This window comes from Adiantum capillus-veneris, chromosome 9 (assembly GCF_014529385.1).
Source record: "Adiantum capillus-veneris isolate H3 chromosome 9, ASM1452938v2, whole genome shotgun sequence".
Classification (NCBI taxonomy): Eukaryota; Viridiplantae; Streptophyta; class Polypodiopsida; order Polypodiales; family Pteridaceae; genus Adiantum; species Adiantum capillus-veneris.
Window position 1 is genome coordinate 96,646,147 of NC_140939.1, and position 144,179 is coordinate 96,790,325.

Below are 144,179 nucleotides of genomic sequence, written 5' to 3' on the forward strand. Positions count from 1 at the left end.
GAGACAGAGATTGATTGGGATGAAGACACTGACAATTGCAAGAAGACTTCCAAGCGCCATTCTAAATCCAAGAAGAGAAGTGGCAGGATCAGTGCTAATCGGAATGATTACACAGCTTCCCTGAAAATTTCTTTTCCAATATTCAAGGGAGGTAAGAAGGATGATCCAGACGTTCACATACAGGCTTTTGAGCAGTATGCTGAACTGAAAAATATTGATGAAGATGATTGGGGGGATATTTCACGCAAACCTTGAAGGAAGCAGCGAGGAAATGGTATTACCATTACCCCACCTGCCCGCTCAGATCATACAACAAATTGCTTAAAGCCTTCAGGTTGGAATATTCCGACAACAGAGGGGATGAAGATATCCTCTTGGAATTAGATAAGATCAAACAGCGGAATCTATCAGTCCAAAGTTATGTGGAAAAGATCAAGGAGCTAACCAGCCATTTACAGGAACCGCCATCTGAGAAGAGGTTGAGGGCATGGTTTCTGAATGGTTTCAGAAGCAAGAAGCTGAGAGAGCAAGAGGTACCAGTTCCTACCAAGAAATTCAATGATTTGGTCCAACGGGCACTGAAGCTGGAACAGCAGGCCAAGAAGGAAAAGAGCCACAAAAAGCGAAGGTCCAGCAGCAGTAGCTCTGCTACTGAAAGTTCTGATTCCAATGAGGTGTCCAGCAGCTCTAATGAATGATCCAAGGAGAAGTCAAAGAAGGGATCTTGGACCAAGAAATTTGAAGAAATGGCTAGTCAGATTGCCGAAATTAGCCACACCAGACAGCCAGTTTGGAAGATGGAGACTTGGTGTTCGAAATGCAAATCCAAGGACCATATCTCCAACGAATGTCCAAAATGTACTACTGTAAGGCTTTTGGTCGTCTATGGAACAATTGTGGCATCAGGATTCATCACTTTAAGAAAGGCAAAGACCTGTCAGTGGTTGCCTATACTGAACCAGTGAAGGTAGAACCCGCCAAAGCAGCTCAAGAGGAGAGACCAGGTACCCGTGGTACTGGTCAGGGACGTGGCCGATTCCAAACGGGTATGGGCTGAGGCAGAGGACGTGGCAACTTCCAGAATAGGACCATGAATTGCTACACTTGTGGGAAGTATGGCCATTTTGCAGCCCAATGCCCAGATGCACCTGCAACTACTACTACTGAGGCTAAGGCACCAGAGCCAGTCCCAGTACGGGTAGTCACCAGAAGCAAGGGTGTAGTGATTGAAGAAATTCCAGATACTTCAGAAACACCAGTCAATACTACCAGCAGCAAGTGGGCTCAACAAAGAGAAATTTGGAAGGCCAAAGGTAAAGAGAAGGTGGTAGATGAATGGCAAGAGCAGAGGGAACTAGCGGCTAAAATCACAGAGGATTTGGCCAAGAAGCTGCAAGAGCAGCCAGAAAGTTCTGAATCTCGAGTCATTCAGAGGATACCAGCCCAATCAACTGATAAGGATCAGTCAGTACCAGCCATACCAGAGACCATGTTGGCTGCGGTACAAGGAATGGCTGATGAACTGAGAATTAATGGAAGGAAGGGAAGCACTGCAAAAGAGGAATGGCAGTGTGAAGATACCAGTTCTTCAAGCTCTGACAATCAATCTGACAAAGAAAGAGAAGAAATCCATGTTAAAATTTGTGATAGAGTTCAGAAGTTGATTGTAGAGCTGGAGGATATCAGAAAAACCTTGCCTGAAGTGGCCAACTTTATCAGACAGCGCAGGAAAGCTAAGGCGGAGGCCAGAACAGTGGACCTGACGGCCATCCGAGATGATGAAGTTCCACTCATTCATGTGGACTACAAGGTTAGGAAGCAATGGGAACCTCTCTCAAGTGTTATCTTGGATGGAGGAGCAGGAGTCAACATAATGGGAGTTCATCTCCAGCAGAGAATGGGTATCACGAATCTCAAGCCAGCACCATTTAAAGTGCGAATGGCAGATCACAGAGTGGTACAAGCGACGGGTATGATTGAAAATATGCAGATAAGAGTTGGGAGGGAAAAATTTAAAACCAGTTTCTTAGTTCTGGATGTGCAAGGGGCATATGGGATGCTGCTAGGGTGCCCATGGTTGAGAACAGCACATGCTGTTCATGACTATGCAAACCAAACATTAACCATAGAAGGGGCCAGTGGCAGAATTCAAATCCAGACAAACAATACTAGGAGCTGGAGAAAAGAACTGAGGCCGAAGGAGTTATGTTAGAAGTACAGAGCCAAGAAGATCGAGCGAATGTTAGCGGCCATGAACATATTCCCTTTAGCAGAGATTGACTTGAATGCAGTCTTACTGAATAAAGAGCAGGCCGACAAGTAGAAAAGGCAATTCCCTTATCAGTTTACTGAAATCAACACAGGGGAAAGAACAGTTGAGCTAACTGGAAGGTTGGTGGAATCAGCTGATACTGGTATGGTAGAGGAACCAGTACGTTCTGAAGAGCACACAGTGGATCAGAATGCTGATTCAGAAATGAATGGACCATCCTGGGATTATGCTAAAGAGTCGACCAAACGAAAAGGAGGCGAGCCTAATTGGTTGCTTCCAGACAACCAAGAAGTGGAAGAGTGGAACCTAGGATCGGAGGATAGTCTTAGGATGATCAAGGTCAACAAGCATCTCAACCCGGTAATGAAGGAGAAGGCACGCAGGATGTTCCAGAATTATAAAGACGTGTTTGCCTGGGAACATACAGACCTGAAGGGAGTGGATCCTGAAGTATGTCAGCACCGAAGACCATTGAAGCCAGATGCTAGGCCAGTACGACTGCAAAGATATCAGATGAACCCCAACTATGCAAAGAAGGTCAAAGAGGAGATTGATAATCTTCTCAAGGCAAGGTTCACCAGTGAGGTGGCCAATAGCGATTGGCTATTTCCTATAGTCGTTGTTCCCAAGAAGAACGGGAAATTGAGAGTTTGTGTCGACTATAGGAAACTCAACGCCCAAACTATCAAAGATCCATTTCCATTGCCTTTTACTGACATGTTGCTTGATGAGATCGCTAGATATGAAATGTATAACTTTATGGATGGTTACAGTGGGTATAACCAGTTACAGATCGCTCCTAAAGATAGAGCGAAGACCACTTTCATCACCCAGTGGGGAGCTTTTATGTATCTGGTGATGCCTTTCGGCCTGTGCAATGCACCATCTACCTTTCAGCGGTGTATGATGGAGATGTTTAATGAATTCCTTCATCGATTCCTCGCCATTTTTATGGATGACTTTACTGTCTATTCAGATGAGGAACATCACCTACTATTCCTAGAGATGGTTTTCAAACGCTATCAGGAGAAGCGAATTTGTTTGAATCCATTCAAATATGTTCTCCTAGTCTGGAAGGGACAGCTACTGGGACATGTGGTTTCCCAAAATGGAATAGAGATGGCCAATGACAAAATTCAATCTGTTCAGCAAGATAAAGCACCCAGAAATGCTTCAGAATTGAGCTCTTTCTTGGGTTATGTTAATTTCTATAAAAGGTTTGTACATAAGTTTGCTTCTCAAGCAGTACCATTATATGAGCTTACAAAGAAGACTAGTAAGTTCAACTGGACTGCTGACTGTGAAGAGAGCTTCCAGAATCTGAAAAAGGCCATTACCAGTAAACCAGTCCTTAGGCAGCCAAACTGGGATATTATTTTCCACGTACATGTAGATGCTTCGGGATTGGCAATGGGGGCAATATTAGCTCAGCCAGACGAAAGGACTGATTATCCAGTTTATTTTGCCAGTCGCAGATTCAGTCAGGCTGAACAAGGCTATACAAATACTGAGAGAGAAGCCCTTGGAATGGTTTTCAGTGCTACAAAGTTCAAGCATTACCTGTTGGGAAAGTTGTTTCATTTTTATGTGGACCATCAGGCTCTTCTGTTTCTGATTAATAAAGTCATTATTCAAGGCAGGCCGATAAGATGGATGATGTTCCTAATGGAGTTTGAATTCAGAATTTTCCATAAGCCTGGCAAGAATCATTGTGGAGCTGATCTTCTCTCAAGAAGTACGGAAGGTTATTCAGAATCACCCTTGAGGGATGAACCAGTGGACGCTGACTAATTCCAGCTAGAGGTAGGAGAATAAGTTGATCCTGAATGGTACAATGTTTATCAATTTCTTTCCCAAGGTGCTTTTCCAGAGGACTGGAAGCAGAACCAGAAGAAAGCTCTGGTCATAAAAAGCTTGAAGTTTACTATCATCGGAGGATCACTCTATCGACTGGGTGTTGATGGTATACTTCGACTTTGTGTGCCTATGGAAGGAAGAATGCAAGTGATTTCAGAGGCACATAATGGTGAATCTGGTGGACACTTTTCCACCGAAGTAACCTACAAGAAGATTCTGCAAGTTGGTATGTGGTGGCAAACACTGATTGGTGATGTTAGAAGTTTTTGTAAAACTTGTGACATATGCCAAAGAATGGGTCGACCAACAGTTGCAGGTATGACTCCTTTGACGCCAGTACAACCACTTGGCGTGTTCATGAAATGGGGATTAGATTTTATGGGACATTTTAAGAAGGTTACCCCCAGGAAGAACAAGTACATAGTAATGGCTAATTGTTATGTAACTAAGTGGGTTGAAGCTAAGGCTCTTCCTGACAACACAGCCAAGTCAACTGCAAGGTTTCTATTTGAGAATATTGTCTACCGATATGGATGTCCAGTAGAGATTGTGTCCGATCAAGGAACACATTTTATCAATGACACCATGGAAATTCTATTGGATATGCTTTCAGTCAAGCATCGGAAATCTACTCCTTACTATCCCAGATGCAATGGACAGGCTGAAAGTAGCAACAAGACAATCAAGACTATTCTCACTAAGGTGGTGCAAAAGAAACCAGACCAGTGGGATTTGAAACTCCAGACTGCTCTATGGGCATATAGTGTCAGCTTACAAGGTCACTACTGGGATGACACCATTCAGAATGGTGTATGGAACTGAAGCTATGGTTCCTATGGAGTTTGTTATCCCAAGTCTGAGAATGGCTATGAAGTATGGCTTAGACTTTAACCACAATCTGAAAAAACGCCTAGATGAACTGATGCAGTTAGATGAACTCAGGCAATGGGCTATGCTAGAACAATAAATTGTTCAACAACGAAGGAAGCACTGGCATGATCACCGAATTAAGGTTCGAGAATTTCAGAAAGGAGATTTGGTGCTTCTCTATCAGTCTAGACTGGGTCCAAAGAAGCCAAACTTGAAGATTGCCTGGGCAGGACCATTTGAGGTAGATTGGGTCTTTTTCAATGGTACAGTCAGACTGAAAGATTTATCTGGATTATTGTTGCCCGGAGTATATAATGGTGCAAAGATCAAGCTTTATTATTCAAAAGCTAGAGAGAATGGGCAAGAACAAGGTACTAAGGAACTGGGAACTGTAGAGCCAGAGATACCAGAATCGGATATTTTTGGGCTTTTTCATGTGCAACCAGTCCCAATTTCAAAACCAGTACCAGTAGAACCAGACCAGACTGATCTTAGAATCAGTACCAGTATGATCAAGCCAAACTGGAAACCAGTCCAGTCTCAGTGGGAACACACTTTTCAATTTTTAAGCGCCCAACGGTCAGATGCCACGACAGTAGTAATCATTTCAAGGATGGGTAGCAGTCTTGTCCAATGCATGTCTGCCATGACAGCAGCGATGCACACAAGTCTAGGAGTGGCGAGTGGTGGAGCTTTTATGGCGCAAACACGTATAACAGTCAGGAGAGTTGGCATTTTTCCTCACAAATCCCCTGCGCAACGCTTTTCTCCTGTTATTCATTCGCCATCGCCAAGCTCCGAGGTTTCTTCGCTACAGCCGCAGACCTCATCCTCTGAAGAGACAATTGACTGTCAGCTAGCTTTGCCAGCGACACCAGGGTACGGCTTTGATGCATCAAGTAAGTCTTCTTCTCCTTCGCCTATTTCATCGTCTTCACAGTGTATGGGTAGAAGGAAACGCTCAGACAAGATGCAGGATTCTCTTGAGGAAACCAAAGCCATAGTTGTTGCTGCAAAGGCAAGCCTTCCCATCATTCTGTACAGTAAGATTCAGCGATATGTATTCAGCGACCAAGCAATGACTTTGCCGCAACTATGGAATCTCTTAGTTGTTCTGCAAGCCACAAGAATTGCTTTTGACGCAGACATCATAAAGCAGGTTCTTGATTCTTTCGACGCTAAAGATGGCAGTGCCATGGTGAATGGTAAAAAGGTGTCGGTTACATCAGAGTCTATAGCTTTTGCATTCCGGATGCCCAATGAGCCCAAACCATCTGTGGCAACTCCACAGCAGATAAGTATAGCCCTCAAGGAGGATGAAGCGGCTAAGCGTAAGCGCAAGGCAAGTGGTCAAGGTGTTCCAGTAGTAGGACTGGAAGCTTCCACTGCTTACAGGTTTGTGGTTGAAGCAGTAAGCCTTAAGAACAATCCAACGTATGTATCTGAGAAACTATTTGCTATGTTGTTGGCCAAGACATTGGATCCAAAGGTTTCTATTAACCTTTGTCAAATCCTGTCACACAATGTGCTCCAACAAACTGCCAAGTTAAAATCCCAAAATGTTTTTAAAGCTTGGTATGTTTGGAAATTTTTGTATTGGGCTACTGCTGCAGATGCTCATGAACAGGTAAAAAAGGCTTGGAGTGAGAAGCCGGTTTTCGAGCCCAAGAACATTGATCTGTCCTCAGACGACGAAGCAACGGATAGTCGGACTACTTCAACAGATTTGAAAAGGAAATCCACTGAAGAACAGGCTGGCAGTTCGAAGAAGCCAAAGACTACACTGACGAAGAGCAGTGCGTTTCTGAGGCAGATAGAGAGCAAGGTCAAGATTGTGAATACTGAAAAAGCTATAGTGAGCCAAACTGAGAAGCAACCTGCTCAGAATACTGTGCCTAACCAATCAATAGGACAAAGTGCAGTCGCTACTGGTTTTAGAAAAGATAAGGCCAAGGCACCAACTTCTGAGAAGGTAGCAGAGCAGTCGGTGGACAAGGCAAAGGCCAAGTGGACAAAGGCAAAGACCCAGCTTCTTCAACTTTGCCGGGTGGAGTCTCTATTCCAAATACTGAACAAATTTTGCACCTGGTAAAACAGGACAGGTTGCAGTAAATGCAAACCCATCCACCACTGAAAGGGCATCTTCTTGTACGAAAAGCTGATTATGCAGCTTTACCTTACATGGCTCCAGTAACGGTCTATGAGCCTACTGATTCTGATCCAGCTACAGTAAAGGACAAATGTTCAGTCCTCATACAGTCTTCTTAGAATACTATTGTCAACTGTATGGGACAACTATTGGAGGCTGCTGGGTCAGAAGATGAAGTGAGAAAGGCTAAAGCTGACTTGAAGGAAGCTGAAGACCAGATTCAGAAGCTCCAGAAAGCACGAGATGAGGAGAATATACAACATAGGGTACTTGAAGCTCATTCAGAGAGGGTTATTGAGCTATTAAACAAGAAGCTAGCTAAGGCTGAATCTAAGATAATGATCATCAAGAATCAAAGGAATGAAGCACTGAGAGCTGCAGAACGGACTGAAACAATGCTCAAAATGAAGCGAGTTGAATTCAACTCCTTGTTCATTCGCCATACAGCTCTGAAGGCTTCTCTTACTGACAGATACATTTATAACAACTTGGCTGAAATTCTAAATCCAGCAGGCAATGCTGTTTTTGATTTAGAAAATTTGAAGTCTTTGATGGAAAGTATGCAGAGTGATTTGCAGGACAAAGTGATTGAGTATAATAATGCTCTGATGAATCAAGCAATATTGGATTATATTGAGCAGCAGAACTCCCCGGATGAAGTAGAAGAAGACCAAGAAGACGAAGATAAGGACGACGGAGCTGATAAGGTGGAGGATGACCAAGGAGAAGGGCATACAAATGATGATGATGATGCCCCACGGCCATCTCCACCTCCAGGACCTAGTACTGGTGGTACAGGGACAACTGAAGGAGGCCAGTCACAGCCAGACCAGCCAGGCCAGAATGAGGGCCAGCAGGAAGGCCATAATGAAGGGCACCAGTCGGGTAATCAACAGTCTGAAGAACAGCAGTCCAGTCACACTAGGAATCAGCCAGCTGATCAGTCCCAGCTCAGTAGGGAGGCTAAAGGGAAAAGCAAAGTGCAGGATGAGGGATCATTTGCTGATCATCAGCATTCTTTGCAGCTTATTACCCTGAACAGGCAATTGAGACATCAGCATGCCTCCATAACCAGACAATATCTGGAGGATGATGATCTCCTGTCTGATTTGGAACACTTTCAGAGGTTGTATGTTGGAGCCAGGAAAATGGTGGAGCATTGAAAATCAACGGCTTTTCATGATCAAGAAACTTGCCATTTACCTGCGCATCCCAGCACAGTCCAGCTATTGGAAAGGGTTCTTGAATGGATAATCACTGTTGAAGAGAGAGTGACCAACCCACACTTGCAAAGACAATCTACTGCAAATTGTCGCTCTCTTGCCCTTAAATTAGAACTTCTGCTGGGAAAGAAACCAACTTACAAATGCATGAAGGATGTTAGGGAACAGTTAAAGGAGGTTCTGGTGCAGATGCAAACTGCCAGAGGAGTTTTGGATCAGAGTAAGGGCCATTCTTGAGGATCAGACAGCCACTAGTAAAGGACCTCAGACTAGAATGTCAGTCGGAGCACAGGCCACTGCTCTTCGCAAATTGTTCCAGCTAGTGTGAATCACCAGAAAGATGATGCAGCAAGAGAACCAGGCTTTTCTCAATTTTTTAGAATTTGTGTTTGATTCTTCAGTTCTCTTGTATGCCTTTCCAGCAAGAGAGACGGAGCTGCCAAGATTCTTTCCAACACTTTATCCTCAACATCCAGAACCAGTTGATCGCCTTACATACTTCAAGATTATTGATGAGCTTCAGGATTGGTATGAACGATCGACTGTGGAATGGAAGACTTGGCAAACGTTGTTCAATGATGCTCTCCAACTCATTGATATTCAGGCACTGAAAGAGGAGATGCATAGGATCCGGATATGTATGGGTCAGTGGAAGATTCAGATCAGAGGCCTGACCAAGATTACTAATCAGTTGCTGCAACTTACTGTCGAATCTTCTAAATTGCCTGAAAAGGATATTGCAGCTAAGGCGGGCTTTTGGGATCAACCAAAAGTTGATTGTACGTTGAAAATCCGTCTAAAAAGCTGTAAGCTTCTTTTCCTGCAACTCGTTCTAAAACATGCTCGGTGATTGGAAGAGGGTAGTTATCTCTAATGGTGGCTGCATTCACTTTTTTAGATTGACACACACTCTTAATTTCCCATTTTTCTTGGGTACCACCACAATTGGAGACACCCAATTTGTGTGTTCAATTTCATAAATGAATTCGGATTCCTTGAGTTTCTCTATCTCTTCTTTGGTCTTTTTGGCAAATGTTTCATTATAAGTATATGGCCGTTGTCTACTTGGTTTGGCATCATCTCTTATAGATATAGTATGTTGACAGATTTTTGGATCAACACCCTTGAGATCTTTTTAAGACCAAGCAAAGATATCTCGGTATTTTTTCAATAAGCTTAGCAAAAGCTCTTCTTCTTCTTTCATCAAGTCGTTTGCAATGTAGGCAGGTCTAGGCTCTTCTCCTGGATTGGCTAGATCTATTTTCTTTGCATTTTCAGGTCCTTCATATGACTCACCCTGTTTTCTTAGTTCCCTTACAGGTTGTTCGACTATGATCTTTTGGTCTTGGAGGATATATTTTTTGTAATGGGATGGAACACTCATTACATGTTTACTCTCTTCCTTGATTGTTTCCATTTCAGTGGTATACACCTCCTTTAGAGTTTTCTTCAACTCTTGATATATTTTTTTCGTTCAACTTGTGTCGTGGATGATTTATCATCTTGATGCTTAGGTTTTGATTGAGTTTCCTTTCTCATTTTCCTTGATGTTTTTGATGTTCCTTGCTTATTTTCTGAAGGATATCTACCCGTGATTTTGTCTTTGACACAATCATGTGCATCTATTTGCATTAGAAACTGTGTTCTGCTAGAAACCGATGGCATAGGTCTAGATTTCAAGTTTTTTGTTTCGCTTTTCCTTCTATACCATTTCTGTCTCCTTGCTTTTTGGTTTGGAAAGTCAAAAAACTTTTCCTCTCCTCCTTTTATGAGTAGTTGTGCTCTCACATGTTCTTTTTATGAACCAGAATCATTAGATATAGTTGAATGTTCTTCAAACCCGTCAGTAGCATCATAATAGAGGTATGAAAAGGCTTGTTGAGCTTTCAATAAGTCCTTGGGTTCCTGAACTTCATCTTCAATGTGAATGGTTGAGATCATTTGTATGGGAATTATTTCATAACCATCCTCATTGCAAAATTGAGTAGGTATAGACGTATTCATAGACACATCCATTGTTGCCAAAATTTGAGACCACTCAAATGGCTCAAACAAATGCTCTGGAAAGGGTTCAGGTATATATGCTTCAATTGTGCAATCCCTTTCTAAAAGAAATTCTTCTCGTTTTAAACTCCTGTTTTCTGAGGCTCTACACATCCAAATAGGTGTGTCTTTGTTTAACCAAGATGGAGGCTTTGATTCAGCTGAAGATATTGAGTCAAATTCTTGAATGGGTGTTTTTATTACATTATCATAAGTGTAATCTTTCGTATCTACCCTTGTGATTGATCCCACTTGCTTCAAGTACAAATAATTGTTTCCCCAATCTCAAATGAGCTATAATTGCCGCATGAATGGCCTTCCCAAGATGATTTCATAATTTAGTTTCTTTCCAAAATCCATTATCACAAAAGTATGTTGATAAGCAATTCCACATGAACTAACTATCACTTTTTCAAGCAGTCCCAGGGGTTTTTCTATGTGTCCATCAGCCAATTGTTATTTCATTTGAGTTTGTCTAATGGCTGGTTTTCCCCATGATTCCCATAATGCTTTGGTGGCTATGGCTATGCCAGTCCCACTGTCCAATATTGCCATGGTTTCTACATCATTTTATCTCACCGGAAGGGTTGTGTTTCCTTCTTCCCCTTCGTAGTATTCTCTGACTTTGTTCATAGGGACGGATCTAATCTCCTTGTCATCCAGTTCATGTTTCAATTTACCCAAATTTTTTGCAATTAGCCATGTTATTCCCACCTTCTCTAGAGTTTTCTGTAAATCGTTCCATAAATATGGTTTGATTTCTAACAGTTCTCCCAAGGTAAGAGTACATTGAATGGGTGCTGACATGATTGAATGGATGTTCTCCACCTCTAAGGTCTGTTCCGCTCTTTTTACCTGAGTGGTTTTGCAAATATGGACTCATCTTCGTTGTCTCCTAAGTAAGAGGGTAGTGCTTTTAGAGTCAATGTTTTAGACAATATTCTTGATGCTTCAGAGCCGCAATCCCCATACAAGGATTGTATATCAATGTCCATATCAGAAGCTGACTTCAAAGTTATGCTCTCATCATTAATCTCTCTTACCTTTTCCCATGAATGTTCAGTCTTCCTCCACGAACGGAATTCCATGTAAAGCATCTTCACTGTCATGCACTATGAGTTTTGGCTCTTTAGTTTCAAGGAGGGGTTTACCACCACTTGGGGTTTCTGTTTATTGGTTTCTACCACAAGCTCCTCAGGTTTTGCTATACTCTCAAGCTTGGGTTTTTGTTTTTCCAGCATTTCTTGAGTAACTCTTACCAAATTTTGATAAGCTTCAAGCTTAGTTGCTTCCAAGCTTCCAAGGCTTCATTGATTGGCTCAAAATTTTTGTCTACCAAAATTGATCCTCCATATTTTATTGTGGTTTCCTTGATTTCACTCCCAGTTTCTTTCACTTTTCCTTGGAATAGTTTCTTGGATTTTTCCTCAACGTCATCCTTTTGTTTCTGTTTTCTCATCTCATACCTTTTGTCTTCTTCTTTTCTTGGTCTTTTGAGAGGAAATTTTAGTATTCTATGATTCATCAGAGGAGTTATGTTACTTTTTCTTAGCTTGGGGTCTAGTGATCACCTTGATTGGAACAATAGGTTTACTTTCCGAAGAGCTACTAGACATCACTTGGACTACATTCACCACTGCTTTTTCCTTGTTTAACAGATTTTTTGGACAGTCTTCAGGAAAGTGTCCTCCCTTTTTGCAACATTTTGTACAAAAAGCTTCAATTGGCTTAATGTTCTTGTCAGGTTCTGGACATTCATTTTTTCAATGATCATCTACACCACAATTATGGCAGTTTCCAGTCTTTGGCTTAATCGTGGATCTTACCATTGGAGGTCTAACACTTTGATTAGCTACAAAGTACATCGGTGTAAGCTCTGGTGTAGCATAAGTCACATGTTCTTCCATTGAAGGTGGATGTGAATTATACCACTCTCCTTCTACCATTAATGTAGATGGACTAGGCTCAAAATAAGGTATAACAGGCACTAGTGCTTGTTTATCTATGACTCCTTCTGAATGCATGTACTTTATAGGCATTGCATATGTCCAGGATACGGAGGTTGTTGACCCAACACTGGTTGTGGTCCTTCCATATCCATCGGTGGTCTTTGTGTTGGGGCCATATTAGGTTGATATTTGTACATGGGTTGTCCTTGTGGTTTCATAGGCACATATTGAACATTTCCATCGTACTTTGGTCGGTAATAGCACTCATTGGTCTCATGGTTGGTCCATTTATCCTCAATAGCACACCATTTTTGCGACCTAATCTGTTGTCCCTATTGAGGTATCCCTTGTCCTGGTCCTCTCATAGGTGCTTTTTGCATATTATTCATCATTTCGTTCATCCTTTTGAGCATGTCTTCTATGGCTGTAAGTGGTGCTGCAACAGCCGTTCCCACTTGTGTTGGTTTTGTGGATGCTGTTTTTTCACTATGAGTATCCTTAGGGACATCTTCTTCATTGAAAATATCACAATTGTCTCCCAAGTCAATAGCATCTGATACACACTCTTCTAGGGTCGTATGCTTCTTGCTATACAATATAGCATGAAGTTCTTTGTTTAGTGATCCTTCTAAAAACAATGATACTAATCTTTCTTTTGCTGGTATTTCTAATTCTGAGCATCTTGCAATATATGGCTTCATCCTAGTTGCACAAATCCCTAACATACTTCTTGTTTCTATTTGAAGCTATAGATTTGAGCTACTGTATTATGTTTGAACCCAATTTTAGAGCATGCACCTACAAATCTCTGAGCTAATGTATTTAAATCAATGATTGACGTTGGTGGAATGTTTTGGAACCATGTCAAAGCTTTTCCTTCTAAAGTCATTCCAAATCCCTCAAATTAAGTGTGGAAATCAAATATGCGTTTTGCTCTTAGCATTCGCTTGAAGCTAGCTAAGTAGTCATATGGATCCCCAAATCCACTGTATTTTCTGACCCATTTTTGAAAATCAGCTGGTGTGACACGTCTGTTTGGCTCAACTCCAACTCTTTTGGCAGTTGGTCCTGTCTCAAGTCCTTCAAACCAGTCTATTGAAAATAGTGACTCATGTAGCCCTGGATTGGATTTCATGTCACTCGGTTGTCTTCGTGATGAGGTAGGTTCGGATTTATTAACATTGCTCCCAAAAGATCTCTCGCGGACTTCCTCTCTTGGAATAGGATCAGGTCCTTGCTCCAATATCCAACCTCTTATAGAGTACCATTGGTATGTGGTTTGTTCTACCTCCTTAGGACTCATCATAACAAAGTTATTGTTATGATAATCCCTAAATAGGTAAGATGGCAGATCTGTTGAACCCTTGTCTTTGATTTTGAAGATATAGATGATCTTCATGGGTGTTAATTGCCCTGGCTTGGCATGAGAGGTCCATAAAAGATCCTTGACGTTCCTATCCTCCCAACAATAGACTCCAATCCTAGGATTATCCGTGCTAAGCCGTTTCAAAGGTTTCAAATCAACTTGATCGTATCCCTCATATTCTAATGTTGGTGGACCTTCTTTTGCTGCCATATCTGGTACTATTGTATTCACTTTTAACCCTCATTTGTCTATCACATAAGGATTTTCAACTTTTACATGCTGAGTCCCGTTTTTATCCATATACATTTTTCCTTGTTTGTTTGCCCTGATTTCCTCTTCAAACTCTTTGTCATGGTCATCAATGCGAATGGCATACTCTTCATTAGGATCCAAGTAAACCTGAGCTCCATGAACATTAGTCTTATAAACGGTGAGTATGTGCTTATATCGCACTGTCGTTTTGATTCCTGACTGAGTTAAATAGGAAGACATTTTAGATATTGAGTCGGAATAAGTGTCTGAGACTTCTTCAAAGATAGTGCCCAATTGATCACTTTGATTCACACTCTCTTTGGTGGATACTCTACCAGCAATCTTTTCAAATATGCCTTGATTTGCTAGCGTACGACCAGATCTAAGGTTCATATAGACTTGTTAAGCCCTAGATACAATAATTATCGACGGATTAGAGGGTTATCTGTCTTTTCACTTGACTTGAATTCAACTCCTGCCAGGCTCCCAATTCTTTGTCTGCAACCTGGTTCATGTGTCAGTTTTAACCAAGTTAGTTGTTTTCTCTCAAAGACTGTACAATTTTTGCTAACTATTGTGATTGGTCTGTCTATATCACTTCAATCTTAGCTAAGTGAGTCATCAAATGAGATTTCCAGATTCTACCCTTGCAAAGAGCTAAAGAACTAATCTGCAACATGAAAACTGAGTTAACATGTACTAATATGGAACCCCAACTTGACCAATGACCTTGTATTATGTTGTTTTAACAATGTACTAGCTCAAAAGTCCAAAATCTTGTCTCTGGGGCTCAAAAGTAAATAATCTGATTATTTTTTTTCTCAGTTTTTCTCACATTTTAGGTTTGTTTTGCCATATAAACACCTTGTTGCAGTCTCTGGACAAGTTTCACTGAATTTGAACAAGATTGCAGACTTAGTTTTCAAGAATCTGGCGTAAGTCTCATCCAAATTTCACCAAATTTGATATGTGGAGTCTACTTGATATGCTTGACCTTGTGGTATACTTAGTTGTGCAAAAAATTGTCAAATTTGGAGCAGATGTAAATAATCGCGATTATTTACTTATGGTGTTTTTTTAGCATTTTTTACCAAGATGTTGATACAAACAAGTAAAGCAACTCAACTTAAGCTCCCTAGCAAAGTTTTACCAAGCTTGGATAAACCTTGCTCAATTTGTCAAAAGTTTTGTGTCTGTAGAGACTGATTTTACAAAATTGGCCACAATTTTCATTTTATAGATCCAAATCTTACCAAATTTGAAATGAGTGCTCAATACAACATGATAGAACTTGTGGTATGCTTGGATAGCCCAAAAAAAAAAAAAAGTACAAAATTCAATAATCACGATTATTTACTTCGGGCAAATTTTAGCATATTTTTCATCATCTGAGCATACACACATGTTAAACACTTTAATCTAAGCCTCTAAGTCAAGTTTCACCAAATTTGATCAAGATTTATAAAGTCAAACTCAATTTCTCGATAATCTGTACATATTTCAGTTTTTATCAACTTTTTGGTGTGTTTTGTGATCCAATTCTATGAGCCTTCACAAAAAATGTTTGTAATCATACATAGAATCTCTGGTAGCAACCTTGTTCAATTTTGAGCTAAAAGTAAACAATCACGATTATTTACTTTTGGCCTAAAATGAACACTTTTTGCAATTTTTTCAATGGTTAGTCTTTTTGTGACATGTTTTAAGCCTCTGAGTCAAGTCAAAACTTAATTTGGCCTAAATTCTCAAAAAATGTAAATAATCTGAGCTTTCGTAAACTCTTAAAAATTTACCTCAAATGCATCCTTATGCTTACCCATTGGTTCATACAACTTTTATGAGCATAATCTCCAGCCGATTTCAATGGTTGACAGTCTTTTGGTGCTATTTCAAGCCGTAGACCTGAAATTTTACAACTTCACATCAACAACTCACGGATGTTCTTTCGGAGTGAGCAATGATTTGAGATCCCACCTCGGATTCTACTTACCCTACTCCTAGGTTCTTCTGCAATTGGGTTGTTGTTTTCTTGTTTTTTATGGTTTCCCGAGCCTTGATCTTAAGACATGTTTTGTTCATCAATCATTCTCAAAATCCTAACCTAATCCTACAAGGTACTTAGCAAGTACAATCTACTTCCAAGCTACCTCTACACAGCAAAAGACGACACTCTTAAGCTATGCGGTTTTAAAGAGAAAGTTTAACTCTAGGTGATCCTAGAGGAAGTTAAAAGACAACTACACAAGACACTCTTGTTTTCCCTAACTTACGTCTATTCGTCCCCGACAATGGCACCAAATGTGGTTGGGTTTCCTAACCTCACTCTTATCTTATTGCAAACATAGCGAGAACCATGAACATAATTGTCAATCCATGGGACGAAGCTGACTCGACTAGTGCATAGAGTCTACAACAGGGTGTCAATCTCTTGAAAAACAACAAACAACTTGCATCTAACACAAGCTACACTCAAATGACGTAAGTCATCAAAAGCTAGTCACTAATCGACAAACAAACCATGATCTTTACATCATCAAACAACATCCGAATGTTATGAAACTTCTAGGACAAGTATATAAGACCTAAGCACACATGCTTATGGTCTCAAATCTCACTTTCGATGAAGTGCAAAAAATGCGATTATTAACAACAGTGAGATTTTGACCTAGTCGTTTCTGACCCCGAATGCATCTAAATGCTTAGCAATGATGCCTTAATACCCCACCTATGCTTATTTTGTGATTTCCTAGCTTAAGTTCCTACGTATGATGAAATTAGGCCGCGAGTTGGCGACGCCAAAAGCTACAATCTATCATGATATGTTTACGTCAATGCGTAGAGCTCTTACCTGTGGTTGCAACGCAACAGACGACACTGCAATGTGACAACTGACAAGGGAGAAGGAAGCATGAGAAGAAGAGAAGTGAGCATCGTTAGCTCACGCTGTGTATTCCTTATCCAAAAACTTCGAATTAACTTTACAAAATTGGCTTTTATACCTTAGCCAAGGTTTCTTTGGTCAAAAACTAATCTTCTGGGAGCTCTAACTAAGGATAAATTGATACACTTTGGAAGCTTATAGCCTCGGCTCATAGATTACAATATCCACTTGTCAAATAGGAGTTACAATATTCTCGATTTATCAAAAGAATAAGTGTTTTTACAATAAAACTCTTGAAAAATGTTACACGGATTAGCTTGCTGCTAACAATAACTAGACCCTGCAACTAATCATGCAAGGCCACAATTTGAGCTTAATCAAATAGGTAACTTGAAACATTTGTGTGATGCACACTTTGGACATGTAACCCAAAAGTTTTAATGTAATCAAGTATGCAATTTTTGACGCAGAGAATGGACTTCATGTTCAATCCCGTTTAAACATAAATTTTCCTTCTTATGACCGACTCATTCATCAGAACAATGCTCTAATACAATTATGAGAACCAAGATTATGCCACTACCATAGTTGTGACCTTTGAACAACTCCTTTGATCCTTTTTCCCAAACCCAATAGGCTAGGGACTGGCGAACCACCAGTCATCCATACTACCTCTAGGCGCATCCTGCACATAACCCTTAAGCTGCCAGCTCCCTTGGAGTAGGAGTGTTGTCTTGACACAAAGGGACATAGCTAGTTCCCAACAAGATTATGAATAAAATAATCTAAGCATCGGCACTTGCAAAAAGAGGCTTACTAGAACAGATCAGGGAGATGTGACATGAACAATTAAGGTAGATTGCAAGGATTGGGAGAATTATATGGCCCCCAAGGGCTCTTTACATGCTTTATTATTAGAGATGTCAACCATGAGGGAGCAATTGCCCACCAAAGGACGGTTTCCTAAGGAAAAGAAAGAGGAAACATTCAAGTAACAAAACCCCTTACATGGTAAATGACCCAAGACATGACACCAACTCATATAGGGGGGAGTTGAGATGCATAGGGGATGCACATGAGCAATCGAGACAAATGAGGCTAGCATATCAAGGGACACTACTCAACTTTTGCTAAAGACAACCAATGTGACAATTATTGCGGAATTTAGTCTTCATTTGCAACTATATTTTGGCTACATTTCATTCCATGATTTTGTTAAAACATGATGTAAAATGCTTAGGTATTGTAGCTATGACGAAGCTGTCTTATATTCACTTCTTGTACTCAATGATAAGTAGTTTGTGTGAGGTCCCCACCCCGTCGTATTAAACGGCGGATTTGATGGTGAACCTGGTGGCCACTAGATCTATAGCGGAAGCAAACAAAGTGGTTCAGGGTTCAGCTAGCGGACGATCTCTCATCACAAAGTGAGTCGAGTTCGAGCCTACTAGTAATGAGATCTAGCTCCACCTCGCAGGGGAAGCGTACTTAACCTATCTAGCGATCCTAAGACCCACCTTCCTAGAGGAGAGAAACCTCGAGTGCCTTTTTTCCCATGTTTCAGAGGCACGTACACTTGAGACTTCGCCGCTCTAGGGGCAATGAGTATTACTAGTATCGATTTAAACACTATGGGGACAGAGAGTTCCCGACCAATCGGGACCACCCTTCTCATAGGCATTGGCAACCTGAGCCAAGCCCCCACTTTCCACCCCCACACTCACACTTCCTTGTGTGTCCTAATTACTACCACAATGATTGTTCAACATAAACATTCCTTGATTAGATTCCGAATCACAATGTTCGTTAAGACAACCCTTCAATCAGTATTGCAAAGCGACACCAAGACAGTATTCTAGTAAAAATTCTACTCAAACTTATTCATTAAAATTCCAATGTTCTGGAGCTACAACATCCCCCCTCCAGCGAGAGTTTACTCCTCCCGTTGTCGCCTAGCTGCCCATACAACTAGGTATGTCCACCACATAGAAAGCACGACATGGACACTCCCACCGCATAGAAAGCAAGACGTGGGTTCCCACCGCTTAACCAGCAGTCGTGGGTATCCACCGCTTAACCAGCAGTCGTGGATTCAAGAGCCCTTAACCAGGAACTCTGCCCCCTGTGATCAGGAGGGGCTTCGGACTAGTATCAACATTGGAAATAGAATGAACATGCCGAGCTAAATTTTCCCTAGCAGACATTCTTTCCTATTGCAAACAGTATATCCATCAATCATTTCTTTCCTACTTTAGACTTAATGTACAAATGAATTCGAATGCCGAGGTTTCCGTCGGATTTCTTTAACATGTTTGGGGGTATATTCTTTCCTAGCTAAACGTGTGCAATGTTAAATTAAACAACTTGAATAAAATTGTGACCTACCTCTTCCATTTCTTCGTCAATGGCCCGTGAGATGGCCGGTATTTGTTCGTCCATGGGAGCTTTTCCCTTTCGATTGACATTGCTTGTTCCCGCCTCGCGGTCGTGGGCACCACCGAAGCGAGTTCTCTTAACCGGGGCCATTTTACTCACTACTTAAACTTGAAGAAAAGAACTAAAGTCCGAGAGCGTCATAACAAACCAATTGGCATATTAGAATCATTAATGAATCCACCTTATGCAAGAGATTAGATTTTTCCTTCGAGACCTAGCAATTTTATAGGTAGTTCTTTACTTGCCCTATGGGGACTGGCTCTAAAGTTAATCACTTGGCTTAAATGATTAAGAAATTCAGAATTTTACTAATTGATTTATAAGAGAGATGAAGTAAGCAAGCTCAATCACTTTCCTAGAGCAATTTGAAGATGCAGAATTACCGCAGGCATGTGTGATAGAAAATTCTCTTCTTAATGGCCTAATGACGGTTTAATTTTCAGCCTTAATCACATTTTAATGTGGGAGAAGATTGAGTCTAATTTAATTACAATACTATTGAATGGTAAAAGAATGAATTTCATCAAATCTACACTATTACTGGCTGACAATTTATTAACTATGCTGCCTAGAGAGAGAATCTTTCTTGATCATATGTATTAATCCTTGATTAAGAATGATGAATGGCTGCATAAATTAGCTAATTGAATGATGATTATGTAATGGAGTATAGCTATGTAAACTTAGAGAGCAGCTATTGGGAATTATAGCTGAAAGTAGGCATAGTAGACGAAGAATATGGGAGAATAATGATGAGAATTAAGAAGAATCGGAATTAAACCATAATTACCGTGATTAGGGGATGAGAATCCTCTGATTTTTCTGATCCAATGAATCCTCAAGATGAGAATTTCGGCAACACCTCCCTCCTCGCTTCTCCTTCAAAAACTGTGTGTGTGCCGGCAGCACCTCCCCAAGGTGTGTGTAGGTGTGTGTGTGTGTCTGTGTACTGGGTGTGTGTGAGCATGTGTGTGTGTGAGCATGTGTGTGTGTGTGTGTGAGCACACCTTTAAATAGGCCTCCTCAAGCTGAAAATCGAACCTGCTTGCTATTTGCATTTGGGAGCTACTCCAGTTAAGCATGGCAAGTCCAATTGCCTACCCACCAAGTGTCCAGTTGGCTTGGTTAACTGGCTCTCACACTTAGTTGCAAGCTTGGAAACTCTCCCAAGACTCCCACAAGGACAAAAGGCGCCCCCTAGCTGCTAAAGCTGACCTGGAGTGGCCTGGAACCTGCTCCCACATAGCCTCGAGCCCCCGGTGCCTCCCCAGACAATTTTGGAAAAAATTGATTTTAAGCTAAAACGGGTCATACGAGTCGGAATTTGATGCCGAAAATTGCTATTCCAAGCCCTAACTAAGGCGTACTGACCCGAGTACTTGCCATATTTAGCAGCCCTCGGGGTCCGAAAATGCATTTTTTTCAAATTTGGGGTACGGGTGCAATTTTTCGAGACGGTCATAACTGGACGGGTCGGGTGACCAAAAACTTACTATTTTTGAAATTTTTTTATAAAAATTATTTTAATTCACATTTCAAAGCTTTAAAACATTCTAAACCTCATGGCACTTACAGAATTCAGAAAACTGCTAAAAATAGTAACTTTTTCCATTATGTTCATTTCAAGGTACAATGGTGCTCTTTTTGATCGGGGTCAGAGACCTTACAGTTTGTCACTTTTACAGTACATTGTTTAGCTTTTGTAAACCCTAGAAGGATATTCTATGCTTGTAAAAAGCGAATTCTATATGAAATAAGGGCTCGTTCATGTCATTAAAAGGTGCATTATTTGGGGAAAGGACAAAGCTCTTGAGGTCACATATTCCAAGAGCTATATTGTAATCATGCCTCCTTCAAGCCTAACATGCTTGTCAAATCATGGCTCATTATGTCTTCTCGCTATTCTCTCTATGTTCTCTTATTATGAATGTATACTTGATTTGCTTAAGTATGTGGTTGAGGCGCTTAATCTATATGCTTGGTGCTTAAGTTGTCCTAATGAATGCAATCTATGTATCATTAGTTGAAAATCTTAGAGTGTAGGGTTAGTGGAGAAGCATCCCATTTCTTATCTGGTGCTATATCATGATAGTCAAGAAATGATTGAAACTTCCATCATCACTTTCATGCTTAGCATTGGAGAGTGGGTAGAGTAGAGAGAGGAGGAGGCATAAGGGTTGACTAAAACAACCAGAGCGTGAGATTTGGTGTACACTGTGAGGGGACTTCATACCTCTCTCTCTTGTGTAAAAGAGTAGACTTGCCATAGCTAGTCCTAGGGTCCCTAACCTTGGATTGAAAAATTGAGGATTTGGTTGATATTCATTAGTGCTGGGCTACATGTGGGGCAATATTAAAGTTAGGCTTAGGGACAAAAACCATTGATAACACAGAGATAACAATGAAAGCATAACTTCATCATTCAATGAGGCTTCTTTTATAGGTAAAATTCCTTTTTTCAATGAGGCTCACACTTAATTAACTACGAAAGTTTAGTAGCTGGATCAAGCATTTCATCTGTAAAACAAGAGAGGCAAAAGCTAATAGGAATTAACCACCTTGATATTGTGGAGAGAGTGTGTTTTTGCCTTGCTTGCCTCGCTCCTCTCCCTCACTCGCGTCAAGCTTATTTTGTCGCAGATTGCGTCGTGCTTACCTGCTCTTTCTTGCTTGTGGACATGGCCGGCACACTATAGTCTTCAGATCTTCCTGCATTACACAAGCTATGGAGCCCGACCCGGCCGCTTATGAAGACATGGTATGTCCATTTTCCTGCTTCCTCCGAGGAAGGCAAGCTGAAATGATTTTTTTTTTTCACCTGCTATGTCTGATTAAAAACTTAGTCCACAAGAATCATGCCGTTAACCATAGCATAGAAAGCGTTGTTCTTCTGTTGTTAATAATGTTGTGCACAAAATTGCAACTGTAGCATGGAAAGAATACATTTGTTTGTTGATGACAATGTTAAGTACATAGATTGTCAATTTCTGTATCTGAAAAACACTTGTGACTTTGCTAAAACAAATGTATTGTTGCTTTTTTGTAGTGATTTTCTGTTAAACTAGTTTCAATAGTTACTTTGCTTTCTAGTTCATAATTTGCATGTTTTGTTATTTTCTGAATGTGATAGGAATGGATTTACCGGTTCTTATGCCATTAGATACCATATTTGTGTGTTGACCTCATAAGCTTTCGCAGGTTGTCAATGAAGGTGATGTCCGGAAAATCATTCTGGATTATTTAATACACAATTGCTTACAGGAGACAACAGAGGCATTTATCTCTTGCACTGGCATGAAATGCAGCTTTGATTGGTCTGCTAAGCTTGACAAACGGAAAAGTAAGTACTGTGGTATGTGCTTCTTCTCACCACCAGCTTAAAAATAGCCACCGTATATTAAAGATGGGGAGTCATGTGCCCCCTTTGTGAATCAGGATACCCTTCTTTAACAAATTGAGCCTCTTTGTCTCTCTTTTTGTGTTTTCCCTACTCTTGCTCTAATCTTGGTCCTCGGAGGAAGTTCATATTTTATTCCCGTACCCGCTCAACAATTTTCACATTCACGGTGTATGCACATGCATTACTTGGCCAGACAGAGGCAAGATAGGGTTGTCATCTTTGTTCGTGATGGTTTTCCTTTTCAGCCATTTACACTTACGCAATGGAGGGCAATGTTTTGAAGGCTATTGAATTAACAAATGAGCTGGCCTTGGATTTGTTGCAAAGCAATCAAGACGTATTATTTGACCTTCTTACTCTTCACTTTGTAGAGTTAATCAGATCCAGAAATTGGTATGTTTTTTGAATTTGTGTATGTTACATGGGTGCTCCACTGAGCTTCAATCAGAATAATCATTGAAAACATATGAACAGTACAGGTGCGCTTGAGTTTGCACAAAGAGAGTTGACAGTTTATGGAAATCGTAACGAATACATAGAAAAGCTGCAGGTATCTTTTTCTCTCGGTGAGATTGATTGTTTCATCTGACCCGTAAGAAGTTTGATAATCCAACCTTATTAATATTAACTTGTAAGTAATTGTTACTTATTTTAGAAGCAGTAGACACTGAGGTTTATATCTAGTGTAATCGTAATTGTAATTGCAATTGCTTTTCTTATTCATGCTCTGACTCATATTAGAAAATTAGAAGTCAATGCATATATTGGCGTCCTTTGATACGCTTGAAACTGTGGAGTAGGGACAGAACAATGGAAAGATCAGTTTAATGTAGTTGAGAGGTCAACTAGTCTAATATAATTATTTGTGTATGACATCCTCATGTCTTTGTACAAATCAAATGGGTACAAAAATGGAAGTGACTAAAAGGATATTCCTAGTTGATTGAGGAAAATGGTTGGATCGACATAGCAGAGGTTCTCATTATATCCTCTTTCTCTTGGGATCCCTCTCTTTCTTCAACTTTTTTAATTCAAGAGGAATCAACTACAAGAGCAATCAACTAGAGCAATGTTTTGGTTGATGTAGAGAAATCCAGTAATCTGAATTTCATGAACAAGAATGGGGTATAACACTCCAATTGACCAGTGATAGCCAATGCCCGTTTTTAGGTTGTTTTGGTCTTCATAGGGTGTTGATATGGTCTATTCTTTTCTTCCCCTTTTTTGTGTATGTTTGTGTCATGTTTCTTATGAAGGTATCAAATTTGTCACATGGTATGCCTGTATGATGTTTGTTACTCGATACGTGGTAGCATAGGGAATCATTGATTGTTGCTTCAATACCCACTGTAGAAGTTGAGCTCAGAAGGCTATGTTACAACCATATGAAGCACCATTTTGCTTTCATTTTGTGGTCTTTTTTTTTTCCTTCTCATTTTTCTGTGTAGTAGAGTGGAGTTCTCTGCCCAGATGCACTGTCTTAGTCCCTTGCTGGATCCACTCTGCACACACGACATGACACAAGCCATATTCACACATAACGAGCATAGAGAGCGGACATCTGAGAGCGGACATCTGACTCACCTTCTAGCCGTAGAGCCAATATGGACTCGTCCTCAAGCCTAGGAGCCTGTAGGTAGCATGCTAGCCTCTACCACAAGGGCTGGCCTCCCATACCACTAAGCCCACACCAAGCGGGTGTGCGGGTAGGGCTGCCAAGGGCCTAGAGTCCAAGTGCTGCGATCACACCAGATGGCTCACAAATGAGTCCAGGGTCCTATTTATAGGATTTCTTAACCACCTTAACTATAGGGCCACGCTGACACTTGGACAGACAAAGCTGTAATAGGCTTGGACACTCCAAGCGAGAAATCAATAGCAACACACGAACAAAAACTTTAAGACCACTGAACTGAGAGAGAGAGAGAGAGAGAGAGAGAGAGAGAGAGAGAGAGAGAGAGAGAGAGAGAGAGAGAGAGAGAGAGAGAGAGAGAGAGAGAGAGAGAGAGAGAGTCGACATGGCACGACGCAGTTCCGCGCCCAGAAGCATTGGCCCCACAGATTGGCACCCTTTTGGTATTTCTTTATTTATCGGTCACAACAAGGGTACAACTCCCGAGGGTCCTCTGCTCTCAGACTCTGCATCCAGATGCTCTGCAGAGTGAGGCCCCAAGGGCTCTTTTATTCTAACAAGGGATGCCCAAAAGCAGAGCCCCAAAAGCATTGCAAACCCAAAAGCAACTGATCCAAAAGCTTGCGTAAAACTGCCACATCAGCAGCCTAGTGTAAATCACGGAAATCCGTACAGCCTGCCACGTGGCACCTGCAGTGCGAATTGCGGAAATTCCGTACAACCTTGCCAGGTCAGCATTTGCACGCTTTGCCACGTCAGCACATTGTACGGAATTCTCTCCTAGAGTGCAAGCTTTTTGTCTTTGGGGTTTTGTAGGCCCCACAGCCGGTGCTTCATAAGTTCTTTAAGTAAGTCCGTTTAGTTTCTCTTGTCCACTTGGCCATTTCTCTTCCATTTGGTCATGCCACATCATCACTTTGTGACATTTTCCCCTCTTGAAAGAATTGTAATTGCCCTTGATTACACTTGCAAAAACAGCCAAAGGATAGAAACTTTCTTCGATAGACATTGACTCTATGTACTCATGCACCAGACTCGACTAATCTAGCACTTCTACAAAGATATCAGTCACTGATCAATCATATTTCTATCAAGGGTCTTAGATACAAATCCTGACCATGTAACCATTTAGCAATCACATCCAGACCACACTGATCTTTTTATGGATGTCCTTGATCTACTAAATCAGGTTACCATATCTTTTCATTTCACATTTCAATCAAGCAAACCATGCCCATGACCATTCCCACAAGACAGTACATCTGCATAGCATGCAATTCACAAATCACATGCTGAGTTGACACTGAACATTCATATCACACTCACATCACTATTTTCGTTGAGATCGTGGATGAGAATCATGATCAATGGGCAACGTGTTTAGCAATCACATCTAGATCTATCCCAAATCTCCAAAGATGTCTCGATTGACTAATTCTTATTGCTATCATGTCCATCTCATCTCTGTGGAAACACAAGACCGAAATGCTGCAGTCATTTCGTCTTTCAAACATGCACTCAAACACTACACACATGAGAGAGCACACAAAAATCAGATTCATTTCGGGAATTCCCAGTTCGAAGTACTTCTTTCATAAAGTGATTCAGCAAAAAACTATCAGTCCATCAATATCCCTGAAATCCAAAGGGAAATTAGTGACTTTATTCCATCTGGGTAACTTATGACAAAGGAGCGAAGTGACTCTTCTCTTGTGCAGTCTTGTGTATATATATATATATCTTCGAGATCTCTGGGAATAGTCAAAGCTGGACCAAAAGCCTCAAGGTAAAGTTCCAGTATCTATGAGGAGTATCTTCAGGTCCTCCTCCATCCACTTTGCATCCAATACCGGATAGTTCTTGGCTAAGAACCGCCGTTCACTTTACCTTTCACTTTCCTATGAGCCACTATCTGTTCCAGAATGAGGATCTCCTCGTTCTTTTCCACTTTAGGTTGCTCCTAAGGCTCCCTGTCCACTCGCACCTCACCTTTGAAAGGTATCAACATTTCACATGAAATGCATTGTGAATCTTCCAAGTATCTGGCAACCTCATTCTGAAGAATTACATCATTGATCTTCTCTTGAATCTGGAAAGGGGTCATAGTACCGTATACTTAGCTTTAGAAAAAGTTGCTTCTCTCCCTTTCGTTTCCTTAGGAGTGCCTTCTCAAACCGTAAGAGCATCCAATCATCTTCCTTCATCAGCAAGTCGCGTTGATGCTTATTGGCTGCCTTCTTATGCTGTTCTTGAGACTTCTCAAGAGCCTCGCAAACCTTGGCAAAAGCAGTGTCCAGATCTCGCATGTATTGATGTTCTTCAAAAATCTTATCTTTGGTGCTTAGAAATGGTGGTACCTTCTTAGCACCCTCGATTACCTCAAATGGCGCCTTCCCCGTCGATGAATGAAGTGTGTTGTTGGAGGCAAACTCCACCAAGGGCAAATACTTTTCCCATTGAGTCTTTTAATCCGAAATATAAGACTTCAACAAATCGAGAACCACTAAATTGGCTATCTCAGATTGCTCGGCTGTCTGTGGGTGGAACGAGGACGAGAACTACAACCCCGTGCCAATGTTCTCCGAGATGCTCTCCAAAACAAACTAGTGAATCGGGGATCACTGTCCAAGACTATGGACTCAAGCATGCCATGTAATCGAAAAATTTGTGAAACAAATAGTTTCGCCAAATGATCGGGCTTAACTGTCTTCTTTACCGGAATGAAGTGAGCCTTGTTATTGAATCTGTCAATGACAGTCCAAATGCCATCATGCCCACTTTGAGTCTTGGGAAGATCACCAATAAAATCCATGGCAATGCTTTCCTACTAAGCATTTGCGAACAAACTTGTCGATATCCTTTTTGAGCCTTGGCCAATAGAAGTAACGCTCAACACCCTTCAAGGCGGTGGTGGTATCTATGCCGCGGTGGCCCGAAAAAGGTGGACAATGGCACTCTGTCAAAACCTTTTCCCTCATAGGCTGTGTAACACACAACATCGTTTTCGGCATCAAATAACCGTCCCGTATGGAATAGCCCGCAACTGTCTCCCCACTCTGTAACCGATTAAAGATGTCTGCAAAATCAGGATTAGTGGCGTACTGATCTACCATATTCTTGAAGCTTCTATGATCTATCGCGGAAATAGCCTGAACCAAGGGTTTGCGAGACAACGCATCTGCCACTAAATTCTTTTGTCCTTGAACATGGATTATGTGGAAATGAAAGAATGTCAGGCCACCTCATATGCTTTTTCGAAAGCTGCTTTTGAGACAAGAAGTAGCGTAAACTCTGGTGGTCTGTGAACACAGTAAAATCGGCTCTATGTTGCCAAAAGCTCTTTCTCATAAATCTGTGCACCGGTCACGACGTGGAAACATGCAAGTAGACCCCTGAAGTCTGTTGAGTATATCATCGATCTTGGGGATAGGGAATCTGTTCTTGATGGTGATTTTATTGAGAACTCTATGGTCAATGCTCATTCTCCAAGATCCAATTATTTTGGGCTCAGCTAACTTGATAAGGTGGTCGGTTGGGTGGTGTACTACTTGGAATTAAATCAATGATCGTGGAGTAGGTAATTCTCCCGGTAAGCCTTTCGAGAAATAGTCAACCTGAGCTTGAAGAAAATTTTGTTGTTTCTTTTTGAGGGTTGACATATTTGACCTTTGATTGTCATTTAATTCTTTCAAAAAGACTGGACTCCATTAATTTGGAAATGGTTGAAGCTAATACAAGTGGGACGGACTCGCCTTGCAATTTTACATCAAGTACAATCTCTTTGCCTTTCTCATTCTTCAAGATAGCCTTCCTTGCCCTATAATCGACCACGGCATTGTTCTTGTGGAACCAAGGGATTCCTAGGAGGACATCACACCCTTCCAAAGGCATGAAGTAAAAGTCCTCGTACCCTAAATATCCGCGACAATGCAAACGTAGTTTGCCAATGACAACTATAATGGCAACATCCCGTCCGGGTGCCGCTAGAACAGCCTCGGTCAGTGACCCCATTTCTTCTGGTGTAATTCCAAGTCGAGCCGCCAATTCGGTTGAAATTAAGTTGGCCTTGGCTCCTCCATCAAAGAAAATAAGGGCTTCTTGGTCTTGCACTTTGCCCCAAGTTCTGCAAAGTTGAGTACTTTCATTCATTTGATCAGTGTCGGTCCCCACACAGTCTGGTACCAGTCTTACTTTTGTCTTTTCTTTTCTTCCCCACTCTTTGGCCGCTCTGGAACTCTTTGGCTTCCCTGCAAACCCAAAAGCAACTGATCCAAAAGCTTGCGTAAAACTGCCACATCAGCAGCCCATCGTAAATCACGGAAATCCGTACAGCCTGCCACATGGCACTTGCAACGCGAATTGCGAAAATTTCGTAGAGCCCTTGTCACAAACTAGTGACGTGTCAAGCCTTGAAGAATGGAGCTAACTTGCAGATGCCAACCGAGGGGCCTAAACCCTAAGAAGAACAAGTAACAGAAGAAGAAGTCCTACCAACTTATGGGGACCCCGTCCGATGGGGCCCCAAGTGACATAAAGAATTAAAATAGAGTAGGAGCCGCACACTTGCGCAACCGGTTGATGACGTGGCAGAATTGTACGGATCTCCGCAATTTGCACTGATAGTATTGATGTGGTAGATTTCCGCAAAACGAGCTGATAGTGCTGACGTGGCAGTTGTACGAAATTCCGTGATTTACGTTGGTAGCTTTTTGGCATTGCTTTTGGACCAAAAGCTTTTGAGTTTGAAGGCTTTTCATATAAACTGCTTTTCATAGGCCAAGGGCCTTTAAATATGTGCTAAGGGCTCATTCTCTGTCATGCTTCCTGGAGAAGGTGCAGAGTCTGGAGTACCGGCTTGTATTGAGTTGATGCAATATAAAGAAATACCGAAAGGGGCGTCAAGGTTTGGGGCCAATACTCTCTGGGGTGGAATTCCGCCACTCCGTGTCGCGTGTCGTCTCTCTCTCTCTTTCAGTTCAATTGTTATTGAAGTGCTAAAAGTCTGTTCAGTCTGTTTTTTTCTATTGGCACGTGGTGCCCGTCTTGTGACAGTGGTATCAGAGCATCAGTCGTGTGCTTTTCTAAAAGCATACTGGTCCCACCAAAGAGCAGACAAAGCAAACCAAAGACTTTTGGAATTTGATTTGAAGTATCTCCAGTCCTGACCACGGAATTATTAGCCACTCCCACCCTTACTTCATCGTGCATCCGGTGCGTTCCTGTCTTCACCGCTCATGTCTTACAAGGCATAAGCCAAAAAGATCACTTGCAAAGAAGGATCCAAGATTTATTTCGAGTCACTATTTTTCTCAAAAGCAGTGCCATGCAGATGTTGATATCTACAGCTACCAAGCCGTACACTCCAAGTCCTTGCCAAGCTTTCAAGAAATTTTTTGCCCTAAGTTATATGGTTTCCGACATCTTCCTTCGGAGTGCAACTTCTGGCAGAGTGGGGAATCCTGAAGTGCTTGCCATGGAAACCCTAGCAGATTATAACTTGAAATTTCTTGACATCTCTCAGTAGATGTCTCTTCACGAGCAGATGACCTTGGATGTTTGATGCGATTGTTGTCTTGGGGCTACCATTGCCGCCAAAGGAACACTATCTGTTTGGTGATCCTGTTGGAAATTTGTCTGAAATGGAAGGTGTCACGTGACACATCCAACCCTATGTGTCCGTGGACAAGCTACAGCACGACAAGGGTTCAGTCAGTCCAGTCAGTTTAGATCTAGAAGTGATCTGGCACTTTTGTGAGTCTATTCATAGACCGTGCATGCCCAGTCACTTAGTGTAGATGCATATCCTCTGGTTGCAAACAGCATGATCATAAGCATTCCCATCAGAATCCTTTAGGGGAATTTCCCAGTGATTTTAGCCTATTTTCCCTATTTTTGACATTTTTCACTTATTAATTTAAGTGAATTTTGTTGGGAACTGAGTAGGGCACATTGGGTAAGATAATATATAAGCAAACCAAAGTTAGCACTTTCTGGCAGAAGAGGCAGCAGGAGCTCCACTGCTCAACACCGCTCAACATGCAACTTCTCAAGCAAGACTCCCCAAGTGCTAGGCGATTCCCTCTTGCAGGCATCCTTGGCGTTTTTCCCCTTGGCGTTTTTCAACAACCCCAGACCAGCATAGCCCTAGCGTTTTTACCCCAAAACGCACCAGCATTCCCTAGCATTTTTACCAACAAAATGCAATAGTTCTCCTAGCGTTTTCAGCAGCCTGCGAACACCAGTGTTTTCAGCCTTGCCATCGCCGGCAGATCCCCCTATGCCTAGCGTTTTTGGTCCTTGCAAAGACAGGCTCAGATTCCAGCCCTTGGACCATTGCGACAGGTGATTTCCAGCCACAAAAGACCATCAGTTTTCAGCCCTAAGACCTACAGAATTTCAGCGACAAAGATCATCAGAATCAGCTCCAAAACCAGCGTTTTTGGATTTGTAGCAGATTTCAACCCATAGCGTTTTTGGACAGAAGATACACACTTGCAGATTTCAGCCCTTAGGTCGGTTTCGCCATCCCCGTCGTCATCGCCGACATAGCCTAGACTTGCATCAGTTCCATGCATACAGTTTGTACCAGTTTGTGCAATCATAAGTAGACCACTCTTGCCGACGAGAGTGGGGCCTTCGGAGGAGGGTTTTACAACGTCTCTGGTGTCGTATCTCTCTTCTCTCTCTATCTCTCAGTCTCATATACTTGCATGCACAGAGCCATTCACTTTGTTTGTGATCATAGCATTCTCTCATTAAGAACGGAAGGCTCTCCCTTCCATAAGAACAAAAGGAACCTTGGCATAGTTTGAAGCACTCATCTTGAGCAAAGCGCAAACATTCATTCCGCTGCACCTTACATTGGTATCAGAGCTTTGGCAGTGTTCTGTATCACTCAGCGGCTGGCCAATCGACGTGAGGTGGGAAAAAGCAACCTTGGTGTGAGCGCAAGGCCGCCAAGGGGTGTGCCCGCGGAAAGGAGTAGAACTCGGGTGAAGAGAAGATCCTTCTCAAACACGGTTTGCAAGCGAAAGAAAACCTCAAGAACCTCAAGAACGTCAAGAACCTCAAGAACCCAAGTTCCTTGTGAACTTAAGAACCAAAGATCATAGTGCATGGTCATCACCCGAAGCGGAATGGATTCTTCGCATACAGGTGGTGAGCATGAGAGAGGCGACGAAGAGTTTTCCCCACCAAGAGATTTTTCCGACCCTCCCCCTTCGCCATCTACGCCACGAGTTGTACCAACTTCTATGGAGGTGATGGTCAAGTCGATGTTGGAGATGATGGCACAACAACAAGAAACGAACCGAGTTGCGTTGGCACAACTAGCAAGAAAAGCAGAACAACAAGAAGCCAAGGACCGCGAGCGCGAAGAAAGAAACGAAAGAATTGCCGCACAACAAGAAGCAAATCGCATTGCTTTAGAACGTGAGCGTGATGAACGAAACGAAAGAAAAGCACAAAGAAAGGCCGAGCGTGAAGCTCAAAGAGTGGCCTTGGAGGTCGAGCGTGAGGCTCAAAGAGAACTACGCACTCAAGAATTGGTTCGACAAGTACTTGCCTCAAAGTCCGAACCAACCAAAGATCGTGGGAGTTCCTCAAGTGGCGCAAGCCACGATGCGGATTCCAACAATCCAGTCACAGAGAAGTTGACTTTCAATAAGTATGATGGTAAGATGGATGCTACGGTTATTCATTTTTGGTTGCATCAATTTAATGCTTATTTTGTGACAACTAAGAAGACAGGAACTAGCAAAGTTTTGACGGCAGTCATGTACCTTGCCGGTGATGCCATCAATTGGCACCATGCATGGCAAGAGGCACAGCTAGCCGCACACCCAGAGGAAGCCGACGAATTCACGCCTTTCCTTCAATTGGGCTGATTTCCAAGACAAGCTCAAGGCACGGTTTATGCCACCTCAGTACCTTGCACGATTGAAAGATGATTGGCGCGCTCTCAAGCAAAATGGTATGCCGGTTATGTCTTTTTCTAATCATGTTTTGCAGCTAGGTACCCAATTACGCAAGTCGGATGATGAACGCAAAGAGGCATTCTCTTTTGGGTTGAACGACTATATCAAGTTTGATGTAGAAGTCTTCGACCCAATCGATCTCAGCAAGGCAGTAGCGATTGCTCTCGCACAGAAGATGAAGCACAACAAGGGAAAGCCTAAGGAGAACAAGACTTGCACAAGTACCTCGCAGACTTCTTGAACCCTCAGAACGGTAAGAACAGTAAGACTGGTAAGAACGGTAACTCTTCTAACCAATCTTCCAATAGTCTCTTGGAAAAGAATTCTTCCAATGAATCTAAGGGTAAGGTTAACACAATTGCTAAACCTAAGCTTATTCCAGATGAAAAGGTAGCATAAGGAGTTGTAGGAGGATACATCACGTCGAAAGAGCAAAGCACTTATTCTAAGGAAGGTCGTTTTCATTGTCGCATATATGTGAGCATTTGTGTTGCATTGTGATGTTCCTACCACTGAATATTCCTAATTGGATGAGATTGCTTGGGTATGTAATTTTAGTGCATCAAGACACCCGTGGAAGATCTGTGCGGTCTAGGTGTGATGGCTAATTTTACTACGCCATCATATCAAGAGTTCCGAACTAGACGAAAGGTGAAGCAAACTCCTTGATTAAAAGAGCCGAGAGGAGAAGCCAACTCCTTGATCAAAAGAGCCGAAAGGAGAAGCTTACTCCTTAACAAAAAGAGCAAACTGATTGTCCCTCGGAATTTTTTTTGAGGTAGCTTGAGTTGTTTTGCAGATATGCTGTAATTGCGAACGATTACTCTCTTTCAAGAAGGGGAGATGTCACAAACTGCTGACGTGTCACAACCCTGAAGAATAGAGCTAACTTGCAGATGCCAGCCGAGGGGCCTAAACCCTAAGAAGAACAAGTAACAGAAGAAGAAGTCCTATCAACTTATGGGGGCCCCGTCCGATGGGGTCCCAAGTGACATAAAGGATTAAAATAAAGCAGGACCTGCACACTTGCGCAACCAGCTAATGATGTGGCAGAATTGTACGGATCTCCGCAATTTGCGCTGACAGCGTTGACGTGGCAGTAGTGCGGAATTCCCGTGATTTACTATCACGTGCACATCTAACCCTATGTGCATGTGGACAAGCTACTTCAAGTCCAGGGTTCATGTTGTCTTAGGAAGTGATCTGGCACCTTTGTGAGCCTGTGCGCAGGCAGTGCATGTCCAGACACTTAGAGTAGTTGCATATTCTCTGGTTGCACACAGCATGACAATCAACATTACCATCAGAATCCATTAGGAGCATTTTACAGTGCAGAAAACCTATTTTCCCTATTTTAGCCATTTTTCACTCATTATTTTTAAGTGACTTTTGTTGGGAACTGGGTAGGGCAAGTTAGCCAAGCTTGTATAAAAGAAAACCTAGCGCTAGTGGTTTCTGGCAGAAGAGGAAGGAGAACACAGGTATCTAATTGCAGCAGGCCCTCTAGAGACCTTCTCAAGCAAGAACCTCCAGAGCCCCCAGGCGTTTTTCAAGAGCCACACATCAGCGTTTTTCAGCCAGCCCAACACAGCGTTTTTTGGACTAGAGCAGACAACGTTTTCAGCCTTGACATGCTAGCATTTTCAGCCTTCTGTCCCCGATAGAACCAGCTGGGATCATCAGCGTTTTCCAAGCAGCAGGTTCATCGTTTTGACAACTAGCAGATTCAAGCGTTTTTGGAAAGCCTGCTTCAGCGATTTCAGCAGCATATTCAGCAGTCGATCGAGCGTTTCAGCAGATAAAGAACAGCTAGAAGATATTTTCAGCTAGCCATCGTCGTCGCCGCTCTCGTTGTCGCTGTCATCTCCAACCTAGCTACACAATGCATCATAGCCTCACGAACTTGCATCAACATCTTGTACCAGATTTGTGCAATCAATAGCATAGACTTCTCTCGCCATCGAGAGAGGGGCCTTTGGAGGAGGGTTTGACAACTTGTTAGGTGTCGTATTCTTCTCTCTCTATCTCTCAGTCTTAGTACTTTCATGCACAGTGTTTACCCACTTTATTTGTGATCATTTGCACTCTCTCACTAAAGGAACGGAAGGCTCTTCCTTCTGTAAGTAAAGGAACCCTTGAGCATATTTCGGAGCACTCATCTTGAGCAAAGTTCATCATTCACATCCGCTGCACCTTACATTGGTATCAGAGCTTTGGCAGTGTTCTGTATCACTCAAGGAAAGAACCACATGATTTTTTTTTTGCTTGTTGCGGTCGCACGTAACCCAAGTCCTCTTGGGCGTGTCGATTCCTAGTCATGTTTTTGAAGAGTGACGGGAAACCCAAGAAAGAAGGGCTTGTCCAACCTCCCCTTGTTTCTCTTTTCACTCATTGAAAGCGAACCGTGCACTTAGCGGCCGGCTAATCGTCGTGAGGTGGGAAAAAGCAACCTTGGTGTGAGCGCAAGGCCGCCAAGGGGTGCGCCCGCAGGAAAGAGAAGAGCTCAAGTAAGAGAAGATCCTTCTCTAACACAGATTGCAAGCTCAAGAAAGAACCTCAAGAACCTCAAGAACCACAAGAACCCAAGTTCCTCGTGAATTTAAGAACCCAAGATGTTAGTGTATGGTCATCACCTGAAGCGGAATGGATACTTTCCATGAAGTGATGAGCATGAAGGAGGTGAAGAAGAATTTTTCCCACCAGGAGGTTTTTTCGACCCTCCCCCTTTCCCATCTACGCCACGGTTTGCACCAAATCCGATGGAGACTTTGGTCAAGTCAATGATGGATATGATTTACAACAACAGTGAGCGTGCTTGGCGGCCGGCGAAAGAAGGGTAGCCGTGGAGCGTGAGCGTGAGCAAGACCGCATGGCGGCCGAAGAAAGACGTGAGGCGCAGAGAGACCAACGCATGCAAGAGTTCGTCTTACAGTTCTCACCTCGAAGTCCGGGCCACCCAACGACGTGGGCGAATCATTGGGTAGCGCAAGTCGAGAAGCGAATTCAAACAGCCCTGTCACGGAGAAGCTGACATTTAGTAAGTATGACAGTAAGATGGATGCTAATGTTATTCATTCTTGGTTGCATCAATTTAATGCTTATTTTGCGACAACTAAGAAGACAGGGAATAACAAAGTTTTGACGGTAGCCATGTACCTTGCCGGTGATGCTATTAATTGGTATCAAGAGTGACAAGAGGAGCAATTGGCAGTGCACCTAGAGGAAGCCGAGGTTGGCGTGCCCCTTTCTTTCAGTTGGGCCGACTTCCAAGACAAGCTCAAGGCGCGGTTCTTGCCCCCTCAGTACCTAGCGCGATTAAAGGAAGATTGGCGCAATCTCAAGCAAAATGGTATGCCAGTCATGTCTTTTTCTAACCGTGTTTTGTAGCTTGGCACCCAATTACGCAAATTAGATGCGAAGCGTAAAGAGGCTTTCATTTTTGGATTGGACGACTATATCAGGTTTGATGTGGAAGTCTTCGATCCCGTGGATCTCAACAAGGCGGTAGCGATTGCTCTCGCCCAGGAGATGAAGCACAACAAGGGAAAGCCTAAGGAGAACAAGTCGTTTCAAAGTACCTCTCAGACTTCTCAGAACCCTCAGAATGGTAAGAACGGTAAGAATGGTAACTCTTCTAGCCAATCTTCCTCTAATCCTTCGGAAAAGAACTCTCAAAATGAATCTAAGACCTTCTCAAGCAAGAACCTCCATAGCCCCCTGGCGTTTTTCAACAGCCACATACATCAGCGTTTTTCAGCCAGCCCAACACAACATTTTTTGGACTACAGCAGATAGCGTTTTCAGCCTTGACATGCTCGCATTTTCAGCCTTCTGTCCCCGATGGAACCAGCCGGGATCATCAGCGTTTTTCAAGCAGCAGGTTCAGCGTTTTGACAGCCAGCAGATTCAGTGTTTTTGGACAGCCTGCTTCAGCGATTTCAGCAGCATATTCAGCAGTTGATCGAGCGTTTTCAGCAGATAAAGAACAACCAAAAGATAGCATTTTCAGCCAGCCGTCGTTGTCGCCGCTCTCGTCGTCACCATCGTCTCCAACCTAGCTACATATTGCATCATAGCCTCACGAACTTGCATCAGCATCTTGTACCAGATTTGTGCAAATCAATAGCAGACTTCTCTCGCCATCGAGAGAGGGGCCTTGGAGGAGGATTTGACAACTTGTTTGGTGTCGTATTCTTCTCTCTCTATCTCTCAATCTCAGTACTTTCATGCACAATGTTTACCCACTTTGTTTGTGATCATTTGCACTCTCTCACTAAAGGAGCGGAAGGCTCTCCCTTCCGTAAGTAAAGGAACCCTTGAGCACAGTTCGGAGCACTCATCTTGAGCAAAGTTCATCATTCACATCCGCTGCACCTTACATTTACGCTGGCGGCTTTTTGGCATTGCTATTTGACTAGAAGCTTTTGAGTTTGAAGGCTTTTCATGTAAACTTCTTTTCATAGGCCAAGGGCCTTTAAATATGTGCTAAGGGCTCATTCTCTGGCATGCTTCCTGGAGAAGGTGCAGAGTCTGGAGTACCGGCTTGTACTGAGTTGATGCAATATAAAGAAATACCGAAAGGGGCGCCAAGGTTTGGGGCCAATACTCTATGGGGTGGAATTTCGCCACTCCGTGTCGCGTGTCGTCTCTCTCTTTCAGTTCAGCTGTTATTGAAGTGCTAAAAGTCTGTTCAGTTTGTTCTTTTCTATTGGCACGTGGTGCTCGTCTTGTGACAGCCTTACCACGTCAACATGTCAGCGCATATGTAGGGAATCCTTTGGTCTTTAGGGTTTTAGGCCCCACGATTGGTCCTTCATTTCTTTAAGTAACGATCAGTTTCTCTTGTTCACTCGGCCATTTCTCTTCCATTTGGTCATGCCACGTCATCACTTTGTGACACAAAGCTAAGGCATCGTGATGTCTGGGGACTAGCACTTCCTCCCTTATGTTTAATTGCTGTCCTTAGCAACATCCTCGGTTATAAAACCAAAAAAACTCAACGATAATACTAATTCCCAGGCAGGGCTCGACTTGGGTAAGATTCAAGAAGCCATTCGAGACTGCTTGACCCTCTGATCAAGAACCAATTTGGGTTCCAGTGGAATGTAATGAGTGATATCTGCCAAACTCGAGACTTCCTCTAGAGAAACAACTTCTTCAAGAGGCTAATATTGAACACGGGATGAACAATAACATTGGAGGGTAAATCCAGATTGTAGGACTGAATCCCCTCTTAGAGATCAAGCTCTTTACTTTTAGGGTTCTAGGCCCCCTTGATTGGTGCTCCATAAGTTGAAAACGTCCTCTGTTCTTTGGGTTCACTTTCTCTTGTCCTCTTAGCCATTTCTTTCTAGTTGGGCACGCCATGTCATCACTTTGTGATAGCTGCCTCAAGGGAAACTTCCCATGAAATTTCCAATATGGCACAAAAAGCATTCAAAAAAATCTCTCTCGTGTCCTATTCTCCATGAATTGCCTACAAAATAAACATACTCCATAATAAATCCCCCTTACCATGACATGCACGCGGAGGATACTGCCATGTCCTAGGGTGGCAACTCCCAAGGACACGTTCGCACGAATGGTAACCGAGAGATGAGCTAAAACTTAAAAACACACCCAACAACCATGTGATTGTCGCTAGCATCAGCCTCCACACAAAAGAACCCATGTGCAAACCGCAAAAAGGAAAAAAAGACTTACCATAGATTCTCACCATCGGCTTGCATGTGCCCCCCCTTGCTCCCTTCTCTTGCTAGTAACGTTTCATACCACCCTAAGCAAGAGGGTAGAGAGTGTGTCAGTCTAGGCCATCACGGCCTCATGAGCTCTATTGGTTTTTTGCATGTTGCCATGACGTATGTACAAGCAGGAAGAAGCTTTGATACCGATGTTAGTCCCTCGTCGGATGCATCCTACACATGTGGCATGACAAGCCATAATCACACAAAGACAAGCGTAGAGAACGGACATCGGACTAACCTCCCCACCATAGAGGCTCACCTCCGAGCCTACAGCTAATGGGCTAGCCTCTACCGCAAGGGCTGGTGTCCCATACCACCAAGTACACACCAAGCGGGTCGGTTCAACTGGTTGGACATATTGCAAGCGCCCATCCTGATTTCTGGGAACATACCAATAACCGACTTGTAGCATTAAAATTTGGCGTCATTATTTATATGGAGCTAGACTCACCACCATTCAATTTCTTTATTATTATGCTTGCAAAGTACAACTCCCGAGGGTCCAACTCTCTCCGAGACTCTGCGTCGAGATGCTCTCTGAAGAAGTGACCCTTTGAGCACTTATAAACTTACATGGGGTGCCCAAAAGAAGAGCCCAAAAGTATCAAGTCCAAAAGCACTTGAGCCCAAAAGCTTCTGCTCTCAAAAACTGGTGCCCGAAACAAGCCAGCGCAAATCGTGAAAATCCGTACAGTGTGCCATGCCAGCATTCGTACAGACTACAGTCCTTCCACGACATCAGCCAGCGTCTTATAGAATCCCCTCTCAAAGATCAAGCTCTTTACTCTTAGGGTTCTAGGCCCCTAGACTGGTGCTCCATAAGTTGGGAACTTCCTCTGTTCTTCGGGTTCTGTTTCTCTTGTCCTCTCGGCCATTTCTTTCAAGTTGGGCATGCCACGTCATCACTTTGTGATAGCTGCCTCAAGGGAAAACTTCCCACAAACTTTCCAATATGGCACAAAAAGCATTCATAAAATATTTCTCTCTTCCCCTATTCTCCATGAATCGCCTACAAAATAAACATACTCCAGAATAATTCCCCCTTACCTGACATGCACGCGGAGGATAGTGCCATGTTGAAAAACACACCCAATAGCCATGTGATTGTCTCTAGCATCAGCCTCCACACACAAGAACCCATGTGCAAATCGCAAAAAGGAAAAAAAGACTTTCCATACATTCTCACCATCGGCTTGCATGTGCCCCCCTTGCTCCCTTCTCTTGCTAGTAACGTTCGATACCACCCTAAGCAAGAGGGTAGAGAGTGTGTCAGGCTAGGCCATCACGGCCTCATGAGCTCTACTGGTTTTTTGCACGTTGCCATGACGTATGTACACGCAGGAAGAAGCTCTGATACCTATGTTAGTCTCTCGCCGGATCCATCCTACACATATGGCATGGCAAGCCATACTCACACAAAGACAAGCTTAGAGAATGGACATCAGACTCACCTTCCTGCAATAGAGCCAATACGGGCTCAGCCTCGAGCCTCGGAGCCTACAGCTAATGGGCTAGCCTCTACCGCAAGGGTTGGTGTCCCATACCACCAAGCACACACCAAGCGGGTGTGTGGGTAGAGCTATCAAGTGATCACACAAGATGTCTCACGTATGAGATCTCGGTCCTATTTATAGGACTTCTTAACCGCCTTTCATAACCTCCCTTCGACTAAGGGTGCATTCACACGCAGGGTCGGTTCACACTGGTTGGACAGATTGCAAGCACCCATCCTGATTTTTGGGAACATACCAATAACCGACCTGTAGCATTAAAATTTGGCGTCATTACTTATATGGAGCTGGACTGACCACCATTCAATTTCTTTATTATTATGCTTGCAAAGTACAACTCTCTCCGAGACTCTGCATCGAGATGCTTTCTGAAGAAGTGACCCTCTGGGCACTTATAAACTTACATGGGGTGCCCAAAAAGAAGAGCCCAAAAGCATCAGGTCCAAAAGCACTTGAGCCCAAAAGCTTTTGCTCTCAAAAACTGGTGCCCAAAACAGCTAGCGCAAATCGTGGAAATCCGTACAGTGTACCATGCCAACATCCGTACAGTCCTGCCACATCATCAGCTAGCGTCATATAGAATCCCCTCTCAGAGATCAAGCTCTTTACTGTTAGGGTTCTAGGCCCCTTGACTGGTGCTCCATAAGTTGGGAACTTCCTCTGTTCTTCGGGTTTAGTTTCTCTTGTCCTCTAGGCCATTTCTTTTCTAGCTGGGCACGCCACGTAATCACTTTGTCTAGCGGGCTCAAGGGAAAACTTCCCACGAAATTTCCAATATGGCACAAAAAGCATTCAGAAAAATATCTCTTTCGTCCCCTATTCTCCATGAATCGCCTACAAAATAAACATACTCCAGAATAAATTCCCCTTACCATGACATGCATGCGGAGGATAGTGCCATGTCCTAGGGTGGTAGCTACCTAGGACACCCTCGCACAAATGGTAACCGAGAGATGAGCTAAAACTTGAAAAACACACCCAACAACCATGTGATTGTCGCTAGCATCAGCCTCCACACACAAGAACCCATGTGCAAATCGCAAAAAGGAAAAAAAGACTTACCATAGATTCTCACCATCGGCTTGCATGTGCCCCCTTTGCTCTCTTCTCTTGCTAGTAACGTTCCATACCACCCTAAGCAAGAGGGTAGAGAGCGTGTCAGGCTAGGCCATCATGGCCTCATGAGCTCTAGTGGTTTTTTGCATGTTGCCATGACGTATGTACAAGCAGGCAGAAGCTCTGATACCAATGTTAGTCCCTCGCCGGATCCATCCTACACGTGGCATGACAAGCCATACTCACACAAAGACAAGCGTAGAGAACGGACATCAGACTCACCTCCTTGCCATAGAGCCAATACGGGCTCAGCATCGAGCCTACAGCTAATGGGCTAGCCTCTACCGCAAGGGTTTGTGTCCCATACCACCAAACACACACCAAGAGGGTGTGTGGGTAGAGCTACCAAGTGATCACACAAGATGTCTCACATATGAGACCTCGGTCCTATTTATAGGACTCCTTAACCGCTTTTCTTAACTTCCCTTCAACTAAGGGTGCATTCACACGCAGGGTCGGTTCACACTGGTTGGACATATTGCAAGCGCCCATCGTGATTTTTGGGAACATACCAATAACCTATCCGTAGCATTAAAATTTGGTGTCATTACTTATATGGAGCTGGATTGACCACCATTCAATTTCTTTATTATTATGCTTGCAAAGTACAACTCCCGAGGGTCCAACTCTCTCCGAGACTCTGCATCGAGATGCTTTCTGAAGAAGTGGCCCTTTGGGCACTTATAAACTTACATGGGGTGCACAAAAGAAGAGCCCAAAAGCATTAGGTCCAAAAGCACTTGAGCCCAAAAGCTTTTGCTCTCAAAAACTGGTGTCCAAAACAGCCAACGCAACGTGGAAATCAGTACAGTGTGCCACGCTAGCATCCTTACGGTCATGCCACGTCATCAGCCAGCGTCTTACAGAACATAGTTACCAAGAACAGGAGATTGGAACGGGGAACGGGGAACGACAACATGCATGAAATGCCATTCCCTGTTTCGGATACTCACGTTTGAAACATGGAACGGGGATTCGGAACGGGAAATTGGGATGGGAACGGGGACCTAAAAATGACCATTCCTTGTTACTATGTTACAGAATCCCCTCTCAGAGATCAAGCTCTTTACCCTTAGGGTTCTAGGCCCCTCGACTGGTGCTCCATAAGTTGGGAACTTCCTCTGCTCTTCGGGTTCAGTTGTTCTTGTCCTTTTGGCCATTTCTTTCCAGTTGGGCACGCCGCGTCATCTCTTTGTGATAGCTGCCTCAAGGGAAAACTTCCCATGAAATTTCCAATCTGGCACAAAAAGCATTCAGAAAAATATCTCTCTCGTCCCCTATTCTCCATGAATAGCCTACAAAATAAACATACTCCAAAATAAATCCCCCTTACGATGACATGAACGCGGAGGATACTACCATGTCCTAGGGTGCAAGCTACCAAGGACACCCTTGCACAAATGGTAACCGAGAGAGAAGCTAAAACCTGAAAAACACACCCAACAACCATGTGATTGTCGCTAGCATTAGTCTCCACACACAAGAATCCATGTGCAAATGCAAAAAGGAAAAAAAGACTTACCATAGATTCTCACCATCGGCTTCCATGTACCCCCTTGCTCCTTTCTCTTGCTAGTAACGTTCCATACCACCCTAAGCAAGAGAGTAGAGAGTGTGTCAGGCTAGGCCATCATGGCCTCATGATCTCTACTAGTTTTTGCCACGTTGCCATGACGTATGTACAAGCAGGAAGAAGCTTTGATACCCCCTCGCCGGATCCATCCTACACATGTGGCATGAAAAGCCATACTCACACAGACTAGCGTAGAGAACGGACATCGGACTGACCTCCCCGCCATAGAGCCAATACGGGCTCACCCCCGAGCCTCGGAGCCTACAGCTAATGGGCTAGCCTCTACCGCAAGGGTTGGTGTCCCATACCGCCAAGCACACACCAAGCGGGTGTGTGGGTAGAGCTACCAAGTGATCACACAAGATGTCTCACATATGAGACCTCGGTCATATTTATAGGACCGCCTTTCTATTCCTCCCTTCAACTAAGGGTGCATTCACATGCAGGTTCGGTTCACACTGGTTGGACATATTGCAAGCGCCCATCCTAATTTTTGGGAACATACCAACAACTGACTTGTAGCATTAAAATTTGGCGTCATTACTTATATGGAGCTGGACTGACCACCATTCATGCAAAAAGGATTATTGGATTTACAATGTTTGCAATTGGACAATCTTGGCTTTAAGCTACTATGAGGAAGTATCAAAGAAAGCTCAGATAAAGGTTAATGAATCTGTGAAGGATAAGGCAATTGAAAAGGGTAATCTTGTGTTGCGATACAATAGTAAGCTGGACAATACTAAAAATCAAATGGGAAGGTCCTTTTACTGTTGTGAACAAGTTTGACAATTGGACATATAGTTGGCAGATTTGAGTGGTGCACAACATAAATATCGTGTTAATGGTTACAGATTGAAGAAATATCTGGCACGTTTGATGACAATTGTGACAGATGAGATGTTATCAATGGAGGAAGACATTGTGAAAACATCCGAGGATGTAAATGAGGTTTCTGGGAATGAGCTACAACAATTGTTCACCTTAGAAACCTCTGCTTGTTATGAATGATCAAGCAGGTTAAGGGGGGGTTGGCAAGCTATGTCAGGCATTTTTTGGATGAGCATAAAGCCAGTAGATTGTGCCAAAAAGCTTGTAACTAGCCTCATGTATATATGTGTACATAGTCCTGCAAGCCTTAGGAGTGACCATGTGAAAATTCATGTATAAAGGTTTGGTTTTGCTGGGCTTGTGTACTAGTGTTTTGGGTTGTTCGAGTCCCCAAGACATGGTTTCCAATAAATATTTTCAGCCGTGCTTTACAGCTCGTGAATCGGACTTGTACATCATGAGTTATGTGCGTCCCAAGTGGGCGGTCTCGACTTAGAAAGTGATTGCAGATGCATGCGACAAAGGCAACTGGGCCAATTTGAAAAATTTCTAGAAGTAGTCGAGGTGGTGGGCTCCAAGCCGTACTTTAGGTGTGTCATTTGGTGACCGAAGCAGCAAGTTATGCTTCTGGAAAGTTGTCCAAGAAGTTCTCTTACTTGGAGGAGGAGCTGGAAATTAACTTGGACATGAGGGAGTTGGGAGAATTGTGGAGGAAGTTGCCATGTGGCATGGGAATTATCCCACATGGGAAGGGGTAAGGAGAGAATGGGGGGTATACAGGGCAAGTGAGAAACTCCCATAGGTTGAATCACTTGGTGAGGAGCTGAGCTTGTTGGTGCTCGTGGACTCATGGGAGAAAGGGGCACCTTTTTCCCAAGCGCTTCCTCCCCTTTTGGTCCTCTGGACAAGTGCCCACCCCTTCCCTTGAGCACAAAGGCATCGACTTGACTCCATGTCTTTACAAAAAAAGGCTCAAAATGAACCAATAAAAATGAATCTCCCAAGAGGCCATGTCGGAATAGGAGAGAGAAGAGAGGGATTTGATTAAAAAGGATAAGGAGAGCCCCATTTTAATAGCTGCAACACCTGCTTACTTTCCAGAGAGCTCATTTTTGACTAAGAGAGAGTACCCCCCAACTTCGGATGCCATATCTCTCTCATTTTTCCTCTGTTTTTTGTCTATGGATACTCTACGGACATCTACTCGAGACGACGTCATGATGTCCTTGGTTTCTCATAATTCCAAGACTGCTTCATGTTAGAAGGGTTCTTCATAAATCTTTACAGGTGCTTATCATAGGTGGTTTCGGCGGTGCAATAGTTCTTCCTTCCGACGGTGTGACTCATGCAAGGCTATAGATGCATTCGTTTTTCTTGTCGTTTGCATGCTAACAATGTTAAAGACTTCAACTTCCAAATTCTTAATGAGCCCCAAACACTTTACTTTGGCGTGGTTTGCTAGTCGAATCCTGAACTTAGAGCTTCCGCATGTAATGAGACCTAGTCTCTCGACACATGCCCTTTCTTCTTACTGGGACCTGGAGCAACATACCCTTCCCTCTCTCTTTTGCCTACGGGCATCATATCTTCTTTTTTCTTTTCAACCTGCACAATACCCACATGACCACCAGAGGTCAAGGCCTGATTTTCCTATTCAATACCTTGATCTCCCCGTATATCCATTGCATAATCATTAGCCCTGTTAGGAATCTGTTTAGGAAGTGGAAACATATTACCTCCCATCCTTGTTGGCCTTGAATAATGAGTGCTGATATGACCAAGTTCACCACAATTATAGCAGGTAGGGATGAACCTCCTTTGTGGCTCAAAGACACCTTGTCCACGACCCACATTAGCATTAGACTGAGCTTCATATGGCTGGGCCATTCCTCTTCCTCTACCACGACCATGACCACCTCTAAGAACACTGAGCCGCCTTGTTGGCTGAGGAGAGAGAAGAAATCTCTTGGAATAAAAGATAAAAGAGGCCCTATTTTATAGCTGCAACACCTGCAAACTTTCCAGAGAGCTCATTTTTGAGCAAGAGAGAGTACACCCCCAACTTCGAGTGACCATAACTCTCATCTTTTATTTGCTTTTAGCCTATGGATGCTCTACAGACATCTACTCGAGACGAACTACGTCATTATGTCCTTGGTTTCTGCTAATTTCAAGTGTGCTTCATGCTAGAAAGGCTCTTCATAAATCTTACGAGTGCTTATTACAGGTTTTTTCGGCGGTGCAATAGTTCTTCCTTCTAATGATGTAACTCGTGCAAGGCTATAGAGGCACTCGTTTTCCTTGTCGTTTGCATGCTAACATCGTTTTGATGTCCCCACCCAAGAAGCAAGTGCTCATATGCTCCAATTCTTGTGCAATATGTCTATTCTGCAGGCAGAGAATGTAAAGGGGATGTGGGTCCTTATGGACAACCGCCTATGTATGTACAAATTGTGGACAGCACTTGAGGCGGTTGTGTAATTGGATTGCAGTCTTTGGAGGCGCCGTGCCGTGTCGACTCTCCTTATTTAACTCTCTTCAAGCTGAGTGATTTTGCGGTTTCTGTTTGTGTGTTACTATTTATTTCTAACTTGGAGTGTCCAAGCGTGTAACAATGGTATCAAAGCTTAGAAAGATTATTCTTCTACCAAGTACACATGGGTTCTTGTGGAGAATGTCACAGAACAACACCCCTCTGCAAGGAGACAAAGGAAAGTTGAAACCCACCGCAGGAATTAAAGAAAACAATGAAGATTTGGGAAAATTTATGGCAGGGAAGCTAGCTAGAGTGGAGTACAAATGTCAACTGCAAGTTGACATGTGTATGAAAAGATTGATCAAGTATTCTAGGGACCCGAAATTTGCGAAACACCTGAAGAATTAGTCGATTGTGAGATTCACTCGAGATGGCGTGAGGCGATACTCTCCTCTCAAGTCGGGAAGAAAGCCGAAAGGGCAGACGAGTACGGAAAAGGGGAAACTATTCTCTCAGAAAGACCTGGACAGAGCTCTTGAAAAGAAGATGAACAAATTAATGTGTGTGTGTGAGAGAGAGAGAGAGAGAGAGAGAGAGAGAGACGCAGGGGCGATCAGCCCCCCATGATTATCATGAGTAGAAGACCCAATACACAATGACTAGATGACAATGAAATGTGTACCCCCCTTAGCCCCATATATTCAGTCAGTCCAATCAGTCTAGATTAGAAGTGATCTGGCACTTTTGTGAGTCTATTCGTAGACCGTGCATGCCCAGTCACTTAGTGTAGATGCATATCCTCTGGTTGCACACAGCATGATCATAAGCATTCCCATCAGAATCCTTCAGAATCCTTCAGGGGAATTTTCCAGTGCATTTAGCCTATTTTACCTATTTTTGACATTTTTCACTTCTTATTTTTAAGTGACTTTTGTTGGAAAGTAGGTATGGCAACTTTGCTAAGTTTGTATATAAGCAAACTAGAGCTAGCACTATTTGGCAGAAGAGGCAAGAAGAGCGAAGCTCAGCAGGCAACTTCTCAACAAGACCACTTGGCGGTACTTCCCTCCAAGCAAGAACCTCCCCTAGCGTTTTGCATCAACCTTGCCATCGCCAGAAGCTCCCATCCCCTAGCGTTTTTGAAGAAGATCATCGCCATAGAAGACCCCAGTGCATAGCGTTTTTGCATCAGCATCCTCGCCAATGAAGCAGCACCCCCTAGCGTTTTTGGAAAACATCATAGCAAGCGTTTTTGCCTCATGACACCATCGCCACAAATTCTTACAGCTAGCGTTTTTGCAAAGCTCAGCATACCTAGCGTTTTGACAGTTTTCAGCCACAGCCTGCAGCGTTTTTCAGCCATGAAGTACGTGCAGTTTCCAACCCTCAAAGAGTAGCAGATTCAGTCCGGTAAGGACCTCAGTTTTCAGCCTTAATGAACCTCAGTTTTCAGCCCTAAACCTGCAGATTTTCAGCGACAAAGACCTACAAAAAACAGCCCCAAAATCAGCGTTTTTGGACAAGTCGTAGATTTCAGCCCATAGCGTTTTTGGACAGCAGTAGAAAGATTGCAGATTTCAGCCCTAGTGTCGGTGTCGTCATCCCCGTCGTCATCGTTTCTCTCTCTATCTTTCAGTCTCATAGACTTGCACGCACAATGTCCATTCACTTTGTTTGTGATCATAGCATTCTCTCATTAAGAATGGAAGGCTCTACCTTCCATAAGAACGAAAGGAACCTTGAGCACAGTTCGGAGCACTCATCTTGAGCAAAACGCAAATATTCATTCCACTGCACCCTAACATTGGTATTAGAGCTTTGGCAGTGTTTTGTATCACTCAAGGAAAGAACCACAAGAATTTTTTTTGCTTGTTGAGGTCGCACAAACCCAAGTTCGCTTGGGTGTGTCAATTCCTAATCGTGTTTTTGAAGAGTGATAGGAATCCTAAGAAAGAAGGGCTTGTCCAGCCTCCCCTTGTGTCTCTTTTTACTCATTGAGAGCGGACCGTGCACTTAGCGGCCGGCCAATCGACGTGAGGTGGGAAAAAGCAACCTTGGTGTGAGCGCAAGGCCACCAAAGGGTGCGCCCGTGGAAAAGAGAAGAACTCGGGTGAAGAGAAGATCCTTCTCAAACACAGATTGCAAGCGAAAGAGAACCTCAAGACCCCCAAGAACCCAAGTTCCTTGTGAACTTAAGAACCCACAAGAACCCACAAGAACCCACGACTTCAGAATGGTCATCACTCGAAGCGGAATGGATATTTCGCTTGGAGGTGATGAGCATGAGAGAGGCGAAGAAGAATTTTCCCCACCAGGAGGTTTTTCTCCCCCTTTCCCATCTACGTCAAAAATTGCACTAACTCCTATGGAGGCTTTGGATCAGATGTTTATGGAAAGGAAGTTAGAACGCGAAGCAAGAAATGCAGAAAGAAAAGCAGAAATGGATCACAGACATGCAGAAAGAATGACGGAATTGGAACGCAGACACACAGAAAGAAGAGCAGAAAAAGAAGTAGAAAGAAAGGAAGCAAAAGCATTCCAAGAACAGAGCGACCGACACAACAAAGAGTTCTGGCGACTCTTTTCTCAAGTTCAGGCACAGATGCAAGAGATTTGGGGAACGGAGACTCTCTCAGTCTCTTCTTCTCCCAAGCATGATACACAGGATTTGAATGATGATAAGCATGATGATTTGAATGATGATGATACGCATGATGATTGGAATGATAACGATGAGCATGATGATTTGGATGACACTGACAAGCATGATGATTTGCATGATCAAGATGTGATTTCTCACAAGCATGAGGATTTTCACGAAGATGATGTGATTGTTCACAAGGATGATGTGTTAGTTGATACTTTCTCTCGTGAAGCTAACCTCATTGCAGATTCGATCAATCACGAAGAACCGATCTTGGCTCTCAAGTCGAGGTCCACAGAACCCCCACAAGAAGATTCGACCCCTCAGGAAGAACCGATCTTGGCTCTCGAGCCTAGGTCCAAGGAACCCTCACAGGAAATATTATGTGTTTGCATGATTGATACGCACGCATTGTTTGAGTGTTTCATTCGTGATCATTTCCTGTATTTTAGTCAACGTCTTTATGTGATCCCTTTTCCTAGGCATGACATATTGTACGTTGAGCACGTTTCACTCATGAATGAGCACAAATGTATGCGGATTTTTGATGAAAACTTGAAAAGTATGCATTCAAGGAAGTCACATTCCATGTCTACAGTCTCTTCCTTGGCATGACACATTCATAGAACGAGCACATGAAAGTATGAGCACCAAGCATGGGCATTTCCGTTGTGAATTGCCAAAGTTGATTGCTCTAGATCATAAGAAAAAAATTCGATCTCATTGTTTGCGTGTATTTCGTCTATTGCTTCATCTACATTGCATGCACAGTCTTTGAGGAAGACAAGATTTTTTCCACTCACTTTACATGGAATGGGTATGTTCATGGTTTTGTGTTGGAAATGGTTTCAAGAATTTTCAGTCATGGAGATTCTTGAAGAAGGAAGAAGCATGACTCTAGATGAAGTTGAAGCATTGAAGGAGCCACAGAAGACTGTGTCGCTTTCGGCGTGGCCCAAAGAAGCAAGCGTTGTAGACCTTTATGAAGTTCAAGTATCGCACGACCCACACATCAGAGTGGGCCGGCAAAGAGTCCCTTCTAGGATTCCGGATGCTTTTGGCGATCTCCCTCGACGCCATACAGTTCGGTACCAATACCTCACTTTGAAAAGGAGGGGATGTCACGTAACATATCCAACCCTATGTGTCCGTGGACAAGCTACAACATGATTAGGGTTCAGTCAGTCCAGTCAGTCTAGATTAGAAGTGATCTGGCACTTTTGTGAGTCTATTCGTAGATCGTGCATGCCCAGTCACTTAGTGTAGATGCATATCCTCTGGTTGCACACAACATGATCATAAGCATTCCCATCAGAATCCATCAGAATCCTTCAGAATCCTTCAGGGGAATTTTCCAGTGCATTTAGCCTATTTTACCTATTTTTGACATTTTTCACTTCTTATTTTTAAGTGACTTTTGTTGGAAAGTAGGTATGGCAACTTTGCTAAGTTTGTATATAAGCAAACTAGAGCTAGCACTATTTGGCAGAAGAGGCAAGAAGAGCGAAGCTCAGCAGGCAACTTCTCAACAAGACCACTTGGCGGTACTTCCCTCCAAGCAAGAACCTCCCCTAGCGTTTTGCATCAACCTTGCCATCGCCAGAAGCTCCCATCCCCTAGCGTTTTTGAAGAAGATCATCGCCATAGAAGACCCCAGTGCATAGCGTTTTTGCATCAGCATCCTCGCCAATGAAGCAGCACCCCCTAGCGTTTTTGGAAAACATCATAGCAGGCGTTTTTGCCTCATGACACCATCGCCACAAATTCTTACAGCTAGCGTTTTTGCAAAGCTCAGCATACCTAGCGTTTTGACAGTTTTCAGCCACAGCCTGCAGCGTTTTTCAGCCATGAAGTACCTGCAGTTTCCAACCCTCAAAGAGTAGCAGATTCAGCCCGGTAAGGACCTCAGTTTTCAGCCTTAATGAACCTCAGTTTTCAGCCCTAAACCTGCAGATTTTCAGCGACAAAGACCTACAGAAAACAGCCCCATAATCACCGTTTTTGGACTAGTCGCAGATTTCAGCCCATAGCGTTTTTGGACAGCAGTAGAAAGATTGCAGATTTCAGCCCTAGTGTCGGTGTCGTCATCCCTGTCGTCATCGTCAACATAGCCTTGACTTGCATCAGTCCCATGCATTCAGTTTGTACCACATTGTGCAATCATAAGTAGACCACTCTCGCCGACGAGAGTGGGGCCTTCGGAGGAGGGTTTTACCACGTCTCTAGTGTCGTATCTCTCTTCTCTCTCTATCTCTCAGTCTCATACACTTGCACGCACAGTGTCCATTCACTTTGTTTGTGATCATAGCATTGTCTCATTAAGAACGGAAGGCTCTACCTTTCATAAGAACAAAAGGAACTTTGAGCATAGTTCGGAGCACTCATCTTGAGCAAAGCGCAAACATTCATTCCGTTGCACCTAACACCAGCCCAGAGACACTAGCCGTACATGCATGCCCTAGACCTGTGAAGCAGCAGAGTGGTTTCCATGTGAGATTGCGTGTGCGCGCGTGAGAGAGAGAGAGAGAGAGAGAGAGAGAGAGAGAGAGAGAGAGAGAGAGAGAGAGAGAGAGAGAGAGAGAGAGAGAGAGAGAGAGAGAGAGAGAGAGAGAGAGAGAGAGAGAGAGAGAGAGAGAGACCATACACGCTAGATGTAGGAAGAGGGGAAAGCGAGACTCAAGGTGTGGTCAGACAAAGCTGTCTGCACCGTAATCATTCTATAGAAGTAGGGAAGCCAGATCGAGTAGTCTGCGCTGTAAGATCCTCTGAGAAGAGGAAAGGCTAAACCAATCTGTCTCCGCCGTCTTGCTTGTATCTCCTGCCTCCAATCTTCCGGTGTCAACCAAGACAGAATTCCGCGCCAACAACGTCACCAAACCGTATCTCGGTGTGGCTCTCAATGTGAATGAGTTGGGAGTGGGCTAGTGCCCAGGTCTAGGGATAAGTCTGCTGTAAGGTTACCGAGGGTGAGTCTAAGCAATCCAAATGATTAGGAGTTTAGCCGAGCAACTGCACCACCATCCAAGCCAAACTCCGGGTGACTCCGGATGTAACCGCGGGATGCATGATCTCCCGCATCTCGTGGGTAAACTCTCCAAGAGAGTCCAAAGCACTGAAGTCCCACTCCAGTCTTTAGATCCAAGCAATGAACCCATCCAAGAAGAGATCCAAGATCCTCTCCCTAAGTCCATGTAGATGCTCCTGTGTAAGCAAGTGATCTGACGTGTCAAGGTCAAGTAGTAAGTGTCTGTCCACCAAAGATGGTGGTGTCTTCTCTGGGAATGTCGTGATCCCATATTCCATGAGCATGACCGTATCTCGTGTGAACTCCTCTGATGAGTGCATAGGTGTGTCCATAGCAAACCACAAGTCACCACCCCCTCTAGAGTGCGCAACCGCCGAATGATGGCTGGAATGAATGGAGTTCCCAAGGATCGTACGCCCGTAGATGATCAAGCCGATGATGAAGATACCTTGTACTGCAGCAATTACTGAGAGACCGCACGGACCACCACCAGATGGTGTCCTGGCAGGAAGTAACTTCATCCTCTGTGAAAAACACAAGCCAAGTGGCTAATGTCCACCCAAAAACGCAACTGCGAGGTGATGAAAACGCTGCTGTCAAGCAATTTTCAGCGTGCTTGTACGCTCCCGGCAGGGTCCGGAGCAATGCAGAGGGTGTAGGAAGGATGGTGAATCTCTGACATAACCCCAGGTGGGCTGAAAACAGAGAAGACAGTAAGTGTATATGGCTGAAATCTGAAGGTCTTGAGAGGAACAAGACCAGCAATGCACCGGATGCAAGGCCGTGTGTCGTAGGCAAAAGATCTGATGTTGGCGCTGCCCTTTCTTATGCAAAAACGCTGCAGCCTGCCAAAAACGCAGCTGCTCTCTTCGATTCTCGTGCTTCTACTGCGTGACCACTGAGTTTCTTTTATATTTCCTTAGCAATTTGCCCTACTTACTTTTCCAACAAAAGTCACATATTAATAAATAAGTGAAAAATGTGTATTTTGGGAAAAAGGGTTCTATGCTCTGTAAAATGCTCATGATGGGTACTGAGTGCCATGCTGATGATTATGCTGTGTGCAATCAGAGGATATGCAACTAATCTAAGTGCTTGGACATGCACGGCCTGCTCACAGGCTCACAAAGGTGCCAGAACACTTCTAGGCTGACTTGAACCCTAGACCTGAGATAGCTTGTGCACATGCACATAGGGTTAGATATGCACATGACATCCCCTCCTTTTCAAAGTGAGGTATTGGTACCGAGCTGTATGGCGTCGAGGGAGTGCGCCAACAACTACTGGAGTCCTACAAAGAACTCTTTGCCGACCCACTCTGATGCGTGGGTCGTGCGATACTTGAACTTCATGAAGGTCTACAATGCTTGCTTGTTTGGGCTGTGCCGAAAGCGACACAAAATGATCTGTTGCGGCTTCAATGCTCCAACTTCGGCTATGGTCGTGGGTCCACCTTCTTGACAAATCTCCGAGGAGGAAAAATCCTGAAACCACTTCCAACACAAAATCATAATCATACCCATTCCATGTAGAGTAATAGAAAAAATACTATTCTTCCTAAATGACTGTGCATGCAATGCAGATGAACAAAGTGACGGAGTGCCAAACCGTTCACCAAACACACACAAAAAGTGGGATCGAAACCTGACTTTTCGACCTAAACCTATCATCTGTGGCAAATCACAACGGAAATGTCGATGCTTGATGGACAATCTTGCTTGTGCTCTTTCTGAGACTGTGTCATGCCAAGGTGATGAGTGCGCAACAATGTGTGCAAGTGATAGAGCACGAGGAGATGTGCAAGACTTGAGCCTTGGAGAGGAGGCGTTGGGTGTGTAGAGATGGGGGTGTGAGAGGTCGAAGTAGGAGAGAGAGAGAGGCTGCACGATTCTTGTAAGGGAAATAAGTTGAGAGTGAATTGGGCTCTCATTCCCTTTATTAAAGTATAGGACCATTTTTAAGTTAGTGGCCAAGTTCAATGTGAACTTGGCCAAACGTTAGTAACCTTTAAAAACTATACACAAAATGGGTCATTTGGGCTGGCCATTTGGGCCTTTAACCCAACAACCTCCCACTTAAAGGCATAAATGGCGCCTTTAAGCTACGTGACTCCCACCATCTGTATGCATAGCTGATGTTGTGCTTTGCGTAAGCACTTAGTGAGAGCATCTGCTGGATTTTGTGATGTATGGACCTTAATCAATGTAATAAGGCCATCCTCAATTACTTCTCGAATGAAGTGATACCGCACATCAATATGCTTTGTGCGTGCATAAAACATGCTATTCTTTGCCAGACATATGGCACTCTGGCTATCACAACCAAGCATAGGTGCCTTGTCAGGCAAACCAAAATCACTGCATAGACGTGCTAACCAAATGGCTTCTTTTGGAAGCCTCAGTGGTCGAAATATATTCAGCCTCTGTAGTAGACTATGCAACTATCTTTTGCAATCTAGAACACCATGAAACAACACCTCCTGCAAGAGTAAACACATAACCACTTGTGGATTTCCGTGTATCCACATCACCAGCCATGTCAGAGTCACAAAATCCCTTCAACTCCAATGGTCCTTTACCATAGCAGAGGCATTTGTTTTTAGTCCCTTTCAAGTACCTCATAATGGATTTCACTGCATCCCAATGCAACTTGCCTGGATTAGACATAAACCAGTTCACAACTCCCATTGCATGGGCTATGTCAGGCCTAGTAGCAACGATAGCATACATAAGTGAACCACAAGCTGAAGCGTAAGGCACACTTTGCATGTCATTGGCTTCTTCCTTTGACTCGGGGAAATCATCCTTGGAGATTTTGACATATGGCTGTAATGGCACGCCAAGAGGCTTTGCTTCAGCCATGTTAAATCTGTCCAACACCTTATCAATGTACTTTTCTTGCGACAAATACAATATGCATTGGTCCCTTTGCCTTCTAACCCTTATGTTCAGCTGCCCCAAGGTCTTTCTTTGAAAATGCAGATTTCAGCTGCTCTTTAAGAGCATCAACATTGCTCCTTTTCTTTGTAGCTATCAACATATCATCCACATAGAGCACAAGAATGATAGGGCTGCCATCCTCATCACGTTTGGTATACAAACAATGGTCTGCATGGCTTCTTTTGTAACCATGTTTGAGCATGAAGTGGTCAAACTTCTTGTACCATTGTCTACATGATTGTTTCGGCCCATACAAGCTTCTATTGAGCATACATACCAAATGTTCCTTGCCAGGAATAACAAAACCCTCAGGTTGCTTCATGTAAAGCTCTTCCTCCACATCACCATGCAAGAAAGCGGGATGTACATCCATTTGGTCCAATTCCAAATCAGGGGCAGCCACTATGGCAAACAATACACGCAAAGTGGTCATCTTCACTACAGGAGAGAACACTTCCTGACAGTCTATGCCCTTGGTTTGAACACATCCCTTTGCAACCAGCCTTGCCTTATACTTGGGTTTTGCATCAACTGTCTTGATTTTATACACCCATTTGTTAGGAATAGCCTTCCTACCTTTGGGCAATTCCACCAAATCCCAAGTATGATTAGCATGCAAAGCTTTAATCTCTTCCTGCATAGCAAGCTCCCACTTGTCACTCTGCTCACATGTCTTTGCCTTTGCATACGTAAGAGGCTCTCCCTCATCTGTCAACATAATGTAATGCAAAGAGGGATCATATCTACTCACAGTCCGTCTTGGGCGAGTAGACCGCCTGACCCAATGATCCACATTATCCGGTAATGGGTCTCCATCAGGTGGCATGATAAAATCATCAACAATGGGCTGCTGTACATCATTTTCAGCACCATTTTCAACATTGTTTTGTGGCTGCAAATGTCCCTCAATTTGCTACCCAACATCATCTGGCTCAAACACCACTGGATCATCTACATTTTCAGCCATATGTGGTCACTGGTGCATCATGAGGGTCAAGAATAGGCCTAACAGGTGGCTGGTCATGCTGAAATTTGACCCTTTTATGGTCATGCTTTGAGGCACAATTGTTTTGAAGCAGCCTTGCCTCATCAAAAACAACATCCCGACTGCATACAACCCTTTTGAGCTGAGGTAACCAAATCCTGTAACCCATTTCGCCTTCTTCACCATATCCCATGAAGAGGCCTTTAATAGACTTGGCATCTAGTTTGCTTCTCAACTCAGGTCTAATATGCACAAAAGCTTCGCAACCAAAAATGCGTAAGTGATCATATGAAGCAGGCTTGCCAGACCAAACCTCTTCAGGGATGTCACCTTTCAAAGACATGTGAGGGGATCTATTGCATATATGCATTGTAGTTTTCAAAGCTTCTCCCCAAAATCCATGAGAGAGATTAGCTGTGGACAGCATGCATCTCACCCTCTCACAAAGTGTCCTATTGAATCTTTCAGCCACACCATTAGAAGAGGGGTTGTATGGCACAGTAAGCTCCCTCTTAATGCCCAAATTTTCACAAAATTTGTTAAATTCAGCACTTGTGAACTCTCCCCCATTGTCCGTACGCAAGCATTTCAACTTTCTACTTGTTTGGGTGGTCACAAATGCAAGAATTTTCTTAAACGCAGCAAAGGCTTCATCTTGAGATTTAAGCAAATAAACCCAAATTTTCCTAGAATGATCATCAACAAAGGAGACAAAATAGCATGCACCTCCCATAGACTTAGTAGGCATGCTACATACATCAGAATGTACAACATCAAGCACACAAGATTTACGAGAGACACCGGAGTAATAAGAACGCTTTACTTGCTTGCCATATTGACATTCATTACAAAAATAAAGCTTTGTGTCTTTAGCATCAAGCTTGTTCAAAGTACAAAGCTTAGAAAGGCCCTTTTGGCTCATATGGCCAAGCCTCTTGTGCCATAACTCCATGTGAGAGTTAATTTTAGCCAACGCAATAAACTTGCCCAACATGGCCTTTCCATGCATGCAGTAAAGTGTCCCTTTCTTTGTGCCCTTTACAATCAGCCTTGAGCCTTTAGTCATTTTCCATGATCCTCTCTCAAACAATATGTTGTAACCATGCATATCCATCTGATCAACAGAAAGCAGACTCTTCTTGATTCCCGACACATAACTAACATCATGCAAGACAAGCTCATTTGTGCCATCTATGGAGAGATGCACAGTGCCAATACCCTCAATGGAACATGCATGATTGTTTCCAAGGTATACATGGCCATGCTTGCCTGCATCAAAAGTAGAGAAACACTCCTTGATAGGAGTCACATGAAATGAAGCACCAGAATCAACTATCAAAGTTTGGGATAATGCATCATTGACACTCAACAAAGCATCAACAAGATCACTCTTGGTGATCTACATGTCCTGTGAATGATCATTAAGAGAGGCATCAAGGTCATAAGCATCATCATTTGACAAAGTGGCACACAAGATGTCCTCTACATCTGACAGCTCCTCAATCACAACACTAGAAGCCACATTGGCCTTCTCTTTGTCCTTTGAGCTGTCTTGTGCATCTGTCTTGACTTCCTTCTTCTCTTTCTTTTTTGTCTCCACCATTCTTTTTCCGTTCTAACTCGGCTTTGTAGTACCTGCAATCGGGTTTCTTGTGACCTTTTCTGCCACACTAATAGCAAGTCACATCACCCTTGCCTTTGCTTGCATTTCCCCTTTCCTTACTCTTACTCTTACTCCTTTGTGCATAAACATTCTTCTTCTCTATCCTGTCTCTAACCATGTTGGCAGAGCTGCCTCCCTCTCCACCTGCTTTCCTCATTCAAGATAGAACCATCAAAGGTCAAATTGGGGTTATTCGACAATGAAACCACCAATGTTTCCCATGAATCAGGTAAGGTCATAAGGAAGAAGATAGCTTTCAACTTATCATCAAAAGGAGGCAAACCTAAATCCTGTAACTGCGACAAAGTACTTGTAAACACCGACAAGTGCTCTGCAGCGCTCTTGGACTCATTTAGCTGCATGCCAACAAGTTTTCGCATCAAATGCACTTGGTTGACAGGCGTTGTATTCTCATACATCGCCTTTAACTTCTCCCACACATCAAAAGCATTTGTGAGACCTTTCAAATCAATGACTGTCTCATCGGTCATGGCCATTTTGATGTATGTAACTGCCTTCCTGTTCAGTCTAACCCATGCTTCATCCGACATATCGTGTGGCTTTACCTGTTCAAGTGCCCCTTCACAATCTGTTAGGTGCAACGGAATAATTGTTTGCGCTTTGCTCAAGATGAGTGCTCCGAACTGTGCTCACGGTTCCTTTTGTTCTTATGGAAGGGAGAGCCTTCCGTTCTTAATGAGAGAATGCTATGATCACAAACAAAGTGGATGGACACTGTGCGTGCAAGTGTATGAGACTGAGAGATAGAGAGAAGAGAATACGACACCAGAGACATTGTAAAAACCCTCCTCCGAAGGCCCCACTCTCGTCGGCGAGAGTGGTCTACTTATGATTGCACAAAGTGGTACAATGACGATGCAATGGACTGATGCAACCTGGGACTATGTCGGTGACGACGACGGTGGTGACGACGACAACATAAGGGCTGAAATCTGCGTTCGTCTATCTGCTGTCCATAAAACGCTATGGCTGAAAATCTGGGATTGATTCGGTGGCTGAAAATGATTGTTTTGGCTGCATTTTTGAGGGCTGAAAATGGGGATCTTCTGCAGGTGCTTAGGGCTGAATTTGCTGCTATTCTTAAGGCTGAAAACGCTGCTGCATTTTGGCTGAAAATCACTAACGCTGATCTGCTTGCTGAGCTAGCAAAACGCTGGCCTTGATGAACTCCAAAAACGCTGATGGCTGAGATTGGAAAACGCTAGCAAACTGATGCTTCTGTTGGCGATTGGGTGGATCTGCAACCGCTAGGGGACTGGGAGATGATGGGGATCATGCAAGGATGGGAACGCTAGGGATCTGGGTACTGCTGCTGATGCGGAAACTGTCAAGACAGAAAATGCTAGGTGCTTGTGGGTGTGGCGAGGATGGGGAGATCAAAACGCCAAGGGGTTCTTATGGGGTTCTTTTGAGAAGGTGCCTGTTGAGCATGTGCTCCTGTTGCCTCTTCTGCCATTTAGTGCTAACTTGGGTTTGCTTATATATTAACTTAGCAAAATTGTCCTACCTACTTTTGTTGGAAAGTCACTTAAAAATAATAAGTGAAAAATACCAAAAATAGGGAAAATAGGCTAATGCACTGGAAAATTCCCCTGACTGAATTTGATGGATTTTGAAGGGAATACTGATGATCATGTTGTGTGCAACCAGAGGATATGCATCTATGCTAAGTGACTGGGCATGCACGGTCTACGAATAGACTCACAAAAGTGCCAGATCATTGCTAAATTTAGATTGACTGGACTGACTGAACCCTGATCATGCTGTAGCTTGTCCACGGACACATAGGGTTGGATGTGTCACGTGACACAATCCTTAAGAAATAGGATTCCTTGGATCCTGTCTTTCCAAAGGTCCAAACCTGTTCCATCGAACCTCCTAACCTCGAAGAGATTCTTCACATCCGAAGAAGATGAGGCCATAGATGCACGAATAAGAGGGCTAATATGCTGATTTTTTTTTTTTGGGCAAAATGCACCAAAACCGGAGTATAACCTTACAGAAGTGTGCACTACAGCTCCAAATGGTCACAGAAGCAATTTGGGGCAAAATGGGTCAATTTATGTAAAAAAACAATTTCTGAAATTTCTGCGCAGGAAATTTCAGCAAGTGAATTTGTGCTCAAAAACAACAATTTTAGTTGTTTTTAGCTTCGCAGGACATACATAAGGCTAATGCACAGCCTTTAGAAGCATGTATGAGCAAAAGTCCCAATTTGTAGCATCAAATTGCAGAAAATTGAGCCACAAATGATCATACATAGCCAAAACTTGCCAAATGTGCATAAATTGCATCAATTTGCACTTTCCTCAATGTAGATGCATCAAAAATACACTTGCAAAAAACCTGCGTAATTCTGAAATTTGCTGAAAATACCTGTTTTGGGACCTGTTTTTCAGCAATTTCTTGGGGACCTAGTAAAGATGTTCCCTCACCTTAATACATGATTTGCAAAACTTGTATTTTCATGTCATAACCTGTAATTTGCTGATTTTGATCTAATTTCAGCCTGTTTTAGGTCAACTTGACTAGCCGGGAGACTCTAGTGTCCAGGGACGAGTCCTTTGGCGATTAAATTGCAAAACCTTGCGTGAAAGTTGACTTCCTTGGCTGAAAATCAGCGATGGCAGGTTTGGAAGCAAACCCTAAATTTGCTTTGACACCAATTGATGAGTGCGCAGCAGTGTGTGCAAGTGATAGAGCACGAGGAGATGTGCAAGACTTGAGCCTTGGAGAGGAGGTGTTGGTGTGCAGAGATGGAAGCGTGAGAGGTCGAAGTAGGAGAGAGAGAGAGGCTGCACGATTCTTGTAAGGGGAATAAGTTGAGAGTGAATTGGGCTCTCATTCCCTTTATTAAAGTATAGGACCATTTTTAAGTTAGTGGCCAAGTTCAATGTGAACTTGACCAAAGGTAAGTAACGTTTAAAAACTATACACAAAAGGGGTCATTTGGGCTGGCCATTTGGGCCTTTAACCCAACACAAGGAAGAAACATGTAAAAGCGATTGACAAAACGGACAATCGAGAAACAATGTGAATTCCTTGAATGCAAACTTTTTTTCTTTTCGAGAGTGATCCGTATACATCTGTGCTCATCCGTGAGTGAATCATGTGCATTGTACAATACGGCTTGCCTGTGAAAAGAGTACACATAAAGACGGTGACGAAAATACAAGAAACCATCATGAATTAGAAATTCAAACAATGCGTGCTGAGTCAAGGTTGTCCACGTCCGTCGAACGGAACGATCCGTCCGTTCCATCCCGTCCCGTCCGTTCCGTCCGGGTTCCGTCCGATCGGAAAAAAAAATGACCGTTGGCGGACTTTTTTGACTGTTTTTACAGTCGTTTTGTAGCGCCACGTGCTGGCAGTTTTTGAACGCTAAAACTTGAACGTTGGGGGCCTTGGAGCCTTGGCCCTTGGGGCATCATAAGCCAATGTGCCATCCCCACCCCCCCCCCCCCAACATCCACACACACACACACACACACAAAGCCACATGGGCCATGGCCATGGCACATGGAATTTGAATTTTGAAGCATGCTCTCTCTTTAACCCTCTTCTCCCTCTCTCCTCAAAACCTATATAAGGTTGCCCACCCTCTCTTCTTCTCCATATATGCCTCAAGCTCTCTCATTCATCTCCTTACCTACTCAAGCTCCCTCAAGCTCTCTCCATTCATCAAGGGCCAAGGCTTCAAGCTTTGGCACTCCATCAAGGCTTCAAGCTCCCTCATCTCCTTCAAGCTCTTCATTAATCCTTCAAGCTCTCTTCATCTCCTTCAAGCTCTCCATTATTCCTTAAGCTCCCTTCATCTCCATCCATCTCCTTCAAGCTCTCCATTACTCTAAAGTTCTCTCATCACTCCCCATCCCTCAAGCTCTACATAATGCCGCCCGCTCTTCATGAAGCCTTCAACAAGCATTGCCGCTACTTTGAAAGGGTGAAGAACAAGCAAAATGTTTGCAAATGGTATTGCAAATATTGCCCGAAGACCATGACCTCAACCTCCACCTGCCTTATCATCCAGTTGACCAAGATGGGAGGGGAAGCGGGTCCTTGTCCGAATATCCCCGACGACATTCTCCAAGAGTGCAAAGCAAAGTATCTCCCCTTGAAGACGCGCAAGGCGGTTGCAAAGGCATCCGAAGAGGTGGTTCCGCCCGACCATGATCTCTCCGATTCGGGAGAGGATGCTTCTCCATCAATGTCCGTTGCATCCGGCGGCGCTACCATGGCCTCCACCGAGGGTGGTAGCATCTCAAAGAAGAGCAAAAGAAGTCATGGTGGGTGGCCTCCAAAGCAAGCTACTCTTGCACAAACGGTGGGTGGAACTTCTAGTCCATTGTCTTTCCTCAAAGAGAGGCAACGACAAGCGGAGATAGAGATTGCACGCACCATCATTGAGTGCAATCTCTCTTTTCATATTCTTCGCACGGATCGTTGGAAACGCATGGTGAAGGCTATTGCCGCGGTTGGTCCATGTGAAGGGTGGACGGGAGTGTCATACCATGACATGCGCACCAAAAAGCTTGATGAAGAGAGGGCACGAATCGACAAGTCTCTTGACCCCGTGCGTGCCGGATGGGTAAAGTATGGTTGCTCTATTCTCACCGATGGATGGAGTGACTGCAAGAAGAGGGGAATCATTAATATCCTTGTCTCATGCCCTCTTGGCACCTACTTCTTGCGAGCGGTTGATGCGGGAGCAAGGGGGAAAAAGGTCACGGGTGCCTTCATTTACCGCCACATTCGTCAAGCCATAAAAGAGGTAAAATTTTTTATTCCACTCTCAAGTATCTACTATTTTCAATTTTGTCTTTTGCCTTGGCTCTTCTCACTTTCCCTTCTTTCTCCATATGTAGATCGGTCCCAGCAACGTCATTCAAGTAATCACCGACAATGCCTCCAATTGTGCTTCCATGGCCAAAAAGCTAGAGGCGGAGTATCCACACATAGTATGGACTCCATGTGCATCACATTGCATTGACCTCCTCTTGGAGGACATTGGCGACCTACCTTGGGTGAAGGACATTCTATCCAAAGCCCTCTCCATCGTCAACTTCATCAACAAAAAGGTGAGAGTACTTGCGATATATCGCACTTACTCCGGCTTGGAGTTGAAGAAGCCTTCCGCAACACGCTTTGCCGCTATGTGGCTCCTCCTTGAGTGCCTCTATGATGTGCAAACCAACTTGCAAAAGAAAATGGTCTCATATGAGTTCAAAGCATGGATTGAAGAAGAGACCCAATCATCCCAACAAGATGCAAAGGCCATCCAACGGCTTTGCTTGAAGGAGGAGTTTTGGCAAGAGGTCAAGGGTCTTGTCATGGTGGTATTGCCATTGTATAAGGTGTTTCGGATGACCGACATGGAAGGGTCTACCATAGGTCTCCTTTAGCACTTCAAGAGGAGCGCGACAAGTACCTTCCAAAGATACTCAATGAAGAACACCATGGAGAGTTTCCCCAAGAGCTCATCAACTATGGAGACCATAGAGGCACGGCATTCGCTTCCTCGATGTGTTGGAAGAGGGATTCGTTAGTGAAGCCTCTTTTTTGGTGGGAATGTTTTGGCTATCAATTGCCTCACCTTCAAAGGGTGGCATTGAGGGTTCTTGGACAGGTATATCATATATATTAATAATTATACATAATACCATACCATAAATTATAAATTTATAATCTCAATCATGTCATCATTTGACATTCATCATTCATGTGACATAAGTCACCTCTCAATTGAAAATTCCCACAATTCAAATCTCATGCCTCTCTTCTAGGATTGCTCATCGGGTGCATGTGAGCGGAATTGGTCGGCGTATTCTCTTATACACACCAAGATCCGCAACAAGCTTTCTACGAAGCAATTGGAGCGGCTTATCTATTGCCGCTCCAATTTATGCATGTTGAGGTCCATGCATGAGATGCCCATGGCTAGGCATGTAATTGAGTTGGCTACATCATACTCTTTATTTATGCTTTCACATGTATGATGTAATATGTATGATGTATCATGTGCTCATATTTTTGGCATGCCAAATTGCTAACTCCATTAATCTTCTTGCATGTTGTAAATGACAAATAGGTGAATGTAGATGAATGCAAGCTCTCCATTGAGACTCTTAAGAGTCTCAACAAAGATCGCGATCTAGAGGAGGAGCAAATATTTCGAGACCTCTACTTGGAGTTGGAGGAGATTGATCGCCGTGTCTCTCGCACATGGTCCCGCAAGAAGGTGGTTGTGCGAGGTTTGGCAACTACAGGTAGAGGAGCTTCCACTTCGGTTGCTCGTGGGAGTGGAAGAGCGTCGGCACGGACACCCAGGTCCTATGTGCGGCGAGGCTCGGGTAGCGGATCTACTATGGCGGACACCACTTTGGAGAATGTGTCCATTTCTAGGTCTGCGGATCCTAGAGAGCCAGAGTTTGATGAGGAGGGCAATATCCTTAGTGAGGGAGATTATGGTCTTGCATCTAGTGCATCTGATGCAAGTAGTGATGAGGATGATGCAGCTACCTCTAGCTCAAGCTCTAGCTCAAGCTCGGACCACAACTCCGGTGATGAGAGCGATATGAGCACTTAGAACTCTCTCTTTATGCTTTAAAGTTTGCACCCATGGGCCATGAGACTATGAGTTGTGTGACATGTCACTACTTTTTTGTACTACTTTTTGTCACTTGTATCTCTCGTGCCTCGACTCTCTACTTATGTAATGAATTATGAAATCAAATGCAATCATGATCATCTTTTTTCGAACATTGCCGTTTCCAATGTCCATTGCCAAATCTTTAATGTTCTTACTTGTAAGACATGTCCTTTAAGTTGTATGTACTTAATACTAAGTAGTTACTCATAATAGAGTAAAAGCTCTAAAAAATATATGATTTATTTTTTTGCATCGTACGTTACTTCAACGTGCGTCTAATTTTTTTTAGTTCGATTAGTACCGCACGTCTTCGTACGTGTAACCATCGTACGGGACCGTACGTGTCAACTATGGTGCTGACTAATCATGCGAACACACAATACTTCTTGAGTGGATTCTTTGGACCTCGACTCGAGAGCCAAGATCGGTTTTGCGTGACTGATCGTATCTGCAATGAGGTTACCTCCACTAGAAACACCATCATTCAAACCATCATCCTTGCGAACAATCACATCTCTATCATGCAAAAAATGTGCGTCGTGCTTCGGAGAGGAAAGAACTGAGAGAGTCTCCTTCTCATGTTTCTTTTCAAGCATCGCCTGCACATTAGAAATGAGAGGTAAAGAATGGATACCCTCACCACGAATGATAATGGGAGAGTCACTTTTGGCATTTAGAGTGAGCGTATTGTCTGCCCAATCAATGAGAGGGTTATGTTCACGAAACCTTCGAATGCCCAAAATCATATCACATTTTGAGAGAGGAGACATGACAAATTTTCTACAGAAAGAAGCTTGCTGAACAGTGAATAACACATCAAGGCACTCTTGCGTAATGAGAGAGTCCATACCGGGAGTGAAGCCCGACACCTTGAGAGGAGTTGTCTGGCTAACCTCCAAGCGGGCTCTCTCTACAAGAGAGTCACCAATCACATCATGCATATTGCCTGAATCAAACAATATGACAAAACGTTGACTCTTCACATGACCATAACATTTAAAGAGAGACTCATCAATGTGTGTGTCAGAAACATGTGGAGACTCAGATTGGTTCAGTAAAGTGCTTGTGGTAGCTGTTGGTGCTTTGGGTTCTCTAAGTGGTGTTGTCTTAGGACAAGCCTTCTTTATATGACCCTTGACGTGACATTGATAACATCGATCTTCCTTAGCATAAATGACTTGTTCTTTTGGCGTTATGTATCCTCCTATAATTCCGTGTGAAGCTTTTTCATATAGGGTTAGCTTAGGTTTAGCAGGTGTTTTAGCTTTACCCTTAGATTTAGTTTGAGAGTTTTTTTCCGAAGGATTAGAGGAAGATGGGCTAGAAGAGTTACCATTCTTAATTCTTACCGTTCTGTGGGTTTTGAGGAGTCTGAGAGGTACTTTGAGAAGACTTGTTCTACTTAGGCTTTTCGTTGTTGTGCTTCATCTCCTGTGCGAGAGTAATTGCTACCGTCTTGTTGAGATCCACGTGGTCGAGTACTTCGACATCATACTTGATATACTCGTTCAACCCGAAAAGGAATGCCTCTGTTGCTAAATTGGCTTTATCTTACAGAAAAATAATTCTAAATGAATTATTGGATTTATAAGTGACAGGGTTTTCTCGCTTGGAACACCAAGAAACTAATTCTAAATGAATTATTGGAATTTTAAGTGAGAGGGTTTTTCTCACTGGAGACATCCAAGTACAGAGTATTCCTAGTGCGTCATTTAAAGTAATGACGGGAACACTGAGAACGGGAATATCTGTAAGGCCACCAGGACCGAGTACTTTTGATGCATCACATCGGATGGGTGACAGGGAGCATCGGAAAGAAGTATCCGACCGTCCGGGAACGGACATCTACAGATGCGTCATAGGATGGGTGACATAGAGCATCGTGAAGGAGATTGTACCGTAAGTTTGGTAGGAAAGGACTAGGTGATGGGTATTCCTGATGCGTCACAAGGTGGGTGACGGGTGCATCGGAAAGGGAATATCCATAGTCGGGAGGAAATTCCGAACTGTGTTAGAATTGTGCACAAGGAAAAAGCAAGCACTTGAATGAAGATGGGTTCAGAGGAAACTTTGAGGAAAAATAGATGCTTTCTGAGAAAGCGGGATTGCTTTTCGGGAAAGCAGATGCTTTCCCGCGAGGAAGTCTATGTCTGCATTGCAACTGTGCATGTGATTGCATCCAAGGACGCCTGGGAAGTGCTATGAAAGCATTGTTTTTAACTTATAAGGTTTTATTGAGTTTTTGGGCAGGTTTAGACTATTTTTAAAATACGCCGGCCGCCCACTTAATAAGTGGGCAGCCATGTGATAAATAAGGCAACAAATCAGCCAGCGTTTTCTCTCTCTTTTTCTGGCAGAACAGAAAAAAAATTGAAAAAAAAACGGCCGCGATCTCTACGCGAGCAGCTTTTCGTGCCCGTGGCTAGGAGCTATAAAAGCATCACATGCCCTCACTCAGAGGGGAAGAACAATCTTTGCAAGGAGGAGATGCTGCTGCAGATTTCAGCCGTAAAGAAGACGTTGCCGGTGATGCCCATGGCTGCCCCAAGTGTACCAGATGTCGCGAAGACCCAGTGCGCGAGTTCCCTAGGAGCTAATCTACGAGAAGGAACCCGAGAACACACCTCTTCTGTGTGTAAGATTGGAAGAGAGGATTTTCTATGTAGAGATCTCTCCCGGGGAATTGTTTTTCGAGAACCGAGTTGCGTTTCGAGCATCGAGACTTTGAAGGTAACGTTTTCATGTTATGATCTGTGAGTATTTGATTGCAGGTGTACTTCCTCTTCGTGAGGGAGTAGGAGCAGAGGAAGGCATGAGCCTCTGCACGAGAAAAGCGCTCTGAGGAACTAGAGCCAGATCAGCCCAAGGGTTTCGTACCCAAGTTTGGGAAGCAGATCCACGGATCGAAGAGAGGTAGACTCTCGAGATGTAATCCAGAAGTTGAAATTCCCAAGGGAAGGACTTCGTGTCCAGGAAAGCGGAGGAAAGCGGAGTTAATCTGCAGGAAGAGGACTCTGGAAAGAGAGTTAGAAAAGAGTTGCAGGGATGTCATGCCCTGAGTCTGGAAGGCGAGATCCAGAGGCGAGAACCTTGGTTCTCAAGGATTTGGAATAAGGAACGGAAGTTCCTTGGAATAGGGTTTTCCCCTAGGAATCGGAAGCTAAGGCTTCCAAGAACCATCAAGTCTTATTCTAGAACGAACGTGGTAATACGTTCGGTTCAAGTGCTTGTATAGACTTCTCCTCAGTAATAAAGATACTATTACGGGGGGGGACCAGCCCATCTTCTGGTCCCCAGTAATGTGTCGATCTTCTCACTCTCTATCTCTCTCTCTATCTATTTCTCTCTATATCCTTTGGCTTCAGTAACAAGTGATAAATTTATTTATCCGAATGTATTTTATATTGTTATGCGCTCCCGTTTGTGACAGCCTCTTTGCGCTCGTTATCCGGTTCGCGTAATTGGGTGCCGAGCTACAAAACACGGTTAGAGAAAGACATAACTGGCATATCATTTTGCTTGAGACTTTCGCCAATCGTCTTTCAACCTTGCTAGGTACTGAGGTGGCATAAACCGCCCCTTGAGCTTGTCTTGGAAGTCGGCCTAATTGAAAGAAAGGGGCACGCCTTCTTCAGCTTCCTCTAGGTGCGTGGCCAACTGTGCCTCTTGCCACGCTTGATACCAATTAATGGCATCACCGACAAGATACATGGCTGCTGTCAAAACCTTGCTATTCTCTGTTTTCTTAGTTGTCGCAAAGTAAGCATTAAATTGATGCAACCAAGAATGAATAACATTAGCATCCATCTTACCGTTATACTTACTGAATGTCAACTTCTCAGTGGTTGGATTGTTAGAGTCAGCATCTCTACTTGTCTTACCCGATGAACTGTCCACATCTTTGATTGGCTCGGATTTCAAGGTGAGTACTTGTAGGACCAACTCTTGCATCCGTTGGTCTCTCTGCGCCTCATGCTCTAACTCCATAGCCGCTCGCCTTTCTTCGGTTGCTATGCGTTGCGCCTCTTGTTGTAGCATCATGTCCATCATCGACTTGACCAAAGCCTCCTTAGGATTTGGTGCAACCCGTGGCGTAGACGGGGATGGGGGAGGATCGGGAAATAATCCTCCTGGTGAAGAAACTTCTTCGTCACCAACCCCCCTCTCATCACCTTCACGCAAAGTATCCATTCCACTTCGGGTGATGACCATACACTGAGATCTTGGGTACTTTAGTTCTTGAGGACTTGGGTTCTTGAGGACTTGGGTTCTTGAGGTTCTTGAGTTCTAGCTTGCAATCGGTGTTTGAGAAGGCTTTTCTCTTACCCGAGCTCTACTCTTCTGTGCGGGCGCACCCTTTGGTGGCCTTGCGCTCACACCAAAGTTGCTTTTTTCCACCTCACGTCGATTGGACGGCCTCCAAGTGCACGGTCCACTCGCATGAGTGAAAAGAGGAACAAGGGGAGGCTGTACAAGACTTTCCTTCTTGGGTTTCCTGTCACTCTTCAAAAACACGATTAGGAATCGACACGCCCAAGTCGACTTGGGTTACGTGCGACCGCAACAAGCAAAAAAATTCTTGTGGTTCTTCTCTTGAGTGATACAGAACACTGCCAAAAGCTCTGATACCAATGTAAGGTGCAGTGGAAGTGAATATTGTTATTGCTCAAGATGAGTGCTCCGAACTGTGCTCAACGAACTGTGCTCAAGGGTTCCTTTTACTTACGGAAGGGAGAGCCTTTCGTTCCTTTAGGGAGAGAGTGCAATGATCACAAACAAAGTGAATGCTACTGTGAATGTAGGTGTTGAGATTGAGAGAAAGAGAGAAGAATACGACACCAGACGGTTCTCAAACCCTCCTCCAAGGACCCCTCTCTCGATGGCGAGAGAGGTCTATGCTATAGATTGCACAAATATGGTACAATGGTGTTGATGCAATGGACTTGATGCTATCATGCTAGGAAAGGGCTAAGTCGATGCTGACGGCAACGACCAAGGCAACTAGGCGGTGGCTACTAATGGCTGAAAACTGAGAATTCTGCTGTAGGGCTGAGCCTGACCAAAAACGCTACCTGCTCTGCAACAGAGGGCTGGAATCTGGCTCAATTTGGAGGCTGAAATGCTAGTGATCTGGTTGAATTTTGAAGCTAAAAACGCTGGTGATCCTTAGCTGAAAAAGGCTGATGATGTCTTGTTGAAACGCTGAGGATGGCTGGCTGAAAACGCTATTGATGACGGGCTGAAATCGCCGATGAGGAGGGAGACTGGCTGCAAACGCTATTGATAACGGGCTGAAATCGCCGATGAGGCCTTGCTGAAAACGTTGGGGAAGTTTTGCTTGGGCGCGGGGGGGTGTCTTGTTGAGGAAGAAACGCTAGAGGGCCTGCTACAAGAATGCCTATGCTCTCTTCAGTTCTCCTGCTTCTACTGAGTGACCACTGGGTTTCTTTTATATCTGCTTAGCAATGTGCCCTACTTACTTTTCCAACAATAGTCACTTATTAATAAATAAGTGAAAAATGTGTATTTTGGGAAAAAGGGTTCTATGATCTGTAAAATGCTCATGATGGGTATTGAATGCAATGCTAATGATTATGCTGTGTGCAATCAGAGGATATGCAACTAATCGAAGTGCTTGGACATGCACAGCCTGCTCATAGGCTCACAAAGGTGCCATAACACTTCCTAGGCTGACCTGAACCTTAGACCTGAGATAGCTTGTCACATGCACATAGGGTTAGATCTGCACGTGAAAGTGAAGGTCCCAAGGGTTGAAATGCTTGGACGCTTCTTTGATAATTTTCTTGTTGCAATTGACCTTCCGATGGAGCTTCGGCCTCCAATGAATCAAAATCAACCATCGGCTATGGAATGTGTATCGGCTAGTACTCAGTTAGTCATGTGCACATCTAACCCTATGTGTACGTGGACAAGTTACTTCATGACATCAGTTCAGTTCAGTCATTCTAGAATAGGAAGTGATCTGGCACTTTTGTGAGTATGCTCGCCGACCGTGCATGTCCATACACTGATGCATATCCTCAGGTTGCACATAGCATGGTCATTAAATTTCCATCAGAATCCATCAGGAGCATTTTTACAGTGCATAGACCTATTTTCCCTATTTTTGACATTTTCACTTATTATTTTTAAGTGACTTTTGTTGAGAACTAGGTAGAGCAAATTTAGAAAGCAAGTACATAAAGAAACCTAGAGCTAGCACTTTCTGGCAAAAGAGGCAGCAGGAACTTTGGTTCAACATGCACCTTCTTAGTAGGACCCCCCCAACAGTAGACCTAGCGCTTTTGCATTGCAGATCAGCCCCGACAGTAGCAAGACAACAGATCAGCCCCAGCGTTAGCAGATTTCCACGCAAGACAGTTTTCAACCCTAGCGTTTTTGCATCAGCATAGCGTTTTGCAGATTTACTGCGACGGAACACCAAGAAGCATCAGCATTTTCAGTTTTCTGCAGTCAGACATCGCAGAAGAAGTCCCGAACCTCGCAGATCTCACCTTCCCGTAGCAGATCCTCGTTGCACGGTCAGATCTAGCGTAGTTTGCAGATTCAGCCTGGAAAACACAGATTTCAACATCTGCGTTTTTAGCGCATCGTCGCTATCGACATCGTCACCGACAGAGAGTCAGAATTCAGCAGATAAAGATTTGCAGATTTCAGCCCTTAGCACTTTCAGATTTCAGCCCGTCTCGTCGTCGTCCTCATCGTCGGCAAGTCGAAGCATTGTAGAGATTTGTGCAATCATAAGTAGACCACTCTCGCCATAGAGAGTGGGACCTTTGGAGGAGGGTTTTGACAACATTCTGGTGTAGTATTCTTCTCTCTCTATCTCTCAGTCTCAACACCTTCATTCACAAGTGTTCATCCACTTTGTTTGTGCCCATTGCACTCTCTCACTAAAGGAACGGGCTCTCCCTTCCCTAAGTAAAAGGAACCCTTGAGCACAGTTCGGAGCACTCATCTTGAGCAAAGTTCAACATTCACTTCCGCTGCACCTTACATTGGTATCAGAGCTTTGACAGTGTTCTCTATCACTTAAAGAAAAGAACCACATATTTTTTTTTTCTTGTTGCGGTCGCACGTAACCCAAGTCCTCTTGGGTGTGTCGATTCCTAATCGTGTTTTTGAAGAGTGAAAGGAAACCCAAGAAAGAAGGGCTTGTCCAGCCTCCCCTTGTTTCTCTTTTCACTCATTGAGAGCGGACCGTGCACTTAGCGGCCGGCCAATTGATGTGAGGTGGGAAAAAGCAACCTTGGTGTGAGGGCACGGCCACCAAGGGGTGCGCTCGCGGAAAAGAGAAGAGCTCGGGTGAAGAGAAGATCCTTCTCCAACACAGATTGCAAGCTAAGGAAGAACCTCAAGACCCTCAAGAACCTCAAGGCTCAAGACCCTCAAGAACCTCAAGAACCAAGACCCACAAGACCCCAAGTTCCTCGTGAACTTCAAAACTCAAGACTTCAGTGGATGGGTATCACCCGAAGCGGAATGGATACTTCGCATGAAGGTGGTGAGCATGGGAGTAGCGAAGTAGAATTTTCCCCACCAGGAGGTTTTCCCGACTCTCCCCCTTCCCCATCACGCCAAGGATTGCACTAACTCCTATGGAGGCTTTCGACAAGATGATAATGGACAAGAAGCTAGAAAGCGATGAAGGAATGGCAGCCATAGAGCGTAAATACGAAGAATGAATGGCAGCCATAGGACATGAACGCGAAGAAAGACTGGCAGCCATAGCACGTAAGCATGATTAAGCACGCTTGGAAGCCAAAGTAAGACGAGCCAAATTGGATTGTGAGCGCGAAGAAAGATAAGCAGAATTTGATCGCAAGCACAAAGAAAGACAAGCAGAATTTGATCGCGAGAACAAAGCAAGAAAAGAGAAGAGCGACCAACACATGAAAGAGTTGTTGGGACTCTTTTCTATTGTGCAGGTGCAATTCGAACAGAATCAGCAGAAGGAGACTCTCTCCGTCTCTTCTTTTCCAAAGCATGACACACAAGATTTGCATGATGATTTGGATAATAATGACAAGCATGATGAATTGCATGATAATGATAAGCATGGTGATTTGGATGATAATGATGAACATGATGATTTGCATGATCAAGATGTGATTACTCACAAGCATGATGATTTGTATGATCAAGAGGTGATTGTTCACAAGAATGATGGGTTAGTTGATACTTTGTCTAGTGAAGCTAACCTCATTGTAGATTCGATCAATCACGAAGAACCGATCTTGGCTCTCAAATCGAGGTCCAAAGAACCCCCACAAGAAGATTTGATCGTTCCCGAAGAACCAATCTTGGCTCTCGAGCCTAGGTCCAAAGAACCCCAACAAGAAGTATTCTGTGTTCATATGATTAGTCTGCACGCATTGTTCGAGTGTTTCATTCATGATGCTTTCTTGTAAGTCACCGTCCTTATGTGATCCCTTTTCATAGGCATGACATATTGTACGCTGAACACGATTCACTCATGAATGAGCACGGATGTATGCGGATTACTCATGAAAAGATGACATGTTTGCATTCAAGGAATTCACATTCCATGTCTCTTCCTTGGCATGACACAGTATCCGAAATAGCACAAGAAGGATTGAGCATCAAGCATCGGCATTTCCATTGTGTTTTGCCACAATTGATTGATTTAGATCAGAAAGTCAAGATTCGAGTCCATTGTTTGCGTGTGTTTGATGAACGGTTTGGCCCTCTGTCTCTATGTTCATCTACATTGCATGCACAGTTTGTTTGAAAGACTAGAATTTTTCCAGTCACTTTACATGGAATGGGTATGTTCATGTTTTTGTGTTGGAAGTGGTTTCAAGAATTTTCAGCCTTGGAGTACTTAAAAGTAGGTAGATGCATGACTATAGACGAAGTTGAAGCATTGAAGGAGCCACATATGACTTTGTGTCGCTTCCGGCGCGGCCAAAGAAGCAAGTGTTGCAGACCTTTGTGAAGTTCAAGTATCGTATGACCCACGCATTCGAGTGGGCTGGCGAAGAGTCCTTTCCATGATTCCAGACGCTGTTGGCGATCTCCCTCGACGCCATATAGTTCGGTACCAGTACCTCACTTTGAAAAGGAGGGGATGTCACGTGCACATCTAACCCTATGTGTACGTGGACAAGCTACTTCATGACATGGGTTCAGCTCAATTCTCAGTCGGTCTAGAAGAGGAAGTGATCTGGCACTTTTGTGAGTCTGTTCGCAGACCGTGCATGTCCAGACGCTTAGAGTAGATGCATATCCTCTAGTTGCACACAGCATGATCATCAAATTTCCATTAGAATCCATCAGGAGCATTTTTACAATGCATAGACCTATTTTCCCTATTTTTGACATTTTTCACTTATTATTTTTAAGCGACTTTTGTTGGGAACTAGGTAGGGCAATTTTAGGAAGCAAATACATAAAGAAACCTAGCGCTAGCACTTTCTGGCAGAAGAGGCAGCAGGAACTTCGGTTCAACAGACACCTTCTCAGTAGGACCCCCCAACAGCAGACCTAGCGTTTTTGCATCAGCAAGAAGCTAGCGTTTTTGCATTGCAGATCAGCCCCGGCAGTAGCAAGACAGCAGATCAGCCCCAGCGTTAGCAGATTTCTACCGCAAGACAGTTTTCAGCCCTAGCGTTTTTGCATCAGCATAGCGTTTTGCAGATTTACCGCGACGGAACACCAAGAAGCATCAGTGTTTTCAGTTTTCCGCAGTCAGACATCGCAGAAGAAGTCCCGAACCTCGCAGATCTCACCTTCCCGCAGCAGATCCTCGCCGCACGGTCAGATCCAGCGTAGTTTGCAGATTCAGCCCGGAAAACGGAGATTTCAGCATCTGCGTTTTCAGCGCGTCATCGTCGCATCGTCGCCATCGACATCGTCATCGACATAGAGTCAAAATTCAGCAGATAAAGATTTGCAGATTTCAGCCCTTAGCACTTTCAGATTTCAGCCCGTCTCGTCGTCGTCCTCATCGTCGTCGACATCGTCGGCAAGTCCAAGCATTGTAGAGATTTGTGCAATCATAAGTAGACCGCTCTCGCCATAGAGAGTGGGGCCTTTGGAGGAGGGTTTGACAACATTCTGGTGTCGTATTCTTCTCTCTCTCTATCTCTCAGTCTCGGCACCTTCATTCACAAGTGTTCATCCACTTTGTTTGTGTCCATTGCACTCTCTCACTAAAGGAACGAAAGGCTCTCCCTTCCCTAAGTAAAAGGAACCCTTGAGCACAGTTCGGAGCACTCATCTTGAGCAAAGTTCAACATTCACTTCCGCTGCACGTTACACAGTTAGCTGTCTCGGCACGTACTAAGTTTTCAAGGGATCTGACGACCCATTTGGCTCGGAATTGTGACGCCCAAGTCAAGGTTCAAATCTCGCAAAAGAACAAAGTCCAAGGCAAGCTTGACGAGGACGGAAAGACGAGTGCTCAATTAGTTGCCTTGGTACCCACGAGGTCTGAGAGTCGTTGTTATAAATGCGAGAAGACGCTTTGTTTTGCTTGGGAATGTGAAGCCAAAGGCAATGCAGGAGCTAACAAGAGGACGAAGGCAAAGGCAAGCTTGACAGAGATAGCGAGGATAAAGATTTGTTAGAGGAGATCGGCATGGTACATTTGGTGGCGGCCACAGTGGCCACGACGCGAGATTTCTAGTCAGGTGGCTGATGCTGCAACATGCTTCAGCGAGAGAGAGGCATAGAGGGGCAAATAGTGCTCCCTACAAATGATTTGGACCCATGTGTTGGAGTTCAAGTTATCGGTGTTTGAGCCTGTAGGTCGGAGTTCGCATTTGTTAAGGAATTAACGCGGTGTATACAAAACACTATGGATGTGTGCGCCAATCCATTGTTGTTGGTTGGATTATGGATAGGATGTGTTCGAAAAGTTCATTCTTGAGGGAAATTTGGACGTGATGTGTTCACAATTCACGAATGGGGATTCTTGGCTCTTGATTAGAGAATGCCTTGGTCTCTTCTCCATAAGCGGAACCGCCAACGTCAAGGCCGGTTACTCTACAAATCAATTTTCTATGAGACAGACGGTGCTCAAGATGCCATTTTTCCAAGGTAAAAAGTTAGTAGTAGCAGAACCGAGGTGTATCCAGTAGATTGATGACTTGGTCTTCCTACATATGTCCACTATGAGTTGCAAAGAGGGTGTTAAATGCTATAGCATCTCAAGTGAATGGCCCAATGTGAGCCCAAAAGTTATTCTGGATTTAGGTATTTAGTTTACTTATTTGTCGAAGTTCTGGGTAGGGCAATTTCCTAAGAGGGGTACTTAAGGTCGCCAGGCATAGCATATATGCATCACCTAGCCCCCATTGTATAATCACTAATTTACTTCCTAGTTGGTTGGTTCACTAGTCTCTCTCTCTCTCTCTCTCTCTCTCTCTCTCGTGTATTCTCTCCCTCATTATACACTGCATCGTCGACTTTGACTTATTCTTATTCTTTTAAAATGTCTTATTCTTTTTTGCTTAAAGTTGAATACTTATCTTAAGCCAAGTAAGTTGTGTCAACTTATTTTACGCATCCCTTTTCTATAAACTTTTTCAAGTTAATAATGTTTTGTTTTATCTAGTTTTGTTTCGTAGCAAACAAAGTGATTTAGTTTGTTTGTTTTTGTTTTTTCTTTTCTTTTCTTGTGTCCCTTGCTTTTATAGTTTTATGAGTGCTTTATTCCCTCTTATAATTAGTGAGTTCAGACTATTCTGAACTTATGAAGGTATATCGTCGACTTTGACAGGTCTGTGCGAGCTAGAAGAACAGCAGTAGAGACTTCTAGGTGAACCTTTTGAAACTAGGTCTGGTCACTTGCATAATACATGTCTCCAGGGCTCAAAAACCATAATAAAAAGGTGTACATTTGTTAACACCAATGGTCAAATGAGGACCAGCCCAGACTTTGCACCAGTGAAATGAGAAGAAAGGACCAGAGTGCAAGCCAAGAGCCCCGTGAGACAGTCCATTACTGTTGCAAGATAGTCCATTGTGCCTGCATCTGCGCTAGGATCCTTGGTACTGAAGATCAGCAAACTTCCGCATTTTGGTGCAGCATATTCAGCGCTGAATTTCCTGTAGTTTGTATTCCTTTTTGCTGGGCTGAGGGCCTCACTCTTGCAGCCATAGTGGCTGTAGCCAGTTAGGTCTAAAACATGTTAATTGGAGTGTGTTGTGGTGGGTGGGTTTTCAAAAGGGGGGGGGGGAGGAGCATTTGTGCTATAAAGTTCTACATCCGCTCTTACAAACCATCATCAGCTCTGCATGAATAGTATTTTTAAACAAACTACATCCACACAAATGTCATCAATGAAGCTGACGACCAGACAATGAGAGCAATTCTATTCTTGACTTCTATGAACTGAACTTGACATAGATGTACTGGAATGATTGGCGATCTTTTGAATCCAGGATGTTATGACCCTGCTCGCATATGAGGAGCCAGAAAAGTCACCTGTGTATGAACTATTGAGCATGGACCACAGACAGATTGTTGCAGACAAGTTGAACAGAATCGTTTTATGTCAGTGGTTGAAACTCATGTGCTCAAGTTTTGTTACGGTTGCTTACTGATTGCGATTGTGCTTAATGTTACTGTGATTTTACAGCACATTTGGAACTTCCCAGCACCTCATCTTTGGAGAGGCTATTGCAGCAAGTGACTGTTGTGAGATGTTGTATGAACAAAGATGGTGGCAAGGTACCTGCTTTGTTCAATTTGGGTTATCGTAGTTTTGACTAACTTTCACTCGGATTCTCGGATCCTATTTTTGTTGTATTATTTTGTCCTTGACTTCACTTTTGTCCACTATAATGACAGGATGGATGGGGGCCTTTCTCCCTCACATCCTTCCTTAAAAGATGAGGACAAAGTCTTCATGGCCAAGAAGAGGGGAAAGTCGGGAAAGATAAACTCAGTATTACATGCAATGAAAGAAAGGAAGGAGGCATTTTTATGACTTCAGTGGTTGTTTGCTTTAGTGTGGAGCTTTAGTTGTGTAGATTCCCCATTTACGAGCTCAATATCGGGTCTTGTCTCCTTCCTCTTGGACTGTATTTTGTCACGCAGTTTTCCGAACTGAGCAATGCAGCAGTGTGATGAGATTTCATAGCTCATTCTTTGTATAAAGGTTAGATAAACTCTAAGAAAAGCCATTTCTGTATCCACAGATAAATGAAACCTCAAACACTTGTATTTCTGGTGCTTACAAGTAGGTAATTGCAATCAATGGATGCCCTTCTGCTATGTACGTGGCTTTTTCTGAGAGTTTCTCATTACAAAGTATAGCAGTTCTGATTTTACTATGGGAAAGGATGGGGAACTTGTGTGTGTATACCAAGTTTCGAGGGAAAAGAGGTGAATGTTTGTGTTGGTATGTACATCATGTCCAACAACAAACCCACACTTTTTTCACACACACACACACACACACACACACACACACACATTTGCTATGAATGCAAGACTTGTGTGAGTGCCACATCTTGTTTTCACACATTGTGCCCCTCCCAAGCTCCTTGATGCCCAACATTTCTTAGATACCCCAGTGAAGTTCTTGGTTGAAATTGAATAATTCCATTTGTGATTCTATCGGGCCATTACGGCCCCCCAATCTCGAAAAAATAAAAATGCATTCAAAAGATCTCAAGTGCGTAAGTGAAAGGCGAGTTAGAAAATGAAAAGACACATAAGGTGGAAAGTCAAAAGATTTGTGTCCATATAAAGAGAGGTGGACGAGTGCACATTGATATATTGTGTTTCTCTTCTCGTTTGTTTTCCTTGGAACGTTTTCTTCTCTTTAGAGTGCTTTTGCACTATCTAAATAGTGATTATATTTTTTTGAAGCCATTAGGATATTCATAATTTTAAGGTTGGGTTAAAAAAAGAAAACCATCAATGTAGGAAGGTAGTAAGGGAGAAACCTTACACATATCCATGTGATTATAGTTGTGCAACGGTGGGAACACTGCAACAGTGTAGCTTGCACGCCTCGAACTCTTCACCTTGGGGTTTTGCATTCATGCCTCACCAATTGCGCTATGCTTCTTGGGTCTTTTGTAATCAAAGGTGCACGGGTAATATATTAAGAGAACAAACAATTTATAGCTATTACCCAGTGGAGTGGTTTCGGTTAGTAGAGTAGATGAGCTTTGTCTCCATATACAAATCTGGCACACGAAAGTGCTCCATATACAAATATGTATATGCCACTTTCACTCATAACCACGCATTATTGGGAAGTCTAGCTCACCATGAAACTTGGTAGAGTCGAGTTGCATCGTTGTTGCCATAGAGGATCAGAAGCGACGAAGGAAGCATTAGCGGTGATAGACCGCTTTTGGTGTGTACAAAGTAGCGTTTATATGCATGGTCATATGTACAAAAGACTGTAAATACATGCATTCAGGAGCTTTGCAAAGTGGTTTCAAGGTTGAAAAAAGATGCAACGGGTATACATTGTGAATAGTCAGGTTCGCGCCAACAGTCGGACACATGTACATACTCGTATAGGGTACTGGGGCTTTGGATATGGTTCTAGGTGGCTTATTTTGGTTCTAGAGAATGTGTTTGAGCTTTCTAGAATGTAAATACTACAAGCGACAAGTATGGGTACTCTCATCCAGCAAGAAGTTTGGGACATGCAGTAATTGTCTATTTACGGTGTCTGATCTGCGGTGATGCGTGCACCGCCTTAGAAGTGGTCAAAAATACAATGTGGGGATGTGGAAATGTGCTTTGGGTATCGAGGATCAAGTGTACAAAATTTGGTGAATTTTGGAGTTCGTTTGGGGTTTTTCCTACGGAAAATGCTCGTCGGGGGTCAAAATTGATCAAAACTGGGCAAAAAAATGATAAAAAAAGGTGTGAATATGCTTCAAATTGCCACATCACTCATGGTGCCGTGATGGTCCAAGCTGAGGGAGAACTTTTGAAGAGCAATATCAACACTTTCACCCCTTTGTGTGTGGGAGGGAGCAGGGTTCCTACAGGTGGTCTAGTGCAGTTTCGTTGCGTTCGCGTCTTGTTTTTGAGTGTGTGGAGGAGTGAATGAGAGCTTTCTCTCTTCAATTTTGCACTTGGGAGAGTCTATCGAAGTTCTGAGGTTTCTATGGATGTGTGTGTGCAAGGAATTGAGGGAAGAAGGTGCGGCTTTCTGTAAAACTACGTGACCCTGTATCGGTGCCATTATGATTGGCGCTATTCCAAAGAGTTTAACAGAGTGGAGTTTGGTGAAGCTTTTGCAATGGTTTGAGAGTGGCCTTTTGTGGCTGGAGTTTTTGGGTTTTTGATGGTTTTTCTTGTATATTTTGATCACCATCAAGCGTGATTTCAAGTGTTGATCACCTCGACTCACCTTGTAGTGTCTGCGGGCAGGCAAGGACTTGTAGGTCGAAGCGTTTGGAGTTTGAATTGAGCTTGTGGATAGAGTTTTCAGGGAGCTTTTGAGTGGTAGTGAGTGAGGTGAGGAATTTAAGTAAATTCTTTGTGTTGTGTTGAGTTGTCTGGGCGTGTGAGTGTGCGCACGACATCTTTTGCTCCATCATCCTTTGGCGATCCTGTTGGGGAGCGAAAATTTGCCGGTTGTGCACCCAGGTGAAGCGGTTTTGCTGTGAAGTTCGAGCTTCATTGAAGAAAAGTGGTGGTTTGGTTGAGGTGCAAGACTTTAAATTTTGTGGAATTACTCACGCAAGGGAGAAGCAACTTCAAAGGGATGGCGTATAGTCGGCCAGTGTTTACAGGAAAGGAGGATGTGAAGGATTGGATTGCGGACTTCGAGTGGCATGCGCTTGGTATGCACATTGTGAATGACGAAGCAAAGCTTCATGTAATTCCTCTTGCACTCAAAGGAGAAGCTCGGGAGTGGTTTGAAGGTTTAGAGGAAGAAAAAAAGCAAACATGGGAGCAGGTGAAGCTGGCAATTTTTGACAGGTTTGGAAAGAAACTAACCGCAACAGAAGCGAAAACAAAATTGAGAGGTTTGCAGTAAGATGTTCATGCTAACTTTAAAGAGTTTTTGCAACACTTCAAAGGGCTTTGGGTTCAATTAGAGGCGGCATCCCAAGTACCTCCAGGGGATTTCTTATAGTGCGTCAGTTTATGGATTGTCTCCATCCAAGTGTAAGGGAGAAGGTTGATCAAGATGAGCTTGCTACATTTGAAAGAGCTGTGGAAATTGCCGAGGCCAAGAGCAAGAAGATTAAGAGAAGGTGGGAGCAAGGCCTGACACATACTAAGCTAGTTGTGGTGCAACCAATGGTCCCTGTGACAACGGATGATAGAGTGGAGCGAGTGGTTCAAGGTCCAGATCCCGTTATTACGGCCCAGGTTTTGCATGATCTTGCTGGTCAGTTGCAAGAATTAAGAATTAACATAATGAATAGGAACCAAAGAGAGGAGCGGCCAGCTGGGAGAGGTAGGGGACGAAGGCTACAGGAAGATGCTACAATTGTGATGAAGAGGGTCACTACGCCCCTGATTGTCCTGAACCACCAAGAGAGAGAGGAGGGATATACCCCCTATATGGATGTGGTCGAGGAATAGTAGAAGAAAATCATCAAGAGCGGGCACTAGAAGCACCGCCGCCGCAACAACAACCACAATTGTTGCCTGGAAATGGAGAAGGCAGAGCTATTAACATCATTATCCTTGAGCATCAAGATGTGGATGTTTTGGCCAATAAGAGAGCTATGCATGATAGGGAGAAAGAGACAGAAGAAGAGAGGGAAACAAGAGCAAGGAAAGGAAAGGCTAAGGTAGAAGACAAACCAGAAAGTAGCAAGAGGCGGAGAAGAAGGAAAATTGGTCCAAAGGACTACCTCCTTGGCCAAGGTGTTGAAGACTATGATATTGTCGACGACATACAAAATCAAAGGGCAAATATATCTTTTGGTCAGTTGGTGTCTTTGAACGCTAAATTGAGGAGGCAGTGGACCAAGTGTGTGAGTACGCGGCTTCCTTCCAAGAAGGAAAAGCATCAAAGCATGGTGTTAGCTTTGAGGGTTGGTCACCCAGTGGATATGGTGTCAATAGTTGAAGCTATGCTGGGAAAGAAGACGAAAGTGCAAGCATATGTGGATGGTGGTGCCCAGGTGTGTGTCATGACCGAGGCTATCATGAAGGAAGCAGGCGTTAAGATGTCAGTGAATGCTTCGATCCGTATGAGGATGGCCAACCACAAAAAGGCAAGGTGTCTTGGAATAGCTGAAGATGTGAAGATAAAAGTTTTGGGGATTGAGTGCTTGGTTGATTGCTACGTGATGCAAGCGGGTGAGAATGCGTATCCAATCATTTTAGGGAGGCCATGGCTTATAACCCTTGGTGCTAAGCAGGATTGGGGCACGGGCTTGATCACCATCCCCGACAAAGAGAAAGGAAGAACCATTGTCTACAACATGAAGACACACGAGAGCCGTACACAGTCCCTAGTGGAGATGCAAGATACGGATTCTACAGAAACCACTTCATACGATAGTGATGCTTCATCTACATCATCAGAAGAAAGTGTAGAGGAAGGCTTGATGCAATTCTGTCCTGATCTTTTTGGGATAAGTGTTGAAAAGGAAGCATCGATGCATGATGTGAAGGTCAAGGAGGAGAAGGATAGTCCAAAAGCAATTGTAGAGCCTGCCAAAGTGAATGTAAGGAGCATGCTAGGAGAGGACTTGACAGAAAAAGAAAAAAAGGAGTATGAAGACATGTTCAAGGAGTTTCCAAAGCTATTCGCCACTAAATATATAGAGTTGCAAGGAGCTAAAGGAGTCGAACATAGAATCAATATAAAAGAAGGTGCCAAGCCAAAGGTTCAAAAGCTTAGAAGGTTGGGGGTCATTCATGAGAAGGCACTTCATGAAGAGGTGACGAAGCTTTTGGAAGCAGATTTCATCTTTCGAGTGGAGGAGTCCGAATGGGTCTCCCCAGTTGTTATTGTGCCCAAGAAGAACGAAAGATTTAGAATATGTGTCGATTTCAAACCTTTGAATGCTGCCACAAAAAGAAATCATTATCCACTACCCTTCCTAGATGAAATCCTCAATCAGGTTGCAAGTCATGAACGTTACTCAATCATGGATGGATTTTTGGGCTACTTTCAGATCTTGATAGCGATTGAAGATCGATTGAAGACGATCTTCATTACTCCTTGGGGTTGTTTTGTCTACAAAAGAATGCCTTTTGGGCTGGTTAATGCATATACTACCTTCCAAGGATGGATGAATAGAGTGTTTGGTCCCTACTTGGGTAAGTTCATTTGCGTTTTCATGGATGACATTTAGTGTTACAGCTCAAGGGTCACACATTTGGAGAAGCTGAGGTTGAGTTTTGAAAGGCTTCAACAAAAGGGTGGACAACTCAACCCAAAGAAGTGTAAGTTTGCTCATGCCAGAGTCCATTTGCTAGGACATGTCGTTTCCCAAAATGGAATAGAAGCTGACCCAGAGAAAGTTAAGGCTTTATTGCTTATGGATCCGCCCAGCAACACAAAGGATTTGGCATCATTTGTGCATAAGCTCAGGTACTTGTCACGTTTTTTTTGGATACTATGTCAGTATGTGTATTATCTCCAGAAATTGAGTCAAAGAGTTCAAGGGTTTGAGTGGAATGAAGACATGCAACAGGTTTTTGATGGTATCAAGGAGGTATTGTGTGCTTTACCAACAGTGAGTCCTCCCGACTTGCAATCGATTTTCTATGTATCTATTAGTGTGGGGTCAATAGCTTTTGGGTCGGTTCTCTTACAAAAGCAGGGAAGGAACTTCAAGCTAGTCTATTTTGAGAGCAAGATGAAGAATGTAAGCGAACTCTCTTACACAGAAATGGAACAATGGGTATTTGCCTTGGTTCTTGCATGTCGCAGGTTCAAAACCTATCTGTTGCTCCAAAAGTTCTATGTGCTCACCACATCGAGTCTTTTGCCTAATGTAGTACAACATTTGAAGCCTAGCAAGCGCATCTTAAAGTGGACTTTGGAGCTTCAAGAGTACGAGTTTGAGTTTAAAGTGGATCATTCTGTTAAAGCTCACTTAGCAGACATAGTGGTACATAAGGGGGGCGAGCTTCCATCTTACCCAAGGGTTGACAAGGATGATCATGAAGAGGAAGTAGATATTACAGATCCGTATACAATGATGTTTGATGGTGCATACAGGAAAGTTCTTCAAAAGGCAAGTGGTGGGGTAGTCATTAAGAACCCAAAAGGCGATGTAATCTTTTCTAGAGCTTACGATCTTGATGAGGCTGAAAGTAACAATGAAGCCGAGTATCTCACGCTTTTCCTTCGGTTGAAGCAATGTGTTGAGTTTGGATTGAAGAGGGTCATTGCAAAAGGGGACGCATTGCTGGTCATGAATCCATTGCTTGGTTTGTGGAATGTTAAGAAAGACAATGTAAAGAAGTGGTTCTATGGCATCAAGAAGCTTTTGCATGAGTTTGAGAAGATACAATTTAAGCATGTTCCTCGTGAGCATAATAAAGAAGCTGATGAATTGGCTAGGGAGAAGTTGGATGCCTTGGTAGCTCCTTTAAAGGTCAAGGAAGCCTTGTATGCAGGAAGGGAATCATTGCAAGATGTAGAAGTATTTCTTGGTAAAGGGCAATGTCCTGAGGGCATGTCAAAGCTTCGGCGTAAGAGAACAGTTGCAAAAGCACGAAACTACACATTGGTAGGTGAGGATCTCATGCTTTATGGCAAGGATAGCATTTTGAGAAAAGTGCCATACAAAGAAGAGATAGGCTTGATTTTGGAGCATTGCCATGAAGAAACAGGCCATCAAGGCAAGGATCAAGTTGTCTTTCGTGTTTTGAGAGCAGGTTACTGTTGGCCCTCTATGATGAGAGATGCTTATTTTTGGTGCAAGTCATGCCATGAATGCAAAGTGTTTGCAAATCGGAAGCTTTTGGCTTAGCCTCAAAAAGCTATAATGTCTTTTGATGCATTTGCAAAATGGGGAGTAGATGCTGTAGGTCCAATGCCGAGGACCAACAATGGCAAAAGGTATATCCTTGTGGCTGTGGACTATTTGAAAAAATGGGTGGAGGCAAGAGCAGTAAAATATGTAACAGCAGGAAGAGTGGCCTCTTTTTTATATGAACAGGTGTGTTGCAGGTTTGGAGCTCCTATGGTTATCATTTTTGATCGTGGACCAGAGTTTAGGGGAAAACTTGTTGCTCTCATAGAGAAATTGAAAATTCAGCATAGGCATTCTTCTCCTTACTACCCACAATGCAATGGATTGGTTGAGAACTGCAATGGTCAAATTGTGAAGATTCTATGCGTTTATATGCATGGTCATATGTACAAAAGGATGTAAATACATGCATTCAGGAGCTTTGCAAAGTGGTTTCAAGTTCCAAAAAAAGATGCAACGGGTACATATTGTGAATAGTCATGTTCGCGCGCCAACAGTCGGACACATGTACATGTCCGTATAGGGTATTGGGGCCTTGGATATGGTTCTAGGTGGCTTATTTTGGTTCTAGAGAATGTCTATGAGCTTTCTAGAATGTAAATAATGCAAGTGACAAGTATGGGTACTCTCATCCTGCAAGAAGTTTGGGACATGCAGTAACTGTCTATTTACGGTGCTTGATCTGCGGTGATGCGTGCACCGCCCTAGAAGTGGTCAAAAATAGAATGTGGGGATGTGGAAATGTGCTTTGGGTATCGAGGATCAAGCGTACAAAATTTGGTGAATTTTGGAGTCCGTTTGGGGGTTTTCCCGCGGAAAATGCCCGTCCGGGCCAAAATTGACCAAAACTAGGCCAAAAAAGGTCAAAAAAGGTGTGAAAAGGCTTCAACTTTCCGCATCACTCACAGTGCCGTGATGGTCCAGGCTGAGGGAGAACTTTTGAAGAGCAATATCAACACTTTCACCCCTCTGTGTGTGGGAGGGAGCAGGGTTCCTATAGGTGGTTTAGTGCAGTCCCATTGTGTTCGCGTCCTGTTTCGAGTGTGTGGAGGAGTGAATGAGAGCTTTCTCTCTTCAATTTTTCACTTGGGAGAGTCTATGGAAGTTCTGAGGTTTCCATGGATGTGTGTGTGCAAGGAATTGAGGGAAGAAGAAGGTGCGGCTTTCTGCAAGACTATGTGACCCTGTATCGGTGCCATTAGGGTTGGCGCTACTCCAAAGAGTTCAACAGAGTGGAGTTTGGTAAAGCTTTTGCAATGGTTTGAGAGTGGCCTTTTGTGGATGGAGTTTTTGATGGTTTTTCTTGTATATTTTGGTCACCATCAAGCGTGATTTCAAGTGTTGATCACCTCAACTCACCTTGTAGTGTCTACAGGCTGGCAAGGGCTTGTAGGTCGAAGCGTTTGGAGTTTGAATTGAGCTTGTGGGTAGAGTTTTCAGGGAGCTTTTGAGTGGTAGTGAGTGAGGTGAGGAATTTAAGTAAATTCCTTGTGTTGTGTTGAGTTGTCTGGGTGTGTGAGTGTGCGCACGACATCTTTTGCTCCATTAGCGGCAACAGGTACGGAGGATGACAATAAAGAGGGGTTGTTGTTGTTGGGTTTGTCCAAAGAGGTGGTGATTTGGTGCTTCGCATGTTCTCGTGCTGTTGTTGCGTATAATGAATTATCAATGGAGGTGCCCATTCCTCTTTGATGCTACCTTCCACTCCATTAGGCTCTCGCAAGGCCACTCCTCTGGACCTCTGCCTCACTCCTCAATATGGATACATGAACAACATTACCTATTGCTGCTTTGAGATTGACGTCACCCCTAACGCTAACCTCCCTTCCTCCTCTGTGTTTGGCATCTCATGAGCACGTTGTCCAAGCAAGAGGAGCAACAAATTTTCCAAAAGGGACACCAATGTTTGGGGCATGGTTCTGGCGGACTTGATTTCAACACAAATTGTAGTGCTCACCATATGATTTCACCATATGCTGGCACAAGAGAGCTTCCATGAAACTCCTAGTTTGTCTTGGTTTGCAGCAGTGGCGTACAAGCGTCGAAATGTATTTGTATTAGGCGGATACACAAAGGAATAGAAGGTTTTGGGTATTACCTACAGAAAGCAGAGGTCTGTGACTCTGTGCTAAACATATGGTGGCCAATTGCTATCATCCCGATACCTCTGCGCATCATGACTTAATCTATCAGGAAATTAATCTTCCTTGAAGAAAAAGGGGCATCACAGAAGGGGAGATCTATTGTATATATTAGCTTGGGCAAGAAGAGACTCACATCACCAAGAAGATACACTCAAGGTGACTCCTCTCGAATGGATAGCTCTGTCCAGCTACTCGCAGTAGCTTTGAATGTATTTCAACCAACCGGACAGTAAGTTGTAGCTTAGTTGCAATAGTACTCTTGGAGTCAATGACATGTTCTCAACATGGCATATGCAAATGTGATTCTCTCTCCCTTTAAGAGCTAAAGAATGTGCCCGATGATGAGAATGCACAAACTCAACATCCTGAAAGGCTTCATCAAAGAGACAACCAATCCTCTTCACAAGTTGAATGCCAGCTATTGGACAACACGTCAAATGATGATGATGAATTAAACAACATAAGTGTAATACACCCAGTGACGACGAATCCGATGTCAGCAATGATACATCTTGTGAATATGAGAAAAGTGGACCCCTCCTATGGAGGGGGGGGGGGGGGGTCATTGTTTTGACCCGAATTAAACAACATAAGTGTAATACACCCAGTGATGACGAATCCGATGGCACCAATGATACATCTTGTGAATACGAGGAAAGTGGACCCCTCCTATGGAGGGGGGGTAATTGTTTTGACCCCCTCCCCCCTTCACTAGTTGCACCTCTTTGAGGTGTAGTTGGATATACACAAGCTAACCCCCACCTCCTTGGGATGTGTGTGTGTGTGTGTGTGTGAGAGAGAGAGAGAGAGAGAGAGAGAGAGAGAGCACAAGTCATGTCAATCAAATCTTTGAAGATCTTTTGATTAACCCCCATTGTGTGGGGGGCACCAAATAGACAATATATGAGGTAATACCATTGATAATGGGGGTGTGTGGAACATGTTGACAAGGGGTTCATGCCAATACTCTCCCATACTTTGGACTTTGAAATCAACAATTCCACACGATCCATCAATTCATCTTGTGCTAGTTACAAGAGATCCCTCTTATGATTGAATAGAGGGAGTGTTTGTTAATCCTTATACCTTAGACGCCAAGAATCCTCAACGTCAATCTTTGTAATTTACATCCTTGTGCTACTACTCTTGTAAGTGTAGTACTTTAATAATACGGAAAAATGGTTCCGTGTTTTAAGCTTTTCACTATACCATCTACATGTTCAGAGAACTTGCCGCTCAGGCATGGTAGGCAAGGCTAGGAAATGTTGGAGACACGGTCCACTGGGCTCCATGATAACTTTTTTTTTGTGGTTGTTGCCTTTTTGGGACTTTCTTCCATTTACACTATAATGTTAGTACCATACCCGTGTTTCAATGAAGTTTATCCTCAAAGGGAAGCACTAGTTGGTACCAAAAACAAGACACTCGAGTGATTCTTTTTTTCTATGAATTGAATAAAATGCCACATGCATCTACGAAAATATATTAGGCAATCCATTTAAAGGCTTTTATACACTAATCACAGTATCTACAAAAGTTTCCTCCTCCAAGTTTTGAGCTTACCATGACAAGGAATTGGGCACATAAAGTAGAATCTCATAAAAATGCACGTGATGCTCTCATATGCTTGCGATATGAAGCTCCAACACGTGGTACACATGGATGACTTCTCACCTACATGTATCACTGACATGAGGAGAGTAAAGATGAGGATCATCACCGGTGGTTCCATAGCTGAAGTGCATAGACTTTCTTTACTTAGTGAGAGTGATGGCTACCTATCTTGCTAGCTCACTCATTAGCGCTTTCACTTTGACCATTATAGAAAGTTTCTTATTCCCACTCATTTTTTATAGAATTTATCCTCATTTGTTGTAAAGAAGAAGTAGAAACTTTCAGCCTCCAGCTCCATTTTGTATGCTTATATATGCGTGTGCTTTGCAAGAGCTCAAGCTCTCTCCTTCCCTCACTCTTTACATCTTATCATAGCTTGGTTGTGGCTAAGGACATATGATCAACAAGTAGTAGTAGAAGAAGAATTAGTTGAGGGTAAGGAGTCCTCTAGTCGCCTTATTCATGTGTTGGTGCTACATTATCCCCTGAGAGTTTCAGGAGGTGTCCATAAAGATTTGTAGAAGATCATGCAACTTAGGATTTTATGCAATACTCTAGACTAAGCCTATGTAGCCAGATTCCCATTTTGAGTGTATTTTGGCCTTTGGTATTGAGTTAACGTATGTTTGCCTGTAGAGTGTGTCATAAAATCTAATATCTAACCAACCCAAATGATTTTCTCATATTAAATTGATCATTTAATGTGGGAGAATAGACGGGAACAAAGGTTAGAATATAGACATGTGTTTATGTGTCTATCCCAATACGGGGCCAATGGTAAAGGGGTCCAAATGAGAGATGACCTATTAAAGAGCAAGGCTAGCCAATGGAGCTTAAAGACCTTAGGGTTAGCTTCATTGAAGACCTCCAAAGGTTAGTGTTAAAAGTCATTTGACCTTAAAGCTAGGGCTGTGCTTGAGGTGGGAACCCAACCCAAGCTTGAGGTGCTTGTCGTGCTTGATGACTGAGATGCTTGAGGTGCTTGTCATGATTGAAATGCTAGGGTTGTACTTGAGGTGGGAACCCATCCCAAGCTTGAGGGGCTTAAGGGCCGAGCTTGTGGCAAGAACTGGGTCCAAGGTTGAGAGGCTTGAGGTGTCACAAAAGTCAACAAATATCCCTACAAGGAGGGGGCGAGCCATGCAAGTAGGGGGGTTGGTTGGATGACCTCTCTCTCTCCCAAAGGGCACCCCTTGCTCAAGAGGCGAGTAGAACACATGTCAAACCCCTAGCTAGGTTGTTCTCAAGGAGTGTCCAAAGACTATTGGTCCCAAGGCTACCCTTGTTGCTTGATATGCACCTAGCTTGTGATTGGCTAGGCTTGGAAAGGCCAATGAGCTTTCATCCAGAGCCAGAAGAGGGGGTCGACCCAAGCAAGGAGGGGGACTTGCTTGTAGGATATACTCTTCCCCCCCCCCCCAACACACACACACACACACTCTCATTGTGTGAAGTGCAAAGTGCAAGAGCTCCGTCTCCTTCTCCAAGCTAGTAGGGAAGTTGAGAGCCTACACCAACACTCTTGGCTATGGAATGCAATTCCAACCAAGAGCCATGCTTCAATACTTAAGCTTGTTGTTGACCGTTGGGTCAACAACACGACATAACTCAACAAAGCCTTATTTTTTGAGAGTTTTGGAATGCTGAGCATTATGGTTATAAACACCATTTCTAATAAGTAGGTAGTCTGGCTGCAGAAGCCGGGGTGCAATGGCACTTCCAGATTGTAAATACCAAGCCATCTTACCCCTTGAACTCTATTTTAAGTTAAACTTAAGGTAACCTTAGTATATAAGGTAAACAAATTTATTATAATCATAAGTTTAGCGTTGCCATCTACTGTGTGTGTGTGTGTGTGTGTGTGTGTGAGAGAGAGAGAGAGAGAGAGAGAGAGAGAGAGAGAGAGAGAGAGAGAGTGAGCTTCATCCTGGCGCTACTCCCTCCTTGTTCATCACATTGGAGAATCAACAACACTATCGCGTTAGCCTCAGCAAGAGCTATGCGACAATGCCAAGCATTCCTCGCGGAACGAAGCATACACGCTTGCGCATCTACGAGCTACTCGTGGTCATAAGTGTATGAAACGATTTCTGTTTTCTGCCTGCAAGTAGTCGTTAGAATCGTAGAAACATAAGCTATGCATAGGTACTCATAGATTTAAGTTTTGGGCACTTCCAAAATCCGACTCTGTCTATATACGCTTTTTTGCAAATGGGTTTAGAGCGAGGATTTTGAGTGTAGAGGGTTTGGGACAGGTGTATCCTAGTGAGGGGAGGGTGTTCCTTAAGTTTCGTACGATTCTGGCATGATTTGATGGGTTTCCTTCCGTTTGTGTGCATAAGGGTTGGTGGTGTAGTTGAGAGTAGCAAGATTCTCGGTTGTGGTTTAGTTGACCTCCCAGAGTGTTGTATGTGTAGGATGGTCTTAGCCTGACAAGAAAGAGATTTCCTCCGTGGGCCTATCGTGTCATCTGTGTCCTCGATTGACATTATGTTGATCTAGGTTGTGCTGCACTTTATGGGTGGTGTTATTCGCTCCCACAACATTGGCGCCGTTGCCAGGGATACAAGGACTTAGATAGGTATTCCTACTAACACTCGTGTGATGGTTTCTTGCTTTAGTTTCGGCTAAAGAAAGCAGTTTTATTAAGTGGATCCGGAAGAGGTTATCCCGAGATCAAGTGGATAACCAGGAAGCGTGTGTCTTGCCGAGGGTCTACGATTGGATAGATTTAGTTAGGATTTGTAGATTAGAGTATTTGTTGGTGGTCAAGTGTTTTGTGAGGTGATAAAAGTGTTTGCTAGTCTGTGTGTGGCATTAAAGTGTTTTTCTACTCATAGATGCAAAACCCCATATGATTTATACGAGTAGCTTTAGGTAAGTGATCTCATTCTGATCTAGAGCTATTCATAACTGATTTATTTCCTAAAGTGCTTGTTTGCATTTGAAATCATTGAAAAGTCTGCTTCTGAGGAAAAATATAATAAACAAATTTCTGTGGATAATTTCTCATGACTGATTGTTGCTGAGCATATAAGAGGGCATGTGCAAGGGTTTTGTGAAGAAAAACAAATAAATAGCTTTCTGTGGATAATTTCTCATGACTGATTGTTGCTGAGCATATACGAGGGGTTTTTGGAGACCAAATTTGAAAAATTTGATGCATTAGAGCGTTCAGAAGGGGGGTTTTACCCTAAGTATATATAGAAACTAGAGTTTTGACCAACTCTTGATACCCAAAAGACAAAAGACGGAGTGTTTGAAACGGAAAAAAAAGAAACTTGTGATTCTGAGCACATTTTTGCATGAAAATTGGTAGAAGTGCTTGAAAGCCAGTGCTGGAGACTTTGGAATGCTTGTGAATGAATTCTGTCCAAAAATTCATCGGTAGACATCATACGTGTATGATGTTTGAGGGGTGATTCTGGCAGCCAAAATGAAGTTTTGACATTATACCCATCTCTGCATGTTGTGTTGAGCACATATGCCAAATTTCATGTCATTTGGACGTGTAGATTGAGAGTTAAGGGGGTTTTACTCTTTCAAGGGCTTTCCTTGTCAAAAGCGATGATTTTGTGCAATGTTGACATCCAAAATTTTCTATGAGCACATGTTCTTGCTCCACACTCTAAGGGGTACCTCTGGTAGAAACAAAACTAAAATCTGAGCAAAAGACATTATACGTGTATGATGTCTTAGAGGCCAGATCCGGGGTCAAAAGTTACATTTGAGTGCACCCTTGTGATTTACACAGTTTAGGGAGCATATAGGACAAATTTCATCAAATTTGAAGCACTTTTGAGCTTGTAAAGACCAAAAGACACATCTAGGCAAGTGAATGCTTGTATTGACTATAACTTGCTCAAAAAGTCTCAAAATTCAGTTTTGAAACTTGTTGTGAGTTGCTAGTATAGAGAGGAACCTCTAGAGTGAAACTCACTTCATTCTGACCAGCTAGATCTACATCATACGCGTATAATGTCTAAAGGGCACTTTTAGAGACCAAAATTGAGATATGAGCGTACGAGGGTGTTAAGCACCACAAGACAAGCTCACAAACCAAATTCTAGAAAAATCTAAGCACATAGACTTTATACGCGTATAATGTCTCAAGGCCAGATCTGAAAGTCAAATTTCACTTTTGAACACATAGGGGGTTGGAAAATGATGTGTCAAACTTGCTTGCAAAATTTCAACTTATTTGGACACATACTTTTTCATTTAAAGAGAATTTTACACATTCAAGAAAGGAGAGGTGAGGAAGTGGTGATTTTGAGCAATTTTTACATCCAAAATTTGATGTGATCAGATATTCTTGTTGTATGCATCAAGGAGTACCTTGGGTAGAAATCTAAGTGAATTCTGAGCCAGCAGACATCATACGTGTATGATGTCTCACACTCCAGATCTGGGTCAAATCATACATTTGAGTATACCTCAATGTCCTAGAGCATAAAATAAGTCCCTAGCCAAAAGTTCATTGGCTCATTTGAGCTTGTAAAGGCCAGAAGATAGATATAGACAGATTCATGCTTGTAATGATCATAACTTACCCAAAAGATGTACAAATTGAATTCTGAAAGTTGTTGCGAGTTGCCCAAGTGATAAAGATCCTCTGGAGTAAAAATTACTTGATTTGTCCACAATAGACATCATACACGTATGATGTCTCTAGCCGTGATTTGGAGGTGAAGAATCACCTTGAAATTCTAGAAGTGTTAAGCACTATAAAGTAAGCCTAGTGACCAAGTTTCAACAAATTTGGGTCATACTTGGTCATGATACAAGCAAAAATCCTTGATCGTGAAACTGTTTTCAGTGCTGTTTCAATTGCAGTTCACCAAAACTGCTCTAACTTTTGATAGACAACACCAAATCAAGCCAGGTATAGCCAGGAGAATATCTTGGAAGAGGTTATTCCTAGTTCAAGTGGATAGCCAGGAAGCGTGTGTCTTGCCGAGGGTCTGCGATTGGGTAGATTTACTTAGGCTTCGTAGATTAGAGTAGTTGTTGGTGATCGAGTGATTTGTGAGGTGATAAAAGTGTTTGATAGTCTGTGTGTGGCATTGAAGCGTTTTTCTACTCATAGATGCAAAACCCCATATGCTTTGTAGGGGTAGCTTTAGGTAAGTGATTGGATTCTGATCTAGAGCTATTCATAACTGATTTATTTGCTAAAGTGCTTGTTTGCATTTGAAATCATTGAAAAGTCTCCTTTTGAGGAAAAAATACAATAAACAACTTTTTGTGGATAATTTTTCATGACTGATTGTTGCTGAGCATATAAGAGGGCATGTGTAAGGGTTCTGTGAAGAAAAATAATAATTTTGTAAACTGGGACATTATACGCGTATAATGTCTCGAGGGGCATGTGGAGGCCAAATTTGAAAAATCTGACTGCATTAGAGTGTTCAGAAGGGGGGTTTTACCCTAAGTATACATTGAAACTAGAGTTTTGACCAACTCTTGATACCCAAAAGACAAAAGACGGAGTGTTTGAAACGGAAAAAAAAGAAACTTGTGATTCTGAGCACATTTTTGCATGAAAATTGGTAGAAGTGCTTGAAAGCCAGTGCTAGAGACTTTGGAATGCTTGTGAATGAATTCTGTCCAAAAATTCATCGGTAGACTTCATACGCATATGATGTCTGAGGGGTGATTCTGGCAGCCAAAATGAAGTTTTGACATTATACCCATCTCTGCATGTTGTGTTGAGCACATACGCCAAATTTCATGTCATTTGGACGTGTAGATTGAGAGTTAAGGGGGTTTTACTCTTTCAGGGGCTTTCCTTGTCAAAAGCGATGATTTTGTGCAATGTTGACATCCAAAATTTTCTATGAGCACATGTTCTTGCTCCACACACTAAGGGGCACCTCTGGTAGAAACAAAACTAAAATCTGAGCAAAAGACATTATACGTGTATGATGTCTTAGAGGCCAGATCCGGGGTCAAAAGTTACATCTGAGTGCACCCTTGTGATTTACACAGTTTAGGGAGCATATAGGACAAATTTCATCAAATTTGAAGCACTTTTGAGCTTGTAAAGACCAAAAGACACATCTAGGCAAGTGAATGCTTGTATTGACTATAACTTGCTCAAAAAGTGTCAAAATTCAGTTTTGAAACTTGTTGTGAGTTGCCAGTATAGAGAGGAACCTCTAGAGTGAAACTCACTTCATTCTGACCAGCTAGATCTACATCATACGCGTATAATGTCTAAAGGGCACTTTTAGAGACCAAAATTGAGATATGAGCGTACAAGGGTATTAAGCACCACAAGACATGCTCACAGACCAAAATTTTGTAAAAATCTAAGCACATAGACTTTATACGCGTATAATGTCTCAAGGCCAGATTTGAAAGTCAAACTTCACTTTTGACCACATAGGGGGTTGGAAAATGATGTGTCAAACTTGCTTGCAAAATTTCAACTTATTTGGACACATACTTTTTCATTTAAAGAGAATTTTGCAGATTCAAGAAAGGAGAGGTGAGAAAGTGGTGATTTTGAGCAATTTTGACATCCAAAATTTGCTGTGAGTAGGTATTCTTGTTGTAAGCATCAAGGAGTACCTTGGGTAGAAATCTAAGTGAATTCTGAGCAAGCAGACATCATACGCGTATGATGTCTCACACTCCAGATCTGGGTCAAATCAAACATTTTAGTATACCTCAGTCTCCTAGAGCATAAAAGAAGTCGCTAGCCAAAAGTTCATTGAATTTGGAGCTCATTTGAACTTGTAAAGGCCAAAAGACAGATCTAGATAGATTCATGCTTGTAATGATCATAACTTACCCAAAAGATGTACAAACTGAATGCTGAAAGTTTCTGCGAGTTGCCCAAGTGATAAAGATCCCCTGGAGTTTAAAATCACTTGATTTGGCCACAGTAGACATCATACACGGATGATGTCTCTAGCCCTAATTTGGAGGTGAAGAATCACCTTGAAATTCTAGAAGTGTTAAGCACTGTAAAGTAAGCCTAGTGACCAATTTTCAACAAATTTGGGTCACATTTGGTCATGATACAAGCAAAAATCCTTGATTGTGAAACTGTTTTCAGTGCTGTTTCAAGTGCACTTCACCAAAACTGCTCTAACTTTTGATAGACAACACCAAATTGAGCCAGGTATAGCCAGAAGAAAAGCTTGGAAGAGGTTATTCCCAGAGCAAGTGGATAGCCAGGAAGCGTGTGTCTTGCTGAGGGTCTGTGATTGGGTAGATTTATTTAGGATTTGTAGATTAGAGTAGTTGTTGGTGGTCGTGTGATTTGTGAGGTGATAAAAGTGTTTACTAGTCCGTGTGTGGCATTGAAGCGTTTTTTTACTCATTGATGCAAAACCCCATATGATTTATAGGAGTAGCTTTAGGTAAGTGATCGGATTCTGATCTAGAGCTATTCATAACTGATCTATTTGCTAAAGTTCTTGTTTGCATTTGAAATCACTGAAAAGTCTACATTTGAGGAAAAAATATAATAAACAGCTTTCTGTGGATAATTTTTCATGACTGATTGTTGCTGAGCATATAAGAGGGTATGTGCAAGGGTTCTGTGAAGAAAAACAATAATTATGTATATTGGGACATTATACGCGTATAATGTCTCAAGGGGCATCTAGAGACAAAATTTGAAAAATTTGACTACCCCAGAGTGTTAAGAAGGGGGGTTTTTCCATGAGTAAACATTGAAACTATAGTTTTGATCAAATTTTGCTACCCAAAAGACAAAAGACGGAGTGTATGAAACGGAGAAAAGAGAAACTTGTGATTCTGAGCACATTTTTGCATGAAAATTGGTAGAAGTGCCTGAAAGGCAGTGCTAGAGACTTTGGAATGCTTGGGAATGAATTTTGTCTGAAAATTGATCAATAGACATCATACGCGTATGATGTCTGAGGGGTGATTCTGGTAGCCAAAATGAAGTTTTGACATTATACCCATCTTCTGCATGTTGTGTTGAGCACATACGCCAAATTTCATGTCATTTGGACATGTAGATTGAGAGTTAAGGGGATTTTATTCTTTTAGGGGATTTCCTTGTCAAAAGTGATGATTTTGTGCAATGTTGACATCCAAAATTTTCTATGAGCACATATTCTTGCTCCACACACTAAGGGACACCTCTTGTAGAAACATAACTAAAATTTGAGCAAAAGACATTATACGTGTATGATGTCTTAGAGGCGAGATCTGGGGTCAAAAGTTACATTTGAGTGCATCCTTGCGATCTACACAGTTTAGGGAGCATATAGGACAAATTTCATCAAATTTGAAGCATTTTTGAGCTTGTAAAGACCAAAAGATGCATCTAAGCAAGTGAATGCTTGTATTGACTATAACTTGCTCAAAAAGTGTCAAAATTCCGTTTTGCAACTTGTGTGAGTTGCCAGTATAGAGAGGAACCTCTAGAGTGAAACTCACTTTTTGAGCTTGTAAAGACCAAAAGATGCATCTAAGCAAGTGAATGCTTGTATTGACTATAACTTGCTCAAAAAGTGTCAAAATTCCGTTTTGCAACTTGTGTGAGTTGCCAGTATAGAGAGGAACCTCTAGAGTGAAACTCACTTGATTCTGACTAGCTAGATCTACATCGTACGTGTATCATGTCTAAAGGACACTTTTAGAGACCAAAATTGAGATATGAGCGTACGAGGATGCACCACAAGACAAGCTCACAGACCAAATTTTGTAAAAATCTAAGCACATAGACTTTATACGCGTATAATGTCTCAAGGCCAGATCTGAAAGTCAAATTTCACTTTTGACCACATAGGGGTTGGAAAATGATGTGTCAAGCTTGCTTGCAAAATTTCAACTTATTTGGACATAGACTTTTGCATTTAAAGAGAATTTTGCAGATTCAAGCAAGGAGAGGTGAGAACGTGGTGATTTTGAGCAATTTTTACATCCTAAATTTGCTGTGATCAGATATTCTTGTTGTATGTGTTGGGGTATAAAGCCCAATGTGGTCGCCCAGGTAAGTGGGCGGGCCGCCAGGTATGTACACATATTCTTTTGTAAAAACCTAATAAGAACTCACTATGCTCTATACATTATAGTAGAGCGAGTTCACCATATCGTCGTGCTCTTCTTCTCGCACTCTCTCTCGTGTCACACTTTCGCTCGTACTCCTTCAGTATGCATCAAGGAGTACCTTGGGTAGAAATCTAAGTGAATTTTGAGCCAACAGACATCATACGCGTATGATATCTCACACTCTAGATCTGGGTCAAATCAGACATTTGAGTATACCTCAGTGTCCTAGAGCATAAAAGAAGTTCCTAGCCAAAAGTTCATCGAATTTGGAGCTCATTTGAGCTTGTAAAGGCCAGAAGACAGATCTAGCATATTCATGCTTGTAATGATCATAACTTACCCAAAAAATGTACAACTTGAATTCGGAAAGTTTTTGAGAGTTGCCCAAGTGATAAAGATCCTCTGGAGTAAAAATCACTCGATGTGGCCACAATAGACATCATATGAATATGATGTCTCTAGCCCTAATTTGGAGGTGAAAACTCACCTTGAGCTTCTAGAAGTGTTAAGCACTGTAAAGTAAGCCTAGTGACCAAGTTTCAACAAATTTGGGTCACATTTGATCAAGATACAAGCAAAAATCTTTGATCCTGAAACTGTTTTCAGTGCTGTTTCAAGTGCAGTTCACGAGCAGTGCTCTAACTTTTGATAGACAACACCAAATTGAGCCAAGTATAGCCAGGAGAAAAGCTTGGAAGAAGTGATTCCCAGATCAAGTGGATAGTCAGGAAGTGTGTGTCTTGCCGAGGGTCTGCAATTGGGTAGATTTAGCTAGGATTTGTAGATTAGAGTAGTTGTTGGTGGTCGAGTGATTTGTGAGGTGATAAAAGTGTTTGCTAGTCTGTGTGTAGCATTGAAGCGTTTTTCTACTCATAGATGCAAAACCCCATATCATTTGTAGAAGTAGCTTTAGGTAAGTGATCTGATTTTGATCTAGAGCTATTCATCATTGATTTATTTGCTAAAGTGCTTGTTTGCATTTGAAATCACTAAAAAGTTTGCTTTTGATGAAAAAATACAATAAACAACTTTCTGTGGATAATTTTTTATGACTGATTATTGCCGAGCATATAAGAGGGTATGCGCAAGGGTTCTGTGAAGAAAAATAGTAATTCTATAAACTGGGACATTATACACGTATAATGTCTCAAGGGGCATATAGAGACCAAATTTGAAAAATCTGACTGCACGAGAGTGTTCAGAAGAGGGGTTTTACCCTGAGTATATATTGAAACTAAAATTTTGACCAACTCTTGATACATTAACACTAGACTTGTAATGAGCCACAAAACTGGTTGAAGCCATAAAAATGGCTCCCATCAGGATTTTAGTAAATGAAATATAACTTTTGTATATGACATAAAAATTTCATGAAACTTCTTAATTATCGTTTCAAGATATGAAAAAGTTTATAAATACACAATTTACATGAAAAGCTCAAAAATAAAAACTTTACTTTTCTAAAATTAGTAAATTTTACGTAAAACTGCACTTCACTACTTAACTTGCAGAAGTAAAAAATGTCGATAGTCTGTATATATGGGCTAAAAAAGCTTGGTACATCTGTCACATACCTATTGAGGGATTTTTCAAAGAAGTTTGGACCTGCTTAACAATGATTTGATTTAATTTCAAAAGAAAAAATTGAAAAGTTGTCCATCCGCGTAAAATAGTTGTAGAGAATGGCAATGGAAAGACACCTTTAGACCTTTATTTAGCTCTGTACTATTTTTTATCAACTCATATTGAGTGTTGGTCATAATTCCCTGAAATCATCTTCTATTTAGATAACTAACATAGTGTTGAAAAATATTTTACAAAAGTCTCCAAAAGCCACAAAAGTGGCTAATTTTTTACAAGACTAGTGTTTAAGACAAAAGACGGAGTGTCTGAAACGGAAAAAAGAGAAACTTGTGATTCTGCGCACATTTTTGCATGAAAATTTAAGAAGTGCTTGAAAGTCAGTGCTAGAGACTTTGTGATGCTTGTGAATGAATTTTGTCCAAAAAATTCATCAGTAGGCATCATATGCATATGATGTCTGAGGGATGATTCTGGCAGCCAAATAAAGTTTTGACATTATACCCTTCTTTTGCATATTGTGTTGAGCACATACACCAAATTTCATGTCATTTGGACATACAGATTGAGAGTTAACGGGATTTTACTCTTTCAAGAAATTTTCTTGTCAAAACTAATGATTTGTGCAATCTTGACATCCCAAATTTTCTATGAGCACATATTCTTTCTCCACACAGTAAGGGGCACCTCTAGTAGAAACATAACTAAAATATGAGCAAAAGACATTATACGCGTATGATGTCTTAGAGCCCAGATATGGGGTCAAAAGTTACATCTGAGTGCATCCTTGTGATCTACACCATTTAGGGAGCATATAGGATAAATTTCATCAAATTTGAAGCATTTTTGAGCTTGTAAAGACCAAAAGACGCATCTAGGCAAGTGAATGCTTGTATTGGCTATAACTTGCTCAAAAAGTGTCAAAATTTAGTTTTGAAACTAGCTGTGAGTTGCCAGTATAGAGAGGAATCTCTAGAGTGAAACTCACTTCATGACTAGCTAGACATCATACGCGTTTGATGTCTAAAGGACACGTTTAGAGACCAAAAATTGAGATCGGAGCGTACGAGGGTGTTAAGCACCACAACACAAACTCACACACCAAATTTTGTGAAAATCTAAGTACATAGACTTTATACGCGTATAATGCCTCAATGCTAGATCTGAAAGTGAAATTTCACTTTTGACCACATAGGGGGTTGGAAAATGATGTGTTAAGCTTGCTTGCAAAATTTCAACTTATTTGGACACATACTTTTTCATTTAAAGAGAATTTTGCAGATACAAGAAAGAAAAGGTGAAAAAGTGGTGATTTTGAGCAATTTTGACATCCAAAATTTGCTGTGCTCACCATTCTTGTTGTATGCATGAAGGGGTACGTTGGGTAGAAATCTAAGTGAATTCTTAGCCAGTAGACATCATATGCGTATGACGTCTCACAGTTCAGATTTGGGTCAAATTAGACATTTGAGTATATCTGAGTGTCCTAGAGCATAAAAGAAGTCCCTAGCCAAAAGTTCTTTGAATTTCGAGCTCATTTGAGCTTGTAAAGGCCTATAGATAGACCCATAGAGATTCATGCTTGTAATGATCATAACTTACCCAAAAAATGTCCAAATTGAATTCTGAAAGTTGCTGAGAGTTGCCCAAGTGATAAAGATCCTCTAGAGTAAAAATCACTTGATTTGGCTATAATAGACATCATATGCGTATGATGTCTCTAGCCCTAATGTGGAGGTGAAAACTCACCTTGAGATTCTAGAAGTGTTAAGCACTGTAAAGTAAGCCTAGTGACCAAGTTTCAACAAATTTGGGTCACATTTGGTCAAGATACAAGAAAAAATCCTTGATCCTCAAACTGTTTTCAGTGCTGTTTCGAGTGCAATTCACCAAAACTGTTGTAACTTTTGATAACAACTCCAAATTGGTCAGGTATAACCAGGAGAAAAGTTTGGAAGAGGTTATTTCGAGATCAAGTGGATAGCTAGGAAGTATGTGTCTTGCGGAGGGTCTGCAACTGGATAGATTTAGTTAGGATTTTTAGATTAGAGTAGTTGTTGGTGGTCGCGTGATTTGTGAGGTGATAAAAGCGTTTTCTAGTCCGTGTGTGGCATTGAAGCGTTTTTCTACTTATAGATGCAAAACCCCATATCATTTGTAGGAGTAGCTTTAGGTAAGTCATCTGATTCTGATCTAGAGCTATTCATCACTGATTTATTTGCTAAAGTGCTTGTTTGCATTTGAAATCACTGAAAAGTTTGCTTTTGAGAAAAAATACAATAAAGAGCTTTCTGTGGATAATTTTTCATGACTGATTGTTGATGAGCATATAAGAGGGCACGTGCAAGGGTTCTGTGAAGAAAAACAGTAATTTTGTAAACTGGGACATTATATGCATATAATGTTTGAAGAGGCATTTAGAGATCAAATTTGAAAAACCTGACTACACTAGAGTGTTCAGAAGCGGGGTTTTACTCTAAATATACATTGAAACTAGAGTTTTGACCAACTCTTGATACTCAAAAGACAAAAGATGGAGTGCCTTAAACGGAAAAAAGAGAAACTTGTGATTCTGAGCATATTTTTGCATGAAAATTGGTAGAAGTGCTTGAAGGCCAATGCTAGGGGGCTCTAGGATGCTTGTGAATGAGTTCTGTCTTCATCAGCACGCATCATATGCATATGATGTTTGAGGGGTGATTCTTGCAGCCAAAATGAAGTTTTGACATTATACCCATCTTTTGCATGTCATGTTGAGCACATACACCAAATTTCATGTCATTTGGAAGTTTCAAAACAAAATTTTGAAACTCACAGCAAGTTTCAAAACTAATTTTTGACACGTTTTTAGCAAGTTATAACCAATACAAGCATTCACTTGCCTAGATGTATCTTATGGTCTTTACAAGCTCAAAAATGCTCCCTGCAATACAATCATATACATAAAGTGATGAAAAATACAAGAAAGTAAATCTCAAAACTTTTAATCCATCCGAATATTTGACAAAGGCCGTGCATGCAATGCACTTACTGACAACACTTTGCATGGCTTCTTAACAATGCCTTGATCTCTTCAAATGCTATCGGATGCACCATGTAACATGTAATGAATTTCGTCAAACATCCTTGGAACTACGACCTTGTCGTGTATGATATGCTTGATAGGCCTTGCCCCTTGCTTGCTATGTCAATTCCAAATCCATTGAAACTCTTGCTAAATACTGAAAGCTTATGCCATCAAAACTCGAAAGTTTTGACATCCTTAGCCCAAAGCTACTGCTCAGAATTAGTTCCTGCAACCTTGAGAGTCATCAACCCTTGCAGGGTCGCACAATCCCTGCACGGCTGCATGGTTGCGTTTGTGGCGATTGTTGGTGTACTGGCATGTTGCAGCGGGTGGGAAAGGCCCCCTTGAAAGGGGATGGCCAATTTACCCAAGGCCCAAAGGGCGGCCGAGTTTGAATGAGGGGAGTGGAAAACATGGCGGCAACAGGTAGCAGCGCAGAGGAGGAAACGAAGAGAGCTCATGCTTTGCAAGGCTCCTAGGGAGGCCACCTAATAAAAATGTAACCTATCACGTGAGTTCAACAGAAGGGTATTTAAAGTTCTTGAAACTTACATAAATATATATATAGAAGGGCATTATTTTTTCAAATTTTTAAAAAAACTTACAAATTTTAAAGGAAAATGGTACATTATATTCTTAACAAAATTTTACACATAAGGGGTTTTACAAACATGTCTTGAATGCATGTGATATGGTAGTTTTACACATAGTGAACCCCTCGAGGCAAGGCTCGGCACACCGTCATGAAATGAGATCTCCTGATCTTTGGCCTGCGCTTTTGACAAGCCTACGCAGGTAGGATTCTGCCGGGGTCGACCTCGGTCGTCTTCCCAACTAAGGGCGCTTGCCCACGATCCTCCAACTATCTCCCTTCCTGCTCGACTTCGTCCCCGCCCTCGATTGCTAAGGGCTCCTACCCACGGCAATCCACTTCTTCACCGCGCCATGATGGCTTGGCATTCTAGACAGAGAGAGGGAGAGAGAGAGAGAGAGATAACATGCAAGGTCATGCAAGCCTTTCCCCTCTCCTTCGTAGCTCGTTCTTCTCCTTCCTCCCCACGTTGCTCTGATACCAATGTAAGACCCAGGAGCTATGTAATGAAGATTCTCCGCCTAACCCCCCATTATATAGCCCTTGGCCACTAAATAGAATCTCCCTGTCCGCCTTTAGAAGCCGAACCTTGGCCCGAGTCCTACTTGCCTGGGTTTGCCCTTGGCATGACACACTCGACCACCAACAACTACTCTAATCTACAAATCCTAAGTAAATCAGCCCAATCGCAGACCCTTGGCAAGACACATGCTTCTTGGCTATCCACTTGATCTCGGATTAACCTCTTCCAAGATTTTCTCCTGGCTATATATGACTATATTTGGAGTTGTCTATCAAAAGTTGGAGCAATTTTGGTGAACTGCACTTGAATCAGCACTGAAAACAGTTTCAGGATCAAGTATTTTTGCTTGTATCTTGACCTAATATGACCCAAATTTGTTGAAACTTGGTCACTAGGATTACTTTACAATGCTTAACACTTCTAGAAGATCAAGGTGAGTTTTCACCTCCAAATTAGGGCTACAGACATCATACACGTATGATGTCTATTATGGCCAAATCAAGTGATTTTTACTCTAGAGGATCTTTATCACTTGGGAAACTCTCAGCAACTTTTGGAATTCAATTTGGACATTTTTTGGGTAAGTTATGATCATTACAAGCATAAATCTGTCTAGATCTATCTTCTGGGCTGTACAAGCTCAAATGAGCTCCAAATTCAATGAAATTTTGGCTAGGGACTTCTTTTATGCTCTAGGACACTTAGGTATACTCAAATGTTTGATTTGACCCAGATCTAGACTGTGAGACATCATACGCGAATGATGTCTACTGGCTCAGAACTCACTTAGATTTCTACCCAAGGTACTCCTTGATGCATACAACAAGAATATGTGATCGTATCAAATTTTGGATGTCAAAATTTCTCAAAATCACAACGTTTTTACCTTTCCTTTCTTGTATGTGCAAAATTCACTTTAAATGCCAAAGTATGTGTCCAAATAAGTTGAAATTTTACAAGCAAGCTTAACACATCATTTTCCAACCCCCTATGTGCCGAGGGTCTACGACTGGGTAGATTTAGTTAGGATTTATAGATTAGAATAGTTGCTGGTGGTCGAGTGATTTGTGAGGTGATAAACACATTTGCTAGTCTGTGTGTGGCATTGAAGCATTTTTCTACTCATAGATGCAAAACCCCATAAGATTTGTAGGAGTAGCTTTAGGTAAGTCATCTGATTATGATCTAGAGCTATTCATCACTGATTTATTTGTTAAAGTGTTTGTTTGCATTTGAAATCATTGAAAAGTTTTCTTTTGAGGAAAACATACAATAAACAGCTTTCTATGAATAATTTTTCATGAGTGATTATTGCTAAGCATATAAGAGGGCACGTGTAACGATTATGTGAAGAAAAATAGCAATCTTGTAAATTGAGACATTATACGCGTATAATGTCTCAAGGGGCATCTGGATACCAAATTTGAAAAATCTGACTGAACCAGAGTGTTTAGAAGGGGGGTTTTACCCTAAGTAAATATTGAAACTAGAGTTTTGACCAACTCTTGATACCCAAAAGACAAAAGACGGAGTGTCTGAAATGAAAAAAAGAGAAACTTGTGATTATGAGCACATTTTTGTATGAAAATTGGTAGAAGTTCTTGAAAGCCATTTCTAGGGACTTTAGGATGCTTGTGAATGAATTTTGTCCAAAAATTCATCAGGAGACATCATATGCGTATGATGTCTGAGGGGTGATTTCGGCATCCAAAATGAAGTTTTGACATTATACCCATCTTTTACATGTCGTGTTGAACACATACACCAATTTTCATGTCATTTGGACAAACAAATTGAGAGTAATGGGGATTTTACTCTTTCAGGGTATCTCCTTGTCAAAATGATGATTTTGTGCAGTTTTGACATCCAAAATTTTCTATGAGCACATATTTTTGCTCCACACACTAAGAGGCACCTCTGGTAGAAACAAAACTAAAATCTAAGCAAACGATATTACACGCATATTATATGTTAGAGGCCAAATATGGGGTCAAAAGTTACATCTGAGTGCACCCTTGTGATCTACACCATTTACGGAGCATATGGGCCAAATTTTCCCAGGTTTCCTAAATCCAACTTTTAGGGTACCAAGTACCAATATCCAGAGGTGAGAAGACCACCCAGACTTGACTTTTAGGGACGTGACAAAGGGACAAAGGTGCTTATTAAGGACTATGAAAGTAGAGAGTGGACATGATATTAAGAAAGCTAAGATCATTAGGATGGAAAGCCATTCTACCAATCCTTTGGTAGATATGACCAAAGGTATGGCAAGCCAAGCTAGAAGTGTTGAAATGCCAATCTATCAACATTTTGACACAAGCACAACTACATTACCACCATGGTTGTACCCAAATGCAACCATAGAACATGACTTTTTATAGAGGTGGAATTTTGGTCAATGAAGGACCACATATATCTCCACCAAGCACATAAATTCCTACAAGATTTCCAACAAGAGAGCCACCTAGATTCCCTTCTAGAGCGATAACGAGAGATGAAATGATCACAGAGATGGCAGGCATGCCTCCTCAAGTGAATCTGCATGATGGACCATGGCTGCACTTGAACCATAGAACATGACTTTTATGGAGGTGGAATCATGGCCACAACTGGACCATATGTACCATCACCAACCCCTATAACTTACTTCTATCCAAATCAAAGTAGAACCTTGAGAAGATATGATATTGAGAGTGAGAGTGACACATCTTCTTAGAGCAGTGATTCACCAAGAACCCAACCCACAATAAAGCCAGAGGTATCTAGTGAGCAAATGAAGCTTATAGAAGGATTAGCTCAAATACTTGCTCCTCTAGTTAAATATGACCTCCAAGAACCTCTATGGTGCGAAATTGAGAGAAATTGGACAAACCATACGAGGGAAGAGTGTTACTATATTATGGAAAATTTTAGGGATAGGTATGTACAACCTATTCCAGTAGCATCTACTCCACCCAGGTATGTTACGAGGAATACTCTAGTACCAGTAGGATTTGCAAGGCCACAACTCGTATTAAGACAACAACCTCTGCAGCCAGGTGAGAGAATGCCTGTAGACATAAGGTATACACAGATGATGGAACCATCCAACAAACAAGCACTAGTACTAGCTACATTGTATTATAACAATCAAAGTGGGTACTGTCCTTCAAAGTGACAGAAGATGAGAGAAACACATGGAGTGGTGAGGCCGGTACAACCTCCACCTCTTGCATTTTGACGTGAAGAAAGAAGGTACGAGATGGATGAAAGGACATTGTGGCTCATTGTGATTAGAAGATTAGCTAGGTGAGAGCCTGTTTATAGCCAAGAGAAATTGCAAGAAGAAGATCCTCAATCAGAGATAGTTTGTCACAAAAGCCATGACAACCACTTGGTCAAACAATGTCCTCAAATGGAGATCGCTCAAGTGAATGCCTATTGTCTTGAATGTGGCCTCACTCACTTGATCCTCGACTATCCAAAAAATCCAAATCGAGCTAGAAAGATCACAACAACAAATGTCTCAGGATTGTTCAGCTACCTAGTAGCTTGGAAAATGAAAACATTGTAAACTAACTAGAGATGGGTGAACCAAAGACTCATGCACCTAGTCAAAAAACCAAGAGAAAACGAAATAGATACAAAGCTAGAAAGGCTAGGATGAAAGCACGTAGGGAATGAGAGAAAAATCCCTAGCTGAGAAGCTTACCCAAGCTGAAGAGAAGATAAGACAACATGAGGAAATGATTGCACCTTCTCTTATGCAGACATCCCAAGCTCCAAAAGAACCATCCACAGATGAGAAATCGGGAAGTGATAGTTCAGGAGAATCAATGTTGGTCGAGAAGGTTAATGAGCAAATAGATGCCCTCCTAAAAGCCTATGAAACACGGCTCAAAAACAAACAAACCCAAGAATAGAGGTGGATGACATATCCATACGTGGAACTAGAAAAGGACAGGCTTGAAATGTGTAGAAATTTTTTTCAAACAGCCCAAGCCTTATTAGAACCACAAGTTGGAAAACCTGAGGGTGTGATCTTTGTCCCACCTACACCAGTAATCCAACCAAACCAGGAACGAAAAGGGCTAGATTCCAATCACGAGCATGTACAAAAGCTCAAGGACCCCACATTAGAGCCAAGGATAGTGTAGAATACCACGAATAACTCTTCCGAGGGATTTCACATAACTATACCTGACAACTGTAAAGAAATAGATGGTCTTGAAAAATTGTGGAACCAAGCCCGAGAGGCCAATGAAGTGAGTGAGGTAAGAAAACAAGTAAACCAAATGGGTGATGGAAGAGAAGTGTCTCTTCCACCAATAGAGGAATTTGATGCTAAATCTCAAATGAATCTAGAAGTGGAATCATATTGGGGAGAGAAAGAATCTGTACAGTCTATGGACAGTCAACCCCATTCGCTAAGAACACTACCATCCTATACGAGAGAGTATGAGGTCAAGGCAGATATTATTGTAGTCCCGTCTCACAGAGATTGTCTCCCAACAAGGTCATAGATTCAAAAGGGCTGATAAAAATTTTGTCAACATTAGTCACTTGTATGATAATATTAGCCGAGTTTCTCAAAATACGACCAAACATGTGGGCTATTATGGAAAAATGCATAGAAAAATTTGGTGTTAAAAAACCAATGACTCAAATCGAGGAAGGGATCAAAGAGCTAGAAATGCCTCACCTAAACACCAGGCTAGTTCCGTTAACAAGGTCGAAGAGTACTATGAGGGAGAAGATGGGAACACCACTCTTCTTGTGGAATTTCAAGGTGTAAAAGCCATGGCAATCCTTGATAGTGGAGCCGGTGTTTCCATTGCAATAAAATAGGTATGGAAAGCATGGGGAAAACCAGCAATGAGGGCTACAAGGATGAAATTTCAACTTGCAGACGGACACATGGAACGGCCCATAGGACTACTAGAAAAAGCAATTGTTAATTCTTGTGGCATTGAATATGAGCAAACCTTTTCTATTGTTGACTTTGGCAAGAAGAACAACTATGATATCATTCTAGGAAGACCATTCATGAGACAACTGAAAATGGTCCAAGATTGAGGTTATGACCATATCTACTTGAGACATATGGAAACTACAATAAAGATAAACTTGAAAGTCCATAGTTACTGAGATGTGACGAGAACACCTATGGAGGAGTTTGATTCTGCTACTGTATAGCATGATCATAACTTCTAGCATGGTTGGGTAAGCCTAAAGAACTATGGATGTGTGGAGCTTCGCAATGCAGAAGTTTAAAGCAAGAGGAAGGAATCCTAGAAGGGGCAATTGAAGATAAGGATTATATCCCAAAACCCTTTCCTGAGGAAGCTTTAGAGCCACTTGAATGGGAACACATCTTGGCTACTCTCGATGTGTGTGTTGTTTAAGACAATCCAACAACGAAGTTTTGTGATGAAGATGGCTTTGATGTTGTTCCTTACTTTGCAGTGAGTGTGATCCAAGAGAATGAAGAAGAAGAAGAGGACAAGTTCTATGACTTTGTAGAACACTTGGAGAACATGTAAACAACAAAAATGTGGACGACACAATAGGTGACATAAATGAAACTTTAACTAATGCATGGTTTAATGATTGTCCATATTAAAAACCCAGGAACCAATGTCACTGCTACAAGAATAAAGTGCATCAGAAGTGGATTCCAAAATATTCAGTGAAATTGAAACTACAACAAGCATTCTTATATGTGGCTCCGATACATGAGGTAAAGACTCAGCCAAAAAGAACACAGCCATGTCAATGAGCCAACAATGCTCTAATCAAGTGGATAGAAAAGTCATCCTAGAAACAAAAAACGAAGAGCAAGCAAACAATAATTTTCCATAACCAGCCAAACCACAAAGGGAAAGTGCTAGAATGCAACCTTGCTGAGGATAACAGTGATAGTGATGATTCTTATGACATTACCTACCAGCAACGTAGGTCATCACCATCACTAGCAGCTTCTCTAACAACCAAAGAAGGCCAAAAGAAAACAACAACAAGTCAGAACCAAAAAATTTGACAAATATGGATACCAAAGAGCTAGATTGGCCAAAAGCAGGTATGAATCAAGAAAATGAAGATCTCTGATGAAAAATCACAAGATCCGGTGCCAACAACAAAAAAAGTCGAAGCTTGCAAGAATATCTAAGAAAAGCACAAAGTTTGAAGCTTTCATAACTCAGATTTGGGTTTCAGAGAAGTTGACTCAAGCACAAAGAGGTCAGGAATTTATTTGGATTCCAAAGCATTTAAAGTATCAACTCCCAAAGTCTGAATCTCTTCCTCAACCAAGCATACAAGAGTTGAAGCAAAGACTACTGAAGACTCACATAAAGACAAGGTGGATCCCAAAGAAGTCTCTTTAAACACAAACGAAGCAGGGACAAGTATGGGTTCCCATCAATGAAACAACCAATAATCATGAAGAAGTGAGTCCCAAAGGGAACCAATAAACCTATTGTCACTGCACTATCGCTTGAATTCTATCAATTCCTCTTACGGTTACATTACAGTTAGAAGAAAACCCACTATTGTGAGGAACAATGCCAAATACGATAACCAACCACAAGGCTAAAATGGATTCCAAAGAAGCATCAAACAAATAAGTAATCCTTCCAAAAGCTCTACAAACTTCAATCAATAAAACGACACAGCAGCTTCAAATGCCGTTACATTGCTTAGAATAGGAAGCCTCGCGAACAAATTCCAATAAGCAAATTGCTTATACCCACATCTTGCACATCATAAATCTTTTCCATGCATTGACTGTGTATGCATAATAGGGCTACATTACAAGGCCTGCATAGGCACATTTTTTGATTGCCCAAGCACAACACATACTCTTGGTGATACCCTGTCCAAGGAGGACTCCAAATAGGAGGGGGGGAGGCATTTTAAATGTGGACCTAACATATGAATATTAGAGGGAAATGTTTTGTGAGCTGTATTGAAGTTTTGCGTTTCATTGTGACATTTTTTGACAAATTTAAATTATATGTCCTCATAGTAGAGTTACAAGAGGAATATCGTGTACAATGTACATAGCATTTATATTTCTATTAACTTGATTTTTCTTTTTGAGTTGAGTTAATGTTTGGTTTTATTTTTTTATTTTGAGATTTTTTTAAAAATAAATTAAAAAATAATAATCCTTAATCCAGATGATGACGAAAAGACTGAAGAGATGTCGAGCAGTACAAAGAGAAGAAGGTACAAGAAAATGATGAAACTTCATAAGGTATGTCTCAAAAGCCATATGCAAAATGGATAATATAAAAGGTATGCCAATCAATCTTCAACAACAACATGAGGCCAAACATGATTGAGAATGGTCATCAAACTCCAAGATGGACTACAAGGACAAAGGAAGTGGGTGATGCGACTAAACGAAAGCACCCCATCAAGTGTAAAGTTTCCATCAAACACTTGACGCGATGACAACGTTGTATATAGGAAGTAGATCTTTATACTGTAAATCTTCTATCTTGTATGTGACTTAATGAAGCCTAATAAACAAAAGGGACTAACAATACTGACAAGAACAGAAGGTGCCAGAGATGCCATCAGTCATTCTCGAGACTGAAATCCAAAAAAAGTGCCAAATACAAGTTCAAATCAAGACAAACTTGTCAGGAGGCTGTGCATAGAGAGTACAAGCTAAGGGTTTCAAAAAAAAAGTAAAGAAAGGTCTAACCCTTAGCCAAAGCTGCAAATTTTTCAAATTTGAAGTAATGATAGCCATCTACATACCTTGTACGTTGTCAGGAGTTTTTTGGAAGAAGTGACTGCGCATATGTACATACACATGTATGGTGCATCAAGTAAAGGATTGCCCATTTTCCAGAGCTAGGTGGTTACGTGGGGCCCACATGTGTACAGGTAGGACAACATGTACATAGTGCATCGATTTTCAATATCACCAGTACCAGTGTGGTTTTTCTATGATAATGAGGAGTTGGTAGCGCGTAAAACTTCTCAAGGAAGCTATCCACGGGCCGACGACATGAGGTAAGCAGGTGCGTCAGATGGCATCTAGTGGCGTCAGGAGGTCGAATGGGGTCAATACTTGCACGTGGATAAGTACGGGCACAACGTGGATGTTTTCTTGTGATAATTATGCAGAGAGGTCATCATGAGGACCATCTTTTAAGGCCACTTCACGTGGTGGTGGGATGCATTATTGGAAAAAGTTGAGTGCCAGGTGTGCGGATGGATGCAGCAGGGTGACAACTATGCACTGCGAGGTCAATTTTTGGCCTGTTTGGGGTCCGTTTGAGGTCAACTAAAAGGCCAAGGGTGCCCAAGTAATAAAGATGAGTGTGTCAACTGAAAAAATAGAGAGAAGACCAGAAAAAACGTGGAGAGAAGAGGAGGAACAATCGCAACTGTGTTTTTGCTATTTTTGGAGCCTGTTGTATGCAGCTCAGGGCTTGATAGTAAAGGACGTAAAGTTTGTCATCAATTATAATTTTCCTAAATCATGTGAAGACTATGTACATCAGATTGGACAAACAGAACGAGCTCGTGCAAAGGAGGCTGCAACCTATACTTTCTTTACATCAAAAAAATGACAACAAAGACCGCACCAACATTGACAACCAGGTCATGTTAGGGACGACATGAATGCGGAGGGGCGCGAATCACACCACCCATAAAGTGCATGCAACACAACCTAGATCAGCATAATGTCAATCAAGGACATAGATGACACGATAGGCACACAGAGGAAATCTCTTTTGGTTATCAGGTTAAGACCATCCTACACATACAACACTCTGGAAAGCCAACTAAACCACAATCTAGAATCTCACTGCTCTCAACTACACCACCTACCCACATACACAAAACGGAAGGAAACCTAATAAACCATACCAAAAATGATAAGTGAGGAACTATTTCTTTCTCCTATGAATGTTTCTTCTTCCTCTTCCCTACCCTCATTCCCCACTAGCTCTTTCCACCTTTGAAGGTGTTTGAGGCCTTGGGACTGAGGCTGGGGATAGTTAATTCTTTTACAAAGTCTATGTTATGCTCATAATGCTTGAAGCTTTCCATCTTCATTGCATCATCTAGGTCACAAGGAACACAAAGATTGTATTGTACCAGGTCTCTCTTGATGGGAGAACCTATAATACAAAAGCCTATTGGAGGGGGGACCGGATCCACATAAATCTGGTCCTCAACTGTTTTCAAGTTCTCTAAACTCTCTCTCTTGCAAAAGTATTGTTCATGCCAAGTTAATTAAGTACTATGATTATGTTGCTAACGTCAATTAAGTTTACCGTCTATGTTCTCAAAGTAGTCTCACAAAAATTCTCTCTTTAGTTCTCTTAATTCTACTATTCTGAAAGTTCATAGGCCATTTCCATTATATTGGTATTAGAGCTATTGGTTTCTCTTTTCTTGCTTCAGAAGAGAGGTCCTTAAGTTGTCCATGAAAGGTTGGGCATGTTTATTGCAATATGGTAATTGGGATAGGGATCTATTAGCTTGGTTTGAGAAGGACTTAGTTCTAGGTACACCATTGGGAACTATAGTCTTAATAATGGAACCTCTCGGGGATTGCCTTTGGCTTTACCATTATTGAGCTACAAGAAAGCTCAATAGGAACCATATTCAACCGAGCAATGTTAGCACTAGAATGGTAACCTAACAGGACATAAAAGTGTCCTTTCAGGGTTTTGGAAAAAAAATCCAAAACCATAGTAGATCCACTCATTTTGAAAAATCCTTTCATGAGCTTATAGTTCAAGAACTACTACATATGGAAAAAATGATAAACTTGTAAGTTTTCTCATCCCTTGGTCACTACAAGCCTCCAAAGTTGATAGGCCAGTGCATTTTGCCCAAAACAACAATTTCTTACGGTTGATTGCATATAAATAAGAGTGGGGATTTTTGTAGGACATGAGATAAAATGCCCCGTTAACTTCAATGGGTTGGTGATCAAAACATATGGTTTCTTTTACCTCACTAATTTTTTTTTTGGGCAAAAAAAATAGGTACAATACAGTTGCATTTTTGCCATTCTGCGGACCTATCATCAAAGTTTCTATAGTCACGCTCAATACAGATACTATATACATGTTTTCTTAGTTCCCTTTGGGCCTTTGGATTCAAAAGGAGCCATGGAGCGTGTCAAAAGGATAATGGATCTCTTACTAAGTGAAACCTTGGGGGCAATGATAAAGTGCTAAATACAGCAAACATGAAAAAAGTGGGTTTAACATTATGACCTCTAGAAACCCATAGAAACTACTCAATATCTAGCCAAGTTTGTAGTCTATGATTAGATATGGTTGCTACCTACAAAATACACACAAGTGGCCTAAGAAACTAGCAATATTGAGAAAGTTATACTTGCTACTAAAATGTATCGTATTCTTTAGCAATCAAAAAACTCAACCATCATCATATACTATGCTATATAGCATATTAGGTCCCCCAAAACTCAAGGAAGATTAGCTTTATGTTATACATTACACTTACACAATCAAAATTGAATTTGGATTTCAAAAAAGACACAAAAAAATCATAAAAGTGCTAATTTTGGCCAAAAAACAAGATTATGCAATTCTTGTAAGTTGGTCATAACTTTCAATTTTAACACTTAGCTCTTCCTACAAGCATCAAAACATGTTGAGAACTATGAAGGCCTAACCTCTAGCCATCTAAACCTCACAAACATGAAGTTTAGAGTGGTATAGTTGCCAAAAATTGAAAGGCCAAAAACAGGACCCGTTTTTTCACACAGTTTAGGTTCAAAAATGTTGTGCAAGAGTAAGGTTAATGGTGAGATCAATACTCCAAAAAAAAAGTCAAGTTTTTTTCAGCTCATAAGGAAACTTTGTGGATATATAGTACCTAGAAATTCATTTTCATACTCTTCAAATAATTCAAGCAAAATGGTCACTTAACAGGACACAAAAGTGTCCAAGGACATAAAAGTGTCATGTTACCATTCTAGTGTTAGACCCTCTCCACTAGTCTTTGCAATCGACCGTGTCTAAACCACGAGTGTGGCTGCTTGAGACCTGATTTTCAAAGGTAAAGAAGAGTAGCGACTATGGTTTTTGAGGGTACCAAAGCACAAAGTAATCTATACATAAGAATAATTAGCATGGATGACAATAACCAAGAGAGTAGAATGAACATTGATAACTTTGACTTTGCACATGAATCTGCTAATGATGGTTCTCCCATGTTTTTCAATTATCTTGTTACTAGGTCGCAACAAGCTATGGGCAACCCTGCTTTGCAAGCCAAAGTTACTCAACAATTTTGTGCTTATGGGGTTTCCCTTCCTCTCCAAGAGGAGAGAGAGAGAGCTTATGAGGCCTCTTGATGAGACCCCAAAAGAAGACTCTTTCCCATACGAGAGGAATCCAAAGAATGATAAAATAGTGAATCTCTAAGTTCCTCTGAAGATGTGGCTCCATGAAGATGGTGCTCTAGACAGTTGCTCCCAAGAGGAAACGCTCAACCCGCAGTCCTTCTCCTCGTCACTCTAAAAGGGAAGAGAGGAAACAAAGGAAGAAAAGGGTAAGAAAGAGGTCACTCTCTTCTTCTTTTTCTTCACTTCTTCCTCTTCCGACAAAAGCTATGGCTATTCTTCTAGAGAATACAAGAGGGGAGGACATCTCAAATCATACCCTGCATGGCAAAGGTCACAAAAGCTCAAGAATCTCAAAGAGGGAGAAAAGAGTATCTTTTTTCTCACCTATGATGGTACCTTTGGTGCTACTAACAAAGTATTGGCCTTCATCCATAAATTTGATGCGGCCTTTGGAGATGAGGGCTTCACGGAGTCCTCCATGCTATGCCATGTAGCTATTCACTTCTAGAAATCGGCTCGTCAATGGTGGGCTAGCCTTCATGGCAACGATGAAGCCCCAAAGACATGGAAAACTCTACGAGTTTCCATCATGAAGCAATTCCTTGCAAGTGATGCAAAGAACAAAGGGCTTACCAAATGGCGGAGTTTGAAGCTTCTCTCCCATGAGTCTATCCACAAATACGTGGATAATTTTTGCGATTTATATCTCAAGGATAATGTTTTTCAAAAGATAGAATTTGCCAAGAAAAAGCAACAATTATGTGCGGGATTACCTAAAGAGATGGCCGAGTACGTCAACTCCCAATGGCCTGGTTCTATCACCGAAGTAATCCACCACACCATGGTTGCTTTGCGCATCAATTTTGAACAAGGGGCTAGACCGAATGTCAAGCCCATGGAAAGCAAAGACAAAAGTGATGCAAAGGGAAAAACCAATGCCCAAATTCCTCCTAAGGCAATTCCAACAACAACAACAACAATAACAATTGGTCCAAGGAGAAGGGAGTTTACGAAGGTAAAAAAAAAAAACGCTTTCCTTAGGAGCTTGAAGCTTTTCGCAAGGACCATAAATGTTTTAAGTGTGGGGAGCAAGGACATGGCTATCGTTCTTGCCCCAAGAGAAATGCCCGCAATGAGACTCCTAAAGCTTCCACCACTGAAGCTCCAAAAGAGGATGCTCATTGCAAAGGATCACCTCTCTCCTATGATTGGGGAAAGGTAAGGGAACATGATGCTTCATCTTGTTTGACCCTGGCTCTACTCATAACTTCATATCAATGGAGTTGGCCACCAAGTTGGGCATTCAAGCTTTCTAGATGGGAGATATTGTAAATGCCGATACCGCTTTCAAGGGACAACGAGCCTCCATTACTCCCTTGATTGGGAAGTTGAGGCTTCATATCCGAAGCCATTAGGAAAAAAATGGACTGTCCATGGGCCTTGTAAGAATCCTTAATTTCAAGGAAGCTTGCCGAGATTAAGGGGGACAAAGGCTTTGAATGGGGCTATTTTGGTAGGGTCTCCTCCACCTTTGACCCCTAAAAAGGTAGGGGGAAGGAGGGAAAGGGGGGGGGGGGGTAACCATTTAAAAAGTAGGGAAGGGGGGGGTAAACCATTTGAAAAGTAGGGGGGTAGGGGGTCTTCTCTCTCTAGATTTTTGGCCAACTTGTAAGTGGCCTCTTAACTCTCCCATGCCACCTAAGCAAATCCGTGGGTCAAAGAGGTAAAAAAAATGACTTTTTTCAAAAACTTTCAAAAAAACTCTATTCCCCCCTAAAAAGTACCCCCAACATATATACATATTAAAAAAAAGAATTTTAAGTTAAATTACTCATAATTCAACATTTTTTGACTCCCTCCAAAACTTTTAGGAAATTCCCCCCAAAATTGAAAACTTTCCCTCCTAATCTAAGCTCCTCTCCTACACCCATCCCCCTTGCACCTGCACCTGCTGCTGCACCTACACACCCATCTCTCCATCCTTCAAGCTCCATCTCTCCATCCTACAAGCTCTATCTCTCCATCCTTCAAGCTCCATCTCTCCATCGTACAATGCCTCTTGACGACGTGACCAATGTCCCAGCAAGCGGTTCACGCGGTAGGTCTCCAGGGCTTTTCCTACGCCTACCTCAAGAGTATGTTCCGACAAAGAAAACATTCTTGGGTACATTACCTTCAGCCAACGAACGCCGCGCTCAAGGGGAGAAGAATGTGGATCTGTGGACAGACGGATGCTTGTATCCAAAGGATCCTTCTCTCAATGTTCATCCGTCTTTTACAAACATTCCATCACTGTTGCAATACGTTGGAAATGGAGAGCAAGGTTTGTTGGGCTACTGCAAGAGACTCAACAAACACGAGATTGCGCGGTCCGAGATCTACTTGCGTCATTGGCAGTTGCTGAATGAGAGTTTCCACAATCTTCAAGATCAGATGCAAACAGCTACTAGTGCGCTTGAGGAGGCAAAGAGCACCATCACAACCAAGGAAAATGTAATTAAAAAGCTTGAGGATACTCTTTCACACATGAAGAGTACTTCCATGGGAGGTAGGGTGAGGAAACGAGAGTTGTCTGAAATTCACACTCTTGCACCACATGGAGGTGCAAGAAAACGAAGGGTGACAGCTATGAGGTAAGATGTTCTGTCCCTCATGTTGTTTAAGTCTAATAACGCTCATCATTGTTGTTTTGGGTAATAGGAACTTCGTCCAAGAAACGTGCGGCGACGAGAATGCGTCAGCTAGGGCTTCTTTACTTCGTTCTTGTTTCAACAAAGAGGATTTTATTGGGATGCTTGATGCTCCAGAGGCAAAACACTTGAAAGACGCAATCACTAAGAGAGTTCTTAGTGATTTTTCTAATATTGTCACTGATCTAGATGTTCAGGATATTTGTGATGCTGTTGGGATTAGTACGAAGGGCTATCAAGCAATACATAAAGTGTTAAGAGATGCATTAAGAAGTCGAGGAGTCACAGAAAACCTATTCCCACTTCCTCATAGAGTGGCAATTTCCAAGAAGGTGTCAAATGAAGATGTTGTTCACCGATTAGGGGACTACTTGTATATTGAAGACACGATGCCTCTTCAGCCGCTCCGTAGCAAATCACAAGGAAGGAAGGGCCGTGAGAAGGGAAGCGGTGCTGTTTCTAATAGTGTGTTGCGGACCGAAGGGTTTGTTTACACCAATTCAACAATATCTTTGTGGACTTGATACGATTGCAGCAGTCCATGGCAGTTTTGTACAATTTGAGTGATGCAGGTTAGTTTAGGGTTGCCAACATGCTCTATGATGTGTCATAACATGCATTCTGAGGCTTTATATTGTTGGCAGTTCTTGAAGGCAAGCTTGTGTTCGTGCTGAAGTTGGATGAGTGTGTAATTGTTAAAGGGAGAAAGTTGGAGAGAATGAGCATCACGCTTATGAATGAAGCCCTAGTTTATGCCAAGCAATCTTGCAGTTCGAGTGAAGCGACAAAGCCCTCTTTTAGTGTGCAATCAGAGAAGGATATATGGTGGCTTGGTGCAATTGAAGTTCTGAAAGAGACACATGAAGTCCTTGCATGGATTTTCAGTAGAATCCCATGGGTCACAGAGGTCATTAAAGCTCAAATAAACGGTGAGAAGCTCATGGTTCTAGGACGTGGGGAGTTTGATGTTGAATGGCATTTAGGTGGTGATCTAAAGGCCATAAAGTGCATGCTTGGATGCAAACAAGGTGCAAATTCTTTACTTCCCTGTCCATTCTTTGTGAAAGGGCACAAGACAAGTGAAGCAACTCAAGTGGAAGGTCAGGACGAAGATAATGATGACCATATAAATAGGGAGTGGCTAACTTCTGTTCTTTCATGTGATATGCTACAGGTGCCCAATAGGGATAGCAAAGATCCTAGGTGGAGCCCCATAATTCCCTTCTCCCTCAACAATGTTCACTTTTATACATTGCATGCGTTTATGCGAATATTTGATAGGATCCTAAAGCATCACATTGATTATGCTTTCACAATGAAGCCCCTTCAACGGTCAAAAGACTCATTGCAGGGGGTGGAGACGCTCCTTAATGAGATTGGATGTCACCGATCAAGGGTGAACATTGTAGTAGAGACTTGTAGGGAGAAGACATATGAGGTGGCACATAAGGTTTCCATGAATGGAGCCAAGGCACGTCGATTTTTCAAGAAGATGTCAAAGTCTCCAATGCAGGTGTCCAAGGCAAGTGTCGATCTAGCAAGTGAGAAGCGGTGGGAGTTGTGGAAAGATTTGTGTTCATGCACGACGGACAAAGATCCCAATGTGGAGGTTGCTAACCAACACAAGCTAGTATGGTCATCCTTTCAAAAGGTTGTGCAATTGATGAATCTTTCAAGCACCACCGTTGAGCAGCGAGAAGAGTTCAAGAAGGTGCTTTATGAATTCACAAAGACCGCGAAGGATGGATGGTCTGAAAGCAAGATTACACACTACATGATTTGTTTCAACGGACTTAATACATATGCAATGTTTGAAAATGCAACTTTTCTATTGGCTTATCTCCTTTTTGGTTGTTTTAGCACATTCTCTATGCGCATGGTGCATACTTCATGGACCGCTATGGTTCGCTTGATATATGGAGTACACAAGGCATGGAGAAGTCCCACTATCGAGCAAAAGGAGTGTAGTTCAAGAATACTCGGCATGGTGGTGGTAGTTCACACTCCAACTACCTCCAAGAGATGTTTAACTGGTTTTTTAGGCACACCTTTGGGAGAACTCGCACTATTGAGAAAGCAAGAGAGTCGATGTTAGCAAAGCAGTTACGCAACGCCTCCCGTACTGCAGCATCCGCGAAGTGGAAACGCTTGTGAGCGTCCCTGGGCCATGAAGCTTGGCGTGCAACTAAGTATCGAAAAGGCAGCGTTTGGGCATCGCGTCAGCCATCCGCATGATCCAGGTTTAGTTGTTAAATTCAATTGGTTTATTTGAGTTTCACTCAATTGGCCGCATAGTGTGAAAGGACCCAAATCTCAAAAAAACCTATTTAAAGGTTGAAGGCGCTCATTTTGTCATTTTCCCTACTAGGTGCTACCATGGCAAGAACAAAAAAAACGGCAAGGATTGCATATCCAGCGGGGCCGGATGGCCAACAACTCAAAGGTACAACAACAGAAGCTGGAACTTCACAAGCTCAAGGTGAAGTCCACACAGAAGAAGCTGGAGCTTCAAATGAGCATGGCCAGTCCTCTACAGTAGCAAAAGAGAGAAGAAAGCATCGCCTTGTTGTCTATTCATTGGACTCCAATGATTCTGATGGCAACAGGGAGGATGAGAGCGACCAAGGCAAAGAAACAAATAGTCAAAAGCAGCCGTTAGAAGGCTCCGAAGAGACGCAAACGGATGAAGATGCCCCATGGGTTGGCGTCAAAATACAAACTTATCAGGCTCACATGTCTATTGGGGGTAAGACACTTCCTAAAGGGAGTGGACCTACACCATCACATCCGCTCAATAGTGAAGAGCACGAATCAAATGGAGAGTGGGTGGAATCAGATTATGAGGTGTTGGAAGTGCCCGTGCAGAAAAAAAAAGAGAAAGAGCATTGTCTACAAGAAGAGGAAGCAAGCTGCCCCAACTCGTGCCAAAAATGCACCTCCACGTCGACCTCAGAAGGTACGAAAGCGCAGCCGTGCTTTTGCGGAGATTCGACACTATGAAAAGAGCACCGAGCTCTTGATTCGGAGGGCCCCTTTTGCAAGGCTATGCAGGGAGGTTTTGCAATTGTACAACACTCAGTTTCGGATGGGCGCTGTGGCCATAGAGGCAGTCCAAGAGGAAACAGAGCAATATTTAACTAGCATATTCGAGGATTCTAACCTATGTGCCATCCATGCAAAGCGTGTAATCATTATGCCCAAGGATATGCAGCTTGCTCGCCGTTTGCGCCATGAGGAGTAGCTTGTAATTAGGCATCAAACCTTTTTGTATTTACGGAACTTCCAAGATTGGGAAGAATTTGAATACAAGCGTCTTTTGATTGTATACCCCACTCTGTGCATTGTATTGGGAAGAATTTGAATATAAGCGTCTTTTATTGTATACCCCACTGCGCATTGTATTGTTTTAATTTTGTACCATGCGATGTAGCACTGGTCCAAGTTTTGTCTACCTTCTATTGTATGTATGTAGCCATTAGCTTGTTATTGTGAAAACTTGCCTAGGTTTAGCACCTTGGCTAAGTGGGGCATGCACTTCCTGATGCATCCATGCTATGTGACTCACTATTGCATGGCAAAAGCATCTACAAAGTGTTGAAAATGGCTTGGAATGCCCCCAAACTGGATGCCACAAGGGCGCGCATTTGGGGCTTCCAGAGGCATATGGATGGACACAATGCGCGCCCTTGTGGCAGCCTTTTTTAGTGCATTCCAAACACTTTCCAATGGTTTCCAGATAATTTTCACAAGCAATAAGTATGTTTTGTTTGATTCAATGCTTCAATTAGCATAGATGCTTTTGGCAATCATCCCCCCTTAGTCCATGTAGCATAGAAATTTTGAAGGATGGTTGTTGCATCTGTGAAGTCAGTCCTATACCCCAAAATGGGCTTGATATTGCCACATAGTTTTCTCTTGTGGTTTCTTAATACAACTTTAAGTATCTGGGGCAAGATGGGCTTAAGGTTACCTGGGTATGCTTGTCTTTCTGTTTTGCAACTGGGTATTAATGTCTTGTCTCTCTGTTTTGCATCTGGGTATGCTCCTATATGGGTTCAAAATCATCTGCCACAAGGGCACGCATTTGCCCATTTCATTTGCTGATGGAAGGCCCCAATGCGCGCCCTTGTGGCAGCCCATTTTAGGGACTTCCAAGCCCTTCAGTAGGCACATCCATAACTTTGGAAGCCTAGATATAACAAAGTATGCATTTTATTAATTTTAATGCCTGCCAAACCCTTTAGTAGTCATATCAAAAATCATGGTGCTTCTCATACACAATGGAAGCCCAACATATAAGAAATTCAAAACCTTGCAAGTAAGAGAGTCGTAGACACCAAAAAGTAGTTTCATTAATGAAATCAATGCTTTACATGATATCCGGCTTTTGCTTTAGGATCTTTCGAATTACAATTTTCTGGCGCTTGGCCTTTTGGGGTGGCTCCCTATTAAGTAAAGTGGTTGTGATTTCTTGGGTGTCATTAACCCCTACACCTTGGTTCATGCCGACATGGGCAATAAGGCGCCCGCGAAAGCTAACACCGAAAGTGGATATTGCAAAATCTTTCTTTACAAGCACTATAAGATTGGCCGTTTGGGCAAGTGTTGTTAAACACAACGCCTTGGAGAGTGAACGGAGAGAAAAAATGTTGTAGTGACCATTGGGAGAGTAGTCGGCATGGACAAACACCACGACACAAGTCGGAAGTGTGCTGAGGTAGTGAGCAAGTGCCGCTTGAGGTCCGAACGGCGTCCTCCTCCCCCCTAACCGTTGCGCCCAGGTGTCAACCTCCAGAACATCCTGCAAAACATAGGTTTTATTTGATATGGCACAGAATTATGATATAACATTAACAAAATCATTTGTAACAATAAAATGTAAGTGAGCATCTATACCTCTTGTCTACGATCCTCCTCATCGGCATCCGGGTGCAAGTAAAGATCCACACTTGACTTCCCTTTGGATCAAGCAAAACAGGTGTTGCAACAAGTGGTGGTGAATCCACTCTTGCGCGTTTAGCCAAACACATGGCTTGCACGGCCACAAACTCCTCCTCAGAGACCTTGGCCTGCTCGGTCGCTGCCACCTCGGCTTGTGCGATCGCCACTATGTCTGCCAAAGTATTCCCCATGGGCAGTAGGAGATCATCGTCATGGGAGGTGGTGGTATCAACCTCAAACTTGCCATGGGGATCGAGGATGGAGAAACACTCATCCATGAGAAGCTCAAAGGATTTCTCCAGATCGTGCATAAACACAAACTCCTCCGCACCCACCACAATGGAGGAGAAGCGGGTAATCTCTACCTCAGGGATGGCATCCCGAGTGGTGGTTCCTTCTGGCGGTCCCGAGGATGAACCGACAGATGGAGAGGCCTCCAAGAGGCCTTGAATCCCTACAGGGTAGGTCAAGGCAAGCGTACTCTCCTCTGCGGATGAGTCAATGGCCGCGGGCTTGGGGTCCTTCACATCAGCCAGTACCCCGCCGATCTACAAGTGTGGTAGCACTACGTCAAGGCCTGCTGGGCACTCGTGAAGGAGGAAGATCATTATGGCCTGAACAGAGAAAAAAGTGTTTCCGATCCTTCCCTTACGCATTGCTTGCACATCATCAGCTTCAAGCCGCACATATTTTCCGGCGGGTTGTGCTATGGTGGCAAAGCGTGCAAGCCGCTGATGAAATGGCCTTTCCCCTTGGTAGATGTGGTGGAGAAGGCCTTCAGGGACCCATTTTCCTGGCCGGTTTGGTAACCCAACAATGAACCTCCCCATGCACGTGGAAATGTATGAAGTAATGTGCTTAAGAGATTGAGAGTGGAGGGTCAAGGTGGTTTCCAAATCGGGTTGGGTTGTGAAAAATGCTTGAAGCTCAGGGCGATTTGCATGTCCAACCTCAGTAAGGAATGCATCTAAAGCACTAGTAGCAGCCATGTCTTCTCTTTGCATGATTGGGCATGCTAGGTCTCTCTGCAATGCTGGGATGAAAATGGTGAAATGAGGAGGTGGTCCCCCTTATATAGACATATTCCATCTCGAAAAAAATAAAAAATATGCATTTAAAAAATAAATTTACACCTTAAATCAAGTACAACACCTTACAACTTTTCAAAATCTTTCATAAAATATCCAATATATAAACGATTAAAGTTACAAGCCAATTCACTTAGACAAGATAATTTCGTCTGTAGCCCAATCTTTGTAAACAAGCATAGTGGCCTCCATCCACCTTCCAATCTATACAACCAAAAAATGGGCAATCAAAATACAAATACCCACAAAAAATAAGAAAAGGTAGCTAAGCAAGCACAAAGCAGACCTTGCGTTGTTCCAGTTTGAAACTTGCATTGCCGACATCCTCGAATCCCATTATGACAAAGTGTTCCCGAAGATTGGCAAGAGTCCAATGCGGATTCACTGCAACCACCTCCACCTCATTATTGCGCATGCGGACACGAATTTCAAAGGATTGAAACTCTTCGGCTGTCAGCTGCAATGGTATCCATTTGCCACGTTTGTGCATCCACCTCTCGTAGCTAAACCGTGCATACAAGGTGCACCTTGCTTTCAAATACCGAAGGCAAAGCTGTGTGGGGGACACATTGCACTTATAACGGTCACCATCATGCAAACCGTCAACATAGCCCCAATTGACACCTAGAATGGTGTCCATTGCATCTATGTCAACTTCTTTGCAAACAAACATTGTTGGTGTTTCTACAATCGGCAGAGAGCGGAACGCATGCACAAACAAATGAATGGGACAATGCCAACTGAGACCCACTGATCTGGTTGCCTTACCAAACTTTAGGGACCCTTGGAAATCTTGCAGCACCTTGCGCTTGAAAGAAAGCAAAGCCCAATGGTCTGGAGTTGGCCATTTTGCACTGTGCAATGAGGGTGTCTCCACGGCTTCTAACCTACCATAGCTTTGGCTTGACTTCGGCACCACGTACTTGTGGGAGTACATGAATATTCGCTGCTCGGTAAGTTTTTTCGATGAGACATTAGGAAACATAAGCTCCCCAATGTGAGCATGCACAACCATGAACGTGCCTGAGAGGCACTCAAGCGGCTGCTCCTCGAGTAAGCTGGATGGAAAAACATCTTTACAAATGCCCTTAGTTAAACATAATGATCGCATAAACGTAAACATGACATATGCATGGGATAGCTAAACCATGAAAACTTACAATGAGGTGCAAATTGAGTTGAAGCTCTCTTGAGGTGGATCTCAGCTGCACTATAGACGTGTTGCACGATGGCCACCATTCCGGACTTGGTTTCTTTGAATGCCAATAGGTGGCCCTTCCAATGACGTTCCAATACGCCTTGACATCGTACGTATTGAGGGCCAACACGTGATGGTTGCATGTAGACCCATGCACCCTTCTTGAATACTTGTGGGATCCATACCCCCTCTGAATCTTTTGTGTTGTGCAACACAATCTCCTCTATCTCTGCTTTGGGCCGTCTATGCGTGGACATGCTTGGAAAGTTGGGCATAGGAAGGGATTTGAAAGAGTTGGGTACTGTGGAGAGAGAATGAGGAGCTGAGGGGAGGGTGAGGTGAGCTGCCTATGGTGGCTTTGACAGTGGAGATAGAGAAAGAGGGGAGGAGTGAGAGGTAGAGAGAATAGTGGAGTTGTGGGCTATGGAGTGTGGGACTGTAGAGGGTTGATGGAGGTATGAGAGAAGGGGGAGCTATGGAGAGAGAGGAAGAGAGTGGTGGAAAGATTTTGGCTATGGATGCCTTGACTGTAGAGAGAGAATGGGAGGAGGGAGAGTGTGGGAGAGAAAAGTAGTGAGGGAGAAAGAGAAAAGTGGATTTTGGGGGGGAAAATTGATTTTTTAAAGTTAGTTAATGTTTTGGGACAGTTTTGAAGGCAAATGGGTCAACTTTGGAACTTTTATTTTTTTTTTAATTTTTAGGGTTTTTAAGCATGCATGTTTTTTTTTTTGGGGGTCCCCCCCCCCCCCCCCCCCCCCCCCCCCCCCCCTCCTATCCTACCTCCCACCTCTCTCTAAGAACCAAGCATTGAAGAGGGAGACAATTAGGCTGCACCCCTACCATTCCTCCCCCTCTAAGTGATATCCCAAAAGCCTTCTCATTGGTTCTCCCTTAAGCCTTCACTAATCAAAAAGGCCCAAGGAGAGTCCATATTTCTCCTAATGGCTATGTCCAAAAAGAAATTTTTTCAACATGAGGATGCTATCCTGAGGGCACATGGTTCAACCGCATGGTTGCCAACATGAAGTCCCCTAAAGGAGAATCTACTTCACCTACAGGGAAAAGAGCATGTATATAGATGCTAGTGAGCATGGTTGTACTATACCACTTGTAAATCTAACTGCTTTCTAAATACATGATTTTTGTCAAAGAGTCCCTAAAAGATCCTAATGTTTTATCAAATGTAAATGGTAGGAATCAAGAAGAGTTAGATTTGTCTAATTTTCTAAAAGGATTCCAAGATGTGTTCATCGATGATATCCCTATGGATTTACCTCCAAAACAAGGGGATGATGACCATCGAATTAAGCTCCTACCAGGAAGCTCACCGCCTAACAAGTCTCCTTATCGAGTTTCCCAAGCTCAACAAGAGGAGATCATGAGGCAAGTACAAGAATTGGTAGACAAAGGGATGGTGAGGCCTAGCTCAATCTTTTCCTTCAAGAGATTAAATACTTAGGTCATATTATCTCTCAAGATGGTATCCATATGGATCCATCAAAGTTAGAGGTAATAAAAACATGGCCTAATCCAAAGAATCTACATGAGCTAAGAATCTTTATTGGTATGTGTGCATACTATAGACGCTTCATAGCAAAATTCTCTCAAATAGCAAGACCATTACATGACTTAACAAAGAAGAACATTAAGTACTCATGGACTGCTAAGGAGAAAAATGCTTTTGACAAGCTCAAAGAGAACCTTACCTCCCAACCAGTCCTTATTCTTCCAGATCTCTCGAAGCCATTTAAAATCCAATGTGATGTTTGTGGTGATTGCCTTGGAGCAGTCTTGCTTCAAGAAGGACATGCCATATCATATGTGAGCCAAAGTCTCAATATGGATGAAAGAGCCTTGGAATTTCATGAGAAAGATATTTTAGCTATTCTACACGCCCTAGACACATGGAAGCACTATCTGTTGGAGAATCCATTTATTTTACGAACCGAATACCAAATTCTCAAGTACTTCATGACGCAAACCAAGCTTTTCGACAAAAAAATGAGGTGGAAAATTTTATTTTGCAATTTTATTTTCATATTGCCCACGTTGCTGGTAAGCACAATCAAGTGGCCGATGCACTTTCACAATGACCAGAAGTTAATGCAATGTCTATAGAAACTCCCAATGATCTATCTTCTTTGATAAATGAGTATGCTATTGACCATGACTTTAAAGACATAATTTCAGCCCTTGCTTTAGGGAAGAAAGAGGAACCATTCACCTTGCGGGATGGTTATCTTGTCCATGGCAATAGGCTATGTGTTACCCACTCCCTTCGGGAGAAATTCATGTATGAATCCCATGCTCCTCCCTATGCGGGGCATAGAGGCATTCAACCTACTCTTTGAGAAGTAGAGACGTACTTCTATTAGACTACCATGAAAGTGGACATACAAGAGTATGTTTCAAAATGTGTAGTATGCCAAAAGACAAAGTATGATAGAGGGAAGCAACCTGGATTACTCCAGCCATTGCCAATCCCCAATTCACCATGGGAGAGTATATCACTCTTAAATTACCTAAGTGTATCCATGGGAATATGGAAATATGGACAATAACAGGTTTAGCAAGCAAGCACACTTTATTCTTGTCAAAAAGACTATTAAGGCACACCAAATGGTAACTCTCTTCATATCCCACATTTTCAAACACCATGGATTGCCAACGTTCATCGTGTCAGATAGAGATCCTAGAATGACCAACAGTTTTTGCAAAGGTCTTTTTGAAAATCTAGGTGCAAGATTGAATTTCTCTTTGGCCTATCACCCACAAACGGATGGCCAAAGTGAGATAGCTAATCTTATAATTCTTGATCTACTAAAGACTTATGTTACAGAAGTAGATCAACGCTCACAATGGAAAAAGTACTTACCTCTTGTAGAGTATGCGTACAATAACATTTTCTATACATTGAGGCGGTTCGGGGCGGGAGGCAACCTCTAAACATCTCTCAAGGCTCCCATGCTGCTCAATTGGGGCTGGGAAAACCACAAGTAAGGAACAAAAACAAACCCACAACCAACCAAGTGAAGGGGCACCACCTAGTTATGGTATGCAAACTAGGACGCAAGAGAGATTTTGTCACACCCAAGAAGATGCACCACAAAACACACACAAGCAATCTCACACCAAGACACACACTAAATGGACCGAGAGAGATAGAGCAAAGGGAAGAGAGAGAGAGTAATGGAACTTGCATAATACCTTGCTTGTGACTTGCAAATGGAGATGGTTCATTATGATGCTATCGTAGAGCTTGTACAAAACTAACTCATGCTTAGTAAATGCTAAACATTGCCAACACACACACATTGTCTTAGGGTGTGGGAGACCTCTCACCACAATATCCTCTTACATTGGACACAAAATTGGCAATGAAAACACACTAAAACACTTTCTAAAACAAGATTAAATAATAGAAACTTAAAATACACAAGTCACCTTAAATTCACCAAACCATATTGCACGAGTGGAAGGAAGAAGATTTGAATGTCAAATCACACCTTTGATGCGCCGAACCTCAATTTATTGATGATGAAGGAGCATATCCAATAGTGGTTTTGAGATTTTTGAAGTCACGCTCTCTCACTTGCAATGTGTATCTTGAAAGCTTCTCTTACACCAAAAGTGAAGCTCACAAAGTGGTTGAAACGCCTAAGTCTCTCCTCACGCATAGAGTGTTGGGGTGCTTTGTGAGATATTGGAGATCATTCACAAGAAGGAGAGAGGCCTATTTATACGTTGTCGTGCTGTGACACGTACATAGTGGGAACGCATGCTACAAGATCTATCTTGTAACTTTTTAGATACATAATTATCTTTCCTATAATGTACATTTGCATATTTAAGTATAATAATAAGCCTTCTATCTCATCCTATTATTTTTCTCAAGGGTAACCTATCCTTACTTTACCATCAGAAAATACTATGGGAAAAGCTCAATAGCTTCGCCTCTTTAACTTGGGGCAAAAAGCATTGATTCTTTATTTCTACTATCTCATTATCATCTCACACCCTAGTTAGATCCTATATCTAGGGTAAACTCCAATATATATATATTCTATGTATTTTTTATACTTTTCTTATATTTCTTTTTAAATAGCTACTAGGAGGGAATCAAATCCTAGTGGGACACTAGGTGGCATGATTTCAAAGATACACTTATTTTAATGCATTATTGCAAGCATGATTACAAAAATTTGTCAAGGATCAATGTCATGCTTTCATATGGCATGAGGTGTCCTTTGGAATTAAATGAAAGTCTAGGCTAAGGGGACCACGGGAAGACTTTTGCTGCCAGAAATGGACCCTATTTTGATGAATTTTTTACACAAGGTTCCAATCGGAATTGGAAAATGATTTTAAAATGAAAATCGTAGCTAATGAGCTGAAGTTTCTGCCCATATTTTTACTTTTTTATTTGGAGCCACGGTTGAGGAGATATGATCAAAATACTGGACCCCAGTCTGCCCACATCATGTAGGGACAGCTCATTTCCAACTTTTCCAATTCCTATTCACACTGGCTGTTCTCTTCTTGTGTAAACCATTGGGGGTTCCCTTCACCTATAAAAGGGGACCTCTTCTTCCTTGAAAAGGAACTCAAGCATTCAAGCCATTGATGAGAGGAATTCTTGAGGGAGTGAGTAGTAATGCCTAATTGTACTTAGCCATTAACATCAGCCTAAGCCTACACTTTCTCCTAGAGGAAGACTAGCCATCCTTGCATGCTATCCTTGGAAGATCAACTCTAATCAAAGAAGGGCGTGGGCTTGGCGTATCAATCAAAGTTGAATTCTTCCCTCTTCTTCTCTCTCCATCAATAATGGTGCCGAAGGGTTTGTCAAGTAAGATGTGTTCTACATTGATGTTTTCTTGATTTCTTGTTGTTTTCATTTTCATCTCTAATCCAAAATATATATATATATATCTAATCTCATCTCCTTAACCAAACCTATCTCTCTCACTCTTAGTAATTCATCCTCTCTACAAATTTTAGGTTCTCCTTGCTACAAGTACATCTCTCCCTGCAGTATCCTTATTGCCTATGGGCAAGAATAGGGCTTGGGAGGGAAACTTCTCATCTCTTCACTTCTCTCATATCTACATTTTTCTCATATCTACATTTCTCACATACTATCCTAGATGAATAACCCACATGCTGATCATTTCTATCGCTTTCACTCTGTATGATCTATTAGAATTAACGTATGGATTAGCCGTAAAATACACTTTCAACAACGTATAGTGTTTCTCTTCGGCCCTGAAAGGCTCAATGAAATACTTCTATCACCGGATCCCATCATACTACCTCTCATAGACTATAATTTTTCTTTTGATGTAAGCGTAGTTATCTTGCTATGAACCAAGAGGATTTGTACACACAATTAATCCCAATCACTAGACAAAATATATATATTATGGTAAGCACAAAACTACAATTCCAAAGAACAATTCGTAGCCTATTTGGTCAGCCAAGATTGAATGCCATTAACTCATCTATTAACCCTTTCATATTACCCATGATACGATATGACCATAGCCTTGATGTTTTCATCTTCGTATTGTTTTGACATTCTCTTTTGTGTTCTTTCTTTGTGTGTGTGAGTGCAAGAGAGAAAGAGTGAGTCTTCTTTGATTGCACTTCTTTCCAAACCCTAGTCTTCGTGGCATCTATGGTTTAACTCCTTCATATAGTTTTTGTTGAGTTCTCTCACAAACTCTCACAGCCATAAGCCCGGTGCTTTCCTGGCAAGACCGCAAATTTTTCGACAACGTTGGAGACCTCTCATTAAGATTATTGAAAATCCTAAATTACAAGCTAACAAATCAAGATTATGATTTTTTTTTGAATATCAAAACATTGCGGGCCTTCTTTGTCTGCTTGAGTCATGGATGTAGGCTCAAAAGAGAGCATTATTGATGATAGATAAGGTGAAAGTAGAGTTTTAAGGGAGGAAAGAGAGAGAGAGAGAGAGAGAGAGAGAGTTACTATGCACATGTAGGCTTGAGGTGAGGTGTCTTTTATGGTTAGGTCAATGGCTATTTTGTGTTAGTATGTTAGTGGCTAGTGTTAGTACTTTGTTGTTAGTAAGATTGGGGTTAATTACATGGCATATGCACTCAAGGTGTATTATATGATTTATACAATGATAAAAAGTAAGAGAAGGATATGCACAATTTGATGGAAACCACAAAATGGAAAGCCTCCAGCAAATGAGCGGTTGTAGAACTCTGTCGGTGTAGTTCTTGTGACCATAGAAAAGTTGAATTTTCCATGATCAAACTCCTACTTTGCAGAGCTTGAGCTTGGTTATTTACTGATTTTTTCTCTTTTTGTGAAAGGATAAAGAGGTTATGGTAATATGAGTTTGATTCTAGAGAGAGAAATTGAGCTATATGTGTCTAGAAATGATAATTTTGAGCTATGGAGTAAGGGAGAGATGAGAATGGTGAAGAAGATGAAAGAAGCCATGAAATTTGCAAGTTTGAGTGAGGGATGGAGAGAAATGAATGTGTGTGTGTGTGGAAGTAGGAAAGGAGGTGAGAAAAGATTATGGGTTATTTTGTGAGAAAAGTGGGTAGAGACTGGGATCCACTCAAAAAATCCTATCTCACTCGTTGTAGCTTAAAAAATTAGCAAAATTTTTGAGATGATTATTGAGCTTTGGTTCCACGTTTTGTCTTCTAACCACCACTTCAAATTCAGAGTGGAGATGGATATAAAAAATCTCACCAAAATTCCTAGTTTTCTTCACAAAAAAGTCTTTAGTGGCCCCCTTTTGTTGAATTTGCATAAGGCCCCAAAGGTGAGCCCCTCCTTGCATGAGAGCATGACCTAATAGATTCTCAGGGGTTTGAAAATAATCATGGTTGTGGATTATGCATAAATATAATATACGGATATGATGAAAAAAATAGGCTAGTATATATAAACAATTCATGGAATCTAAAATAGTGTGAGCTATATATATAAAAGATAAATATATAAAAATATAGGGAATCAAATGAGGAGGGCTCTCATTTGTTTTAATGGATGTAAATTTATTTACAAGAGGTAAGAAATAATACATTAGAAAATGGGAATTTAGCGAAAGGTAATGACTGATGGTGAAAGTTTCTTTTTTTGAGGTTTTTTCTTAGAGTGGATTCACACCAGAAATAAGAGAAGCCTGCATAAAAATATTTCTATATAGAATAAAGAGAATGCAAAATGGTAAGAAAAATTTTAATAGTGGTGAGTATAGCATACTTAGGCAAATAATACACACCTAGGTAGAAATATTTAAATAAATACCAAAATCTTTATAATAAAAAATCCCTATGTCCTATATACAATGAAATACTTATACACAAAAGGGCCATAAAATATTTTGGCTTTTATTTTTATTTACTTATATTTTTGGCTCAACTAGCCTAGTGACTAACTAAGTGAGGGTTTTTAAGGAGATATAGAAAAGTCTCCTACACAAGTCTATGTATAGTAAAAGGGTGAAGATAGCCACAATGTTTGGGTGATTTAGGTAGGGTGACGTAGCTAATCTATGGGACAATTACTGAGAGCCATAAAATGGCTATCATTAGCCCTCCCCCAGGATGATGGTACATTCATATACTATCAAAAGGCATATTTTCCAAATAGAGTGGTTATGAGTCCTCTATGATATCTGGTCCCTTGATAGGATTTTCATTGTGTGGCTTCTTGTCACACTCATGATTCATGCAACAAAAATTACAAGAGATAGTAGATCTTTGACAATTCTGTGGTAGATCCTTTGGTAGAAGGCGACTCAATTAGGGCTTTAGTCAATACCCGTTTACCTTCCTAGAGTGCTCTTTACCATTCAAGTTCATGAGTTGATAATAACTTGAATTGAAAGATTTTTTGACAATGTATGGTCCCTAACATTAAGTCTCAAAATTCGCATCAAAATTATTATCAAGTCGATTGTCATACCTTAGCACAAGATCTCCTTCCTTGATGCCTTTGTCCTTCAGTTTTTTGTTGAGCTTTTCTTTTGCTTGTATAGATTTCCTCTTGTAGCACTCGTAAGCTACTTCTCTTTTCTACTCAAGTTCTACTAAGGTAAGAAGTTGATCCATCCATGCTTCTTGATTATCTTGTGCAACTTTTCTATGAAGTCGCATTGTTGAAATGTTGAGCTCGATAGGCTGCAAGGCCTCTTAACCACACACCAAGTGAAATGGTGTGAACTCTGTGGCCTCCATGCATGTGGTTCGATATGCCCACAAGGCACCATCCAAGAATTCATCCCATAACTTTGTCTTGTTTTGCACCATCTTTCTACTGATGCTTGCAATGACACCGTTTTCCTTCTCCACCAAACCATTTGACCGTGGGTTGTAGGGTGTGCTATGACGATGTAGAATGTGAAGCTTTTCCCCAACCATTGTGAGTAAACCCTTTCTTAACCTTGGACCATTATTAGAAAAAATCTCCAACGGTGTGCCAAACCTCCAGCAGATATTAGTGTAGACAAACCTGCTCACTGTTTTCCCATTTACCCTTGCCACAATTTGAGCCTCTACCCACCTAGTCATGTAATCTACAACCACTAGAACGTAGAGTTTACCATTTTTTATTTTAGGTAGAGGACCCATAGCATCATTTTCCCACTTTTCAAAGGGTCTATTTGCAAGCACTATTTGTCTTGGACCATGCACCAACCTTCTATTTCCATTTACCTGATAGTTGTGGCAACTTTTACACCAATGTTGGACATCCACATGCAGACTTGGCCAAACATACCCCGCAAGAAAAATCTTCTTCACGGTTAATTCTTGGGCAAAATGACCATCACATGCCTCTTCATGCAAACCTTTTACAATGGCTGGATATTCCTCAATAATTGGTACACTTCTGCACACTTGATCCTTCCCTCTTTGATAGAAAAAGTATCCCCGCAACACACATATCCCTAGCATAGGCATCCACATAGCTGAGATTGGACTCATATATGCCAAACCCCTTCTCATCATCATAAGCATACTCATCATCACACATAAATTTATCCACATCATAATCATGGCTAGCACAACTATCCATAGCTTCTAGCATGGGTTCATCAGTCTCCAAGAATATAGATCCCTGCTCTAAACCACAATCATGCTTACAAATCGATTCAATCACTGCACATCCATCAACATATGGCTTCAAAACAGGCTCCACATCCAACAAATCCACAAAATGGCTCTCAACCTTGCCCTCTTCCCTAATTCCCAAGGAACTAGTATCCAAAGATACGTGATCATCATCAATAACCTCAACCTCACACTTACACCCAGAATCACAAGGTACACAAGTAGCCAATGCATCCTCTTCAAGACTTTCAATCTTGTATCCAAAGCATTACTCACCTCTTTAGGCTCTTCCAGAAACCTGTCAACCTGCAAGACCTCTTTACGCTTCACAATAGACCTTGGGAAGAAACGAGAAACATCATAGGATAGGCTACTTTTCACCTGCTTAGGCTTAACTTCATCTTCCATGTCAAATCTATCTTGCACATGCATATCTGTACTGATACCATGTTCCTCAAGACGCTTAAACTTCCATTCCTTGTGCTTTGCAATGCATACCGCATCTTCAAAAGACTCGGGCGTCTTCAACTCAACCTCAAACCGCAACCAAGGTGACAAACCATCAACAAAAGAACTTTTCTTCAATGAACAAGGGGGGGTCTCATCCTTAAGAGCAACACACCAACAAGTCCATAAATCTGTAAAACCTTGTACATAGGCATCAACACCTTGACAAGAACCTTGCTTAAGAGCATTGAGCTCATTCCATACTGCATTTCCATCTTCAAAAACCTGGAAACGCTCTAAAAAAGCTTCTATAAACTTGTCAAGACTTAAACCATAAGAAGAAGCCACTGCTTCTTTAGCTTCCAAATCCATGAACCAAACACGGGCCTCATCTTTCAAAAGCAATCCAAATAGCCTCAAAATATTCTCCTCATCACACATATTGTTGCTTATGCATGCCACCTCGACTTGCTCCAGAAAGTCTTCCGCATCTTCACCACTTTTTCCATGAAATTCTGGATAAGAGAAAGCCATGGCTACCCAAGCTACTATGCTTTGACAACCCCTTCAAACACACGTGCAAGAATCCAAAACTTCACTACCCAATCCCCAGAAACTTCAATGGAGCTTAGTTTTAGATAAGGACAAACACATGCACATCAAATGAGTTTTCATAGTTGATCATCGGAATTACAACAGGCAAAGGGCATTCGAGGATCTCTCTTAATCTTCTTGGCCCGAACATAAAGACTATGCGCTGCTGAAAAAAAATCTTCCTGGACACATGAACATTTATCTGGATTCTTTGAGTTAAATGAAAAGGAGTGAACTGAGGTCCATTTTGATCATCCTTTAAAGTCAACCATGCAGCTCCCAAGAAAGCACACCTGTCTTATCCTCTGATTTTGCCAAAACTTCAGCAGCATAACAGCATAAATGGCTCAAAGACCAAAAAACCAGCCATCATAACTTGGAAAAATTTTGACGGAGTTTCCCCAGAAGTAGAGCAGTAGAAACCCAAAATATAGACTGTATATGTATGCATAAACTGTCAACAATAGAACCCGAGCATCATATAGGAATCACTAGTATATAGCCTATGGAAAAGTCACAAAAAGGGTGCTCCAGCTACCTGTATCACCGAAAGGATCTCCACATTTGAGAATCCCCCAACTCAATAAAACCTCACGCTATCGACCCTCACACGAAGGCTAATGCAAATCGCGTATACTCAAGTCTCAGAAATGACTATCTTCCAGACCAAGTCTCAGAAATGGCTGGGACTGCCAATAAAACTAACTATGGCTCCACAAATGCGTACAATGGCAGTTTCCACAAGTAACGTACAATCCAACAGACAATGTGCTCAAACAGGTGCCAAGTGATGCATACCCACAATAACTGCAAGTAACACCACTGCTAGTATATCACTGTACTCCAGCTACCTGTACCTGTGTGAATCACCTGTACCTATCCCTGTAACCTGTAATGTGTAACCTGTAATCTGCAATCTGCACCCTGCAACCTGTAATCCCGAATCTCGAAGCTTGAAGCTCGAAGCAGAAGGTACTCGAAGAAGATCCTCAGTGGGGGCGCCAAAAGAATGTGAGCGGGATGAAAACACACACAGCGCCTCTATAACGACCCGACACACACTCTTGGAAAGATACACACACACACACACACACACACACACACACACACACACACACACACACACACACACACACACACACACACACACACACACACACACACACACACACACACACACACACACACACACACACACACACACACACACTATGGGGCACTACTCGGCTTACACAACACACCTGGCCGAGACAGGGAACACACCGATGGAGCGAGAGGAGAGAGACTATCCACTTGCCCACTCCACACACACACACACACACACACACACACACACACACACACACACACACACACACACACACACACACACACACACACACACACACACACACACACACACACACAAACTCATCTCAAAAGAGGAGAACTTCTGATGTTTAGATACAAATGAGCTTGGGCCAACACCAATGGGGCAAACAGCTCACACAATATGAGTAAAATATGCCAGATACAATCATAAACTGGAGCAGAAGCTTAGCTCATAGGAGAAACTTACACAGCAAAAACAGCAAAAAAAGAGTGAGAAATTTGGCAAAATGGACAGCGTCATCGCGTCCGGAACGGCCCAAAACCCCAGTCTACAATGTCAAAGTGCTCAAATCCGACCTTGGATGAGCAGTTTACGGCCAAAACAGACTCCAAAAACCCCACAAACACAGTTGCGGCTGTTCCTCCTCTTCTCTCCACATTTTTTCTGGTCTTCTCTCCCTTTTTTCAGTTCCCACACTTAGCTTTATCACTTGGGCACCCTTGGCCTTTTAGATGACCTCAAACGGACCCCGAACAGGCCAAAAATTGACCTCGCAGTGCATAGTTGTCACCCTGCTGCATCCATGCGCACACCTGGCACTCAAATTTTTCCAATAATGCATCCCGCCACCACGTGAAGTGGACCCAAAAAATGGTCCTCATGATGACCTCTCTGCATAATTAGCAAAAGAAAACACCCACGTTGTGTCCGTACCTTTCCACGTGCAAGTATTGACCCCATTCGACGTCCTGACGCCACTAGATGCCATATGACGCACCTGCTTACCTCATGTCGTCAGCCCGCGAATAGCTTCCTCGAGAATTTTTACGCACTACCAACTCCTCCTTATTGTAGAAAAACACACTGGTACTGGTGATAGTGAAAATCGACGCACTATGTACACCCTGTCCTACCTGTACACATGTGGGCCCCACGTAACCACCTGGCTATGGAAAATGGGCAATCCTTTATTCGATGCACCATGCATGTATATGTACATATACGCAATCCCTTGCTCCAAAAAACTCCTGACACCGTGTAATGTGGCCCTATTCTCATGTTTGAGATAATGTGTTGGATAACAAGGTGCTGTGCAAGATGCGGGGACTGATTGTAATTTTCAGTGGCTTTTGATGGCGAGGGTAGTTGTGTATGGAACAGAAGAGCTTGCAGTCGAATTGCTCTTTCCCTGATTGTTGGTGTTGTGATGGCAACTATTTGTGCAACCCATTTGTATGCCGTTTGTTAGACCTTTACAGATTCTAATTGAGTTTCTTGATTTTTCATAGGTTTCCAGTGCCATTTTGGTAGTTCACGCTTCTTGTTTTGACTTTTGGGTTTCCCTTCAAGCTTTGTCGCCGAATCTTTGGTTTTCTCCAGTTTTGGTTGCCATTTCCACTCTGGACCGACTCCTGAAGGTCTTTGATATGGTGCTGCTTTCGTCGGGAGTTTTTCCTTGGGTAGCCATATCTGGCTCTGTTTGTTCTGCATGATTTTTTTCTTTATCCATATTTTCCGAACAACCATTTTTGGTGTTTTTGGCTGATGAGCTGGTTGCTTTTTGTCGATGGGGATACTCGCCCATGAGTGATCTATTTTGGCGAATGGAGTCATGTACATGTTAGAGTTGTGTATGTACATTAACGCATGTTCTGACCATTCAGTAACTGCATTGTACGTTCTTATCCATGGAACTCCCAAACATAGCGATTCTCTAATTTCTCCGTCTTTCATTACAAAAAATTGATGTGGACAACTATTTCCATTAATATTGATTGGTAAGTTTACTATCCCCAATGTTGGCATTGTTTCCCCGTTTGCGGCTTGTAAATCACGTGTGGATTGCACTAGGGGTTCATCTGTAAGCCTCTTGTAAGTGGAGAAGTTGACCACATTGACTCTTGCTCCTGTGTCAATCAATGTTCGTTGATATCTGCCATGCAAAAGTCTGACACTGATGCGAACTTCGATTTATATTTCCCATTGCTCATCAGTGTGAATTATAGAAAAAGGAATTTGAGCCGTATCTACTGGTTGAGGAAGTCTTTGTTGTTGTAAGTTCTGTTTTTGTTTTAAAATCCTGATTTTGGCCTCCTCCTGCGTTTGAGCTTTTATCGCATTTGCTTTGTTCTTGCGCTCTTTCGCAACGTGTATTTTGGCAAGCATCTCTGAGGTTAGTGGCAGGTTGTACTTCTTTAGTCTGCAATCACTAATCTAGTTAGGCATCTCCTCTTCCTCTAATGTCACAAGTTTAATGGTACCGCTAGATGATATGTCATGAATCACATAGGGTCCATTGCCTCGCTTTTTGAGTTTTCGGGAATGTTGTTACAGGGTATACATTAAGACGTAATCCCCCGTAGCAAATTCCTTGCTGATAACATGTTGATCAAAGAATGATTTCATGTTTGCACGTAGATTGATGAAACTGCTCTCAATCTAGTTTTTCCACGATATCTACCTGATTGGATAATTCATGGCCCGTGCGCTCTAATTCTTTAGCGACCTGAAGCGTGGGGATAAGAAACTTAAGTGGCAAAATCGCTTGAATTTCATAAACCATGTTGAACGGAGTCGTTCCGATTGATGTTTTGTAAGCTACTCTATATGCCCATAAAGTTGAATGCAGCTTTTGATCCCAGTCAGCTCTCGATTCGCTAACAATTTTGGTGAGAATTGTCACCAAAATCTTGTTTGTACTTTCTGCTTGGCCGTTAGCTGGTGGGTGATAGGGAGCTGACTTCCTGTGAATTACCATGAATTCATCCAATAGGAATTCGATCACTTCATTGATGAAGTGAGTCCCTTTATCGCTCACTATCTCTATTGGTAAGCCATATCTGGTGAAAATGTTCTCATACAAAAACTATGCTATCGTTTTTGCATCATTTTTGGTTATTTCTTTCGCTTCCACCCACTTTGTTAGATAATCTGTTGCCACAATAATGTATTGAGCGTGCGTTTTATATCTAGGAGGCGCAATCGGTCCTACAAAATCTATTCGCCATTTTGCAAACGCTCTTGTCCCCATCATTGGCCTCAAGGGCATATCATCTCGTGCTCTAGGAATCTTTGTCCTCTGGAAATCGTCACATCATTTCACAAACTCTTCAGCGTCCATGAATAGTGTAGGCCAGTATATGCCTACAATAAGAATTGCTTTGGCTGTTTTGTCCTGCTGAGAAATTTCCTCCAGCTTGTCCGCCATGTGCTTGCTCTAAGATAGGAATGTATTCCTCTTTGGTCGTGCACATTCTCAATTGATTGTCTTTTCCCCTCTTGTAAAGATTGTCCTCAATCAGTACATAGTTTTCTGCCTTTTTCATGATCGTTTTGATACGTGATCTACTCATCCCTTCAGGCAGTATCCCGGTGGTGAGGTATTCAACAATGTAGTTACTCCATCGGGGTGCTACAGATAATTTGAACAGAGTCGCGTGTTCTATCGGCTTTTGAAATGTGCAGCTAACGCATGATTTGATATGCGTATGAACACTTTGTTGCATTTTCGGCCAATACACACCCATTCTCATCAATCTTTGATATGTCTGTGCATGCCCATTGTGAATCCCCGTTGTTTGTACATGAGCTTGGTTTAGATACAATTCCCTGTTTAGATTCAACACAAAGCCTAAGGATTTGATCCGATCCCTGTTTGTATAGCCTTCCCGCCAACATTACCAATTATCTAGATGCTGCAATGGTAGATGTTTGTCTTGTCACATTCAATGACCCAATAGTCAACAAAGGAATTACATCCTCGCTCCATCTTGGAACCATTTCTATGTTGAAAAGATATGCATCTGGCAAATCATCATCAACTCCTACAGGGTTTTCTCCATGCATCATTCTAGATAAATGATCCGCTCTTTGGTGTGTAGTTCCTTTTCTGACTACTACCGTGAAGTCAAACTCAAGCAGTATGATGAACCATCGTACAATCCTCCCCGTACTGCAAGGTTTGTTTACTAAGTACAACAGTGCTTGGTGATCAACGAAGAATACAAATTTATTGGAAATTAAGTAGTGTCTAAACTTTTTCACCGCATAGATCATACCCAAACCCTCTCTCTCAGTTGTTGTGTAATTCTTCTCTGCATTGTTCAGTTGTCTACTAGAGTAACTGATTGGAAAATCCATGTTGTTCTCTCCAGGTTGTGCAAGTATGCATCCTATGCATATGCTGATGCATCTACGTGGATGTGGAATATCTTTTCCCAATCCGGAGCCTTCAAAATTGGAGCGGAAATCAACCTTTGCTTCAAAGTTTGAAAAGCTTTCTCGCACTCATCTGTCCACTCAAATTTAGTAATCAGCGCGTAAAGTGGTTTTGCAATTATAGCGTATGAGTAGATAGATCTACGATAATATCCACAATGGCCCATAAATGCCTGTACCTCCTTTACCTTTACTGGTCATGGTAGATCAACAATGACGTTGATCTTCTCCATGTTTATTGAAATACCATTTTTGGACACTATATGTCCCAATATTTTGCCCTATCTTACCATGAAGACACATTTCTCTGGATTCAGGCAAATCCGATACAGTCTGTATTTTTCGAACACTTTGGTCAAGTGCTCTATATGCTCCAATCTTACGAGAGAGTGAACGCACAAGTCATCCATGTAAATTTCTAGGAACTGTTTTAGATATTATTTAAAAGCATGACCCATTAGCCTCTGAAATGTGGCTGGTGCATTTATTAAGCCAAAAGCCATTACCTTGAATGCAAATATGCCCCATTCAGTTGCAAAATCCATCTTGTGCTGATCCTCTGGCTTTATTGCGAGTTGGTTGTAGCCCGAAAAGCCATCTAAGAAACTATAAGCTTCTTTACCTGCCACTCTTTCTATTACATGATCAGTAATGGGTAGGGGATAGTTGTCCCGAATTGTAGCAGCGTTTACTTTCTTGAGATTGATGCACACTCTTAACTTTCCATTTTTCTTCGGGACCACCACAATCGGTGAAACCCAATCGGTGTGCTCAATTTCATAAATAAACTCTGCCTCTTTAAGCTTATCTATCTCCTCCTTGATCTTTTTTGCAAACGTCTCATTGTAAGTATAGGGATGTTGTCTGCTGGGTTTAGCGTCATTCTTAAGGGGTATTGTGTGTTGATAGATACTTGGATCCACCCCCTTAAGATCTTTGTATGACCATGCAAACACATCTCTATATTGTTTAAGAGAGCAGCTACCTACCAAAAACTTTTCCTCGTCTTCAGTAAGATCCGTGGCAATATATGCAGGTTTTGGATCTTCTCCCGGCTCCACTAGATCTATTCGTTTGGCTTTTTCAGGACCGTCGTACGATGTACCAGGTTCCTTCAATCCCCTCATCGGTTGTTGCATTATGATTTTCCTATCTTGTATGGTATACTTCTTATAATGGGATGGTGCATCCATCTTGTCAGAATTCGTGTCCTCATTTGTTTCCAATTCAGTCGTCCATATGTCTCTGAGGGTTCATATGAGCTTATTGTACTCCGTTTTCCTCTCTGTTTTGGTCATTCCAGACCCTATTTCCCCCCCTTTATGTGTCTTAGTCGTCCGCTTTTCGCGCCTGTTCTTCTTGTTGTTTTTCCATGGTTTAATTTTGATAAACCGGCCAGTGACCTCGTCTTTGACACAATCGTCAGCTTTGACAAGCTTTAGATATCCCGTTTTGTCATTGACAAGAGGCATCGGATTATGCTTATTCGCTCTTGATTTTCTTATTCTCTTGGATTTATACCGCTCTTGTCGACTAGGTTTTTGGTTAGGAAACTCGTAAAACCTGTCCTGTCTCGATCTGTATTTCCTATTCGTCTCTGATCCACTTGATCTTTCGTCATCATCATCTATCATTTGGATTTCATCACCCAGTGATGGAAGGTCGCCGCTTAGTGAATCTGTGAATTTCTCCTTTGTTCGATTCCTATCGTTCACTACAGATATCTCATCAATTATTCTTTTACACTCAGTCTCACAAGGTGGTTCTTCTTGTTCCTTGCTCTCTGATTCCGACTCAAGGATGACACTAGCCATTTGCAACGTTACTAGGTCGTATCTTTCATTGTCACAAAACTTTGTAGGCGTGCATTCGTTAGCACATACAACCAAGGTTGATAATATTTGAGTCCACCCAAATGGCTCAAATAATTGTTCAGGGAAAGGTTTTGGGAGATAAGCCTCGTCTTCTATGGATCTTTCCAATACGCATTCCTCTTTGATTATGTCTCCACATCAGATGCTCCACACATCCAGATATGTGCCTTCGTTTGTATCCATGCAGGTATTTCTTTTTCATTTACTGTGGTTGAATTGAATTCTTGCACTGGTGTTTTTGCAACGTCTCTATAGCTGTGATCCTTTATGTTGATTTTCGTTATTAGCTCTTCGTGCCTTAGGTAAATTTGGTCGTCCCCCAATCTTGTATCATTTTGAGTTGACGCATAAAAGGTCGCCCCAAAATAATGTCGAAGTTGTTCGTTTTCCCGAAATCCACCACAACAAAGGTGTGCTCATAGTTAATTCCACACGAAGTTACAACTATTTGGTCCAAGATTCCCAATGGTCTCTCTACATACCCATCTGCGAGTTGCAGTTTCATTCTCGTCTTTCTGAGAGCTAGACGGCCCCATTTCTCCCAGATTTGCTTTGTAGCAATCACAACTCCCGCACCACTGTCTAGAATAGCTATCGTTTTTATATCCTGATATTCAACACGTAAGGTTGTATTACCTTCTTCACCTTCACAGTAATCTACGACCTTGTTTATGGGCACTGGTTGGGCTTTGGGTTGACCTTCTCGTTTGTTTTCTTCTCTCGTAGGGTTTGTCTGAAGAGGAATCTTTTCTCCTTTATTCTCCAAATGTTTCCCCATGTCTTCCCATAAGTGTGGTTTGACTCTCAAGAGTTCTGACAGTGTGATTGTGCATGTTATAGGTGTCGACAGCATCTCTTGAAGACTTTTTGACTCAATCATTTGTGGAATAGTTCCCATCTGGGATGGAACTAACCTTATCTCCAATCGTGCCTCGTGTTCACCTATAAATGAAGGCAGGGTTTTCAAGGATTGAGCTTTGCTTTCCATCGAAACCTCCGTTCCCGCATCTCCATACAACGATTGTATATCTCCTGGATAAAATCCGTTGTCCAAGTTAATCTCAAGAATTGGAGCAGACTGTAACGTCGCGCTTTCATTCTTTCTATTTCTAATGGTTTTCCATAAGTGTTGTGGCCATGGTTCTTCAACTTCTGGAATTGGCATTATAGTCATTGACTTAGCGTCATCAGTGGTGTTTGGCACCACTCGATGATCCAATGACAATATCGTTTCAGGCCTGGGTCCATTTACTTGTTCGGGTTCATCGATTTTTAGTTTTTTTCGCTCTTTGTGAATCAGCACTTCTTGTTCTGGGGTTCTAACCGCCTTAGGTTCCATCAATTCCTGGGCTGTTTCAATGAGGTGTTTACACATTTCCAAACGCTTCGTTTCCACTTCTGGTTGAGGATAAGTCAACCATCTCTGCTCTAAGGTTTGGTTTGTTTTTAGCTTTGCTTCGTACACTTGTAATCGATCATCTAAAGGCTCTAGCACTTCCTCAACCAAGACTGATCCTCCTGAGGACGCTTTCCTCGGCTTGTTGTTATCCTCAACAGTTTTACTATCTCTCTCTTGTTTCAGTTGCTCTTTCATTTCATGTAATTTGTTTTGCATGGCAATTTGGGTTTTCAACCTTCTTGTTTTCATTCTGTCTCGTTTTGCCTTCCAGGATCTTCGCTGGGTTCTCACAGATAAACTCACATTTTTTGTGGGTATTGGCAACTCGACTTTTTCTTCCAATGGCTTGTTTTTCTCTAAGTCCTTGGCTTGGTTATCCCATTGATTTGGATCATGGGATCGGTTTCTGATCCACTGCTTGCACTTGGTAACACCCCTACAATATTTATAGTTGCTTTTTCCTTGTTGTCCAGATTCCTTGGGCAATCTGGCAATATGTGATTCACACCACATCCGTCACAAAACCCAAAAAGTTTCACTCTTTCGTCTTTGAAAGGGCAGCTACGCTCCCAATGATCTGTACTTGCACAGTTATAGCACTGTCTAATTGGTGGTTGATTTTGAGGAGGTGGTCCATAGGTTGTCCTGCCCTATTAGGATATCCTCTTGGTTTGTAGTTCTGGTTCGCAATGAGCAGTAACGTTCTTTCGTCCACCAAATATTGATCTCTCGAAGGTTGTGCTACATACGTTGGTGGTGCCATACCCTCGCTATTTCCCCACGGTTGATAGGCTTCGTCTGCGTACATTTGTGATTCAGGTTGTGTTATGTAAGGCTCATTCGGTTCCTCATAATAAGAAACTTGGAGTGTACTATTCGTTCCTGGTGATGCTTCACAAGGTTGAGCATACCTAATCATGGCTCTATTTTCCTATGGTAATGGAGGTTGTTGACCCAACACAGGTTGAGGTCTGTCTACTCCTGCTACCATATTTGTATTTGGTCCAACTTGATATCTTGGAGGAGGTGGATGGGGTGGTCCTGCTGGAGGTCCATATGGACTTTCCCTCACATAGTTTTTGTTGTAAAAACACTCTTCCATGCCATGATTTGTCCATTTTTTCTCTATGGCGCACCATTTCAGTACTCGTCCATTCGCAACTGATGCTTTTGGCCGTTGTGTGCACCACGGCGTCGGGTGATTCCCCCCACATATGTCACATTTCTTTGTCTGAGACTGTCTCATCACCGGATTTGATCTCATATATTGTTGCATTCTCTTCGTTACCTCCTCTATCATTTGGTCAGCTGTCGGCATCAAAGAAGCCTGAGCATCTTTCTTGGTAGAGGGTTCGCTCTTAATAGATGAAGAGCCACTGGTTACTAAATCAGTATCCTCTGACACTTTTCCATATGCTTTGCAGTTATCAACAAGATATAATGCTTCCCTTGTAACCTGTTCAAATGTGCTACAGGCCCTCAAGTGAAGGTCCTTTTCAAGGTTTCGTTCCTAAGTCCCTCAATGAAGAGCATAGACAATCTCTTGTCCTGCGGTAATTCTCTCCTCGGGCACCTCTCAAGGTATTGCTTGAATCTCAAGGATGCTTCTTTCACTTTTTCGTTCTCCCTTTGTTTAAAAGCATATATTTGTGATACAATATTATGCTTTATACCCCGTTTTGAGAATTCTTTCGCGAACTCTCGCAATACATGTTCAATATTCGGACAAGTTTCAGGGTTCAAAGGTTGAAACCATGTTAAGGCCGTCCCTTCCAAGGTCAGCCTGAATCCCTCGTATTGAGTATGGAAATCAGTGATCTGCTCTGCTCTTAAGACTTGCTTGAAGAGCGATACATGGGCATATGGATCCCCTGATCCGCTATACTTCTTCGGCATGCACTTCGCTACTTGGGATGGCCTAATCCGTCTATGGTCTGTGACCAGTCTCATTGCTCCCGTGTCTCAACTTAACCGTTCTCGTGCATCATGGATGTCATGGGTTGCTC

The 144,179-nt window shown here is 42.4% G+C and overlaps 1 protein-coding gene and 1 pseudogene across 2 annotated transcripts; one reads left to right on the forward strand and one right to left on the reverse strand.

The window, feature by feature from the left end:
- Positions 1-21,820: 21,820 nt before the first annotated feature.
- On the forward strand, positions 21,821-76,751 carry LOC147450851 (LisH and RanBPM domains containing protein). Of its 2 annotated transcripts, none has more exons than XM_086520816.1 (7): positions 21,821-22,056; positions 22,497-22,650; positions 22,944-23,091; positions 23,173-23,248; positions 75,917-76,028; positions 76,114-76,205; positions 76,326-76,751. In XM_086520816.1, exons 1-7 carry the CDS (start codon positions 22,024-22,026, stop codon positions 76,368-76,370), a joined length of 660 nt encoding a protein of 219 aa, XP_086376942.1. In that variant the 5' UTR covers positions 21,821-22,023; the 3' UTR covers positions 76,371-76,751. The 2 variants fall into 2 exon arrangements, with proteins under 2 accessions (XP_086376942.1, XP_086376944.1); XM_086520818.1 differs by having other exon boundaries at positions 21,827-22,056; positions 22,497-22,638.
- Positions 53,185-55,133, reverse strand: LOC147450852 (uncharacterized; annotated as a pseudogene).
- Positions 76,752-144,179: the final 67,428 nt, after the last annotated feature.

Coding starts and splice junctions, on each gene's coding strand:
- LOC147450851 (XM_086520816.1), top strand. CDS start 22,024: ATGGAGCCCGACCCGGCCGCTTATGAAGACATG. Junction 22,651..22,943: donor ACGGAAAAGTAAGTACTGTG/GTATGTGCTTCT, acceptor TTTCCTTTTCAG/CCATTTACACTTACGCAATG. Junction 23,092..23,172: donor TTAATCAGATCCAGAAATTG/GTATGTTTTTTG, acceptor ACATATGAACAG/TACAGGTGCGCTTGAGTTTG.